Source organism: Hevea brasiliensis, chromosome 6, assembly GCF_030052815.1.
Source record: "Hevea brasiliensis isolate MT/VB/25A 57/8 chromosome 6, ASM3005281v1, whole genome shotgun sequence".
Lineage (NCBI taxonomy): Eukaryota > Viridiplantae > Streptophyta > Magnoliopsida > Malpighiales > Euphorbiaceae > Hevea > Hevea brasiliensis.
The window spans coordinates 37,133,779-37,256,549 of record NC_079498.1 but is presented as its reverse complement, the minus strand read 5'-3'; the positions used below and the strand labels follow the sequence as shown (position 1 = coordinate 37,256,549).

General features: G+C 34.0%; 3 protein-coding genes across 3 annotated transcripts; 2 read left to right on the top strand and 1 right to left on the bottom strand.

The window, feature by feature from the left end:
- The first annotated feature begins 16,570 nt into the window (after positions 1-16,570).
- Positions 16,571-18,627, top strand: LOC110670768 (inactive protein RESTRICTED TEV MOVEMENT 2). The gene is made up of 2 exons (XM_021832940.2): positions 16,571-16,769; positions 17,666-18,627. Exons 1-2 carry the CDS (start codon positions 16,655-16,657, stop codon positions 18,442-18,444), a joined length of 894 nt encoding a protein of 297 aa, XP_021688632.2. The 5' UTR covers positions 16,571-16,654; the 3' UTR covers positions 18,445-18,627.
- A 665-nt stretch (positions 18,628-19,292) lies between these two features.
- On the bottom strand, positions 19,293-23,089 carry LOC110670769 (SNF1-related protein kinase regulatory subunit beta-3). The gene is made up of 3 exons (XM_021832941.2): positions 22,627-23,089; positions 19,975-20,063; positions 19,293-19,904 (listed from the first exon to the last, which is right to left on the bottom strand). The coding sequence occupies exons 2-3, from the start codon at positions 19,999-20,001 to the stop codon at positions 19,578-19,580; spliced, it is 354 nt and encodes a 117-aa protein (XP_021688633.1). The 5' UTR covers positions 20,002-20,063; positions 22,627-23,089; the 3' UTR covers positions 19,293-19,577.
- Positions 23,090-42,062: 18,973 nt separating this feature from the next.
- LOC131180632 (uncharacterized) lies at positions 42,063-95,921 on the top strand. Its single transcript, XM_058147985.1, has 5 exons — positions 42,063-42,099; positions 90,083-90,496; positions 90,602-90,669; positions 95,112-95,219; positions 95,799-95,921. The coding sequence occupies exons 1-5, from the start codon at positions 42,063-42,065 to the stop codon at positions 95,919-95,921; spliced, it is 750 nt and encodes a 249-aa protein (XP_058003968.1).
- Positions 95,922-122,771: the final 26,850 nt, after the last annotated feature.

The following is a 122,771-nucleotide window of genomic DNA, read 5'->3' as shown; positions in this document are numbered from 1 at the left end:
CTATGGGTTCTTCTTCATATGTGAGGTTTGGATTCACTTCAATTTCCTCTGGTAGTACATGAGATGGGTCCGATAGATACCTCCTCAACATAGACACATGGAAGACATTATGTATCTTCTCCAACTCGAGGTAGTGCCAACCGATATGCCAAAGGACCCACTCTCCGTAACCTCATATGGCCCAATGAAACGAGGACTCGCTTCCCTTTCTGCCGAATCTCATAATTCTCTTCCAAGGAGAAACTTTGAGGAAAACTTTCTCACCCACCGCATACTCAATATCCCTTCTCTTCGTATCAATGTAGGACTTCGACGGTCGATGCGACTTTAAGTCGATCATCGAGTCCTAGTACTCGTGATAGCTTCTATTCTTTGCCGCAGATACTGAGACTATCCGAGGATTGAGGATCGTTTCGCTTTGAAGCTATCGGGTATAATTTATACCCTGATCGTAAATATTTATTTTGATGTATGTAATGCACAGAAATGTATGGACATGTGAAGATGGGTTTTGAGCAGCTTGTACAAAATCTGTATAAAATTTATAATAAACTTTAGTTTGGATTTTCTTAATGTAAATTTTTGTATGATGTATACATAAATTGTTTATCTTTAAAGAAATATGAATGTATGAAATTGATTGACTGTACCTTGAGGACTATTGAATTTTGAACTTGAGAAATTTATTGAAATGATTGTGAAATTGATTGAGTTTGATTGTGAAACCGAAGTAGTGGTTGAGAAAAACTTTTAGAAGTGCTTTTTTACAGGTATTTGAAGAACTGTTTTCTCAAAATATAGATGAAACTCTGTCAAAATTTTTATAAAATTTGCGGAAAAATAAAATGAGCCAAAATTTCCAACTAGCTTTCAACTTAATTACATGTTTTAAATATTTATTAGAAGTGCTCACCACTTATCAAAAAGAAGAAAATTGTTTTAAAATCTCTTGTAGGGTACTTAATGAGTTATCGGTAGGTGAAGTTCGGTAGTTCATTAGGTATTCTACGGGATCATGTTATGCCTTACAGAGGGGTAAGGTGTGACATGTTTTAGTGGTATCAGAGCAAATTTTTGAAGTATATTTTAACTTGTGAATTTGTGTTTTTCTTTGTTAAGTACAACTGCTCAATGTCCATAATTGTTACATACAGTGCATTACATCATGAATATGAACTAACGGGGGAAAATCTCCATCTGTTATTTGTTCAGGAGATACCTTAACTTCAGATTGAAATGGAAAAAGGGGATTGCTCAGTTGAGCAGTCTGTTGAAGCTGAGGCCCAAGGGGAAGCCTCAGCTTTACCGAATGTTAGTGGGTCGTGACATCGCCCACAAATGCCGCAATTCCTGCACAATTCGCACAAAGAATGGTCGCGATGTTTCGAGAAATGGTCAGTATGTAACACCCCTAAGTTCGGTAGTGCGTTCTACTACTCCGGTGACCAGTGCTGTCCGGACGGTTAGGAAGCCTAGAACTACACTTCAATATGAATGAGGAGACATAAATAATGAAATACAAGAAAAGAAAATACAAGAAAAACAAAGGAAAAATCATAGCAAAGAAATGTAACCAAGTTAAGCGAGCCGAAAAACCTAGCGATGGGTGATCAGACCTGAAGTCACCGTGGACCGTTGGATCGCCCCTGATCATGGAACCCCGAAAACATTTTTAGGACTTAAATAGAACCTTATTGAAGAATAAATATCATTAGAAAGATCAAAGAAAAATTAAATAATTAGTACAAAGAAAAGTGAGAAATCGAAAAACAGACAAAACCCAGAATACTAAAAATCTGAATGCCACTGAACAGGGCATTTTGGTCATTTGACATCCCGAAGTGTCTTTTGACCTAAATGTACATTAAATATATATGATTTTACACTTAGTAATTGAATTGAAATTTTAATTTTGTGGTACATAAAGTTAATAGCCAATAATGGAGTGAAAAATGTGTAAATAACACATTTAAGCATTATTATATAATTAAATGAGTAAGTGGACCACTAAAGGATTAAATTAAACATAAAATGTGGCTGATGTAAGTCCACTATACCCATCAGAATGTTCATCTTCCTCATTTCATAAACATTGCCGAATTGAAGAAAATGGGAACCACCATGGCCATTTTTCATGCAAGCTCATCTAACCACTCATTTCACTTCTAATCACTTGAGTTCCTTCATCAAAAATGGTCTACACATCACAAGGAAGATATTGATACCAAATTTGAGAAGTTTGGTGAAGGTTTAGCAAGTTACAATCAAAGGTAAGTTTACATTTTTGAGAATTCCTTTGTTAAACTTTATGTTCATGTAATGGGTGTTAGTTTGGTGAAGGAAATTTTAAAGTTTAAATAGTTATTGAGATAGCCATTTTTGGACAGCCATGGGGTCACGCATTTAATGATTTATTATGCATATAATTGATGAGAAATAATGTTGATCATGGTGATTTAATATCCTAGTGAATTATTTCACATATATATGGTGATTTATGCACTTGGATGGGAATTGGTAAATTGTAGGGCACTTTGATGTTGAAGGACAATTTTCTGCAGCTTGGGAACACTTGAGTAAATGTATGTATTCATGGAAGTGTAGGCAGAATATTGACCTAGAAGGATTGATGGATATGTATGTAGATTGATATTGTAAAGTGTATGTAAGATTTGTAATGGTTAGGTGTGTATGTAATGGTACTTAGAACTTGTAAATGTGAATTATATTTGGTGTGTTGAGGGTAATTGTAATCTGCCCAAAGTAATGTTAATGTAAAGTAGAATATGCTTTTGGTAATGTACCAAAACAGATTGGTAGGGAAGTGAACAAATTGCAAGGTAAATGTGTGTGATTGATGTGTGTTAAGCAAAGTAACCAAGGGCAGTGTACATTTTAGCCAATAAGTTTAAATGTGTAACCTCAATTGGTATGAGACCAATTGGAGGTGGAACTAGGCACAAAATGTGCCAACTTTCATTGAGAAAACATACCAAAATTCTGCTTGCAAGGTGACCTAAGAAAATGACCAATTCGGATTAGGTGCAATTAGGACCTGAAAAATGACCAATTGGGCAGCAGTGAGTGTTTAGGCCATAACTCACTCAAACCAGGTCCAATTGACTTGAAATTTTGACCAAGAATAGTTAAGACCCATACCTACAAGTCTTATGAAGATACCAAAGCCCAGAAATGACCATAAGCAAGTCAAACAACTTGCATAAGTTCGGGTCCAAAAACTGGCCGAACCAGAGTTGACCAAATTGACCTAAAATTGACCTAAATTGGTGCCATTTGACCAGCAGTAGTATAATGACCATAACTTGGTCTACTTAACTCGGATTGACCTAAAATTTTGCACTGCGGTCCATAAGACCTAGATCTACAAGTTTGTAGTTTCGACTGAGACCCGAAAACCGAGGGAACTAGATCGTCCGGCTAGGTCAAACCAGTGTCCCAGAATCCAGCAATTTGCATTAAAATGCACTAAACAAGGAAATGACTTTGGTAAAACGTACCAAACCTAAAACCCTATCGAATATGACATATTAACGACACTAAAACCTAATTTACCTAAAACGCAACGAGGGTCGGTATATTAGGTGATTAAGTGAATAATTGAGTTCAGTGCATTATTTACCAAACACCATCGATAGAGACAATTTAATTTGGTACTGAAACACTTCGAATTGTGTTTCTCAGTTAACAAGGACTCAGCAAAAAGGAAAGAAATACTGAGTCAAGACCAGGAGATAGTCATAAGAGGTTTGTGCACAACGGCTATTTCTTTTGAATTTTTCAATTGAAATGAATTATGACTATTGTACATTATTGTTTTAAATTGTGTTTGTGCACAACTAGTTTTCAACTGATTTTGTTCTGAATAATATTTCATATGATTAATTGTATGTTATTGTTTTAAATTGTGTTTGTGCACAACAACTATTTCTTTTGAATTATTTTCAATTGAAATAAATTATGACTACTTGTATATTATTGTTTTAAATTGTGGAAATGTACTTGAATGGATATTTATTGCTTGAAAAGCATTGTAAATGATTTGAAACTGTGAGAAACTGTTTGAATGGTATTTGATGGATACTTATTGATTGAAAAGCACTGTAAATGGTTTTTGTGGAAATTGAAGTGAATTACGAATTGTGTTGCCATTTTGTGAATGAGATTATAACTTTGGAAATTTATTGGATTCTTACGGATCATTTGAATAAAATGTTTGGAATTGTTTTGACTCACAATTGGCATGACACGGATACTATGTTCCTCCTCCATTAATGGGGTGAGTGTGATTATTCCTCCCTCTTTGACTTATCAGTCTGGGGTGAGTATGATTATGTTCCTCCCTCTTTGACTTCCCAGTCTGAGGTGAGTATAGATGAGTACTCATTAGATAGCTAGCTTCCTCCCTCATTGATTTCGATTATTGGGGTGAGTATGTCTTGTCGTGGTGTACAACACGGCATATATGGAAAAATTTGTGTCATGACCTAAATTGTGTTATTGATTGGCAACATTATATTATTCAGTTATTTGATCGAATTGTGTGATTGATTTGCAAAACGATATTATTCAGTTATTTGAGCGAATGGTGTTATTGATTTGCAAAAAGGTATTATTCAGTTATTTGATCAAATTGTGTATGAATTGGCAATACGGTATTCTTAAACTATTTGACTAAATTGTGTTATTAAGAATTTTGATAATTTGTGAATTGGAGTTTAAATTCCTTATGACATTCATTGTCTTGAATTTAACTATGGTTTTAAGTATCAACTATTGATATGATTTATGAATTGTGATTTAAAATTGTATTTGGTTAATGTTGTGCACCACTGAGACATTGTCTCAGCGATAGCTTTATTGTCGCCGCAGTAGAGAGAGAGGCAGCAGACTAGGCTGCTAGTACATCCAGCGAGGAATTACCTGGTATAATGAGTATACCAATATTTTGCATTTTGTATCAGAATGTATGACATCAGTATGTACATTTTGTTTTTGGTTTTGAGCGATTGTAAATTCAAATTGTACCTTGAAGTTGTAAATTAATTATGAGTTATTTGACTTGTAAAAATTGTATTATATTTCCTTATCTCAGACTTTGAAAAATTTCTATGAAATTGAGTTGAGAAATGTGTTGTATTGAGAAAAATGTTGGAGTTGAGATTTGGAAAATAATTGAAGTGCTTTTTACAGGTTTTCTGAAGAACTGTTTTATCCAAAATACAGATGGCACTTTGCCAAAATTTTTACAGAAATTCCAAATAAATCAAATGAGTTAGTTGTTTCACCTCAGTTCACCAAAGTTTTTAACACCTGTAAATAGTGCTCACCACTGTAAAAGAAGTAAGAAAAGTTTTTAAAATCCCTTGTAGTGTATTTAATGGGTTACTAGTAGACGGAGTTGGTAATTCATTAGGTATACTACGGGATCATGTCATGCCTTACAGAGGGGTAGGGTGTGACAGGGTATGCCTGCTCAAGCTCCACCCCAGACACCTGTGACACAACCACTGTTTCCAGCCAGACAGTATGATAAATTACTGAAGTATGGGGCTGCAGAATTTAAGGGGACAGTGGACCCTTTAGAGGCAGAACAATGGCTTGAAAGAATGGGCAGAGTGTTTAAGAAACTGCACTGCCCAGATGAGTTGAAGTTTGAATATTCTGTGTCACTACTGCAAGGGGATGCATATGATTGGTGGAAGACCATCCCCACCATTTGAACCACTAGTCTCGACACAGGATGACTTCATCAGAGAGTTCAGACAAAAATACATCCCAGATGCATATGTTGATTAGAAACTGCAAGAATTTTTGAGTTTGAAACAAGGAAATCGATCAGTGGCAGAGTATGAAAGGGAGTTCTCCCGCCTGAGTCATTATGCTGGGAGTCTCCTTACTACCAGCAAGGCAAGGTGCAAGAGATTTGAAACGGGTTTGAAGCCCAGCATAAGGATGCAAGTTGTGGGATTCAGACACAGCAACTTCTCAGAGCTTATGTCTCAAGCACTTGAACTGGAGAGAATTGAATCAGAAGCAACCCCAGTGAAAGAAAAATCAGAAAAAGCTGAGAAATCAGAAAAAGAAAAGGGGGAAAAATCAGTTGAACAGAGTTCTGGTGCTACCTCTGGAAAGAAAAAGAAGTTTAGTGGACCCAGCAGGGGTCGAGGTGGAAGATTTGGTAGAGGCAGATTTTCTGGACAGAGACCCCCTAGGTCCGGGACGGCCGAGCAGGGGTTCACATTCTGCCCGCCCCTGTGAGACTTGTGGCAAGATTCATGGGGGGGAATGCTATTGGGCCACTGGAGCCTATTTTAACTGCGGAGGCAAGGGCCATATAGCTAAAGACTGTACTAGTGCTCCGAGATATGGTCCAGCCTCCTACTCGCCGAGGATCTATTCGCAGTCCCGCTCCCAGAGGTTCACAGCCATTTGGCGAGGAAGAGGCAGAGGTAGAGGCACCGCTTCAGCAATGTGGCACGATTGGTCAATCAGCACAAGGAAGTGCTTCAGCCAGAGTCTACACAATGAGACAGCGAGAAGAGGCTGAGACTTCCGATGTGGTAGCTGGTACATTCTCTATCTCTGATCACTCTGATTTTCTCTTCAGTCTGTTGAACAATTTCGGGTCCGATCATATTTCTTTCACCCACGTCATCCCAACACAACGGGGTTTTATATTTCCTGCCATACAAAGCTTCATATGGAGGCATCCCAATGCTTGATTGGTAGCTGTTGTTGTAAGCAAACTCAATCAAAGGCAAGTGTGTATCCCAACCGCCTCAAACTCAATCACACAAGCCCGTAGCATGTCCTCCAAGATCTGAATTACCCTCTCGGTGGCCATCATCCGTGGGTGGAATGCAAGATCGAAATTCAATCTAGTTCCTAGGGCTCTCAAGACTACCCGAATCTAGAAGTGAACCTAGGATCTGTCGACACGATGGATACCGCACTCCATGCGCCTCACAATCTCATCGATATATAACTTGGCCAATCTTTCTAAATCAGTAGTCCATCCGAATCGCGAGAAAATGAGCAGATTTAGTCGACCACAATAATGACCCAAATCGCATCATGACTCTTCTCTGTCCTCGAAAGTCCCATCACAAAATCCATCATTATTCTCTCCCATTTCCACTCTGCATCGTAGTGGATGTAACAACCAGTGGTACTTGATGCTCGCCTTTACTTGGCGACAAGTTAGGCATTTGGATACAAACTCTGCCACATTCCTTTTCATACCCATCCACCAGTAATGCTCCTTTAGCCCTCTATACATTTTTGTGCCACCAGGGTGCATGGCAAAAGGAGACTCATGTGCTTTCTTCAAAATGATCTTCCTCAATTCAACATCATTAGGAACACATATTCTGCCTTGGTGTAGCAATAGACCATCATCTCTGATTGAGAATTCTGATTTCTTGCCTGCGGACTTCTTCCAATGACTCGATACTCGATCATTCGAGCGACCATTCTGATCGATCAATCAACGATGGTCAGACATGCCATGCAACTGCTGTCTGCCCATCATCATTAATCTCTAAGCTGGCATGCAATGATCTCAACTCATGTACCAAAGACAAAGGAGTAACCCGTAGACTTGCCATAGTCTTGCGACTTAAGGCATCAGCCACAATATTAGCTTTCCCTGGCTGATAGTCCATCAGATAATCATAGTCTTTTATCAACTCTAACCATCTCCTCTGTCTCAAATTCAGCTCTTTCTGGGTGCCCAAATACTTCAAACTCTTATGATCTGTATAGATGTAACACTTTTCCCCATACAAATAGTGTCTCCAGATCTTAAGAGCAAACACAATAGCTGCAAGCTCCAAATCATGTGTTGGATATTCCTCTCATGCGGTTTTAGCTGGCGTGATGCATAGGCAATGACATTTCGATCTTGCATCAATACACAGCCTAACCCATTATGAGAAGCATCACTATAAACTGTATATTCTTTACCCGGTGTAGGTAAAGTCAGATCGAGCTTCACCAAACATCTCTTCAATTCATCAAAGCTTTGCTGGCATTTATCCATCCACTGAAATTTTACATCTTTTCTAAGTAGCTTGGTCAATGGAGATGCCAACATGGAGAATCCCTTCACAAATCTACGGTAGTATCCAGCTAAACCCAGAAAACTACGAATTTCTGTGACATTTCTAGGTGGCCTCCAATTAAGGACAGCTTCAATCTTACTTGGATCTACCTTAATGCCCTCTTCTGATACTACATGCCCCAAAAAGGATATCTCCCTCAGCCAAAATTCACACTTTGACAATTTGACATATAGCTGTTTCTCTCTCAAAGTCTGCAGTAAAATCCGCAGATGCCTATCATGCTCTTCTGCATTCCTCGAATAGACCAATATATCATCTATAAATACCACAACAAACTGGTCAAGGTATGGTCTGAAGATAGTGTTCATCAGATCCATAAAAGCAGCCGGAGCATTAGTTAACCCGAATGGCATAAACCAAAAACTCATAATGGCCATAGCGGGTTCTAAAGGCAGTTTTAGGAATACTCTGCTCTTGTACTTTCAGCTGATAATAACCTGATCTCAGGTCAATTTTGGAGAACACAGCTGCACCCCTTAACTAATCAAACAAGTCATCAATGCGGGGCAATGGATATCTATTCTTTATTGTCACCTTATTCAACTGCCGATAATCAATACACAAGCGGAGAGTGCCATCTTTCTTCTTTACAAACAACACTGGCGCTCCCCAAGGTGACACACTAGGGCGGATAAAGCCCTTGTCAAGCAATTCTTGCAACTGCACTTTCAACTCTTTCAATTCTGCAGGTGCCATTCTATATGGCGTTATGGAGATTGGATCCACACCAGGCATAACATCAATTTCAAACTGCACCTCTCTTTCTGAAGGTAATCCTGGCAATTCATCAGGAAATACATCGGAAAAATCACATACAGTAGGGATGTCTTTTAGTGCTGGACTCCCCACTTGGGTGTCTATTACATGTGCCAAGTATGCTTCACACCCTTTTCTAATCATTCTTCTGGCTAATGCAGCCGAAATGATGTTTGATGGCAATAAATGCCTCTCCCCATGTATTACCACATCACCGCATGCAGGGAGACCAAAAGTGATGCCTTCGCCCATACCAATCATGGCGTGATGCCCAGCTAACTAATCCATGTCCAAGATGATATCATACTCTCAAGGGCATTTCAATCAAGTTCGACAGAAAACATGTCCTTGGATCACCAAAGGACGCTCTCTATAAATTGTTGACAGAACCTCTTGTCCTAACGGACTAGTTACTAGCACTTCAAAACCCATTTGCACACATGGAACAGCAAGTGAACTGACTATGCTAGCACTAACATATGAATTGGTTGAACCCGGATCAAACAACACAAATACATCTTGACCAGAGATAGAGAATGTACCAGCTACCACATCGGAAGTCTCAGCCTCTTCTCGCTGTCTCATTGTGTAGACTCTGGCTGAAGCACTTCCTTGTGCTGATTGAACAATCGTGCCTCGATCGCTGAAGCGCACCTCTACCGCCTCTTCCTTCGCCAAATGATCGTGAACCTCGGGAGCAGGACTGAATAGATCCCTCGGCAGTAGTAGGAGCTGGACTATATCTCGGAGCACTAGTACAGTCTTTAGCTATATGGCCCTTGCCTCCGCAGTTAAAGCAGGCTCCAGTGGCCCAATAGCATTCCCCCCCATGAATCTTGCCACAAGTCTCACAGGGGCGGGCATAATGTGAACCCCTGCTCGACTGCTGACCAGACCTAGGGGGTCTCTGTCCAGAAAATCTGCCTCTACCAAATCTTCCACCTCGACCCCTGCTGGGTCCACTAAACTTCTTTTTCTTTCCAGAGGTAGCACGTAACTCGCTCAACCGATTTTTCCCCCTTTTCTTTTTCGATTTCTCGGCTTTTTCGATTTTTCTTTCACCGGGTTGCTTCGATTCAATTCTCTCGGTTCAAGTGCTTGAGACATAAGCTCGAGAAGTTGCCGTGGTTCAATCCCACAACTTGCATCCTTATGCCGGGCTTCAAACCCGTTTCAAATCTCTTGCACCTTGCCTTGCCGGTAGTAAGGAGACTCCCAAAGATAATGACTCAAAGTGAGAACTCCTTTCATACTCGCCACCGATCGATTTCCTTGTTTCAAACTCAAAAATTCTTGCGCTTCGATCAACATATGCATCCGATGTATTTTTGTCCGAACTCTCGATGAAGTCATCCTGTGTCAAGATCGTGGTTCAAATGGCCGTGGGGATGGTCTTCTACCAATCATATGCATCCCCTTGCAGTAGTGACACAGAATATTCAAACTTCAACTCATCTGGGCAGTGCAGTTTCTTAAACACTCTACCCATTCTTTCAAGGCATTGTTCTGCCTCTAAAGGGTCCACTGTCCCCTTAAATTCTGCAGCCCCATACTTCAGTAATTTATCATACTGTCTGGCTGGAGGCAGTGGTTGTGTCACAGGTGTCTGGGGTGGAGCTTGAGCAGGCATACCCCCAGCCATTTGCTGAAACATCGCAGCCATCTGCTGTGCGAATTGTGCAGGGAATTGCGGCATTTGTGGGGCTGATGCTGCTGACCCACTAACATTCGGTAAAGCTGGGGCTTCCCCTTGGGCCTCAGCTTCAACAGACTGCTCAACTGAGCGATCCCCTTTTTCCATTTCAATCTGAAGTTAAGGTATCTCCTGAACAAATAACAGATGGAGATTTTCCCCTGTTAGTTCATATTCATGATGTAATGCACTGTATGTAACAATTATGGACATTGAGCAGTTGTACTTAACAAAGAAAAACACAAATTCACAAGTTAAAATATACTTCAAAAATTTGCTCTGATACCACTAAAACATGTCACACCTTACCTCTCTGTAAGGCATAACATGATCCCGTAGAATACCTAATGAACTATCGCACTTCACCTACCGATAACTCATTAAGTACCCTACAAGGGATTTTAAAACAATTTTCTTATTTTTGATAAGTGGTGAGCATTTTCTAATAAGTATTTAAAACATTTAGTTAAAATTAAAACTAGTTAATATTTTTGGTCTATTTTAGTTTTTCGCAAATTTTATAAAAATTTTGACAGAGTTTCCTCTGTTTTTTGAGAAAACCGTTCTTTGAATACCTGTAAAAAGCACTTCTAAAAATTTTTCTCAACAACTGCTTCAATTTCATACTCAATCTCTTTTTCAAGTGACTAAAACAAGTTTTTATGGGTGAATTTGGGGTAAGGTAAGATCAAATGGGTGTTTAAAAGCTTGAAGCAAGCTTTAATGGGGTTTCACTAATGGTGAGATGAGGGAGAGGGTTTCGGCTAGCTTGAGGAAGATGAGGGAAATGATTTTTTTCTTTTCTTTATTTTGGATATTTAACCTTTAATTGACTTAGTCAAAATATTAAGTAAATGAAAATTATTTATGACCTCATAGGTGATGTCACCTTGATGATGTCACTACCCTTTTTACTTTTTCATTTTTCTCTCTTTTTTTTTCATATTTTTCTATTAGTTCTTTAATTTAATTATCGATTTCGAAATTTTCTTTTCTCCGATTTTATTTGACAGTTAGGTTAGGAGTCAGCTCTCGGGGTCAATTGACCAAATTGCCCCTCGCCGGTTCATCCCAGTTTGCAAATAATCCAATATTTCTTCCGGCTCCCTGACCTAATTATTTGACTGGCTTAACAGTTCTTTTTCGTGATTTTCTCTTTTTCACTGTGTTCATAAGGGTCCTAAGGACCGCGGCGTCACATTTTACGGTTCGAAATTTGAGTTTAAAATGACTTCGCAGTCATTTTCGAGAAGGTCACCCATCATTGTGACTCTCTGCTCGTTTAACCTCTTATGTTCTGTTTTTCTTATTTATACTTAACTAATTGAACATTGCTAATTATTTGTGTTTATGGCTTCTCCAATTGACTTAAGTGTGGTTCTAATCCCCTTAATTGTCCGGACCGACACCGGTCACCGGAACAATGAAATATACCAGGCTATACAAATGGGGTGTTACAACTTCATATCCCATACAAGATTATGTTTCTTACAACAAATTATATCTAGGGGTGGCAATATGTAGGGTACTCCCAAAAATCATACTACCCAAACCCGAACCTAATTAATATTTTCAAAATTCGAATCCGTCCCAAATCCGATTAAAATTTATTCTCAATTACCCGAACCTAAACCAAACCCGATTATTATTACTTAAAAAATATAGGAACCCATTTAATTTTATTTATTTTAATTAACAATCTATATAAAAAATTATTTTTTTATTAATAATTTATATTTTAAAATTTAATAATTCTATAAAATATATTAAATTCTATTTTATTTAAAATAAAATATATAAAATTTATAAATATTATTACAAAAAACATATATTTTTGGTAACGGATGCCCAATATTTAAAATCCAAACCCGAGTTGAACCCTTTACAGGTATTATTCTTTACAGGATTTATGCCGCCACCTGGATGTAATATCTTCCATGTTTTTATTTCAAATTATGAATTTCGTCAAAAATATATATTTTTTTTAATTTCTAGTTCTATTTTTCTAAAACTTAATTCAACTAATAAGTGGATTGAGCTAATTATACCGAAAATAATTCGGTAGTCAATTTGATTAATTTAAGTTAATTTTTTATTTTTCCTAAAATTAAAATATAAATATTATTTATTAAGCAAATTTATCAAATTAACTATAAACCGATTAAGTATCTATTTAGTTGAGCAGTTGAAGGTAGTTATTTAGTTTCATTATGTAAGAAAGTTAATTCTTTTTTAAAATTTATAGAATAAAAAAATTAAAAAATTGAGAAATAGAAATGATTTTTAATCATTAATTAAAAATAAAAAGTTTATTATTGTTTAAATAGAAGTGTTGCAATAGTTAAAGTTTGAAGTTAATAATTAAATAAACGTTTTGGGTTTGAATTCAACAATAATATTTTAAGTTTGTAATTAAAAATCTTAATTTTAATTGTAATTATAATAATGAATGACAGTCTCCAACCTTCCAACCACTGACTATGACATTCCCCACAATAAAATAAAACAGTATCATTTGATTATTCCGGTTTTGTAGTCTACTAAATGACCGAGTCACTAATAATTTAATAATTAAATATTAATTTTAAAAATTTATTATTAATTTTTAATTTAATAATATTAGTATCAGTTACTGCTGATTCTAAATCGAATCAAATAATTAACGCTTGATTGAAAAATTGAATGTGATAGTTAAAGTGTCAGTGCTCAGTTAAAGAGTTAGAGCAAAAAAGAAAATCATCGCCGAGGAACTAGACCTACAAACACATGCCTTGGGTTAGCTGCACGGACCAAGCAAGGTTTGGACTGCCTGAACCGCGCAAAAGAATAAATGGTTTGGTGAGACTGAATGTAACAACCCAATTTATTTTTCTTATATATATATATATTTTAAAATTTTGATTATAATTTATTTCTATCTTATTCAAGGTACTAAATTAATATTTTTATAATAAAAAATTTTACTTTATGAATGTTATTTTTACATGTATTATTCTTATAATTATTTTAAATTGTTATTTGTAATATTGTCTTTATTAAAAATAAATTAAAGTTAATTTATTAAATTAAAATAAAAATAATTAAAGTTAATTTTTAATACTACTAAATTTTTATTAAATTTAAATATAATAAAAAAATTTTGGACCTAATTGAAAATATCTAAAAGTTTAGAGACTAATAGTATAATTAAATGTTTAAAAAAAACCCATAAATTTGTCGTGCAGAAACCCCCCCCCCCCCTCCCCCCCTCTTTTCTTTCTCTGTCTTCAGCCTCTCTCCCTCCCTCACTTTCTCTCCCCCATTTCCCTTCCAGCCGGCAAACCATCGGCGCCGATAGTGGACCATCGGACTCCAGAGCTGATAGGCAAGCTTCATGGCGGCTGCAGCACCTCATTCGGCAAAGGTTTGGCGCGTTTTAGAGGAGAGAGAGAGAGCGACACCATGCGCCACTTTCCAAGGCAATTTTCAGCCAGCTCCGGTGACTGTTTGATGAAAGGAAGGTGGCGCTTGATCTTGTGTGGTTTGCAACAATTAATCCAATCAGAAGTAATTTGTTATCAAACTTAAGAAATTCCTAAAAATGTTCTAAGATAATTTTTCTCTTGACGAAATGCTTGCTCTACCATTAAAATGATCTTCTCTTATCTTTTAAAAAATTTTAATTGCAATTTCCGTTGTGTTTTATGTGCATTTAATGCCCAAGAAGCCCAACACAAAGATCCCTAAAACAGTGGCTAGGTGGAGCTTTCCAATGACTAACCTTAGGGATACCTCGTTACTTTACTATAGAAACATATGAACGCATCCCTTAATTATCCAGTTGTAGGGTTGAAAGAGGTCCAACTCATAAGTTTCTAAGGTAAAGAAATTTGAAGATCTTTCTTTGAAGGCTCAAATTTAGCATTTGGAGGTTCTTTAAAAGTTGTTTTTTGGAGCATAAAAGATTGAGTCTAGGGGGTATTTCTCCTCCTTCCCATGTGCTGGCGATAATTGACCTAGATTTGGGTGCATTGGTTTCCATATAAAGCTTATCTAAATATAATATATCATGAATTCGAAGTAAAAAAATATTGATCTTGTTTATTTTACTCAACATAAAGAAAAATTTTCCATGATTTCCAAGCTTTCGGTTAGCACAGTGATACAAGAATTTTTTTTTTTTTTACTGTTTTGGTTGATTTTTTTTTATTTAGGAATTTATTTGTTGTTATTTTTATAGATTTAGCTAGGTTTTGGCACAAGCTCATGTATTTCTTGTACATTTTAACTATTCATCCCATGCTTCACTCAGAATTTTTTAAATCATATTTAATACAGAAATTATTTCGTATTTGAACCATTCATTTAAAAATAATATTAATATATTAACTAAATATAAATTACAGTATAAATATAATTAAAATTTAGAAAATATTTTTTGTTAATTTATTTTCCTTTACAACAAAACTTTTGATTTTAAAATATTTTTAAATAAAAAATGATTTTCTATAACTAAAATTATATTATAACTTTTCAATAATTAAAATTAAATAATTATTTAAAAAATATTTATTTATTATAATAAAAAATTAATTATATTATTATAAAATAAATAAATAAATAATACATATTAAAAAAAATATTTAGATGTAAAACAAATTTTTTTAATCCTCAAACTATTTAATATCTATAATGGCAATTTTTCTATTTTTTGAATATATTGACTAATAAAAAACTTGATTTAAATTGAACAGTGAGATTGAAGAGTATACAGAATAAAACTATAGAGATTAACTAATGCATTTCTCAAAATAAGGGAACCAAATAATTAATTGTTAAAAGGAATTATTAACTATTTTCTATATTTTTATTTTGTTTACTCTTTAAACTCTCTTATAATTGTAAGTGTTAATTTAAATTTCATTTAATTATTGTAATTTGGAAGATGGAATAAATAGTAAATTTCCTTAAAATAAATCTCAAGAGACTAATGGACAAAATATATATTAAGGGTACCTTCTATAGTTACTTGGTTCTATACAAATATAATTATTTTGTCACAAAAAATAATATGATTTCACGTAAATTTACAACTTATCTCATGAGATTTTTGTAAAATAATTATTTTATCTGTAAAGTAGTTAATTATAAAAATTTTATTAACTTAACAAAAAAATGTTTATTCAAGGAAAAAACACATATAATATTTTTTAAAAATTTAATAAATAATATTTAATAAATCAAAACTTGTTCCTATAATTTTTTGATAAAATTTATTATATAATTGTCTCTTAGATTTTCTTTTAAAAAAATATTATATGTATTTTTTTTATTTGAGAAAACTTTATTTTTTTTAAGTTAATAAAATTTTTGCAATTAATTATTTAAAAAAAATAATTTTAGAAAGTCTAATAAGATGAATAGTAAATTTATATGAAATTTTCTTATTTTCTCTAACAAAATAATTATATTTTGTATGAAACTAAGCAACTATAAAATTTCCCATTAAGATATATCTCAAGATATTTGTTTTTCATTAAAAAAAATAAATATTTTCAATTTAACTTTTAATAAAATTATCCTTTTAAAATTATCCCATTGATAAAATTTTTAATTTTATCTCTTGAAAAAGTTAAGGTAAGGTTGGCCTTATATCGAGTGGAAAGTTTTCATGCAGCCAACAATATCAGAATCAAATCTTGGGGAGTGGGGGTGATACCCCTCATGGATTAATCTGTGATTCTTGTTTTGCTTGGTGGGCATTTCTTCATGGGGTTGAAGAGAACTGATCTGATACTTAGGATTTTGGCTTTGCCTAGCCAATTAAGAAACAACTCATTTTCTGAAGAATTCTCATCAAATGAAAGAAACACTTTACACGAGAAAAGGAATAATTCTTTGCAAAGCAAACAATTTCCAAACTACCTCTGAAAAGAATAAGAATATCCAAAGCAATACCTAAGCCAGAAGGCAGAGAAACTATACCCATAATTCCTTCTGAGTTCGTGTACAAAAACCCTTCAAGTTCTCTGAATTTTGCACAAAATCTCATCAGAAGCAAATAAAGGTAATACTTATTAAAATGGATTCAAGGCAACAAAAGACTACTGTAGCTGGACGTGTATATGAAGATTTCGAGCCTTCAATGGACTGGGTACGAGAGCCTGCAATTGACACGCTCAGGGTCTATCTACCAGGTCTCTCTCTTTTATAGCTTCATTTGATGAATCCGTGCTTTTTTGTTTTTTAAATTACTATTATTTATTTCATTTAAATGAGACACATATTTTGTCTGACCTTGTTTTAAGGTAAGGTTTTCGTTCTAAATATAAGATTTAGATAAATCTGTTTTTTTTAACGTTAATTTTTAGATAAAATTAAGATTTAATTTATTTTTTTATAATATATAAAAAAATTTATTTTGCACAATATTATACAATAAGTTTTCGACATTTAAATTTTTTTTAGTAAATTAATTATATAATTTTGATTGTTCAAAATTTTGTCATTTCACTTATTATTTTAAAAATGCATTTTCTTTAAATGTTAGAATATTAAAATTCTAAAAACTTGAACTAAATTGCATAATTAAAAACATACCTTTTTTTCATTTTTTTGAAATTTATTTAAAAAAAAAAGAATTATAATCGAACAACTAAAAAAAATAATGATTTAGATCTATATTTGGCAAGCTACGTATCATTTAAAAAAAATTCTGACAATAAAATATTTGATTTTTTTTTTAATGTTGAAAAAGGTTTATTCTCGCCTTTCAATTTTTGAAATAATTTATTGGTAAATTATTTTAGTTATTAAAACAATTAATTTTTACTTTCTAGTTGATCACTGCTTACAGTGCCAAGCCCAATTAATCTAAATAACTTTCAATTTCTAAATTAATGGTTCAAAATTATTAATTTCAAATTATTTTTATTAGTTGGGATTGAAATATTTTTTATAACTAAAAATATTTATTCTCACTTTTTTTTAATTTAGTTTTATTTAAATTTTAAACTATAATTTGAAAGAAGATTTCAAATATCATTTAAATTTTTTAATAATATTTTCTTATGAATGTAATATATATATATAGGCTTTAAAAAGGAGCAAATGAAAGTGCAAGTAACCACATCTCGAAATCTAAGGATCAGTGGAGAACGTCCCCTTGGTGATGGCAACAAATGGAGCCGTTTCCTCAAGGAAATTCCTATTGGTTCAAATTATGATCCTAATGGAATCGGTGCTAAGCTTGAAAAAGGTTTACTTCTTATCAGACACCCTAAAATAGTTGTTACTGATAATCAGCCACAGGAGATTATCAAACCATCAACAGAAGCTCCAAAACCACCATCCCAAGAAGCACCAAAGCCTCCAAAGCCACCGCATGAAAAGGCACAGCAAGCTGCCGACCCTTCAAAGCTGAAAAAGCAATTCTCTAGAAAACAACCAGCACCAGCAGAAACATCTGAACCTTTGAAGCCTGAAAAGCCCACAAGTGAACCTGAGGCAAAAACTGGCAAAGCTGATGATGGGGTAGGAAATGGGAATATTGTTTCTCGGCAGACGATAGAGAAGGAGAAGGAAATGAGCAAATACGAGCAGAAAAATACGAGCAATGGAATGGCTGCTGACGCAGGAAAACAAGAAAAGGTTGATGATTTTGTTCAGGATAAGACAGATAAAAATGAAGTTGGTAAAGGAATCATAAGGGGAAGTTATTATATATTTGCAAAAGAAAATTTCAAGCAGGTTTTTGGAGATATGGTGATGGAGATGAAGAAGTCAAGAAATTTGAAGAACTGCGTTCTGGTTGTTTTATTTGTGGTACTTGGGTTGGCTGCATTTAGTTATCTTAGAAAATCTAACAACTAATTCTTCTATAATCTCCTCGTGTATACTAATTTCATGTAATTTTATTTGCATTTTAATAATGTAAGTAACACGTGCTGCAAAAGTTCTTTGTAATCATATGCATAACTTGGTTATTTGAAGAATATAATTGTCTGTGAAAGAAAAGAAAAAAAAGAAGTCCATAAATGTGGAAATTAAATTAAATTTTCCTAATTCTTATTATTTTTTTTTTTATGTAAAATGATCAGCAGATAATTAATTTGGGTAGGATAATTTAAGTAGAGTAAAAATCAACTGTTATCAATCCAAGTTCACCATGCAACCCAAGTCCAATGAGGACAAAAAAACCTTGCTTTTCCATTATAAAAGCTCATTCTAAAAGCTTCAAGAAGGACCAACTCTAAGAATATGTAAAATGGAAACAATTATTGGTCAATTCCTTTTTTTTTTTTTTTAATTTTGATCAGAGATGAAGCAATCACAGGGTTTTGCATTATAAAATCCAACATTGAAGAGCATACAGTTCAACATTATCTTGCAATTACCAAATTATTTCAAAATATAATCAGAAATAGGCTCAACTGATCCTTTACAATATCCACAGTCAAGGTGCAGGGTGGCTGGGCCAGGGTCATCTCAAAATGGCTCACCAAATGATACACATGCTCTAACTGCTAAATGTAAACGTATGACAATCAATTAAATAAATTTATTAATGAGATAATCTTGCGGGTTTCAAACTCTTTTTAATATTTCACGGAACCAGACTTGTGGGTGGCTGTAAAATTCTTAATATAACACAGCAGATGCGGGCATGAAGCTAATAATATTTGCAAGAGTCATTCCCATCAACAAGGACAGGCCATTCAAAAAAAAAAATGCTACATACTAAACCACACCATACACCAGTTGAAAGAATGTGAATTGAGAACTTTATGTGCATAGCAAATCTACCCTCACGACAGAAATGATAATTCAAGTAGAAAACTCCAGTACAACAAACTCAATTCCATGAGCTGCTGTGAGACAATAAATATTTTCTCTGGCTAATTTCGTATTTCAGCCAATCACAAACTATCACAAACTAATTCCATCACAATCAGGGCAATGAGACCAATTCTAATTAAGGTTTATATTTTATATTATATGCATATTTAAGTGCTGGTACTCCCCCTCCTCTGAACCGGTTTGTATAGCACAACAGTAACATATTTTGAACGGAAGCGGTGAGTAAAACCAAGGGCCACCACTGAACGTGGGGCCTCCCGATTCTCGATGTAAAGATGGTTGAGAATTACATTCTGCGGAGCAGGAATAGTTTCAGAACTGTCCACACTTGCTGGGTAGCTAAGCAAGGTGTGCTGCAGGTGCGGAGGGACTAGAGGTGGGTCCCGTGCCTCATCTTCATTCCCAGGGTAGGCATTGTTGTAACTTGAATCAGGAGATTTTGGAACTTCAAATCCCATTACAGTTGTGTCTTCCTGCATAAGAAGTAAACTATCAAGCCAACATTTGATTTCAATGAAACAAAAATGACATGTCCTTACTTACATGATCATCAACATATTGGTTGCTCATCTTGTAAAGAAAAGGAAACTGGCTAACAGCACAAAATCATCAAAGTTAGCAATACCACCAACCTGAAAAGAACATTTTTCTCCTCCCATGAGCATATTAAAAACTATGATAAAAGCATGCAAAAATTTACGCATATGTTGTTTAACGGTTCAAACTTTGCTACACCAGAGCAGCCATGTTCCCTCACAGCAATCATAGTTATAAAGGTTCATTATGAGTTTTATGCTGGCTGAAAACCAAACATAATCTTCTTATCTTAATTTGAAACATCTTGAAAAAGAGAGCTTCCACATTCTAACAACAAAATATAAAAGGAGCTTACTTGAATCTATTAGCAGAGCCACCATGTGAAATCACAGCCGTTCAATTGAGAAGGAGGATGATTCATAATCATTTGGCTTATGCCAGTAAATTCACTTACTACGGAAATTTCGTTGGTTTTAACCCTGGTCTGAGCTATAAAATACTAATCATATTTCCCCTTTTTCTTTTAGTTCATTCCTTTTTGTTATGTAAAATATATCTTTCAAGTTTAAAGGGAACCAAGAAGTGCCAGCCCCAATAAAACATATTGTGAGTCACATATAATATATTCAAATTTCCTTTTAGCTTCATGAGACTAATCTAAACACAGCAAAACAATACTATGCAAGTTCCAACAGAATTTCTATAAAACGATACTATGCAAGTCTAACAGAATTTCTATAAATCCATCTAAGATTTAGTCCCCATTTGATCAATGTAAGACAAAAGCTTGAACTTCCTTAAAAGGTGACACTATCTGGCTTGCAAGAAGCATAGAGTCAAAAGAAAGTTGGATTTTTATTTGTTACTCAACATCCTCAACTATATGGGAACTATAGCCTATTGCAAGAAGAAAGGGATGCTAGGGGGTTTCGGCATGTACAGTTTATGGTTAGCATCTCGAGTTGAACAAAAAACAAATTGATTAAATTAACTTTCAAGCAAACAAGGGCAATATTGCATTTTACAGCGTACTTACCTAAAAGTTTGTGTCTGAGCTAAACACGATTGCCTAAGAAATTAGTTCACTTCCCAGAAAAAGGTATGCAAACCAAATATATGGACATGCAACATACTTGAGAGTAACTTACCTGCTAGTGCAATAATATTTTAAGAAGCATACATATGCAAATCAATTGAAGCTTAGTGTCACAAACTTCAACCCTCAATGAAAGATTCCAAGAACTCTAATACAGTGATCAGTTTATTCTTTAGGAGAAAGAGATATTGACAGGTGGAGAATTAGAAAGACCTAAATAATGTATTCCAGGGCCAATGGCATGCTAACACTTGGTTTTACCATAGAGAGAAACCAAAAGGAATTCAATTTGAAGCAGTATCACCCTGTAAAATTTGGGAGCAAAGACAACTGCTCTGACTGATTTTCACGTTTACTTGTGATCAAATTTTAGGCGTTTGAAAAACACATGCAAAGATAAGATGAAATCAAATCCTTAATATTTTCTTTTTGCAATAAAAAACCAACTAACTTGTTAGGTGTTGTAGATATTTAATTAAGTGTCATAGATGTGAGGCCTGCATCATATAAGATCTCTATGCATTTGCACTAAGTCAACAAATTAACCAGATGATACATCTGACCCAGGTGAACAGTAATGACTTCATTGCCGAAGAAGTATTACTTCATTATTAGTATAATTCTCAGTACTTTATCTATTGAGGTTCCTTATTTCCTGAAATTTTTGACATATGTATGCTGAGATTAAAAAGATGGACTTGCTTCTCCACTCTAATCTATAGCTGAAAAAGAATTCCAACTTACTAGATTAGTACCCATTTTGTAATTCTAACGTAATTTAATATCTAATCACAAAAAGATAACAGACTTATGGTGCACAGTATTAATGAGGTGAAGAGCTCAAGAGCTTAAGCCATTGAGGCCATACCAGATTCCTACAGATATCAACAACCAATTAATGACCAGCAGCAAAACAAAGAAGATATACAAAATATTTGTATGTAAAAGCATGACAGTCCTTTTGACATTTTCAAATACCATCACTTCTTAGAAGAAAGTAATACATCTCATAGAATGATTTTATTGTTTGCAGCAAATCAATCTGAATAAAATTCAGCTGCTTAATGGATAACCCAATTATTATCACCCAATTCAGCTGCTTAATGGATAACCCAATTATTATCACCCATTTTTTCCTCCACAAGCCTTCACATTCAACAGGGCTGAGCATCGGTCGGTTCGGATTGATTTGGCTTTGACAAAACCGAATAACTGGTATCTTAGAAAAATCAGAACTGAAGCAAACCGATTTTATAATGAGAACCGGTTCAGTTTACCGGTTTTAGGTTACTTCAAATTCCTTAATTCAAAGGGTTTTGCTGCTGCAATTGCTAGAGAAAGTAAAGACTTCGAAACAAATCAAGGAAAAAACAAAGAATTTGAAAATTATATTACATAAAATAAAATAAATCATTTCAAAAAATCAAAGAAAAGCTGTAAATTCCCTTAATACACAATCCAATTGATAGTTCCTCTTTGCACTAATTCAATATCAGCTCAATTGCATCACAAAAAATTTCGAAAATTTAAAAACAAATTAAAGACCAACCCAAAAAAATTACCAGAAAATTAATTTTGGAGTGGAAATTGCTTGGATCTTCAAGATTCCCAAATCCAAACTGCCCTTGCAACTGTAACTCGACAAGAGCTCAAGGTCTCCAATCACAAACTTCGATTTTTTTACCAACCCAAAGTAATGAGGAAATCAAACACAATAAGACCAGAGAGAAGGAAGCAGCGACGAGAGAATGACGAGACTGGATCTGCGAGCTTGCAAGGGAGCGTGAGAAGTTGGCATGACCACGTGAGGCTCTGATGGATGGAAGAGAACCGAGGAACGAAGGGAGAAAAGTGAAAAGAGCCGATGAGAGGCGAGAGGTCACTGAGATGAGAGGTAGAGGCTGCTTTTCTAGGGGAATCCGTCCATCAGAATCTGAAATGAAGCCTGTCACTCACCAGGTAAATTTTGTTTCTCGCAATAGGGAATTGCAATGTAAGCTGGTCAATTTAAAAATTAGGGCTTTGTGAAAAATAATAATAATAATAATAATAATTAGGGCAAATAATTATTCAGTCAGTGACTTATTTGATTGATTAATTATGCAATGAAAATGAAAAGAAATTATAATAAATAAATAAATAAATAAATAAATAAATATATATATATATATATATTGACAAATGACCTTTTTAGGAATGGCCACTTAAAATGACAATAAAAATCTAAAATTAAATACTATTAAGTCTTATTTTGGAATAGATTTAATTTTTAAATTTTAATAATTAATAACTTATATTGTCAATAAATAAATAAAATAAAAATTTATATAATAAATAAAATATTATTAAAATTATAAGTATTTAAATATTATTAAAATTATAGATAATAATCTATATGTAAAATTATAGATAATATTCTATATTAAGATAATAATATATTTTTATAGTTTTATTATTTATAAATAATAAAACTATATATTTAAATAACTATTATCTATAATTTTAATAATATTTTAATTTTTTTTAATGATAGTTAAAATATTTTTAAAGGACATTTTAAGAAGTTTAGTATTTGATTGTTGAGAAAAAAGAAAAAAGAAAATCTAAATTCTTTTTTCATTTTTGGTTGAAATAAATAATTTTTATGTTTTTTTAAATGAATTTAAATATTTATATTTTTAATAATATTTTATTTATTTTATAGATTTTATAAAATTATTTTATTTATTTATTAAATAATATAACTAACATAATTTATTTATAAATTTAATTTTTAAAGTTTTAAAATTGAGTATACAAGGAGTACGCTTGTTCGTTGTGTGAGTTTATATTATAAAATTTCAGAGTCAAATAGAAATCTTCTTATATTTATGCTGACTAAAGTTAGATTTCTAAGTAAATTTGTAGTTTTTGCTTTTATGTGTAAATTTTCATTGTCCTTAACATGATTTATTTCTATTGAATTAAATCACCGATTAATAAGATATTATAAAGGTTTTTTCTTTTGGAAGATATCATAAATTTTTAGGAAAAGTAATAGTAATTGAAATTTATTTTTTGTTATATATAAATAATTATAAAATAGAAATATTTTTTATTTTATATATTATTATTGTAAAATAAGTTATAATAGTAATTAGATTATAACCAAATATTTATGAATTTTTATTAGGTTGAATTGTAGAGATTAAGTGATGTCTTTGAATTGCACTTGACTTTTTTTTTTTAAATTGTATATTTTCCTTTTTTTTTTACAATTAATAAGTGTAATTTTGTTAATTTAATAATACATAATTAAATGCATTATCAAATTTCTTGTTTTATTAGGAAACATTATCAAATTTCATTTACTATAAAATAAGAAGCATTTCAAATAATATATTTAATTATTCTATTTAAATATATTAGAAAAGTTATATACATTAATTATAAATTAAAAATTAAAGAACACTCTCTCCCTCAAATTTTATTTTTTATTTTTTAAAATTATTTTATTCAAAATTATATATCATTTTAAAAGATTAAAAAGTAAATTTTTTTTATTTTATCATTATATTTACTAAATATAATAATTATTTATATAATTTCCTTAAACTTGTTGTATCTCTTAAATTAAAAGTAATTTAATTAAATTAAAAAATATTTTATTATAACTTAAATAATTTAATTGTTTTCTTAATTATTATATAAAAAATTAAATAATCAATAAAATTGAATGGAAAGAATATAAAGAGTAAAAATAAAATAAAAAATTTAAAATACAATAAGTCAAAATAAAAAGGTGACGTTGTATCAAGAATTTTTTTTTAAATAATTTAAAGTTTGATTTATGTATTCATATGCAAAAAAAATTAATAAATGGTTCTTCGAAATTCCACAACGATTGTGTAGAGTGTGTCTGCGTGACTTATATGAAAACAATGACCTTATTAAAATTACCATGATTTTAACAAACATTCATTTCCATCGCTGAGCCGTGTGTGTGCTCATCTCTATCTTCGATTAAAAAAGGCAAAACCTTGAGTGAAAACAAGAGGTGAGGTTGAGTGTCCTGGTATGGCCCTTGGTTGAGGTTCGCAAGTGGATGGGGCGTACTCAAGAGATTGATCCTTCGGAATCCCCACATCAATTAAATAAAAACGTTATTAAAATTAAGTGTTTATTTTCGTCATTGAGCTAAATGTGTGTGCATGGATAAAAAAAAATTAATAAATATTTTAACATGAGACACTAAATTGAGTGAATCAATGATATGATGATTTTTTATGACAATTGAATAAGATTTTTTCCTCTAATTTACTTCTATGGTTTCTCTCCTTTTCTTTTTTATTTCTTTCTCTGGTTGTCTCTCATTTATCTAGATTTTCTCTCTTTTTCTTTCTGGATCATATTAATTGGTATCAGAGCATCTATTTTGGGGGGCATGGAAGAGTGAGCTCGCTCTCAAGAATGGAATTACATGTCTCGTGTTCCGTTCTTTAAGATTCTTTCTCATTTCTCTCTTCTTCTTGGTTTTCTCTGAGATTGGGTTTCTTGTTACAAAATGGAATTACATGTCTCTTGTTACTTTCTCTGAGATTCTTTCCCGTTTGTCTTTTCTTTTTGGGTTTCTCTGAGATTGGTTTTCTTGTTACTTTTTCTTTTCTTCTATTGCATTATTTTTTACCTTATTCTTCCTTTCTTGTTCGTCAAAAGTCTTAGATTATTCAATCATGAGAAATTTGTCATAATTGAATGAAAGAAGGAATAAAGGTCTCTGTTCATGGTGTGAGGACACCTATTCATTAAGTCACAATTGTGATAAAACACCCTTATTTGTGACTATCATTAACGATGAAGATGATTTTATTGTGAATGAAGCTATGGATTGTGTTGAAGGTAACATGGAAAATAATGAAGGTAACATGGAGTTACCAAAGCTGCCATAAACTTAATAAAGTTTTCCTGCTTACAAGAAAGCCCATCAATCTTGCAACCTCTTCAATGTTCCAAATGGGTGAAGAATCTAAGCCAATAGAAAATGATGTTGTCCAGTCTCTAAATAAGGACCCTCAGAGAGTTTGGGTTCAAAATCTTTGTGATTGCATCTTTGTCGAGGTAGTAAATGGACTCTTAGTAAAAGAAGATTTGAGTGATGCAATAAAAATACCTCTTGGAATGGTTCCTGCTAGTGCAGGAAATGGAATTGAAAAATCTCTTTTCGATTCAGTGGGTGAACCCTGTAAAGCATCTAATACCATTCTCGCAATACTACGAGGCCACAAGTGCTCACTAGATTTAGCTTCTATCTTGGAAGAAGAAACACAATTTTTCCATGTTTGGATGCTCTCATGGGGTAAGATTAGCTAATTCAATTTCATATCATATCAATGGTTTTATTCTCTTTTGGAAAAAAATTTAAGAAGAAAAAAGAAGAGTTGGTATAAAAGAAAGTACAAATTATGGTGATTGTTATGAATTTTTGTGGAAAGGCTGTGATTTTGGGTTTGGATTTCCTACTGTTATACTTTTAAAAAAAAAGAAGCATGAAAAATGGAGAAAATAGAAAATGAAAATGAAGTTCAATTGGTGGAGCAAGAATGCACAACATGTGTTTATAAGAATGTCATTGACTTCAGTTCTTTGCCAATTAAGAAGTTTGGCTAAAGGTGAAGGAAGGAACAATTGGTTGCTTGGACAACTAATGAAAAGTAAATGAGCGGATATTGTTGTGAAAAAACCACACCTACACAAAATAAAGAATATAAAATTTAACATGGTTCGGCGTAAGCCTACTCAACCAAACAAATCCACTATCAAGGAAAATTAATTACAACTACTAATTATTTTTCTCACCCTCAAAATTACTCAAATAAAACTCACGAAATTCGACACATCTCTCCACTTTGTGGGCTCTCTGCAATATATTCCATATAATGACAAACCAACTATTCATATATATAGGCCACTAAAACTTAGTCTTATTAGGATTCTAATTATTAAACTTAATAATTTAAATTCCACTAAACTTCCTAAACTAATTATACTTCCTAAATTAATTATACTTCCCAATTCCAATTGGACTTGGACTCTAACAATCTCCACCTCCAAGTCAAATGGAATTAGTCTTCACAATTTCCATAAAAGTCAATTTTCTCTTGGGTACTTCCTTGCACTCTTGATTGTTGATGTTGCCTCTTGCTTCCACTTGCATTCTTCCAATCAATGTGCTTCCTTCCAATTTGTAGAGATTCTTTGTACCAATCTTCTCACCCTTCATGATCACAAGAGCACCTTGATTAACTCTCATGACTCCACCATGAATCGAACACCCATAACCCAAAGAATCCAATTTACCTAAGGAAATTAATTTCCTTTTAAATTTAGGAACATATCTCATTTCATCGAACACTTTTACTTGATCACCATGCAACTTGATTTTCACTCTTCCAATACCTTCAACTTCCATCTTGTTTCCATTGGCTAGCTTCACTTTTTCTCATTTCTTTTCTTTAATCATATCAAACCACTCCTTCTTTGAGCAAATATGGAATGGGCAAGCAGAATCCATTAACCACTCATCTTGTAATGGATCTTTTGCCTTTTCCTTATCATCATCCACATTCAAACATTCACCATCAATACCATCATTCATTATAATTACAGCAGTTCCTTCTTTTTCTTTTCTGCGACTCTTCTTGAATTATTTAAACTCTACAAGATCTTCCTTCATCTTCATACAATGGTATTGAATGTGACTCTTCTTATGACAGTAGTAGCATTCTCTATCTTCATGGTCTACTCGTGGTCTTGAGCTCAATCTACTATTACTTCTCCAATTGTTTCCATGTGGATTGCTTCTACAACAGCTAGAACCAACAACAAAAGCTCCACCATCATTGTTACTGACTGTCTTCTTAAACTTCTCATCATCCAAGATAACTGCAGTAACCTCTTCCACCTTCAAAGTCTCCTTCCCAACTGTTAGAGCTGTCACCAAGCTTTTATAAGAGTGGGAGAGAGGTTAAAAGCAAGAGGGCTTTATCTTCTTCATCAACCTTCACACCAACACTAGCCAATTGGGTAATTAATTTATTAAAAATATTAAAATGATCTCTCACATCAGTACCTTCATCCATTCTGAGTTGATACAACTCCTTCTTCAAGTACAAACGATTTGTGAGTGATTTTGACATATACAGGCTCTCCAATTTCTTCCACAAAATAACTGGCGAAGTCTCCTCCAAAACATTGTACTTCACATCTGGGGCTAACGTCAATCTAATCATACTCACAGCCCTTTGTTGAAGTTCCTCCCAATCATCATCTTTCATGGTCACCGGTTGCTTCTTGTTCAATGCTTTAATTAATCCTTGTTGTACAAGGACATCCTTCATGGTGCTTTGCCACAAACTGAAATTATTTTTCCCATCGAATGGCTCCACCTCAAATTTTGTGCTCGCCATATTTGACATCTCGAACCACAGCTCTGATACCACTTGTTGTGAAAAAACCACACCCACACAAAATAAAGAATACAAAATTTAACGTGATTCGGTGTAAGCCTACTCCACCAAACAAATCCACTATCAAGGAAAAATAATTACAACTACCAATTATTTTTCTTACCCTCAAAATCACTTAAACAAAACTCACGAAATTCGACACACCTTTCCACTTTGTAGGCTCTCTGCAATACATTCCATATAATGGCAAACCAACTATTCATATATATGGGCCACTAAAACCTAATCCTTTTAGGACTCTAATTATTAAACTTCATAATTTAAATTTCACTAAACTTCCTAAACTAATTATCCTTCCTAAATTAATTATACTTTCTAATTTCAATTAGACTTGGACTCTAACAGATATGTAATGAATTTACAACAAATTGACAACAACAGTGTTGTTGTTCCTTCATTGTGGAAATCTACAAAGTGTGCAAAAAAAAAAGGAATTCTGCAGATGGTGCATGTAAAGCAGAGCTGACAGAGAAGCTTAAGGCTTAAACATGTGTTGAAGGGTTTATTTTTAGGAAGGAAATAGTAGCTGGGATGGAGAATAATGTGTGGAATGACTAAGAAGTTCCAAAATCAATTCTTGCTTCGAAAGAAAATTTTAGACTTAAAACTAATCTTAACGAAGTTGTGAATGCAGTGTTGAATTTGGAAGCTGTGTTACGAAAAATTAGAGATTTGAGAAGGGTGAACCAACAATTAATGGTCTAGACTGAGGAACAATTTGATGTGGAGGTCTTTGATTCAGCATGTGATTATGTGAAGTTGATGAAATCTATCTTTGATTTTAAGTCTATGAGGAAGCTGCTTTCATCTCCAAAATTCACATTCTGTTATAATGCCATGGAGTTGTTGGGGCTCATGCAAAATGTATTTTTGTTTCACAATAGAGCTCATTGTTGAAATGTGTACTAAAGGAGAATATACAAGTTCTTTTAATTCTAAAGGTATTTTTGAAGAAGATCAAATGCAAGGTGAAACAAATGACAAATGAAAATTCAATTGGACATTTGAGCACCATCAAATGCAAGATGAAGCAAATTGTTGTCAAAAGATTTTTATTTTTATTTTTTTTTATTATTATTTTTTAAATTGCAAGGACTTTAGCTTCAATTTTCGGCTACTTGAATATGTGTTGATGAAATGCAGATTTCCTTCCTTGAGGACAAGGAAGTTCTTGAGCGGGAGTTATTGATATGATGTTGAATGGAAAGGGCAACTCAACTATTGTTGGTTATTGCTATGGTCACGTGTCACTAGCTAGAATAAAAGCTATAATTCTTGTATTGTGACTCGTTTGGATTTTGATCACAATTGAAAAAGATTTTTTTTCCCCTCTAATTTTGTTCTATTGCTTCTCCTTTTTTTTGTCGTTTTATTCTCTCTTTGGTTGTCTCTCATTTATCTGGATTTCTCTCTTTTTCTTTCTGAATCATATTAATAAAATTAAAATTTTGATATTATTGTTAGAGCTATTAATTTTTTTTAAAAATTAGTTAAATATATTTTATTTTAATTAAATAAAAATTAAATTTAATAAAATTTTTTAAATAAATATTAAATAATACAATAGTTTTTTAAATTATTTTTCAATATATTTAAAATAATGTTAAAAAAAAATCATTTGCGAAACGTAGCCTAATTGGAGCATGAGCCCTTAAACTGATGAGTAATTCAATGTTCAAATTATTTTCGAGGTCGGTATATAAGGGCTTTTCAGTTCTTCTTCTGAGTCTCGTTGGCGATTTTGTAGATTTAATATTCGTTAATCGACTACTGTCAATGTAAATCAAGGTTTCATCAACTTTGAATTGCTCTAAGGAGGGCGTAAACTTGAATGGTCTTACTTTGGTTGAGGTCAGTTTTCTCGTTCCTCATTGTTGGTTGCCGACAAAATGTTCGGAATAAAATTAAAGAAAAGAAAGAAAAAAATTTGTGGTCGTAAGCTGAGAAATTGCATTAGATTGTTTTTTTTTTTAATTTATTTTTCATTGGAAACCAAACTAACCATAGTTATATTTACATTAATTTTCTTTATTGTCACAACACTTGAAGTTTGGTGCAATTTGGTTGCTGAATTATTATTTTTTTAAATAATAATAATAATAATAATAGATCATGTTTAGTACAATGTAATCAAAATTATAATAAAATCATAGATATATGCATATATTTCGTTACCTTGTTTAATAATATGAAAATTTAATGTAATAAAATTGTAATTTTATAGTGCAATCAACTATACTTAAAGTAATATAATAATTATTGCATATAAAAATAAATGTAACTATAATTACTTATTTAATTTTTTTTTAATTTTTTGTCAATATTATTGCCACAACAACTCCTGGGCCACCACCACTATTACCACTATAACCCCCACCCTATTATCATTATCACCATCGTGTCATAACCTTCCCTACTACCACTACTATTTGACCATCATTATCACTATTTTGCCATTGTCACCTCTATCACCACCTAGCTACTATCACTATTACTACTTCACCTTGCCACTACCACCTAACTATTATTATCACCACCATCACCACCACTTAGCTACTATTGCCACTCGACCACCAACAACTATAATTATTACAACTTATTATTAACACCATAAATAAATTAAATATTAAAACTAAAATTATCATTACATTATATTACATTACTTATATTTTTATTTTGTAATTAAACATAGAAATATAATGATAATTATTTTACATTACATTATAACTTTGATTTCATTACATAATTATTTACATTACATTATATTATTCCCTACCAAACGTAGTCTAAGCTCATGGGTTGGCCTTCTATATTTTAGGGATTCCCATATCCCAAAAGTAAGTGGAATTCTTTAAAATTTAGAGATTCACAATCCTTAAAGATAGTTAGTGGAGAATGAGTGTTCTCCACTAAAGAGACAACCTTTACAAGTGTTTTCCTCTCATAAAATCAAATTAATTAAGCTTTCATTTTAAATATTAATTACTTGAATTTAGTTCCAAGTCATACTAGGGACTATGCAAGCAAACTAAATTAATTAATTTAATTAATCAATGGAATCATTTAATTAATTAATCAAATTAATATTATATTGATCACATTAGTTCTATTGTGTGTAACTTTCTAGGTTCATGACAAATTGACAATGAGAATATGATCCTAACTCTTTAATATCAGAAGAACTCTTTCCATGTCTAGAGTGAAATTTCCTTTCCACTTTTAGTTCTCATAAATCATGGTTGACACCTAGCATAGTTTACCATGACTTCCTAATTAGTGATGAATGAAATTCATTCCATTCCTTAGAACCTTGATCATACATATCATGCACTAAAATTTCTTCGTAACAAAGTCTCAATCCTCGCTATGGTCACAATACATGTCAAACCCCAATTGCTTTGAATAATATGTCATCATTTAAATTTTAATTCTTGATTAATAAGACTTTCCATCAGAAACTCTTTTCTGACTAAGTCTATTTGTCTTGGCCAGAAACTTTTTTTATCAATAATAATTTAGATAGCATAAAACTTTATCCCTATTTATTAGGGTAATGGATCCCATCTTGACTGAACACCTATTTCCATTTATAACTAATCAGAGCAAACACACGCTAATATATGCCTATACATTGTACAAGTATGTAAGCAATATCAAAATCAAACTATTTATATATGAGATAATCCTGTCATCTCAGTTCAAAGGACTATATACACTATTATGATCTGGATGATAATATATTAGTAAGACTATAATCCATGTATATATCATTTATGTGCCACTGGTTTGGCCTATTTATCTTATAAGTACCCACTGTATTTCTCTTGATATCATAATGTCATATGACATGAGACTCACTATTCCATTTTTATTAGCATCTCATACTAATTTGTGGAAACAAATAGAGGTGACAGTCCAGTCGGATAGATCATGTCCAATAAAATATCCTTAACTATGAACCAATCTTTGTAGCACTTGTATCGGACAGTTCCATCACTCATTTTCTTAACTCTTTGAGATTGGAACTTCCAATAAGAAACTAAAGGATTGCTCTGTTAACCATAAACATTTTAAGCTCAGAGAAACATTAAAGCCTTATGTTGGGAATTTAGTTTACAACACACAAAAACTATGGTATTACTCTAAGGAATACCACTAACAGTTAACTATATGGACAATGTCATTTGTGGGTGTCAATATTGCTCTATCTTTTAGGAATTCTGTATGTCTATATATTGAAGATATACATCCAATATTGTTAACAAATTAATTATTGGAATAGTAAGACAATAAAACAGTGATTGGGGTAAAAAATGTCCTATCATAAGTTAAATAATGAAAATTAGTTGAGAATGTAGGAACTATGACATTATGTACCTAGATAAGTGGCTTTACTAATGGCATGTATTAGGTTACCTTGGTATTTTACTGTGAAATCATTAGGTATTGAAATCTAATTATTATTATCAACATATTAGAGCTGTTGCCTATGTTTAATATCCATTTTGAAAATTGAAGTATGGAATTTTTATTTTCTTCTATTTCTCTTGTTAGTAGTATGCCCTAGAGCATATTATTTAGTATGTATCTTATACATATTTTATTAATAAAAGGCAATTTCACTTTTCCATTTACATAATATATTTATGTGTAATAGAAAAGGTCCATTGATATTTTGTTAGAAATTCTATTCTTAAGTTGTTAAGAATATGAGTGACAGTATTTCTAGCATAAAGTATTATAAATTGGTTCACAATCGAGGATACTTCATAATAAGGACATGATTTATCCAGAAAGATTGTAATCATGTTTGTTCCCAAGGTATTTATATGAGATATAAATAACATGGAATGGTGAGTCTCATGCCATATAACAAACATGATAGGCACTTATACATGATAAGTAGGCCGAACCAGTGACACATATGACAAGCACATGGAGTTTACTCTTGTCAATGCATTGTCATATATCATATCAGTGTATCTAATCTTTAGACTTGAGATAACACAGTTATCTTGTACATAGGTAGTTTGAGTTTGATACTGCTTTCATACTTGTATTGTGTATGGGTATATGGGCATGTGTTGGCTCCTACCAGTTATATATGGAGATAGGTGTTGATCAAGATGGAATCTGTTACCCTAAGTAAATAGGAATAAAATCCTATGTTCATTTAATTGTTCTTGATGTTTCAAGTTCCTGGCTAGGACAGACAGATTTAATCAGAAAAGAATTTCTGATGAGAAAATCTTTTTAATCAAGAATTGGAATTAAAAGAGAACATAATATTCATAGCAAATGGGGTTTGACATAAACCATGACTCCAGCTTGAATTGAGATTTTGTAATAGAGAGATTCTAGTGCATGGTAACATATGATTATAGGTTCATTTAAGGTATTCCTTATTACTGATTGGGTGGCCATCGCCTGCTATGCTAGGTGTTAACCATGGTCTATGAGGTGCCTAAAATGATTTAGAGAAATCATTTATGGTAAGAAAAGGTTCCGATGATATTAAGAGTTGATATCATATTTCATTGTCAATTAGTGATGAGCCTAGTGAGTCACACACATACACAAGTAATCACCAAGTTAAATGTGATTTAATTAATTAATTAAAGAGTTTAATTGATTAATTAAATAGGTTTGGTTTGTAATAAAATTGCAAAGTCCCTAGCATGACTTGAAGCCAAATCTAGGTTATTGGATGTATAGTATAAGTTAAATTTATATTTAAAGTGTTTAAATATGAATTTAATTATGAGAAATTAATTAATAAAGATTAATTAATTAATTTATATTTGATATAAATTGATTATAAGAGGAGAAATAATGATTTTGGATTAAGAACTCAAAATTAAAACATAAGGGTAATTTGGTCATTTCACAGGGTGACATGCGGCACTATGAGATGATGACACATGACACCACATAAGCTTGCCATTTGTCTTCCAATCATGTAAGATGATCAAAGTCAAGATTAACTCTAACTTTGACACTTGGCTTAATGTGATTAAGTCAATTAAAATTAAGATGCAATTAGGTGATGACATGTGGCAAGGGTTTTAAGTGATGACCTAATTATAAAAGGGAAAAGAAAGAAAAATAACCACACTCTTCTTATTCCCTCAAGTGTGCCGCCACCTATGGCTCTCTCTCCTCTCTTCATCTTCTCTCATCAATTCAAAGAGAATTGCCCATATTCCTTGGAATTAAAATTGCTAGAAATTATTTCTAGTGTCCTATACACATCTACAACCTATCTAAAGGCAAATCCCTAATTTACAATTGGTTGGCAAGGCTTGAGAAGCTGGTTTAGGGGCTGCCCATTGGTGATCTTGGTGTGGAAAAGCTAGAGGGACAACTCTTGGGGTCCTAGGTGCTTCCCAAAGGTACCAATCACATCTACAGTGTATCAAAAGGTTAGTGCACATATTCTTCTTTCAAACTAGGGTTCAATTGAATTAATTTGTTAATTCAAAAATCTTAAATGGAAAACATAGATCCTAATACATATTAAAAGTGTTTTAATATGCAATTGAACATTGAAATCAATTAGGCACATAATGGATGTGGCATGATGCATGAAACCTTAGAAGAAAATTTTTGAATTTAATATTCTAATCTAATAATTTACATGCTTCCGCTCCTTCATCTCTACCAACTAATACCCTCATGTTTTTTTTTTTTTTTTCAATATGTGAACTTGAACATGTTCCTAGAGATAAGAATTCTTAATGCATGCTTTAATTATATCTTTTCGACAACCTTTGGGTACTACTAGTAAATCTATCTGAAATCACCTCCTAGAATAGTAGTAATTCTACCAAATGGTTTATTCTCACTATGCCAAAGAATATCCCATAATGTTCTATCAACTAATTCAAAACCTTTCTTATCGGCCAATGGAGATTTATCCTATATGATAAAAAGGTTTGCTTGTGTAACACCCACTATTTTCAATGTTGAAATTCCTATAATTGATGGGAAATTCTTATGAAACTTAAGGTTTCATGGACAAGCGAAATAGTGGTAAGTTTTATATGTGTGCATATAATGTGTTATAGAATCTAAGTGAATTGTTATTTGTCTGTGTGTTCTTGCAAGTGAAGAATTTAAGAGTTCCTTTTTTTTTAGGCAGTACAATTTTCAACAGCTAAAAGCCACTTGACAGCTGAGGGTATAAAAGGCATAATGGCCTGTTTTCTTCGAAAAGAAACTTAAAATTTTCGCTTGATTGTTACTATTAAATGCAAAGAGTAAGGTTGATCCAATTCTTAGCAACTTGTATGTTTGGTTTGCTTGGAAAATCTTTTAGAGACTCAATCATCAAGAGTGAATGGGAGTCTTTTCTCTACTAATTTTCCTAATTTCAATTTCAAGGGAGAAAACTCTTTTCTTTTTAATCTTCAAAATGGCTTTTTTTAATATGATTACATGGGATATTATTGAATAGTATGATTGCATGTAAAATTTGAGTTTAATTAAACCTTTTGAAATTATGGGAGGTTTTGCATGTTTGTTATTTTAATGAAAATTTTATTGCATGTCTTGTCATAGGGTTCTTGAACAAGTCTAGAGTGCTTATAAACATAGGTAAGTTAGGTTTGTAGATGATTTAAAGTTGTTTTGAGGTGTTGTCTCTTTTGTTGAATTTTGGATAAAGAATTTGAGAAAATCTTCAATTTTGTTGAATGTTGGATGCATGTAGCATCCTTCTGTGTTTTTAAGTTGATGGAGGTGTTAGAAATGTGTTGGGTTGATCAAATGGTGTTTTGGAGCAAAGGGATGTAGTTATGTTGGGTTTTGGTGAGTTGAACTTCTGTAGAGTTTGACTTCGGAATTCTAAAAATTCTCAGGCTTGGTTTTCGAAAACCATTATTTTGGCAGCTGGAGTTGTTGCTGTTTCTTGACAATTTCTGGAGTTTAAGATATCAACAATTGAAATTCCCTACTTCAAAAACTGCAGTAGCTACTACCGAAAAAGGGCATTTAAGATTTAGGGCTTCAGTAATTACTACCCAAAAAGGGCATTTAAGGTTCAGGGCTTGGGCACTCATTTTAGCAGCCGAAGTTGGTTCTACTTGCCTTATTTTCTTATTTGTTTTTGAGGCTCCAAAACTTGTTTTTAGACCTCCAAACCTCCAATCAACCTAGAATATATATATATATATATATATGGAGAGAGAGAGAGAGAGAGAGAGAGAGAGAGAGTTTTAGAGATCCAAATAACTCCTTAGGGTCTGACTTTTATAGGATTAGACTTAAGGGACCTGAGAAGCCAAGGTTAAAAGGATAACTATCATTTTAATGATTATTAATAAGAACCATGTTTATACACATGCATCATTTCATGATATTATTAGGTTATATATATCTAAAACATGAATATGCTGCATTATTGCATAATTATTGTTGATGCATGATAAATGTTGGATGACCCACTAGTTTCCCCATGGTACAGATATGTGATATGTTATGATCATGCATGATGTTATATGGTAAGCTAGGTGAGGCCTAATAAGTCCCTAGCTCACTATTTATGATAGAGGAAGACCTAAGGAGCTTCTTTACGAGTTCGACACTTTAGTTATGTTATGATTTTAAGAGAAAGTCCTGAGAAGCATCTATATGAGCTAGTCAAATTGATTATGGGAAATAACTTGTGACAAGTCAATATAACTAGTGACAAGTCAATCTTATGTGAATTGTTTATGATGTGTAAACTCATGTGATTGATGCATTGCATTTGTATGAACTAAATAATATGAATAATGTTTTAATTGGGTTACTCCCTAAGCTTTCCCAAACTTAACCCTTTCCTTTAATCCTGAGGTGCAGAATTACAGGAGTAGAGTTACCTATATGAAGAGCTAGCTAGAGGCATGAGTCTAGCAGTTCTTTTATATGTTTGAGCTTGTAGAATGGAGATGTTAATTATAAATGGTTAGACATTATGCTTAGTTATGTTGAGGATAATATGTGTAATATAAGAGATAAGATGTGTGATGTGTGCTCTCTTCTCTTAAAATAATCTCACTCTCATATTCTATATATGAATGTTAAGAAAGGTTCTAATTTTGAACCAATTTTTAAAGAAAATGTTTATGCTTTGATGTAAATGCTAAAGTGTGATTGTTCATGAGTTACTTGGATTTCAGTCTTTAGGGAATAAGGATATGTTTAATAGGTAGGCTTATTACGGGTTCTAGCAGCCTTAAGCTAACTCATTCTCTAGCACCGGCAACAACCCCTAGTTCGGTCATTACAGCTTGAGTAGATCTGCTACTTAGGATCCTTGTTTAATACTGCATGTTGCCTCTTTTATTGGATTCAAAAGGAAGTGAAACCTAGAATGAGCTATTTGGCCACTTGGTAACAAAAGAGTTGCTACACAAGAACTTATAACTACAAGTGTAATTTTTCTTTGTGATCTCAGTTTGCTTTAGCAATATTCTCCATAAAATAAGTATTTCCCATTCCACCATGGCCATGCATAAAATTAATTTTCCCACATTTTTGTTCAATACATTGCATAATTATATGAAAAATTTGTGTCTAATCATCATTCAATCCCTTGTATAAATTTGTATACTCAATTGTGGTGCCTTTTGTATCACAATTAAACTGCTCTAACATAAATCTATTAGTCAAATCCTCCATGAATTCATTGTTAGGAAGTGGCATACCTTCAAGTTGAGTGAGGGACTTTCCTACCCTTCTCAAAATTTGTTCAAATTCCATTAAGGCAAAATTATGCAATTGTTGATCTGTTAACTGTAAATTGTGAAAATTAAGAAATCTTCTTTATGCATATAAAATATTTTCAAAGAGTATTTCTGAATTTGAAGTCCGTAATAGAAGCATGGTTGCAAACAAATGGCATAGTTGTTTCCTAGTAGCCCATATTAATGCTTCTTTCAAACAATCATCCCATTCCTTATCATCATTAAGGTATCCCAAAGCATATCAAGCTTTTTTGAAAGTTGGGTAGACTCAGCCATTGAAAATACATATATCCTCAAAAGATTGGCATCCTTTTACTGTGTTTAAAAGCATTCTTAAATAATACTTCTTCCCACTAATAGGGTGTGCATAGCATATTCAACCTATTATTCTTCCAGACTTAAGCCTTTTCCACTGTTTTTCTTTTTTAGGCCACACTTATTTTGTGGGAAAGTCAACATAGGTTAATTCTCTAGCATCTTCGTACAATGAATTTATTGTCATCCATGTTGTGAACATTGTGTCTTGCATTAAAAAAATTATATTTTTTTGGTGATATTTTAGTGGGGCAATTTATTTTGCCACTATATGTATTATGATAGGCTAGAAATGTGTGAGTCATGCATTTATCATACATATAATATCTATTGTAGGGAGTCCCAAGAATTTTGCCACTGAAAATGAAAAACAAAAGTGCATGATATAACATGCCTGAAATTTTAGCCTAAGAAGTAAAAATTTTTTGGGGAGAGTTCAAATTGTTATCTTTTGAAAAACTGAAGTTCCCTTTCTTTCCATTTACCTTTCTTTATCTCTTGGTTTCTCTCACCCAATCACCATAGTCAAATCCATAAAATTTAATGTTCTCTCTTCTACATAAAGAAACTGCCATGATCGAAAGTAATTTTGGTGATGTGCATAAACTTTATTTTACCAAATTTACTACCTCTATCATCTTTACAATTGGCATTTGATCCGCATGCAATTTCTTGAATCTCTATTACTATTCTCTCTATCACCTTCATTTTTTCTTTCATGTAATTATTTTTATGTATATATATTTTTTAATTGGGTAAGATTTTTTATAAGTTACACTTAATTCTTTTGTTAATATGGTTGCTAGAAAATTCGAAGTAAAGTGATAGAGAAATTACAATAGAGAGAGAAAGTTTTGGCTAGTTGCTTTCTTGTTGAAGTTGTAGGTTTATGGAGTATCACGTTGAAAGTCTTCGATTTCTACATAGAAATATGAATTTTTAATTTTTAGTTTTGGTGGGTTTGTTTTAAAATTTTTATGGGTATTGTGTCGCGTGTGTGCAGTTGTCGGAGGATATTGAGTGGCATTTTATTGGGCATTTGCTGAGCAATAAATTAAAGTCTACTGGGTATTATTTTATTTTTTTTGGTTTATTTTGTTTCATTTTTTTCAAGAGAAATTGAGAAGGCACGATAGCTTAGCCTTAGCTGATCTCTTTGTATGTACTTTTTACTTACTTTCAGCTTAATTGTGCAAAATAATTTTCCTAGAAGTAGCTTGAATTCCATTATTAGATTCTCTTTGTTTCTTTGTATTTCCTAAAATTGAAGAAGAATTTTGTGGAGAGAAGATGTAAAAAAAAAAGGGGAGAGTTACTATGTGCTCTTGAATTTGCAATTTCTTGGTTGGTAAATTTTAGATTTCCCCACTTCTCCTTGGGTTATAAAAGGGTTTTTACTATAACTTATCATTGAGGCAGCTGCTGTTTGTCAGCAAAGTTAATCCATAAGCTTCAAAATTTTACTGATGAAAAGCTAATGCTATTTGATGGTGTACATGGCTCCATGCACCACTTATATATATATATATATATATGTTTTTCCTCCTTGTCTTCTTTTGGTTGATTTGGTAATTTCCTATATGAATGCTAAAACTCTCCTATGGTTGATCCCATTTGGCTAACTACGATATCTGTAAATTAACTTAGAAACCTTGCCTATTCATGCACTTTGAAAGTAGTGAAAATTTTTTCAGTTAGGATTAAGGAAAGGAATAATGTGCACATTTGATTATATTTATTTGCATTAGCTCTAAGAGATTTGGATTTGTTTGGTGCTCATATGAATTTAACATAACTTCCTGATAAAGAAATCACGATGTTAGGCATGTATTGTCTTGTTGTAAGGTTTCTTCTTTTCCAATCCATGATACTGCTTTTAAAGGTTTTATTTCTATATGTAGTTGGAATCCCAAATCTTGTGTGGTAGAGGGCAGGGGCAGATTTGGAGTCAGTGGGGTCAAAAAAATTTTGTTTTATTTAGTTTAGAAGGGAAAAAATATTATATATAGTAATAAATTATTTATTGAGAAAAAAATAAAAATGCATATAAATTTTCAATATATAACAATAACTAAGTAGAAAAAAATAAAATAATTTCATAAATTATAAATTCTCATTATAATATTAAATTTATATTTGTCCTTGACGAGTTTCATTTTCTGAAAGCGTTGCATAATCACTTCTATCAATGCTATCAAATACATTTGTCTCAATATATGTAATCAAAGAATTATTCAACTATTGATCTCTCATCTGATTATACAATCAAGTCTTCATAGTTTTCATTGCAAAAAATACCCTTTCAACACTTGTAGTTACAACAGGTAATGTCAATGCCAGTTTTATAAGCAAGTAAACTAGTGGATATACTAAATTTTCTTTTGTTGCACAAGCTTTAAGCAAGACCACTAATTCCTTTAATTGTTAAAAACTCATCAGTAGAATGCACATTAATAATATAAGTCTCAAGTTGATTATCAAATGCCATAAGCTCCATTGATGAAAAGCCACATGGATAAAATTGAGCAAGATCAATCAATTTTTCTTTATTAAAAGATGAAAATAAATTATTTGGATTTAAGCATACCACAGAAAGAAGTAATTCGATATTATCTTAGTAAAATGACTATTAAGCCTTGAAGTTGTAAATCTATGACCACATAAAATAACTCCATTTGAAAATGGTGTAAATTGGTAACTTGATAAATTTTTCGCCATGATCTCCCTATCATTTGAAGCATATCATTCAAGGTTAAAACAAATATATTTTGTTTCTCACAAAATGAACAAACTTTAGCTAACAACTTATCCCATCCTTCATCTCTCATCATTTATAACCTTTGTTTTGATATTGTAACCAATGCCATGGCATTAACAATGTCTTGCTCTTTTCTTTGGAAAGCTTTTGATAATTCATTTGTAATACCTAACACACCTTTCATTAAGAAGATCTCTTGAGTTTTTAGAGGTAGCAGCGTTGACATAGGGTTCTTCACATGAGACACCATCATTGAGTTTGTTTTCCTCATGCAGAACTATGATGCTAGTTGAGAGATTACCAAGAGCATCATAAGTAGGTTGGGAGACATCATAATTGGCATTAGAAAAAACCTCTTCATTACACGAGGTGTCATGTGAAACCATAGGACAATTAACGTTGCTACTAGAAGGCCCATTTTCACTATACGAATGATCAAAATCACTAGACTACTTTTTGAATGACAGATGATTGGGACTACTAGATGTGTCAACAGTATTGGGACTACCAGGTGTCTTGCTCACCAACATTTCCTCTTCACTAGAAGAATGACATGCTCCTTCCACATCATCAACAAGTCAATCAAGTTCCACGTCATCATCTTCCTCAAGTGACGAAGGTTCAAACTTGCAATGATTTATAGATGATGGTTGAAAGAGTTCATTACAAACTTATTCATTTACAAGAATATAATGGCGAGAGTTGGTGATGTCCACTACAATTCGTTTGGTAATATGCTAAGGGAAGGACAAACACATTAAGAATTCCTCTTTAATAATGTTTTAACATTTGCTCTGGTTAGGCTATAATAGAGAAATACATGGTGAGAGGACGATATGATTCAAATGAATAAATTCTTTCAAAAGACAAAGAGTGGTTATGTAGGTCTGTAGTGGCTACTTAAGGGATATAAACTCCTCAACCAACTTGGAAGTGCACTTTATATCTTAGGGAGTGTTTACTATTAAGGTCTCTCCTTTAGGAGGTGATCTAATTCTCCTAAACTTTGAGTTAAAGGAACTCATGGACTGCTTCATATCGGAAACTAGTGATTGGCTTACCCAGTGGGTATCGGATTTCAAGCCTTGGGAATCATTCCTCACACCTACAAAAAGGATAATCTGGTTAAGATTGCATGGGTCCCATTACATGTTTGGAGTGTAGATTTTTTCCATTGACTGGGGAATCAATTTGGAACCTTCATTTCTGTTGATCATGCTACACAGTCTGTGACACCCCTCACCCGTCTACAATGTAGCCGAGCAAGGCATGTCACACAGAGTGCCAGAGCACCTTATCTTATCTTATCTTATTTTAATTTCTAAATATTCATTTTATAGGTTTAAATAGCCTTTTATGTGAAATTCATATCATTTATGTCCTTTATTTTAAATTTTGATAAATTTGAATTACCACAAATTTTACTGAAAATCCGGCAGAGTGCCGGCTATAATTTGGAAAAACAGTTCTTAAAAACCTGCTAAAAACACTCCTAATAAATTTTCAAACCCACAACTCCTAACATCAATCCAATTCTCAACAAATTTTCAATCAATTTCCATAATGTCATTCATATCATAACAATCTCAAATTCATGAAAAAAATACTCAAATTTTATTTATTTACAAAATATACAAACATTTACATAAACTTCAAATTTGATAACTTTACAATGTACATGACAAAATCCATATTTACTACAAAATACAAAATATCAAAATACAAAAGAAACCTAATGTCCTACCATGAATGCATTGTAATGTAGATGACTTTGGACTCCTTACAGATCTGACTAATCACCCAGTCTGTGGTCTGCTGGGCTCCTTATCTTTATCTCCAGAACCTACGCATAGCAAAAAGCAACGCGTTAAGCAATACTGCTTAGTGGTGCCAATATAAAATAAAAATAAAATAAAATAAAATAAAATAAATGTTTATGCAATTTGTTATTAATATTTTATGCAGACTAAAATTTTTGGTAATTGTTAACAATTTTATCAATTTAGTACATTAGTTAGTAATAATTTATTAAGACTTAATGTAATTGCCCAAGTAACCTATGCAGCTGACTGAACTAGATAAACGGGTAAACTAGCACTGGGTACCAAGTACCTCGGGTTATCACACCATCGGTCACAAAGTGTCTCCCAGTGTGTAACAAAATAGCTGATAAGCCGCAACAATAATCGGGCATAAGGCCAAGTATCCAATAGTGTCGGAATGGCTAAAATCCATAATATCATGAAATGGCCACATAAGCCATAAATCACAGAATGGCATAATGCCATATGCAGTACTACTATCGAAACCCTTTTGGTATGCCAACCTATCCAAACCAATCATACTAGGTGATACAGAGTGAGAGCCCAGCAGACCTCAGACTGGATGAGAGTCAGATCTACATTGTGTCCAGTGTCCCTCATCCGTGCAGTATTTTGGGTAGGACCATTAGGCTTTATTAGTAATTTTGTAATTTATAATTAGACTCCCATTTTGTAATGTAAATCAGACACTTATGTAATTATTGTGAAATATATATTTGTATATTAAATTTGCACATGATGTAAATTAATAAAGTTTTAAATTTCATATTTGAGTTGTGTATGCATGGAAATGATTTGAAATTTCATATGTGTTTATATGAGTGACATTAAATTGATGATGAGAATGAGAATATTACTACATTTGTTTTCAATCAGGTGGAAAATCATCAAAATATTAATAAATTAGGGGAAACTCCGTCGGTTTCACTGTTAAAATAATTGGATTTAAATTTAATAAAAATAAAATGTGAAAAATTAAGAATGAATGAGATAAGTTAAGACGCTCTGGCACCAAGTGTGACATATCTCACTTGGCTACACTATAGACAGGTAAGGGGTGTCATAGTCAACTCAGAAAATCGACCAAACACCCACACCAACCTTATGCCTAACATAATGTTCCACCTCCACAAGGTCTTTACATGGTTTTCACCACCCAAAATAACCCTAAATAAATTATTGACCTTATCCAACCCATTCAGAAGCCTAATGAACCTTAGTTTATAATGGTTGTTAACATTTAGGATAGTTCTAGTGATGATGAGGGTCCTTTAAATGTCTTAACCAATTCTGATGGAGAGGAAAAGAAGAGGGTGAGTAACATAACTTGAAGTGGTAGATCTTATCCTGATCTACCCATTGAGAAGGATAATGGAAAGGGTAAGAATAAGGAGGTGGCAAAAAAAACAGTTGAGGAAGAAGAGAGAAAGACTCTTAACTTCATGAAAAAGGGAGTAATTACCTAGACACATGATCAGAAGCTACCACACGTGGAAGAGCTAGAACAAGAAATCGACACCATTGATCTAAAAACTGTATGGAAGCCAAGCACTAGGACTTATATGCCTAAGTTCAAGTTGTCTTTTGTAATGATAATAATGCTAATATTTTGATTTTTGATGTACCTTCATATGGATTTTGAGGCAAAGATCAATAATATAACTAGTCATTTTGCTTACTTGTTTAATGCTTATCCCAATGGGTATTTGGCATTCATAACCATTTCTGTTAATGCATTAAAATCAACCTATATTAATTTGGGTACACTAAGAAACCCTAAAGAAATGAAGTTGACTGAAGATCTAGTTCAAGAAGAAAGAAATAGATTTATAACTTTATTAAGAAAGTACCAAGAAGTGTTTGCCTTATCTTATAAAGATATAATACAACACAAGATCCCTACAAATCCAAGCATGAGGTCGGTAAAGCAAAAGAAACATTGGCTTAAAGCTAAATGGGAAGAAAAGATAGCTTAGGAGGTGAAAAAGATCATTGAGGCTGATTTCATTGAAGTAGTCTAATACTTGAAGTGCTTAGCTAACATTGTATCGATTCCAAAAAAAGATGGATAAGTTCAAATGTGTGTGGATTATCAATGTCTGAACAGGCCCACTCCCAAAGTATAATCTTCCATTGCCCCACATTGATATGCTTATTGACAGTGCTACTTGTATGGCCATTTGTTCCTTTATAGATGGTTTCTCAGGCTACAATCAGATTCTTATGGATTTGATAGACAAGGCAAGACAGCCTTTATCATAGAACGGGGAATGTATTGGTACAAGGTCATGCCATTTGGATTAAAAAATGCTAATGCAACTTACCAAAGGATGGCCACTATGCTCTTTCATAACATAATGCATAAGAAAGTCAAGGCATACTTGGATGATAAGCTGGTTAAGTCCTCAACTAGGGAAGGGTAGTTTGAGGCATTAAAAAAAAAAATTCTTCTAAAGGATCATCAAGTACAAGCTAAGGCTTAACTCCATTAAATGTTTTCAGAGTCATCCAGAAGGCTATTAGGACATGTGATTGGCAAGGGAGGGATTGAGGTTGATCTAGACAAGGTGAAAAACAATTCAAGAATTGCCAGCCCTAAAGAAAGAAAAGGAAATTAAAGAATTCTTAAGGAAATTATAGTATATTAGTAGGTTCATAGCTAGACACATAACTACCTATGAACTAATTTTTAAGTTACTAAGAAAGAATTAGCCAGTGGTGTAGAATGAGCAATTCCAAGAGTTATTTGAAAACATAAAGCAATACTTAAGTAATCCGTTGATTTTGTCACCACCTATTCTAGAGATTTCTCTACATATCGATCAAAGATATAGCCTTATGGGCAATGCTGGCATAAGAGGATGAAAGCCTGGAGAGAGCAATCTACTACATCAGTAAGAAACTTTTTCTTATGAAGAAAACTATTTGTTAATAGAAAAGACATGTTTAGCAATTATATGGGCAACTAGGAAACTAAGGCACTATTTTCAATCCCATCAATTTGTGGTTGTGTCTCAAATGGATCCTTTGAAATACTTGTTTGAGGTGCTAACCCTAGTTAAAAAGTTAGCTACATGGTTGATCTTACTATCTGAATTTGATATTATGTACGAGACTCAGAAAGACCATTAAAAGAGAGTGTGGTGGATGAGTTTCTTTCTGAAAATCTAGTCAATGAGAAGGAAAAAGTTGAAGCAAATTTCCTAAATGAGAATCTCGAACTAATAGAAGTATAGGGATGGAAGATGTATTTTGATGGTACTGTGAATAAAAGTGGAACCGGTGTCGGAGTAGTCTTGGATGCACCAAATGGAAAACATTTACTAATGTAAAAAAGGTTATGCTTTCTAGCCACTAAGAATGTGGCAAAAAATGAGGCCTACATCTATGGACTAGAAGCATTGATAGCTATTAGGGCTAAAAGATGTAGAGATAATTAGAGATTCGATGCTAGTGGTCTCCCATATTAAAAACGAATGAGAATTAAAGGATGAAAAATTAAGGCCATACTTAGGGTATGTAAGGAAACTATTAGAAACTCTTAGCTAATTTTAACTTGGTGACCAAGAAGCACATGCCTCAAGCTCATAAACAAATGGCGGATTCCCTAGCTACATGAGCGACCCTATGGGAAAAGGATGATCAAAAGTTGACCCAGCCAATTATTGTAATAAGAAGCAAGATTTCATGCCATGATGGATTAGCACCAGCACATTAAGACCTAGAGGATGAAGGGAAATGATATGAAGACATAAAGAGGTATCCATAAGTAAGGGAATACCCACTATCTACGAACAAATGGAATAGAGCTACAATTCATAGATTAGCCACTCAATTTACTCTATCTAGGGGTAACTCTACAAAAGGTTCTTTGAAGGACTCTTACTCTTATATGACAGAAAAATAGGCTGATCAAATAATGGAAAAAGTACATGTTGGAATGTGTGGTCCTGACATGAATGGAAGGGATTTGGCTGGGAAAATTCTAAGGTTGGGTTATTATTGATCTGCCATAGAAACTGACTGTGCCAGGTTTATCAAGAAGTGCAATGAATGTCAAATCCATGGAAACTTGAATCATCTACCGCCAAGTGAGCTCTACAAAATAACTTTGTCTTGGTCATTTTCTGTTTGAGGCATAGACATCATCGAGAAGATTTCTTCCACAACATCTAATGGCCATAGATTTATAATTATGGTAATCAATTACTTCACTGAATGGGTTGAGGTTGAATCCTACATAGTGTTGGGCACTAAGCAGGTGAGAAGTTTGTTTAGAAAAATATAATAAGTTTATTTGGAGTGCCTCATGAGAAAGTCTCAGATAATGGCACTCAGTTTAAGGGTGATTTTCTAGAGCTATTTGAAGAGTTAAAAATCAAACATCATAAGCCTTCACCATATGCCTCAGACTAATGGAGCAGTTGAAGCAGCCATTAAGAATGTGAACACTATTTTGAAAAAATTGTCAAAATATATAAGGATTAGTATGAGAAACTCCCTTATGTTCTTTGGGGGTTATTACACATCCACGGGGCAACCCCACTCTCTTTAGTATATGAAACTGAAGCAGTACTATTCATTGAGTTAGAAGTTGAATCCTTAAGAGTGATGCTTGAAGCTAAGGTCCCAGAAAATATGTGGACTCAAAAAAGATATGAGGAATTGCCTTGATTGATGAAAAGAGAATGAGGGCCTTGTATCACATGTATGTCTATAAAAAAAAAGATAGCCCGAGCCTTTAACAAAAAGCTTAGTCCAAGAAAGATCAAAGAAGGTAATATGGTTTTGAAATAGGCCCGACCCATTCCTTTTGATCGAAGAGGAAAATTCAAGCCAAACTAGAATGGCCCATATATTGTCAATAAGATCTTGCCAAGAGGTGTCATGAGAATATCATACTTGGATGGAAATAAGTTCCAGGAACCAATTAACCTTGATAAGGTCAAAAGGTACTCATGTGAGATAAGCCTGCTAAGATGAAAACCTATAAAAGGTAGTCTAGGCAAAAGTTAGCGTCAGGAAATAATAAGAAAAAAGGAAAAAAATAAAAAAGTAAAAAAAGAAAGAGGAAAAGAAAAATAATAAACACTCGGTTGAAAACCCAAAAGGCTGGTCTAAGCAAAAGATGATTAAGTGAAGATCTAGATGGAAAACTCGAAAAGGCTATTTAGTATTTATAAAGTTTATTTCAAAATTTGAAAGGATAGAAATTTAGCAAAACTAAATGTAAAAGAGATAATGGTATACCTGAATTAATAAAGAAGGTTTTTAATGCATGATAAGAAATAGATCTTATTTAGTTATGATTGTACATGCTTGAAGGATACATCAAATAACTAAGTAGTAGGACTACATGTTTCAGTTTAATGTGGGTTTTCTTATCATGATGGAATAATCAATGGTGAATACTCTGACAGTAATTTGAGTTAAAATAATAAAAAAAACCTAAATAAGAAAGCCCAGAAAGGCGATTTAGGCAAAAATAAAGCTTGCTAAGTTAAAAACCCAAAAGGGCAGCTTAAGCAAAAGTTAGAGCAAGATCGTTGAAATGAAAACTCAAAAGGCCCTTTCAAGCAAAAATTAGGGCATAAAGAAGGAAATGCATAAGTAGAGTAAGTTAAACATGGTCTTAGAATGACAAGCCACAGTAAGAAGGACAAGGGAGGTCAAAGAAAAATTAGAGAAAAATTGTATTTTGACCTAGTGGTAATCTCTTGATTTGCATTTTAAAAAAAAAAAAAATTGAAAGATTCTTACCTCCCTAATGAGTTTTCGACAATACCACCATTAAAGCTTTGAAACTTTTAGAAAAATCCACAGTGATATTCATCCCCATTAAAGTTTTCAAAGATATTTCCTACTGGAAATAAGCATGCATACATGAAAGATAGAAAGTGCATAGATTGTCACACCTTACACCTTTGTAAGATAGTATACCTAATGAATTGCTGAACTTCACCTATCGATAAATCATTAAATATACTACAAGGGATTTTAAACAATTCAAACTCATTTTTAAGTTAAATTATTGTTGAAGAATTTAGAAAATGTTAAGAAATCATTTTAGTATTTTACAATTTAAAGAATCTTCTTTCATTTTATTTTACGGAAAAATTGCATGGTGACAGTTATAATTCCATAAAAATCAAAATTTACACCTGTGAAAAACAACCTGTAATAATTAATTCACACAAATTTAAAATCAATCCATAATTAAGAAATTTCTCTTTTTCATTCAACATCAAGAAGTAATATTATCTCATTTACAATTCAAAAGAATATTTAATTACAACTTTACAAATATTCAAAGTTACAAAAATACTATTACAAAGTTCATGTACAAACTGCTCATCGTCTTTACATACATACATATAGCTACAAATACATTCAAAATAAAATTACAAGGGTATACCTAGTATATACCCAAAGATTACTCCAAACTCAGCCTCAAACCATAACTTCAAGTAAACTCACTCAACTTCTTTATCTTTTCCTTTACCTGCGACAGCATACAGAAGCTATCGCTGAATATTTCACTTAGTGGTGCACAACTAAAAATTTTCAAACTGAATATAAAACATGATTTATCAAATCATAACCAAGAGTTTGGAATATCCATATTTTCCACAACTTATAAAATTGATGTCAAACTTTTCAATCATACAAATCATTTGTTTCAATCACATTTTATCAAAGCATTCACAAATCAATGGTGTTGCCAACAATCACACAGTTAGGGCCATGACACAAAATTTCATGATCAATGCCGTGTTATATACCACGACAAAGTAATCTCAACCCCATTAACCGTTATTAATGAGGGAGGGGGCTAGCTAGCAATATGAGTACTCATCTGATCTCAACCTCAACTGGCAAGCCAGAGAGGGAGGTAACATAATCAATCTCACCTCAATTAATGAGGGACACAAATCAAATTGCCATGCCAACTATGATTTCAAAAAAAATTCAAAATAATTTCCATTCAATAATCACATTGCAAATCAAATAATTACATTTCATTTATCGAAAATCCCCTTATAGGGTTGGTAACACATCAATTCTCTAAACACTTCTAAAAACATTCAAACCGGTTCACTCCCTTGCTACAATAATTTTAAATAGCCAACATCCGCCATTCCACAATTATAAATTTATTTCACATTCAAAATTCTCAAACCAAAGTAAATAATTCTCAAATGCAAAAAAGAAAGCATACTTGGCTTGAACAAAGTTGATTCAATCCATTTACAATTTTTAAAACAAAAAGCAATTGAGTTGTGCACAAACCTTATATAAATCTCCTTTTCCTTGACTTACTTCTCCTTGTCTTTCAAGGTCTCTTTTTCTACTAAAACACACAAGTGCAATGTTTCAATACTCATCCCAAATATCATCAATAACTAATTAAATAAATATCTAATGAATCTCTAAGCTAACTTTGCAATTTCAATGAATTCTGGGTTTAGGGCAATTCTAGACCTTGACTTTAGAACCAAATTCTAATCTAGGTCCAGTCATAATTTGGGAAGGTGATCTTAATAAAAGTTGTTCCTCTATGTCTTAGTTTTATTTTCCTTTTTAAATCATTCAATTTGGGATTCTAGATCTCAAGTTATGGCCAAATTACTAGACACTATTTAGAGTGCTATATCCTAAAATTCTAGGTTATCCGAGCACCTTATGCATAGAATGTGGATCAGTCCCTGAAACAAAGTTTTAGTGTGACAGTAAGTAATGCCACCTCTAATATACCTTAATTAATTGATATCATGCTTTTGAATATAATTTATGAAACATACTTTATTTAAGCCATTTATCAAAAATATTATTTATTTGAGGTTCCGAAAATTTTAAAGAAAATCAAAATGGAGAAAAAAAACACTTCCAAATAATTTTCCAAACAATCCCAACTTCAATTCATCCACAAAGTCTCAATATCAAGATCTCAACAACATTTGATTTTCAGTTGTCAATCATCATTTCTCAGTGTACTCATATGTATAATCAACAATTAAATACTCAAATTACTTCCAGACATAAACATATATCTTCATTATTTTAATGAACCTCAAAATACATAACACAACTTAAAAAACATATGAGAAAATAAAAATTTATTACAGAATGCCAAAATGACACCTAGTGTCCTACCAATGGTTGAGGTGACAAGGACAGGATGAACTCAAATAATGCTTAGTGGTGCGATAATAAAATAAAAGAAATAGCAAGAAAATAGATATGTAGTGAATGTATATGTTTCATTTGTTTTGAATTTGTATATCATTAACTTTGTACACTTTTATTCATTTGGTTGCCCAAGTAACCTACACTATATGCATCTAATATATCCAAGGCCAAAGCTCAATAAATGGCTAAAAGCCATGAAATCGCATATTGCCAAGTGCCTATTGGCATGCCAAACTATCCAAACCAATCTTGTTAGGTATACTAGGGCATTTGAAACCTTTAAATTCTTCAATTTGTGAATTTCAAGTTTTTGGTGTCACTATTCACCTCATTGGTCAACAAAAATGTTGACTTTTGGGTAGGAAATATGTACATTGACTTTGGCACTCTCAATATACCACATTTGGCATTCAAAACTTGTTGGCATTAAGCATTTATACCATTTCAAAGTTTAAACCAAGGGAAGCAGAATTTTCAGTTTTTGTAGCTCAACTTTACTATTCCATTGGACACTGTTGCAGTGGGAATTTGAAGAAATGGCAAACATGAAAGTTGTTCCTTATTTTGTCTAGTTGAATTTCGTTTTTTGAATCACTCCATTTGAAGTTTTTTAGCTCTAGATATGGTCCAAAAACCACAGCTGGCCGGATTGCCAATCTGCAGAATTGACCATATCTGAATCACTTGGTTGAATGGGTTCTGGCCATAATTTGGGGTAGATTCCTTCATGAAAGTTGTTTGTCTATGTCTTAACTTATTGCTGTAAAAATTTCAGGTCAATTGACTATATCTACAGTGAGTTATGGCCAAATGAACAGTTACTGTTCATTTGGTCAAGATTTGGTCCTCTTGCTTTGGTCTTTTGGGCATGGTTTCTTTAGCAAAAATGTGCCATTATAAGCCTAGTTTCATGTCCAATTGGACAAACACCAATTGGACCAACACAACCAAAGATATGGCTGTGTGCAAGTGACATTCACTTTGCCATGCATTATTTCAGTCCAAATTGTGGTCAACTTACCTAAAATGGTCACTAATTGACCATTAGAGTGTTCTTTAACAATTACATAAGCCAAGTCAAGTTTTCTCTCCTAAACACTAGCTCAAATTCATAGTTTTTGTACAACTACCCTAGTTAACTAACTAAATTAATATCCTTATGTTTATATACTTTAAACTTGATTTGTAGTTCATTCCAAGTCAATCAAAAACACCCAATTCTATTCCTTCCCTAGGGCAGCCAAAATCCATGGGGTGCATATACTCAAATTCTATTCATTTAAGTTACAAAATCTCACTTATTTCAAGTCACCTTCATGGATTAAAAGAGGTTTATATACAAATATGCACTAACCTTTAAGTGGCAGAATTTTCCCAACTCAAAACTTCACTTTCTTCCCTCTTCTTGGCTGCCAAAAGCTTCCCCAAGAGATATGGTCAAGTTTTAATGAAAGAAGTTAGGGTTTAGTGGTGTAACAAGGGAGAAATTAAGCTTTGGAAGTGAGGTCTAATGGAGGTTTAGGGCAAGCAACATTTCGGCTGGTTTATGGAAGGAGATGGCAGCTGGTTTTTTAATTGTTTTGGTCTTCATTTTGTCTCTTTTATTTGCTTTATATGTATTTGTTATATGGCTATTGGTGGAAAATTTTAAATGACATCTTAATGATGTCATTATTTTTGATTTTTCTTTTCTTTTCTTTTCTACTAGCTTTACATTAATTTTTCATCAACATTAATTCATATTTTATGTTATAATAATTATTTACTCATTGGACAAGTTGGCCAAAAATCACCTCAATGACCAAAATGCCCTCCGCTTGGCTTAGCGGGTCAAAATTTTGAAAAATTTTTCTAAATATTTTCTTGGCATTCTAATACCATGGGAACCTCAATAACCCTTCTCTGGAGTCCCAAAAATTATTTTATAATTTTTCATTTAACTGTATTTTATTTCTAAAATTTTTATTAAATTTTTCTTATTAGTATTTGAGTAAATTTTTGGTTCCTCACTTTAGTTTAAATATTTTTGAATGTACGGAGTTGCTACCAGGAGGGTGTTACATTTAGCCTTTTGTCTTAGGTTTCTAAATCATTTTGAATCACTTCAATTGGAGTTTTGTAGAGGAAGTTATAGCCTAATAACCATTCGGAGGTCACAAGGTAGATTGACTAAACTATAGGAATTCCAGATTTGGCATTCCTGAATTACCTCAACATTTCCCCTACTTTGGCCTAAGAACTGGGCTTAGGTCAAAAGATCAAAGTTGTAGTTCTATGTTTTATGAGTATTTTGGCTTTGGAATTACTCAATTTACTATTGTGTAGCTTGAGTTATGACAATTTTGCCAAAACTGGTAGGATGCCTAATTCTTCACATTTTCCCAGTTTAGTCCAGAATCAGGGCAGATTCTTGGACTTACTTTGTTCAAGCAATTTGATCAAGTTAGGGTCATATTTTGGCTTCATGATCTTCATTAGAATTGTTCTCGTATGTCTCAGGATTCCATAGGTTCCAGAATTACCCAAATTGGAGTTTTCTAGAGTGAGTTATGCTTATTTGATTAGGTACTGTTCATTTGGTCAATTTTTCTAGGTCCAGAATTGGTAACCCAGATTGAAGCCCTAATTATGATTCCCTATGGTCATTTTTTGGGTAGACCTCTCTTCATGAAAGTTGGAGCATTATGTCTTAAGTTTCATTTTCAATTGGTTTCACACCAATTAGAATTGTGTAGCTCAACTTATGAGCCTCTAACCACATTGGACTCAAGTGTCCAGATTCAAGACCTAATGTTCAATTTTGTTTTCATCAATCCCTTCACCAAACCAATACCAATTCCCAACCAAAGCACATCAAATGACCATAATTCAACATCAATAACCCTAATTGCACTTCATACCAAAAAAACCCTAATTTCTCCAAAACCCTAATTTCTCAACTTCAATTTCAACAAATCCAATCAAATTCAATAACATAATTCTTACATACATCATCATGCAACACCAACAATCATGTTTAATTGCATTTAAACCATCAAAACCCCTATCTTCCCAAGCTGGTTGAAATTCCCTCGTAGTGTTCATGCAAGATTTTCATCAATTTTCTTTGCTATTGCCCATAATCAATCTTAAATTCAAGGAATATAAGGTAAACTAAGCTTGAAGAGTAACTTACCTCACTTAGCACTTTTCCAATCTTCTAATTTCTTCAATTTTCTTGAGTTCTTTTTATTCTAATCTTCAATTTGAGGTCTAATTTGAAGTTTTCCTAAGATTTACTATAGGAATTATGAAAGGATTTCAAGGATTCAAGAGCTTGGATTAGCTAACAATGGAGGAAGATTAGAGAGAGAGAGAGAGTCGGCCATACATGGAACAGAAGATAAAATTTGTTTTTATTTCACTTTTAATTGTTTTTGTCTTATTTTACATATCCCAATATAATTATTTACATTATAATTATAATTATTATTGTCACACCTCACCTCTTCGTAAGGCATAACATGATCCCGTAGTATACTTAATGAATTACCGAACTTCGCTTACCAATAACCCATTAAATACACTGCAAGGGATTTTAAACAAATTCAATTCATTTTAGGATCTAAAGTGATGTTAAATCATTATTAAAAAGCCATTAATTGGAGTTTAGGTTATGAGTTAAATATTTTTTTAATTAATTTGTTATTTCTGCAAATTTTACAAAAATTTCGACAGAGTGTCGGCTATAATTTGAGAAAATAGTTCTTCAAAAACCTGTTAAAAACACTTCTAATAAAGTTCTCAACCACAACTCCAATTAATCTCAACAATCCAACTCATTTCAATCAACACAAATGCATCACATTTTCAATAAATCTCATCATCATAAATTTTAACTCAGTTTACATATAAAAGTCTCAATCTACATAAAGAAAACCAAAAATAATATCATTACAAACTTTACTGTACAACTGCTCGACTAGTTCAATAGATACATATGAATAAAATTTACATCAAAAGAAATTACAAGGGTATAAAATATTATACCCGTTAAAAGTCTTCAAAAGGTGCTTCTTTGTCGCTATAGCAACTCACTTTACTGCTTTATCCTTTCCCTATCTGCGAAAGCAATAAAAAGCCATCGCTGAGTAATTTTACTTAGTTGTGCACAATAAAAATTTTTAAGTTGCTGAAAATAAAAGCTTACATCGATAAACAAATATTTAAACCCCTTTCACAATCACATTTCATGAAATTGATGTCAACATTTATAATACCATTTTATCAAAATAATTTATAAATCATAGTATTGCCAATCCATAACACAACTTAGGTCATGATGCAAAATTTCCAAATAATACCCTGTTGTACACCACGACTAAGTAATCTCAACTCCACTAATCGAAATCAATGAGGGAGGAGGCTAGCTAGCTACATGAGTACTCATCCAATCTTAACCTCAAACTGGCAAGCCAGAGAGGGAGGAAAATAGTTCATCTCAGCTCCATAAATGCCAATCCATAACACAACTTGAGTTTAGTGTTCCATTGGACCTATCTACAGTGGAAATTTGGCTAAACTTTCTCATTAAAATTGTTCCTTAATGTCTTAGATTTAATTCTCTCTTTGAATCACTTCATTTGGAGTTTTGTAGCTCAAGTTATACCATTTTTACAAAGGCTAGCCGGATTGGTCAAAACCCAGAAATTCTGGGCACATTAGGGTTTTGGCAGATTTGGTAAGCCAACTTTGGTTGGCAATTTGACTAGGTTATGGTCAGAATTTGGGTTTATGTTCTTCAAGAAAGTTGTTCTACTATGTCTAATCTTTTTAATGGTTTAAAGTTCAGGTCATTTGGACCTCTCTACACAAAGTTATGACCATTTGAATAAGTATTTTTCATATGATCAGTTTTGTCCAGTGGCAGGGTACCTAATCCAGATTCAACCTAATTTTACACCAACTTGTGGTTAGTTTTAGGGCAAGGTCTCTGCATAAAAATTATTGCTTTGGGTCTTAATTTTCATCTCTAATTGGACTCACACCAATTGGAGGAACAAAATTTCAGTTATATCCATTTGAGTGGGCAAGGGTCAAGCTGTCCAGATTTGGACATTACCACATTCACACTTCAATTCAATTCCATGCATTCAATCACACTTATAAGCACACCAATTGACCAATTTAAGCATCAATAATGTCAATTGGGCATCAATTCACCAAAATCCCCAATTTCCATTCACAACCCTAAACCCCAAGAACCCTAATCTTCCAATTACTTCAATTCATGCAATTCCAAATATACTAATTACATATCTTTAGTCATTTAAGCTTAAATACACATTTAATTGGATTAAAACACATCAAATCCCCTCAAATCCATGGCTGGCCGAAATTTGCTTCTCTCCCCACAAGCATGATTTTCATGTTTTTATGCATAATTTCATGTTTTTCAACTTCAATTCAATTAATTACACATAAAGAAAAGCTTTGAATTCACTTTTCTTACTTGGGGCTTTTTCAATCTTCAACTCCTCTCTCAATTTCTTCAATTCTTTACTTCAATCCTTTTAATTACTATCAATTTCCAAGTTTTCTACAATTTTTGGGTGAAATTTATGGGTGGATCAATGGGTTGAAGAGCTTGGAATGCTCATTCATGGAGGAAATGAAGGAAATGAAAAGGAGAGAGAGAAAGTGAGGCTGGTTCACTTGAAGAAGAAAGCTAAATAAATTTTTTTCTTTTAAATTTTGTCTTTTTATTTGTGTAATTATCCTCCAACTTTTCAAATTATAAAATTATAATATTTATTATGTCATGCTTACATGTAGGTGATGTCATAATTTACTTTAAATTGATTTTCTTTTCTTTTCTTTTTTCCTTTCCTTCCACTCACCTCTTCACTTGTAATCTATTTTTCGCAATTTTAATTTTCTACATTTTAATGGACATTTAGGCCAAGAGTCACCTCTAAGGGTGAATTGACCATTTTGCCCCTTATCGATCTGATCCGTTTTTCCAATAGTACTAGGTTGCTTTCTGAACTCTGATTCATTTATTTAAACTGGTTTTCTATTCTTTTCTATGGTTTTCACATTACCATTAGCTTCGCAATAATCCTTAGGCCTGGGGTGCCATAAGGTCTCACACGAAATTAGGGTAGTAACTGAGCTCGCAGCCACTTCCCGGTACGGTCACCCATCGCTGTGACCTCGGCTCATTATGCTTTGTTTTCTTCATTTCCATTTTACCTTCATATAATTGTTATTAATTTTTGTTCATGGCTTTTTTAGATGACTTAGATATGGTTTTAAACCCCTGGGCTATATGGACCGACACTAGTCACCGGAACAGTGGGATGTACGGAATTAATGAATGTAGGGGTGTTACAATTCTTGCCCCCTTAAAATAAATTTTGTCTCGAAATTTTACCTGGTGTTAGTCTTTAAACAGCTGTGGGTGCTGCCTCCTCATGTCCTCCTCATGTTACCAAGTAGCTTCTTGGCCTGAATGGTGGTTTCATAGCACTTTAACCAGTGGTATCTGCTTGTTCCTCAGCGGCTTCACCTTATGTGCCAGAATCTCTATGGGCTCTTCCTCATAAGTGAAGTCTGGATTCACTTTAATTTCTTCTACTGGTAGAACATGCAAGGGCTTTGATCGATACCTCCTTAACATAGATACATGAAAAATATTATGTATCTTTTCTAACTCTGGTGGCAATGCCAATCGGTATGCTAGAGGACCCACTCTTTTCAGAACCTCATATGGTCCAATAAAATGAGGACTTAGCTTCCCCTTTCTGCCAAATCTCATAATCCTCTTCCAAGGGAAAACCTTGAGGGATACCTTGTCACCCACTATATATTCAATATCTCGCCTCTTCAGATCAATATAGGAATTCTGATGATCTGATGCAGCCTTGAGTCTACCTCTGATAAGTTTAATCTTCTCCATTGTCTGCTGAATAATTTTTAGGCCAATCAGTTTCCTTTCACCCACTTCATCCCAACACAGAGGAGTTCTACACTTTCTGTCATACAGAGCTTCATATGGAGGCATCCCTACGCTTGATTGATAGTTGTTACTGTAGGCAAACTCAATCAAAAGCAAGTGTGTATCCCAACTACCTTCAAATTCAATCAAACAAGCCCGTAGCATATCCTCCAAGATCTAAATTACCCTCTCAGACTAATCGTCTGTTTGTGGATGGAATGTCGTACTGAAGTTCAATCTAGTTTCTAGGGCTTTTTTCAAACTACCCCAGAATCTAGAAGTGAATCTTGGATCTCTGTCTAACACAATCGATACTGGCACTCCATGAAGTCTCACTATCTCATCAAGGTATAGTTTAGCCAATCTGTCTAGGCTATAGTCCATCCTCACTGGCAAAAAATGTGCAAACTTCGTTAATCTGTCCACAATGACCCATACTGCATCATGATTCTTCTGTGTACTAGGAAGTCCCATCACAAAGTCCATTATAATTCTTTCCCATTTCCACTCGGGAATCGGCAATGGATGTAGCAAACCAGCTGGCACTTGATGCTCTGCCTTTACTTGCTGACAAGTTAGGCATTTGACCATATACTCTGCTATGTCTCTCTTCAAACCCATCCACCAATAGTGCTCTTTGACCATTCTATACATTTTAGTTCCACTAGGATGCATAGCAAAAGGAGAGTCATGTGCTTCCTTCATAATGATTTGCCTCAATTCCACATCATTTAGAACGCACACTTTGCCCTGGTATAGCAACAACCCATCATCATTCATTGTAAATTTAGGTTTCTTGCCATTCTGAGTTTCTTCCATCAATTTCTGATATTTTTCATCATTCTGGGCCACCATTTGGATCTGTTCTATCAACACTGGTTTCACTTGCCAAGTAACTATCATCTGCCCCTCATCATCAACCTCCAAACTAGCATGCAGTGCTTTTAATTCATGCGCCATGGATAAAGGAGAAACTTTTAAGCTAGCCATGGTTTTATGGCTCAAAGCATCAGCGACCACATTTGCCTTCCCTGGCTGATAGTCTATCAGACAATCATAGTCCTTAATCAGTTCTAACCACCTCCTCTGCCTTAAATTCAACTCTTTTTGGGTGCTTAAATACTTCAAGCTCTTGTGATCTGTATAGATATAACACTTCTCCCTATACAAATAGTGTCTCTAGATCTTCAGAGCAAATACTATGGCAGTAAGCTCCAAGTCATGTGTAGGATAGTTTCTCTCATGTGGTTTTAGCTAACATGATGCATAAGCAATAACATTTCGGTCTTGTATCAGTACACAGCCTAACCCATTGTGAGAAGCATCACTATAAATAGTGTATTCTTTACCCGGTGTAGGTAAAGTCAAGAATGGAGCTTCAGTCAAACACCTCTTCAATTCATCAAAACTCTGTCGACATTTATCAGTCCACTGAAATTTTACATCTTTCCAAAGCAACTTGGTTAGTGGAGATGCCAACATAGAAAACCCCTTAACAAAACGGTGGTAGTATCCAACTAAACTCAAAAAATTGCAAACTTCTGTAACATTCCTTGGTGGCTTCCAATTAAGGATAGCTTCAATCTTGCTGAGATCTACCTTTATGCCCTCAGCTGACACAATGTGCCCCAAGAAAGAAATCTCTTTCAGCCAAAATTCACACTTCGATAATTTGGCATACAGCTGTTTCTCCCTTAAGGTCTGTAGCACAATCTGTAAGTGCCTATCATGCTCCTCTGCATTCTTAGAATACACTAAGATGTCATTAATAAACACCACAACAAACTGATCTAAATATGGCCTGAAGATAGTGTTTGTCAGGTCCATGAAAGCAGCTGGAGCATTGGTTAACCCGAATGGCATAACCAAAAACTCATAATGGCCATATCGAGTTCTAAAAGCAGTTTTTGAAATACTCTGCTCTTGCACCTTAACTGAAAATAGTCTGATCTCGGATCAATCTTGGAGAACATGGCTGCACCCTTCAACTAGTCAAACAAATCATCTATGTGGGGCAATGGATATCTGTTCTTTATTGTCACCTTATTCAACTGCCTGTAGTCAATACATAGATGGAGAGTACCATCTTTCTTCTTAACAAACAATACTGGCGCTCCCCAAGGTGACACACTGGGGCAGATAAAGCCCTTATCAAGCAATTCTTGCAACTGCACCTTCAACTCCTTTAGTTCAGCAAGTGCCATTCTATACGGAGTAATGGAGATTGGGTCCACACTAGGCATAACCTCTATTTCAAACTGCACTTCTTTTTTCGGAGGTAGCCCTGGTAATTCTTCAGGAAACACATATGAAAAGTCACATACAGTAAGAATATCCCTCATTGCTAGACTCCCTACTTGGGTGTCTATCACGTAGGCCAAATATGCTTCACAACCCTTCCGGATCATTTTTCTAGCAAGTGCAGCTGAAATGAGATTTGATGGCAATAACTGCCTCTCCCCATCTATTACTACATCACCATACTGAGGGAGATCAAAAGTGACTGTCTTCAGTATACAGTCAATCATAGCATGATGCCTGGCTAAACAATCCATGCCCAAGATGATATCATAATCTCTGAAGGGTATTTCTATCAAATCTAACAAAAAAGTATGTCCTTGGATCATCAAAGGACAATCCTTATACATTCTTGTTACCCTAACCTCTTATCCTAATGGACTGGTTACTAGCACCTAAAAATCCATTTTCATACAAGGAACAATAATAAAGCAAGCAATGTTGGCATTGACATAAGAGTGTGTAGACCCCGGCTCAAATAATACATACACATCTTGGTTAAAGATTGAGAAAGTACCAGCAACTATGTCGAAAGTCTCGGCCTCTTCTCTCTGTTTCATAGTATACACTCTGCCTAAAGTACCACCATATTTTAGCTAGTTCACTATACTCTGGCTACCAGGTGTACTACCCGTACCTCTACTTCTACCTCTGCTAACTGATGGTGAACCTCTGGGGGTAGAAGCGTGGGCTGATCCCTCTGACGTAGCAGGTGGTCCAGAATGGCATGCACTTGTACAATCCTTAGCAAAATGACCGGTCCCTCCATAGTTAAAATACGCTTCTGTGGCTCTATAATATACCCCACTGTGTGTTTTACCACAAGTTTCACAAAGTCAAACCGACAGCGCATCTCTGGGTGTCTGCTGGGTTTGTTGACCAAATCAAGATGGTCTCTGTCCAGAAGATCTGCCTCTAGCAGACTTATGTGAACTTGATCCTCTAATTTTTTTTCTCTTTCCTGACCCACTGTCAGAAGCTTAACCAGTAGTCTTTTCACTTTTCTCTTTCTCTTCTGTACCCTTTTTAGGTGCCCCTTCCAATTCAATTCTTTCCAACTCCAAGGCTTGAGATATCAGTTCAGAGAAGTTTTCATGTCTGAACCCCACTACTTGCATCCTTAAACTAGGCCTTAACCCGGCCTCAAAGCATTTACACTGATCTCTGGCAGTAGTGAGTAAGCTCCCAGCATAGTGACTCAGCCTGGAGAAATCCCTTTCATACTCTGCTACTTTTCTGTCCCCTTGCTTCAAGCTCAGAAATTCTTACACCTTCATATCAACATATGTGTTAGGGACCCATTTCTACCGAAACTCCCTCAGAAAATCTAACCATGTGAGGACTGGGGGCTCCACTTAACTGTGGGGGATGGTCTTCCACCACTCATATGCATCCCCTTGCAATAAAGAAGTGTACTCAGACTTTAGTTCTTCTGTGCAGTGTAGCTTTTTAAACACCCTTTCCATTCTCTCCAACCACTGTTTAGCTTCTAGTGGATCCACAATTCCCTTAAACTCAGTAGCCCCATACTTAATCAGCTTATCATACTGTCTAGCTGGAGGCTGGGGTTGCACTGTTGGTGTTTAAATTGGGATTTGGGTGGGCATACTTCCAGCCATTTGTTGAAATAATATGGCCATCTGCTGAGCGAACTGAGCAGGAAACTACAACATGGGTAAAGCTGGTGCAGTTGACCCACTAGCATTCCGTAAAGCTAGGGCTTCCCCTTGTGCCTTAGACTCAATTGATTGCTCAACAGAGCGATCTCCTTCCTTCATTTTACTTTATAAAGATTCTCTACTCCCTGGCAACCAACACAAGGAGGATTATCCCCATTATTTCATATTCATGATGTAAATGCATCCTATGTATCAATTAAGAACACTTGAGCAGTTGTACTTATCAAAGAAAATAATTCAAATGCATAGTTCAAAACTCATTCAAAACATGGCTCTGATACCACTAAAACATGTCACACCTTACCCCTCCATAAGGCATAACATGATCCCATAGTATACCTAATGAATTACTGAATTTTGCCTATCGATAACCCATTAAATATACTACAAGAGATTTTAAACAAATTCAATTCATTTTAGGATGTAAAGTGATGTTAAATCATTATAAAAAAGCCATTAATTGGAGTTTAGGTTATGAGTTAAATATTTTTTTTTTATTTAATTCATTATTTTCGCAATTTTTATAAAAATTTTAGCAAAATACCGGTTGTAATTTGAGAAAATAGTTCTTCAAAAACCTATTAAAAACACTTCCAATAAAGTTCTCAACCATAACTCCAATTAATCTCAACAATCCAACTCATTTCAATCAATACAAATGCATCACATTTTCAAAAAATGTCATCATCATAAATTTTAACTTAGTTAACATATAAAAGTCTCAATCTACAAAAAGAAAACCAAAATAATATCATTACAAACTTTACTGTATAACTTCTCGACTAGTTCAATAGATACATATGAACAAAATTTGCATCAAAAGAAATTACAAGGGTATAAAATATTATAGCCGTAAAAAGTCCTCAAAAGGTGCTTCTTTGTCGCTATGGCAGCTCACTCTGTTACTTTATCCTTTTCCCTATCTGCGATAGCAATAAAAACCCATTACTGAGTAATTTTACTTAGTGGTGCACAATAAAAATTTTTAAGTTGCTGAAAATAAAAGCATACATCGATAAACAAATATTTAAACCCTTTCATAATCACATTTTATGAAATTGATGTCAACGTTTATAATACCATTTTATCAAAATAATTTATAAATCGTAGTGTTGCCAATCAATAACACAACTTAGGTCATGACATAAAATTTCCAAACAATGCCGTGTTGTACATCACGACAAAGCAATCTCAACCCTACTAATTGAAATCAATGAGGGAGGGGGCTAGCTAGCTGTATGAGTACTCATCCAATTTCAACCTCAAACTGTCAAGCCAGAGAGGGAGGAACATAGTCAATCTCAACCCCATAAATGGAGGAGAAACACAATGATATTGCCATGCCAAGTGTGAATCCAAAACCAAATTCAAAATCATATTGTTCAAACATTTCATGTAAAACACTAAGCAATTTTCATTCCAAATTTCCATTTATAAAGTAGGCAACACAACATTTCTCAAGGCATTAATAAGCACAAATTATTTCCAAAACGTATTTAAATAAATTTTCCAGTAGTAAACCAAAAGCGGAAAAATTATTGTGCACAAACCTCGTATATTAGCTTTTCCTTAATTCACTCCCAACTATTTCCTTCTTCGAAAGGCTCCTTGCCTACTGAAACACAAAATTAAGGTGTTTCAAGATTTATCCAAATTATTTCTAACAATAAGTCCAACAATTGAATTTTTGTATACTAATTTCACTTATAAGGTTTCATAAGTCAAGTTCTTTGTGTTTTTGCTTATGGTGATTACTATTCATTTGGCTAATTAGGTAAAATGTTGACTTTTTCATACTTAAGGGGTATACTAGCTCTAATTGTACCCACATACCATATTTTGGGTTACAATTGTGTTGGTATTGATTCCCAATTGAAATTCAAAACTCCCTAAGAGAAATTCCAAAATTTCAGTTTTGGTCACTTGAGTTTACTGTTCCATTGGACCTATCTACAGTGAAACTTTTGCTAAACTTTCTTCACCAAAATTGTTCCTTAATGTCTTAGCTTTAATTCCCTTTTTCAATCACTCCATTTAGAGTTTTGTAGCTCATGTTATGCTATTTTTACTAAGGTTGGCCAGATTGATCAAAACCCAGAAATTCTAGGCACATTAGGGTTCTAGCAGATTTGGTGAGCCAACTTTGGTTGGCAATTTGACTAGGTTATGGTCAGAATTTAGGTTTGTGTTCCTCATGAAAGTTGTTCTACTATATCTAAGATTTTCAATGGTTCAGAGTTCAGGCCATTTGGACCTCTCTACACAAAGTTATGACCATTTGAACAAGTACTGTTTATATAGTCAGTTTTGTCTAGTGGCAGGATACCCAATCCGAATTCAATCTAATTTTACACCATCTTGTGGTCAGTTTTAGGGCAAGATCTCAAGATAAAAATTTTTGCTTTGGGTCTTAGTTGTCATATCCAATTGGCCTCACACCAATTGGAGCAACAGAATTTTAGTTATAGCCATTTGAGTGGGCAAGGGTCAAGCTATCCATATTTGGACATTACCACATTCACACTTCAATTCAATTCCATACATTCAATCACACTTATAAGCACACCAATTGACCAATTTAAGCATCAATAATGTCAATTGGGCATCAATTCACCAAAATCCCCAATTTCCATTCACAACCCTAAGCCCCAAGAACCCTAATCTTCCAATTACTTCAATTCATGCAATTCCAAATATACTAATTACATATCTTTAGTCATTTAAGCTTAAATACACATTTAATTGGATTAAAACACATCAAATCCCCTCAAATCCATGGTTGGCCAAAATTTGCTTCTCTCCCCACAAGCATGATTTTCATGTTTTTATACATAATTTCATTATTTTCAACTTCAATTCAATTAATTACACAAAAAGAAAAGGTTTGAATTCACTTACCTTACTTGGGGCTTTTTCAATCTTCAATTCCTCTCCCAATTTCTTCAATTCTTTACTTCAATCCTTCTAATTACTATCAATTTCTAAGTTTTCTACAATTTTTGGGTGAAATTTTTGGGTGGATCAATGGTTTGAAGAGCTTGGAATGCTCATTCATGGAGGAAATGAAGGAAATGAAAAGGAGAGAGAGAAAGTGAGGCCGGCTCACTTGAAGAAGAAAGCTAAATAAATTTTTTTCTTTTAAATTTTGTCTTTTTATTTGTGTAATTATCCCCCAAATTTTCAAATTATAAAATTATAATATTTATTATGTCATGCTTACATGTAGGTGATGTCATAATTCACTTTAAATTGATTTTCTTTTCTTTTCTTTTCTTTTTTCCTTTCCTTCCACTCACATCTTCACTTGTAATCTATTTTTCACAATTTTAATTTTCTACATTTTAATGGACATTTAGGCCAAGAGTCACCTCTAAGGATGAATTGACCATTTTGCCCCTTATCGGTCTAATTCGTTTTTCCAATAGTACTAGGTTGCTTCTTGAACTCTGATTTAATTATTTAAACTGGTTTTCTATTCTTTTCTATGGTTTTCACATTAACATTAGCTTCGCAATAATCCTTAGACCTGGGGTGCCATAAGGTCCCACACGAAAACAGGGTAGCGACTGAGCTCCCAACCACTTCTCTGTACGGTCATCCATCGGTGTGACCTTGGCTTATTTAACCCATTATGCTTTGTTTTCTTCATTTCCATTTTACCTTCATATAATTGTTATTAATTTTTATTCATGGCTTTTCTAGATGACTTAAATATGGTTTTAAACCCTTGGGTTGTCCGGACCGACACTAGTCATCGGAACAGTTGGATGTACGGAACTAATGAATATAGGGGTGTTATTATTATAATTTTAATAATTTCATTAATTCCTTATGTCTCCCAAATAGATTTCCTACACATACCACTTAATTTATTTTCATTCTAATATTTTAGTTTTACTCATTTTAATGGACATTTAGGTCAAAAGTCAACTCTTGAAATGAATTGACCAAAATGTCCCTCATCGGGTTATAGTCCATCTTTTTCCATAATACCTGATGAGTCCTTAGGTTTTGATTCACTTAATTGTGCTTATTCCCTTTCTATTTCTATGATTTCATAATTTCTAATAATTCCTCTATTAATTCTCAGTTAAGGATTCTATAGGGTCCTGCAAGAATTTAGGGTAGCAACTGAACTCACAGTTGCTTCCTGGTCCGGTCACCCATCTTCGGGACTTAAGCTCATTTAACCGATTTGTACTTCATGTCTCTTATTTTCCTCCAATTTCATTTGACCTTTATTAGTTTAATTTATGGCTTTTCTATGTGGTTTACGTATGGTTCCAGACATTCTAGCTGTCCGAACAGGCATTAGTCATCGGAACAGTAGAATATATGGAACTATTTGATATGGGGGTGTCACATAGATCACAAATAGTTTTAAGATCCAGTCATCTCAATTTTCAAGAGAACAATTTATTTTTTAGTAAGTCCTTAGAATTTGTTTAGGGCATATGACATAGTTGTATAAGGCATAGAAGATCATGCATCAACATGTCACCTATAGGTGTATAATGCATAGAAGATCATGATCACCACAGTTTTCAAGTGTTGAACTATGTGTGGTTCTAATTCCTTTTCAAAAAAAGGGATACGTAGATAGTTTAAGGCCACGGTCCTAAATACAAATCCATAAATTTTCAAATCATATAATTATCACTATTGTGGGACCATAGCTAGTCCCATGACACATAGGGTATCGACAGAGTAAGAAACACTCAAAATTTCAAATCATACAGTTGTCACTGTTATGGGACCATAACTAGTCCCATAACACAGAGGGTATCAACAGAGCAAGATACAATCGAAATTTCAAATCACACGGTTGCCACTATTGTGGGACCATAGCTAGTCCCATGATATAGAGAGTATTGACAAAGTAAGATACACTCGATTTTTACTATTATGAGGCCATAGCTAGTCTTATAACTCCAAGTCCTAAACTTAGCTTAGGCAGAGGGTATATAGATGAGTAAGATATACTCAATCTTCATAGCTAATATTTGTGTGCTTTCAAATAGTTTTCAAAAATTGTGTCTTCACTTTATAGACAACACAATTTTCACTATTGTGAGACTGTAGCTAGTCTTATAACTCAAAGTCTTGAACTTGACTTAGGCAAAGGGTATATAGACAGAGCAATATATACTTAATCTTCATAGTTAATATTGCATTTGCTTTCAAACAGTTTTTAAAAAATTGTGTTGTCACTTTAACAAAATTTGAGCAATGCCTTCACATTGATTTCTAATATTGCCAAAATAGGAGGCAAACTGTAGAATCATATTTATGTAACCTTGTGAGCATGTGCATTGAAGCCATAAGGAACTCGATGATGAAAAAATTGTATGACTATGAAATATATTTAGAGGTATTAAAAATGAATAATCATTTGTATGGCATGTTTCTTAGAGAAAATAATTTTGAAGAGTAAAAAATGAGTAATTAAATTTGAATAAAGTTTTTTATTTTTATTTTAATTTAATTTGGGAATATATTAAAAAAAAAACTAAGGCTAATTGGGCTCTATGGGTCCAATGAGGCCAAGTGAAGAATTTTGATTAAATAAACAAAAGCTCACCATTCTTTTTATTTTATTAAAGGAAAATAAAAGTTAAATAGGAAGGGTTTTTTTTTTTCCTCTTTGAGATTCATTAAACCTTCTTGTTTTAGGATTACATAAACTTTCTATTTAATTTTTTGACCTAAATCCTACAAATACCTCACAAAAGGGAGAGAAGAAAGAGAGATTCACCTGGCAACAAAAAAGAAAAGACTCTCTCTCATCTCCCCCTTCTCCTCCACCCCCCCCCCCCCCCCAAATTCCTTCCTCTCTTTCCTTCTTTTTCTTCGTTCTTACTTTAAGGAAGTATTCAAGATTCGATTAAAGATGAGTATTACTAAGTGATAAATATTCAAGAAACGTGTTATATGTTGTATTTTCATGATTATATACTTCTAATTTATCTTATATGTTCATAACATACATGTTTATGGGGTGAATTTGTGGGAAATTAACAATTTTGCATGTCTCTTTTCTAGGTTCCTATTTTCATTAATTTTCTCGCATTTCTATTTTTTGCAAAAATTATACAAAAGTTATATTTATATTCTTTGTGAAATTTTAATAATCTTAGGCTCAAGAATCATGAAAATAGCTTATGATTTGAGTTAGTTATGGCCATTCAAATTTAAGGTGTTTATAGAATCCGATCTGTAAAACAACTAGATTTAAAGGCCTATATCATCCTAGATTTTTAATCTTTTTCTGCATTTCCTAATTATAAAAGTAAGTTTAGGATCTTGGCTAACTTTTCACATTGGTTCATGTTAATAACTTTTGTGGTTTGTGAGATATGACGATTTTAAAAAAATAGTGTAAATCTCCCTAATGTGAAACAGTAGTGAACCTTAATTTTTGTAAATTATTGGGTGAAGGTTTTTTATCAGTTATTAATTTTATAACTTTTTATGATGTATTGGCATGCTTTTGGACTTTTTGTATAATTTTTGTACATGTTTTGATGACATTAAAAATTTAAATCTCAAAGTATTGTAAATCTACCCTAATTTGAAAATTTCATGTTGGTTTATAATTTTTGTTTCTTTTCAAGTTTTAAATTGCATTTTAATCTAATTTTAATATTATATATGATGTGATATGGTGTTATGAAGCATTAAATTGGATTAGAAGACCCTTGACTATTAGGTAGTTTTAACCAAATAAAAGTCTAAATTAATTAAGATATAAGTGTTAGATTTTAATACAAACTATTATTAGTTTATTTCATATTACGAATAAAATTATTAAGTAACCCTAAGATAATACAAACTATTATTAGTTTATTTCATGTTATGAATAAAATTGTTAAGTAACCCTAAGATAAGTACCAAAAAAGGCAATAATTACATAAAGCTTACATCGAGCTTAATGGGAGCAAAAAAGGGATAAACATGCCATACTAGAAGAGATGCAATATATAGTAACCCTATCGACAACTGCAATTATTTTAAGGTAAGTATCCCTAAATTTTCAAAATAACAAATTTGTATGCAATATATAGTAATAATATGATTTTATTGGATAAATAATAAAAATTAATTTTATTTGCATTTTTAACCCACTTTTGTATGAAAATTAAATTAAATAAATATTTGGTAAAATAAAATTAATTTTGTTTGTAGAATAGCCAATTTTGGCATGCAAATAAATTAAATTAATTATTTGATAAATTATAAAACAAATTGGCATATTAGAAATGCATCATTTTAAGTTCTAATTATTTGAGCCTTTTTTTTTTTAATAAAATACACGTGTATAATTTGATTAGTTTAATTATTTTTAGGGTAATTTGGTAAATTAATAAATTAATTAGTTAAATGGAAAATTAGGGTTGTTTGTAAATTTAATTTGTTTATAAATTAAATTGTCAATAATTAATTAATTTTGGTAACTTAGTAAACATCACTTAATTAAATTTAGCAACCCATAGATAGGGAATACTTGTGCATGAAAATTGTTTGAAAGTAATAACACCTATTTGAATTATTTGTGTATGTAGGTTTCGAAATTGCATATTTAGTTAAGAAGTTTGATAAATAATAATAAATAAGACTTTTAGAAACATTAGTAGAGGACTGATACTCGAATTAATGAGGCTAAACCAAGTGTAAAGGGTGCTTAACAAGTTTCCCTTACGTACTCACTATCTTGAACCTAAACATTAGGCTATTTTGATGACGGTTGTGGAACCTCTACAAGGAGTAAGTTGCCATCCCTGACCTTATTAGAAAATTGAGTGCACCAGTCAAGTCTCTTTAGTTGTCCCTTTAGAAGAAATAATGAATATATCATGGTTATCGTCTAGGTGGTGACTCTTGTCTATCTATGTCTTTGTGACATAAATCCATAGTACCGTGGTAGTATTATCGAAAGATTGTACTTGTCAGTGGACTTGATTCTATTAAGATTGTATAAATTGCATGTCTAGGAAATGCTATCTAAAGAAGTGGTACTTAAGTGGGATCAATGTGACTCCACCATTTTTCCTGGACATTACCTGGTACACTTTATACAATCCTAGTAGATGATCTTTCACCTCACGCTACATGAGCCCAAAACTATGGTGATTCTCAGTAGATTGACTTGATTTTTTCTTTTCTCTTCTTTGGTCATGGTCTCCTTCTTAGGATGGAATTGTGGGGGTTTTAGTAGTTCAAAAAAAAAAAAAAAGAAAATGTACTAAGAAATTTGTGGTATCTAAACACATTAGGGTATGCAATATTCCGTAAACCCATCCTTCTTGTTGATTAGAAGCTTGTGTGGGATGAGTGATACTGGGTAGGCAATAACGAATTCAAATGATAATTCTTGTGGGTTAATTATGAGTTGGGATAAAAAGATTTTGCAAGCTAATCAGATTGAATGTAATGAAAGCTAGATTACGGGGAGATTGATAAATTATGATCATTGTGTCTTTTGGTTTTTCGTTTACGCTCCATTTGATTACAAAGTTTAGTTTGGGAAGAGTTTCAAAATATGTTGCAAAGAGCTAGTGATATTCCATTTCCTAGCCCTCATACTAAGGTGCCTATCATTTTAGGAGAATAGTTTAATAAAGACGTGTCGAAGGTTTTTAATGAATTTTCTCACATCAAGATGATGTTTTTCTCCATCCTATCATTTCTATTTACTTTTTTAATTTTAATTTATTACAGTATTTAAATGTAGGAAAATGAAAGAATCTATATTTTGCTTCTGTTGAACTTATGCTTGAACCTTAAATCTTATATATTGGTTGACATGTCTGATGATGAGCAATATATATGATCAGTAATCACTTTCTTATTCTCATAATTGGCCATTTGGTGTCAGTGAGGGCTCTTCTCAACTAATCAACTAGTAGTCTAATAAAGCTTCATAGAAGAGTTTAGGTTAGTCTCATATGTCTTGCCTTTGTTCTCACATGATTGCATGTGTTAAAGAAATATTTATAATGATTTAAAAACTCTCTTTTAAATACCATTGCATGCAATAAGCCCTCTGTCAACTTGGTGATTTGTTATTGATATCTAAGAATGTTTAATTGTCTTCATATGACATATATATGTCTTATTGTGCAAATGTGAGGTTTGATGTGACACCCCTTACCCGTCTACAGTATAGCCGAGTAAGATATGCCATACAGTGTACCGAAACACCCTATTTTATTTCAATCATTTTTATCCTTCCTAATTTTTTTTTTTGATCATTATTGGTAATCTTATTTATTATGTACTTGTTCTATTCATTATTTCATTAAATTTGTTCACTTTCATTTTTGGGTGCCCAAGTAACCTATACTGGATGACTGGACTGGATAAACGGGTAAACTGGCACTGGGTATCTAGTACCTCGGGCCGTCACACCATCGGTCACATAAGCATCTCCCGGTGTGCAACAGAACAGCTAATAAGCTGTAATAACAATAGGCATAAGGCCAAATATCAACACAATGTCAGAATGGCTAAAAGCCATGAAATCACAGAATGGCATAATGCCATGTGCAGTACTGCTAACTGAACCCTATTGGCATGCCAAGCTATCCAAACCAATCTTGTTAGGTATACTAGGGCATTTCACACTTTTAAGTTTCACAATTTTTGAAATTTAAGTTTTAGTGTTACTATTCCATTCATTGGTCAACAAAAATGTTGACTTTTGCATAGGCAATAGGTACATTGGTTTTAATATCATCAACATACCACATTTTGCATTCAAAATTTGTTGGTATTGGTTGCCAATACCATTTCTAAGCTTAATGTTAGTTGGGCAGAATTTTTAGTTTTTACGCCTTGTCTTTACTGTTCCATTGGTCAATTTTGTAGTGAGAATTTGGCAAAATGATCAACATGAAAGTTGTTTCTTATTTTGTCTAGTTGAATTTCCTTTTTTGAATCACTGCATTTGGAGTTTTGTAGCTCAAGCTATGATCTAAAACCACAACTGGCCGGATTGAAATTTTTCTGGACTGACCATATCTATAGTGCAGTGAACAGTGATTTCAACTCACTTGTTGGATAGGTTCTGGTCATAATTTGGGTTAGGTTTCTTCATGAAAGTTGTTGGTCTATATCTCAGCATGTTGTGGGTAAAATTTCAGGTCAATTGGACCATTCTACACTGAGTTATGGCCAAATGACTAAACACTGTTTATTTAGTCATTCTGCAGAAATAGAATGCAGGTCACCCGGATTGGGGCAAGCTTTTGGTCCACTTGGTTTGGTCTTATGGGCATGGTTTCTCCACCAAAGTTGTGCCATTATGTGTCTAGTTTCATGTCCAATTGGCCAAACACCAATTGAACCTCTACAATTCAAGTTATGGCTGCCCAAACCTGCTGGACTCATGTCCAATTCTGCAGGTCACCTAGGCCAGCCACACTAAACCCAAATCCCATAACTAAACACACTTTATTTCTTGTTTACCCATAACCAAATGGTCACTAATTGACCATTAAAACTTCCATTTACCATCAATATGGCCAAACCCTAATATAGCTCAAAACCCTAATTTTCAAATATCCATTAATGCACATACATCAATTCAACATACTTAATGATGTTTATGTCTCATACTCATGTTCAAGACCACCCATATACAACTTAAATTCATTCAAAACTCATCAACACTTCATCACTAAGGCTGCCAACAAATTTTAACTGGTCCATACATGGATATGTTCTTTTAATTTCATGAATTTCTAACTAAATCCATATACCTAACTTCAAATTTAAAGAGAAAAATGGAGAGATATAGCACTAACTTTAGTGGCAGAATTTTCTCTTGACCCAACTTAGATTTTTACCTCACTTTCTTTAGTTTTCTTGGCTGCCAAACACCTTCCCAAGAGGTAAGGATAATTTTTAATGAAGAGAACTTAAGTTTTAGTGGTGAGAATTCAATGTTTGAAAGAGAGAAAATGAAAGGAATTTTAATGGAGGAAGAAAAGGTTCACGGCTGGAAATGGGAAGAAGAAGAAAGCTGGATTTTTCTTTCATTTTTTGCCCATTTTATTGATTTTAAATGGGTTAAGGACATGTATCACAATATAATTGGTCATTGGAGTTTCAATGACATCATAATGATATCAAAATTCTCATTTATTCCATTTTCTTTTCTTTTTTCTTTTCTACTCATTTTCAATTCAATTTTTAGCAATATTTATTCATATTTTATGTTATAATAATTATTTACTTAACCGGACAAGTCGTCCCAAAAATCATCTCTGAAGACGAAATGACCAAAATGCCCTCCGTTTGGCTTATTGAGCCAAAATTATCTGTACCGATTGAAAAATTTTTCTAAATATTTTCTTGGCATTCTAATGCCATAGGAACCTCAATGACCCTTCTCTAGGGTCACAAAAATTATTTTATGAATTTTGCCCCGGGTTTAGGGCTCCTAGTTGTGAGAACCGCAACTTCCCACTAGGTTACCCATCGCTAGGGCACCGGCTCATTTAACTTGGTTGTATTTTATTTCTAAAATTTTTTCTAAATTTTTCTTATTAATATTTGAGTTAATTATAGTTCCTCACTTTAGTTTAAATATTTTTCTGGACGTTCTAGTTGTCCGTACTAACACTGGTCACCGAAACAGTAGAATGTACGGAGTTGCTACAGGGAGGGTGTTACAACTCTTCCCCTCTAATTTAAATTTCGTCCTCGAAATTTACCTGATGCAAACAGTTGAGTGAACTATTGCCTCATCATCTCTTCACTTTCCCAAGTTGCCTCCTCAGTGTTGTGGTGCCTCCAAAGCACTTTCACTAGTGGAATCTGCTTATTCCTCAAGTCTTTCACTTCTCGAGCCAGGATCCTTATGGGTTCTTCTTCATATGTCAAATCCGGTTGTACTTCAATTTCTTCCATGGAGATGACATGTGAAGGATCTGAGCGGTATCTTCTTAGCATAGACACGTGGAACACATTGTGGATCTTGTCCAGCTCTGGTGGTAAAGCTAGCCTATAGGCTACTGGTCCCACACGTTCAATGACTTCATATGGGCCAATGAACATAGGGCTCAACTTACCTTTTCTTCCAAACCTCAGTACCTTCTTCCACGGTGACACCTTGAGGAACACTTTGTCGCGAACCGCATACTCTATTTCTTTTCTCTTCAGGTCGGCATAAGATTTCTGTCTATCTGAAGCAACCTTCAGATTGGCTTTGATTAGTTTTACTTTCTCCTCAGTTTGTTTCACCAGGTCTGGCCCTACCAGTTTGTCTTCGCCCAATTTAGTCCAGCACACTGGAGTTCTACATTTCCTCCCATACAGTGCTTCATACGAGGCCATTTGGAACCTAGCTTGGTAGCTATTGTTGTATGCAAATTCTGCTAGTGGAAGATATCTATCCCAACTTCCCTCAAACTCAATGACACAACTCCTCAGCATATCCTCAAGGGCCTGACATATATTTCATGTTATTATTATCATTTTAGTTCAATATTTGTATTAATTCAATTGGTTTCAATTATTTACCTGGATTACTCTTTCTGATTGCCCATCCGTTTGAGGATGGAAAGCTGTGCTAAAGTGGAGTTGTGTACCCAAGGATTCATGCAACTTCTTCCAGAATCTCGATGTAAACCTTGGGTCTCGATCAAATATGATGGAAAGTGGAATTCCATGCAATCTAACTATCTCACTGATATACAATTCTGCTAATTTCTCTAGTGAGTAGTCAGTCCTAACTGGCAGAAAGTGTGCTGACTTCGTCAATCTATCTACTATCACCCATACTGCATCATGCTTCTTTTGGGTGAGAGGTAGACCACTTACAAAATCCATGGTGACCCGATCCCATTTCCATTCAGGTATGCGTATAGGCTGTAGCAAACCTGATGGAACTTGATGTTCTACCTTGACTTGCTGACATGTCAAGCATTTAGTCACATAGTCAACTATGTCCTTCTTCATACCAGGCCACCAATACTGAAGCTTCAGATCATGATACATTTTTGTACTTCCTGGGTGCATAGCATACACACTGATGTGTGCCTCTTTTAGAATACTGGCCTTCAATTTCCCATCATCTGGTACACACAGTCTTCCTTTGTAGTACAGACACCCATCTGTTTTCACTTCATAGTCAGTTTCTTTCCTTTCTAGGATTTTTCTCATAATAGCCTTTAGCTTCTCATCTACCTTCTACCCATCTAAAATCTGCTGTAACAGGTTTTGCCTCACTTGCAACTCAGCCAAAATAGCTCCATCTCGAACCAAAGATAGACGGGCATTCAATGATCTCAAAGCTGTGATGGATTTTCTGCTCAAAGCATCAGCAACTACATTTGCCTTCCCAGGATGGTAGTCAATTACACAATCATAGTCCTTCAGGAACTCAATCCATCGCCTCTGTCTAAGGTTGAGCTCCTTCTAAGTTGGCAAATATTTTAGACTTTTGTGGTCTGTGTAAATGTAGCACTTTTCACCATATAAGTAATGCCTCCATATCTTCAGTGCGAAGATAATTGCTGTAAGCTCTAGATCATGGGTAGGGTAATTCTGTTCATGTGGCCTTAGCTGCCTGGAAGCATAAGCGACCACCTTCCCCTCTTGCATCAATACACACCCTAACCCATTCTGAGAGGCATCCATGAGACCACAAAGTCCTTTCTCGACCGGGTCAGTAACACTGGTGCCTCTGTCAACATAGCCTTCAACTTCTCAAAAGCTGGTCCGACACTTGTCATTCCAACAATCGACATTCTTGTGTAATAACTTGGTCATTGGAGCGGCTATTAAGGAAAATCCTTCACAAATCTTCAGAATACCAGCTAGCCCCAAGAAACTTCTGACCTCAGTTGTATTCCTGGGAGGCTTCCATTCCATCACTGCTTCTATTTTCTTGGGATCCGTTCTAATCCCATCAGCTGACACTATGTGTCCAAGGAATGCAATCTCATTCAACCAGAAGTCACACTTGGACAACTTAGCATACAGCTTCTTTTCTCTCAGGGTTTGCAAAACAATTCTCAAATGCTCATCATGTTCTTCCCTAGTCTTGGAATACACCAAAATATCATCAATAAAGACCACTACGAACTGATTTAGGTATGGATGGAAGATACGGTTCATAAGGTCAATGAATCATTCTGGTTCATTTGTTAGTCCAAAGGTCATCACTATGAACTAATAATGCCCATATTGCGTACTGAATGCAGTCTTTGGCACATCTGCATCCTTCACCCTCAACTGATGATACCCTGATCTGAGATCAATTTTAGAAAATACTCCTGCTCCCTTCAACTGATCAAACAGATCATCAATTCTAGGCAACGGATATTTGTTCTTCACAGTCACTTTATTCAATTGCCGATAATCGATGCATAACCTCAAAGTCCCATCCTTCTTTTTCACAAACAGCACTGGAGCTCCCCATGGTGACACACTGGGGCATATGAACCCCTTATCCTGTAACTTCTGTAACTGAATTTTCAATTCTTTCAATTCTGTGGGTGCCATCCTATAAGGAGCAATAGAGATTGGTGCTGTACCCGGCAGTATCTTAATAGCAAATTTGACTTCACTTTCTGGTGGTAAGCCAGGCAATTCTTCAGGGAACACATCTGGGAAGTCTTTTACTGTGGGTATGTCACACAGATCTGGCTTAGCCTGCCTAGTATCCACCACATGTGCTAGGTAGGCTTCACAGCCTTTTCTCATCAGTTTTCTTGCAACTGTGGCTGAAATGACATTGGACAAGAAATCTGTCCTTTCCCCCATAACTGAAATCTCATTACCTTCAGGAGTTTTCAAAGAAATCCTCTTCAGTTTACAATCAACCATTACCTGATGACATGACAACCGGTCCATTCCCAAAATCACGTCAAACTCATGGAAAGGCAACTCAATCAAGTCTGCCAAAAATTCATACCCCTGAATCCTTAACGGGCAACCTTTGTATACTTTGTTCACTACTACACTGTGGCCCAATGGATTAGTGACCAGAATGTCTTGGTCACTCTCCCCTACTAGTATCCCCCTTTCTACGGGTAGGTTGATGCAGATGTATGAATGAGTGGATCCTGGATCCACCAATGCATGCACAGATGTATTGTAGAGGGAGAACGTACCCCTGATGACGTCCGGGGCATCTTGCTCCTCCTGAGCTCTCATGGCATAGGCTCTGGCAGTGGTCCGCCTCGAGCCTCTCTGGCGGCTCGAGATCTGAGCCTCTGTGATGGTCCCAACTGCGTCAGTTGCGATTTCCTACCCCTTTGTGGTGCGATGGCAGTGCATGCGCTTGTGTTGGAGCAGCTGTAGTAGTTTTGCATGGACAGTTCCTCAGCTGATGCTCTGTCGACCCACACCTTAAGCAGGCACCAGTCACTCTCCAACACTCCCCCTTATGCCATTTCAGACAATGTGGACATGCAGAAGATGCCATGTAGTAGTTTTGCGTGGAAAGTTCCTTAGCTGATGCTCTGTCGACCCACACCTTAAGCAGGCACCAGTCACTCTCCAACACTCCCCCTTATGCCATTTCAGACAATGTGGACATGCAGAAGATGCTGGGGCTAGTCCCCTAAATCCCGTCCTTGGAGAGCTGCCCACTGATGGTGCGGACTGACCTCTCCTAGGGGTGAACTGTGGCCTGGGCCCCTGAAACTGACCCTGACCTTGTGGTTGACCTGAACTCTGTGTAGGTGGACCTTTAAACTTCTTTCCAGGTGTAGGAGATGAACTAGACTGACCTGAGCCCCTCTTCTGCTGTCTCTCCCTTCTAGTCTGCTCACTTATTCTTACTTTTTCAACTTTTATTGTAGCTTTCACTAACTTGGTGAAGTCTGTGATTCCCAAAGCAGTGATCATGATCTTTATATTGTCATTTAATCCCTCTTCAAATCTCTTACACCTTTCAGCTTCATTAGGGACTATCTCCCTTCCGTAGCGGCTCAATCCGACAAATTCCTTTTCATACTCGGCCACTGTCAACTGTCTCTGCCTTAGGTTAATGAATTCCCTTCTTCTCTCTTCTAGGTATACACTACCCACATATTTCTTCTTAAATTCGGAGAGGAAGAAGTCCCAAGTTATTACTTATGGCTGTACTTCACTGGACATCGTATCCCACCATTCATATGCATCATCTTGCAACAGAGATACAACAGCTTCTAGATTTTATTCAGGAGTGCAGTGGAGTTGTTTTAAAACCCTTCCTGTTCTGTTCAACCAATTTTCAGCTACAACAGAATCATCTTCTCTCTTGCCAAAGAAGTACACTGCTCCAAATTTTCTCAATCTTTCCAGGTGTGATTTCGGTTGTGGAGGTGGTGGTGGTGGTGGCATTACCCCAGCCATTTGTTTAAAGAATTCGGCCATTTGCTAGAACACGGCCTGTGGAGGTTGAGCAGGCTCTGATGGAGCTGGTGGAGCAGGTTCTCCCCTACCCCTAGTCTCAGCTGGTGTAGGTGGAGCATGACTCTCCACTTCCTCCTCAACTGCTCTCTATGATGTAGGGTCCATATCCTATTCAAAATAACAAACACAAACAGATCTGCATTAGTGTCACCTCGACTCTTACAAATGCAATGCATGGTATGGACTCGATCTAGGCCCAGAAATGCCTAAACCGTGCTTTGATACCACTAAATGTGACACCCCTTACCTGTCTATAGTATAGTCGAGTAAGATATGCCACACAGTGTACCGGAACACCCTATTTTATTTCAATCATTTTTATCCTTCCTAATTTATTTATTTATTTTTTGATCATTATTGGTAATCTTATTTATTATGTACTTGTTCTATTCATTATTTCATTAAATTGGTTCACTTTCATTTTTGAGTGCCCAAGTAACATATACTGGATGACTGGACTGGATAAACGGGTAAACTGCCACTGGGTATCTAGTACCTCGGGCCGTCACACCATCGGTCACATAAGCATCTCTCGGTGTGCAACAGAACAGCTAATAAGCTGTAATAACAATAGGCATAAGGCCAAATATCAACACAATGTCAGAATGGCTAAAAGCCATGAAATCACAGAATGGCATAATGCCATGTGCAGTACTGCTAACTGAACCCTATTGGCATGCCAAGCTATCCAAACCAATCTTGTTAGGTATACTAGGGCATTTCACACTTTTAAGTTTCACAATTTTTGGAATTTAAGTTTTAGTTTTACTATTCCATTCATTGGTTAACAAAAATGTTGACTTTTGCATAGGCAATAGGTACATTGGTTTTAATATCATCAACATACCACATTTTGCATTCAAAATTTGTTGGTATTGGTTGTCAATACCATTTCTAAGCTTAATGTTAGTTGGGCAGAATTTTCAGTTTTTACGCCTTGTCTTTACTGTTCCATTGGTCAATTTTGCAGTGGGAATTTGGCAAAATGATCAACATGAAAGTTGTTCCTTATTTTGTCTAGTTGAATTTCCTTTTTTGAATCACTCCATTTGGAGTTTTGTAGCTCAAGTTATGGTCCAAAAACCACAACTGGCCGGATTGAAATTTTTCTGGACTGACCATATCTACAGTGCAATGAACAGTGACTTCAACTCACTTGTTGGATAGGTTCTGGTCATAATTTGGGTTAGGTTTCTTCATGAAAGTTGTTGTTCTATATCTCAGCTTGTTGTGGGTAAAATTTCAGGTCAATTGGACCATTCTACACTGAGTTATGGCCAAATGACCAAACACTGTTCATTTGGTCATTCTGCAGAAATAGACTGCAGGTCACCCGGATTGGGGCAGGCTTTTGGTCCACTTGGTTTGGTCTTATAGGCATGGTTTCTTCACCAAAGTTGTTCCATTATGTGTCTAGTTTCATGTCCAATTGGTCAAATACCAATTGAACCTCTACAATTCAAGTTATGGCTGCCCAAACCTGCTGGACTCATGTCCAATTCTGCAGGTCACCTAGGCCAGCCACACTAAACCCAAATCCCATCACTAAACACACTTTATTTCTTGTTTACCCATAACCAAATGGTCACTAATTGACCATTAAAACTTTCATTTACCATCAATATGGCCAAACCCTAATATAGCTCAAAACCCTAATTTTCAAATATCCATTAATGCACATACATCAATTCAACATACTTAATGATGTTTATGTCTCATACTCATGTTCAAGACCACCCATATACAACTTAAATTCATTCAAAACTCATCAACACTTCCATCACTAAGGCTGCCAACAAATTTTAAGTGGTCCATACATGGATATGTTCTTTTAATTTCATGAATTTCTAACTAAATCCATATACCTAACTTCAAATTTAAAGAGAAAAATGGAGAGATATAGCACTAACCTTAGTGGCAGAATTTTCTCTTAACCCAACTTAGATTTTTCCTTCACTTTCTTTAGTTTTCTTGGCTACCAAACATCTTCCCAAGAGGTAAGGATAATTTTTAATGAAGAGAACTTAAGGTTTAGTGGTGAGAATTCAAGGTTTGGAAGAGAGAAAATGAAAGGAATTTTAATGGAGGAAGAAAAGGTTCACAGCTGGAAATGAGAAGAAGAAGAAAGCTGGATTTTTCTTTCATTTTTTGCCCATTTTATTGATTTTAAATGGGTTAAGGAAATGTGCCACAATATGATTGGTCATTGGGGTTTTAATGACATCATAATGATGTCAAAATTCTCATTTATTCCATTTCTTTTCTTTTTTTTTTTCTACTCATTTTCAATTCAATTTTTAGCAATATTTATTCATATTTTATGTTATAATAATTATTTACTTAACTGGACAAGTCAGCCAAAAATCATCTCTGAAGACGAAATGACCAAAATGCCCTCCGTTTGGCTTATTGAGCCAAAATTGTCTGTACCGATTGAAAAATTTTTCTAAATATTTTCTTGGCATTCTAATGTCATAGGAACCTCAATGACCATTCTCTGGAGTCTCAAAAATTATTTTATGAATTTTTCCCCGGGTCTAGGGCTCCTAGTTGCAAGAACCGCAACTTCCCACTAGTTTACCCATCGCTAGGGCACCGGCTCATTTAACTTTGTTGTATTTTATTTCTAAAATTTTTTCTAAATTTTTCTTATTAATATTTGAGTTAATTATAGTTCCTCACTTTAGTTTAAATATTTTTCTAGACGTTCTAGCTGTCCGGACCAACACTGGTCACCGAAACAGTAGAATGTACAGAGTTGCTACAGGGAGGGTGTTACATTTGACAACATTAATTAATTAACAAGTGAAAAAGGTAGAGAATCAAAGTGACGCTTATCATATTATGGGAATTGGCTAACACAAAAAATAAAATTATGTGATTAGCATGTATATGATATTATTGGATGAATATGTTCTAGTTTATAATTTATTGTTTCAAATTTTTTTAATTGCAAAATTATATGATATATTGCATTCCCTTTAAAATCACTATTTAACAATTATTGATTCTATTGTAATCCTATAGTAGGGAACCATGATTCAAGTAACTATTTGGAAGCATTAAATAGAAAAGTTTAAAAGCCAATTAAATGAGGGTCAAGTGTATATAATAGAAAACATCAATTTTGTTACTGCTTTACAAAATTATAGGCCTATTTCTAATAATAATAAGATTATTTTCCTTATGATCACCAAAATTACAAAAGTAGAAGGGCCTATTAATACAATTCCTTACCATAAGTTTGAGTTTGTTGATATGAAGAAGATTATGAAAGGTGCAATGACAATTCATTGCTGACTAGCAAGATCCATATGAAAAATAAAATTAATGCATAAAATTGAAGTAAATGTAATACAAATGAACAAATTTTTTTTTTTTTGCTGATGTTATAGGTAGAGTTATAGGCATTGGATCATTAATAGATGCAAATGTAAAAGAAATAAAGATTTAAAAGGTAAAACTGGAGTTGACGATTGACTAGTAAGATGAAGTTAATGTTGCAGTATTTGTATTTGCTGATGTGTATTTTTTATATTTATTTTCAATTATATGTAACCATAATATACCAAATGGTTAGAATTTATGATTTGTAAAAGTGAAAATATGGTTAAAGTTACTTTATGGTATAAATACCTACGGAACTACATGAAAGCAAGATGTGTGACAACTGTGAACTAACTATATCCATCCTAACTTTTGGTATTGTTAAGAAATTTTTAGTTAACTTTTTTCTATTTACATATTATTAAGCTATAAAGAATGATATTGATACTTGAAATAATTGATAATTGATTATACTACATGACAATATATACTGTTCTCAACCATTATTAGCAAAATCCATGTGAATCTCAACATTTGTCAACTTAATTGATTTCTTCTAAGGTTAACACCATAATGCAATATATTTTTATATTTTAATATCACATATTGCAAAAAAATAAATAAATAATGGAAATGATATTTTGCTTGGCATGCATAAGTTGAAAATCCTATTAAGATGCTCCACACTATAAATCATGTGAAAGAATCAGTTGAGCACAAAATCATCAGAAATAGAAGAAAATTGCAAGAAATAAAGCAAATGACATGAGAGTCAGATAACCTGGTGCATTTCCTTAATTTTCAAACAAGAATTATTTTTAAGTATTTGAAAATATTAATTATAATGATAGTACTTTATAAATTTAGGAGAAACTTTCACAATACTTTCTACTATAAAAGAGGCAGATGATGCATTCATATGGTACTACTTGGCATGTGATATATATAGAAAAAAAAAAACTTATTGAAATGGAATATAGTTATTAGTGCAATGATTGCTGTAGGAAACCAAGAAGTGCAATTGCAAGGTTCATTTTGAGCTTAAAAATACATTGCTTATTTTTAATTGTAAGATTTATGTTCTGCTTTGTGAATTATTTTTTGCATGAAGGTTTAAATTGCAAATAGAAGTAGGTGATGTTAGTGATTGCACTGCATTTGTGGTGTTCAATAGAGAAGCCAAAATTTATTAGGCATTCCAGCAATTATTCTATTTGAAAAATAAAATGATAATACTTATAATACGCATTGCTTCTCAAGAAAATTAAAAGGAAAGAATTTTTTTTCCAAATTTGAATGAATGACTACAATTTGAAAGAGATTTATGAAAACTACACTATGAAGAAGATATTTGTCCCGAATGAAGAATTAGAGGAGAAACAAAGGTTGTGCAATCAATTGGTAAGTTTTTAACTCATACAAAATAAATCCCAACTAATATAAAGTTTAAACAAAAAAAAATACTTACATTGATTAAATAATTTGAATTTTAGGCAGGAGTCAATCCAGTGGCAAGTTTGGATCATGACAAAAAAATATATATATATAAATTAATGCACTCAAACTATGCAGAAGGCTTTACTCATAAATTATTAATTGATGCTGCCATGGAAATCTAAGGAAAAAGGCAAAAGACAAAAATGAAACCGACACTTGCAAAATTACAAATAGTGTTCAAAGTTTAAAGGCTTTTTCTCTATATATTATAAAATAAGAAATTTGAAGTTTGAAGATGGACTTTTGTACTTTGGTGTGGTTTTAGTAACTATATGATGTTGCTCTACAACTATTGCGTAATGGATATGTTTGGCATTTCAAACTCTAAGATGTAAATTTGAGTCAATGTTGATTTTTTTTATGTGTTATGAACTTAAATTTTTTAATTTTCTTATTTTATAGGTCCTCAATTAATTTTATTAATTACCATGTTTGAGAGTGGCATATTTATGGAGTGTATTTAGAAAAGTTATTCATAAAATTGCATTCAAGAGCTACACTACATTTTCCTAGTTGATAATTTCTATAAATTTTAAATTATTTTTTAATTTTTATGTACGAGTAAAGAAGACAACTACTCAAATTGCTCCAAAATAAGTGAATTTTAATTAAAATTTATTTATTTATCACTTGACAACACCTCAAATTTATAATAAGTTTTTTTTATAGATAATGCCAACATAGATGACTCCCTATTCTACGTGCAAGCTATTATCTTCTAAAAGAAAATATTTATCATCTCCGGTTATAGCACACATTTCATTAAAAAGTTAAGATAATTAATTTTAAAACTTTAAATTAATTTATGTCACACCTTACCCCTCTGTAAGGCATAACATGATCCCGTAGACTACCTAATGAACTACCGAATTTCACTTACCGATAACTCATTAAGTACCCTACAAGGGATTTTAAAACAATTTTCTTACATTTTAGAAGGGGTGAGCATTTTGGTAAGAATTAAAATTATTTATTCAAAGCTTAAATACTAGTAAAAATTTTTGTCCATTTTAATTTTGCCACAAATTTTATAAAAATTTTGACAGAGTTTCGTCTGTATTTTGAGAAAACAGTTCTTCAAATACCTGAGAAAAACACTTCCAATAAACTTTTCACAACTCCCAACCTCCAAATAATCTCAAGTCAACTCAATTCAATTCACTTCAAAATAATTCCACAACCCAATCAAAGTTTATCATCTCAAATATTTCATTCACATTGCATAAAGTATGAAATTCACAAATACAAATCTTAATTTACAAAAAGAAGTTCCAAAAATAATATTATTACAATTTATTATACAACTGCTCAACTTTACATTGATACATAAAACATTGTAATATTTACATCAAAATAACTACAAGGGTATAAAACAATACCCGTACAAAAATATCAGTGTAGTCCTCAATATCAGTAGCAGCTCACTCTGCTGCCTTCTCCTTGCTCTTATCTGCGACAGCAAAATAAGCTATCGCTGAGTATAAAAATACTCAGTGGTGCACAATAAAAATTTGAAATACAATACATAAATCATTCATTGACAAAACACAATTTAAATGTTGCATAATTAAATTTCACAATTTATCAAAGCTCATTATAGCAAAATTTTTGGGTCAAATAATTGAATAAACATAGTATTGCCAATTCATATACAACTTAAGCCATAATACAAAATTTCCGATCAATGCCGTGTTGTACACCACGACAAAGCAATCTACAACCCCACTAATCGAAATCAATGAGGGAGGTGGCTAGCTAGCTAATGAGTACTCATTCGATCTACAACCTCAACTGGTAAACCAGAGAGGGAGAAAAATAATCGATCTCACCCCATAAATGGAGGAGGAATAATGTGATACTGTCATGCTAAGTGTGAACACAAAATCAATTCAAAACAATTTATTCAAATAATTTATGAGAAATCCAATAAATTTCCAAAGTCATATTTTCATTCACAAGGTGGCAACACAATTCATGATTAACATCAAATTTTCATAAATTATACTAAATCAATTTTTCAATGACAAAATGCTCAAACAAGGTTTATTGTGCATAAACCTGACGTGAGTCGCCTCTAGGCCTTGACTCAGTCTCTCAAAGCTTCCAAGTCTTTTTCAGCTGAAACATACAGTTTCACAGTGTTTCAGTACCATAACTTAGCATAAACCTAAAAATAAATTTAACTTCACTTTTATCTAGCTCTAATGTGCTAAACTCGACGTTCTTGAAATTTTTGTATTTCGGGTTACTATTCACTACACTATTCAAGTCAAATTGTTGACTTTCTAAGGTTTAATAGGTATGGAAATTCCAACTTCATCCACATACCACATTTTGGTTACCAAACTTGTTGGTTTTGGTCATTTTCTCAACACTTAAGTCTTTTAGGCAAAATTGTCAATTTTCAGTTTTTGGTATCTAGGTTGCACTGTTCCATTAGTCACTTTACTGTTGGAATTTAGCAAAACTTCATTCATAGAAAATGTTCCCTAATATCTTAAGTTTATTCTCCTTTTTGAATCACTCCAATTGGAGTTTTGTAGCTCAAGTTATGACCAAATGAACAAATACTATTCATTTGGTCAGTTTGTACAGGGCAGCCTGCAATTTTCTAAGTTTGGTCAATTTGTTCATTAGGTTTTGGTCACTTTTTGGGCATGCTTCCTAAATGAAAATTGTGTTATTTAGTGTCTATTTTCATTCCCAATTGGTCTCATACCTATTGGACTTGTAAAATTTCATTTTTGGTCCTTCAAAGGTAACTTGGTCATGCTGCCAGTAGCATGACCATACTCAATCCAAATTTGGTCTTGATTCAAACACTTCTAACACACTTAATTAGGTCACAAATAACCATTTCTCACTTCAAATTAGGTCAAAGACATCATATACACATTTCTCACATTTTTGTCTCTAACCCTAAGTGTCCCAAAACCCTAACTTACTAACTTGTTGCATTTAACCACATTTAAGCATACCAATCTCATTAGCACATCCATACAAGCTTGCCTACCATTTAATTTCAATCAAAACTCAAACATATGCATAGTAAGCCAAGTTGGCAGAAATTTAGTTTAGTCCCTCAATAAATTTTTCTTTTCATTTTAAGTTTATTTCTAAGTAACTCAAGCTATAAACACAACTACTAAATCTCAAACTTACAAATTGGTGTGCTTACCTCACTTGAATTTGAATTCTCTAGTTTCCCTCTTCTTTTCTCCTTTCTTTGATGATCAATCTTCTTCTCAAGTGACTAAAACAAGTTTTTATGAGTGAATTTGGGGTAAGGTAAGATCAAATGGGTGTTTAAAAGTTTGAAGCAAGCTTTAATGGGGTTTCATTCATGGTGAGATGAGGGAGAGGGTTTCGACTAGCTTAAGGAAGATGAGGGAAATGATTTTTTTCTTTTCTTTTCTTTTATTTACTTATAGAAGACCCAAAAATCTATTTAATTAATTATATTAATTATGACTTTTATGGCATCATGGATGATGTCATGCATGATGTCATCACCTTTTTACTTTTTCATTTTCTTTTTTTTTCTCTATTTATTTTTCTATTAGTTCTTTAATTTAATTCTCGATTCCGAAATTTTCTTTTCTCCGATTTTATTTGACAGTTAGGTCAGGAGTCAGCTCTCGGGGTCAATTGACCAAATTGCCCCTCGCCTGTTCAACCCGGTTTGCAAATAATTCAATATTTCTTTCGGCTCCCTGACCTAATTATTTGACTGGCTTAACAACCTTTTTCCGTGATTTTCTCTTTTTCACTATGTTCGTAATGGTCCTAAGGACCGCAGCGTCACATTTTACGTTTCGAAATTTGAGTTTAAATTGACTTCGTAGTCGTTCCCGAGAAGGTCACCCATCGCTGTGACTCTCGGCTCGTTTAACTTCTTATGTTTTGTTTTTCTTATTTATACTTAACTAATTAGCAATTACTAATTATTTGTGTTTATAGGTTATTTAATTGTCTTAGATGTGGTTCTAATCCCCTTAATTGTCCGGACCGACACTGGTCACCGAAACAGTGAGATCTACCAGGCTATGCAAACGGGGGTGTTACAATTTAGTTCAGATAAACAACTGTAACAAAAAAAAAATATTTACTACTTAATATATCTGACAAAACAAAATTTTTAAAATCATAATAAATTGTAATATACTACATAATATTTAACTCTAAATCAAGAAAAGTGATATTCCATGTGAGCCAATCATAAGATATTTTATGGGAATGATTAAATTCTATAGCTATTTTTTTTTCACCTTTTTAATAAATAAAGCTTGAATGATCAATATAAAATTAAAAAGACTTGCATCTAATTTTCTTAGAAGATGAAAGGTGGAAATGAAAGGTGGAAGTTCTAAAATTTTTGGGACACATGAGACATGGAAGGTTTAATAAAAAAAAAATAAATAAAATAAAAATAAACGTAGATGATTAATTAACATAGCAAAACAACAAATGAATAGCCACAAAAAATTTTATATAAACATATGGTAGCCACATAGAAATCCTAATCTACTATTCATGCTTTTCAAAAGTAATGCCAAAGAAAAGGGGCTTATATGAGGCTTATATCACAAATCTTCCAAATAAAATATTGGCAATTATAATAGAAAAAGTATTGCAATAAATTGAAAATTATTTTGCTCAAATATCATTAAAATACATCTCATATTGCAGATGCAATGTCTTTCAACCTTTATTCGTTTATACATATATGATTCTCTAATGAAGTTTTTTCTCAAAAAAAAGGAAAAATTACAATTTAATCCTTATATTTTAACGAAACTAACTACTTGGTCTTTGTATTTTGAAAAACACACTACCTGAAGGATGAATTTGGGACTTTGTTGAAATAGTGTCATAAAATTTAAGCAATTGATCAATCCACTAAATTAAATAAGTGTAACTCAAGCTATGTCAAAGACATCATAAATGACCATATGATAAAATATAAACAAGCAAATCTTAAAAAGCATTACTCAAGTACAGTGAATAATAAATTTAAACTAAATAATTGTCTCCTCATAGTACAAATACACATTTCTGCTTAACATAGCCAATAACCTATTATCTAAGTTTCCTTTAAATTAACAAATTTAAGTAAAAGGCTCTTGCATTACACCCGTGATTATAATAGTTATCGAATAAAGTGTTTACCTTTTTATTATCTACACCCTCTACCAAGGGCAGAACTAGCTTTTTCTATGTAGGGTCAATTGAACCCACTGAATTTAAATATATATATATATATATATATATATATATATATATATAAAATAAATTATTTTAAAGACAAAAAGTTCTAACATGAGTAGGTAAAGGACAGAGTTGGAAGACCACAAATCCTTATTCACTAAGCATTCTAGTTTACAGTGGGTATATGAGAAATTATGTAATCCTTTTAGGAAAAGAACAAAATTACTTTTAGTCTTATAAAAAGACTTTATAATCACATTGGCAAATCAAGGTCTCGATGGAATGGAAAGCAAATTTGCTATGCAACCTATTTTTTTTTTTTGTGCAGAAAACTGAAGAAAATTTTAAATTTGAAGGTAAGTCATCAAAAGATCATTATATATATATGTGTGTGTGTGTGTGTGTGTGTGTGGAATAAATTTTGAATGCAAATTGGTTTTCATCTAATTTTATATTACTTTAGTATCTTATTTTATATTTAGTGGATTGATAATTATTTGATTATTATACTTATTGTTTTGATAATTGACATGTAGTATATGAAAAAAATGTAATATCATTATTATATGTTAAACTTATATTGTAAAATTAAATTTAATACAAATTCTTGCTCTTGAATTAGTTATGGATAAGTTTGTAACTAAAAAAAATCACCATTTGAATAACCGATTGACCAAAATCAAGAAAGTCGTCTTAACAAAACTACGAAGTACTAGCAGTTCAAGGCAACCCCTAAATGAGATTGACTTAGAAAATCTCCCTGTTGATCTTGGATTAAGGATTAAAATGTCAGAATATAATCCTAATGACCAAGACAGACTAAAAAGGGCATATTTGCAAAAAGGACCTTACTAACCACACAACCATAATTTTAAATAATAAAGATTAGTAATATTATGTGCCATTTTAATCGCAATTGGTACAAAAAATATGGTAATTGGTTAGAGTACAATATAGTAAAGGAGTCTGCATTTTGCTTATATTGTTATCTTTTTAGACTTGAAATTGGCAAGCAAGTGAATATTCATGTGTTACTGAAGGTTTTGATGTTTGGAATAAAAATGAGAGATTAGATATTCTTATAGGGGATCCAAATAGTACTCATAATATTGCTTAGAGAAAATGTGAAGCACTAATAAAACAAGGTTAACACATAGAAGTTGCATTTAATAGACATTCTGATTAAGTAAGAATGCAATATAGAACCTGATTAGGTACATCAATTGATTGTTTATGATTTCTTTTGTGGTAAGGGCTTCCTTTTTGTGGGCATGATTAATCAAATGATTCGAAACATCAAGGAAGTTTTCTTGAACTTTTGAAGTTTTTAGCTGAGCATAATGAGACAATTAATAATGTTGTTGGACGACATGCTTCTAATAATCTTAAGTTAATAACTCATCATATTCAAAAAGACATTATAAATGCCTCTGTTGTTGAAACTTTGAATGTTGTTATTGATGATTTGGATGATTATCTCTTTGTAATTTTAGCTGATGAGTCTTGTGATATGTCTATGAAAGAACAAATGATTGTTATCTTATATTATGTTGACAAAAATGGTTGTATGGCTGAGAAATTTTTTGGAATTGTGCATATTTCTGATACAAGTGCTTTGTCTCTTAAATTATCAATCAAGTCATTATTCGCTAGGCATGGATTAAGCATGGCAAGATTACAGGGCCAAGGTTATGATGGGGCTACTAATATGAGAGGTGAATTCAATGGTTTGAAAAGCTTAATTATGAGGTAGAATGAAATTGCATATTATGTACATTATTTTGCCCATCAGCTTCAATTAACCTTTGTTACTATTGCAGAAGGCGATATTCATATTGCATCACTTTTTAATAAGATTGCTAATTTGTTGATGTTGTTGGAACCTCATGTAAGTGTTAAGATATTCTTCGAGAAAGTCAAGCCACTAAAGTTTCCAAGGCATTAAAAGCTAGTGAAATGATAAGTGGTCATGAATTAAATCAAGAAACTAGTCTTAAAAGAGCAACAAATGCATGTTTGGGTTCACATTATGATACAATTCTAAATTTGATCATTATGTTGTCATTTGTGGTAGAGGTACTTGATAGCATTATTAAGGATGGTACAAGTTTGGAGTAAAGGGCGAAAGTATATGGTTTATTAGAAGTAATGTAATCTTTTGATTTCATATTTAGCTTACATCCACACCATAATTCTGTCAATTGCACTTACACTCACACATTACAATTATTAACTAATTAATAATGTGATATAAAAAATATTAATAATTACGATGGGAAAAAAAATTTAAATAGAAAATTAAATAAAATTTTTCAATGATTGTTGTATTTCTTTCTTTGTTTCACTACTTTTTTTTTAATTTTCTTATTAAATTATCTAATTATAAATAATTTGTATTTTAAAATTTGTTTATTCTCTATAATAATAATAATAATAATAATAATAATAATAATTATTATTATTATTATTATTATTATTATTATTATTATTTTATATCACATTATTAGTTAGTTAATAATTAGACTGTGTGGGTGCAAATGCAAGTGAGATAATTTTAGTGTGGGTGTGAGTGTAATGAAGAGAGTAAAAAAAATTATCAAAGTAGTTGAACGCTACTTAAAATAGCGTCCAACTAGTCGGAAATTATTTTAAATAGCATCCGGCTACTCTTTTAATTTTTTTTTTTATTTTTAAAGAATTTGTTTCTTTTTTATTATTTTTTTAATAGTGGGATGCTAGTTATATTATTATCTCCCTTTCTCTCTCCTCCAATTCACCAAAATCACCCACTTTTGATAAATGAATCTAAACTCACCCCATCTAGTAATTTTTCTTTTATGCACCCTTTTAGTAAAGTGCTCACATGCATCACTGCAATGCATCTCTCCCTCTAATAAACTCAATTTTTTTTTCAATCTATGACTATGACCATTAGGTCAAAAAAAATATAAGATTCGATTAGTCATAGTTTGACAATGAATGTAATTATAAAATTCTCATAAAAATGTCAATGATTAATACAAAAAGTAATTAAATAGCACATTAATCATGCCTATCTTGAAAAGATAAATATGTTTATTTGCTAGTGTGTGTGTGTGTCTGTGTATTCTTGCAAAGTCAAATCTAGACTTCGACTGTGTAACACCCTTACTTTAGCTAGTCCGTATATTCTACTGTTTTGGTGACTAATGTCTGTCCGAACAGCTAGAATATCTAAAATTTTATTTAAACTAAAGTGAGGAGTCATAAATAATTCAAACAATGGTAAGAAAAATAAAAAAAAAATTTAGAAATAAAATACAACAAAGTTAAATGAGTCTGTGCCCCGGCGATGGGTGACCTAACGGGAAGCGATTGTAAAGACAGTTGTCGACCCTATACCCATGGGGAAACCCAGTGAAATAATTTTTGGGACTCCAGTGAAGAGTTATTGAGCTTTTGATGGCACTACAATGCCAAGAAAATGCTCAGAGAATTTTCTAAATCGGTACAGACAATTTTAGTCCGTTAAGCAAAACGAAGGGCATTTTGGTCATTTCACCTTCAGAGATAATTTTTGACCAACTTGTCCAATTAAGTAAGTGAATTATATGACATAAAATATGAATAAATATTGCTAAAACTTTATTTAAAAATGAATACAAAAGAAAGAAAAATAAAATGAATTAAATACTTAATTATGCCATCATGCCTATGCAAGGGTGTTGCAATAAAAACTCATGGACCAATCACAATTCAACAACACACTTAAATTTCTTTAAAAAGGGGAAAATAAGTCAAAATTAAGAAAGCAAATTCTGCTTCTTCTTCCTTGTTCAGCCGAGACCTATCTCTCTCTACATACCTCCATTTTTGCTTCTCCTTCTCACAAGAAATTGCTTGTAAAAATCCCATTAAACCACTTGCTTGTTTCACTAAAATTATTCCTTATACCTTAAACATCCTCTAGGTAGTAAAAAGAAGAGGAGAATTGAAAGTTTATCAAGTTGGGAATTTCATCAAACAAGGTTAGTGCCATATTTCTTAACTTTATTCCCTTTTAAGCATGAATTCAAGTTAAGTTAGGTTAGAAATTGATGAAAAATGAAGTAAATATGCATGCTTAGGTTGCATGGAATTTCGGCCAGCCTTATGGGAGTGAGAGTTTGAGGGTTTGATGGATTTAAAAGGTTTAGAAAGGATGTTAGATGTGTAGATACTAATTGATAGTGATTAGTATGTCTAATTGATAGGTGTTGCATGAATTTTGAATTGAAGTTAGGGTTTGGAATTATAATTTAGGGGTTTTGCCAAAGTGTGGTTAAATTGGTATTCTTAAGGTCAATTGGTGACCTTTTGATATTATTTGACCTAAAAATTTAACTAATTGTGGCATGGAATGGTGAGTTGAACATGCTGCCCTCATGCTGGAATTCTGGACCATTGGAGTCTAGTGTGTTTGAACAGCTTTAGTTGAACTTGTATAGCTCTAATTGGTATAAGGCCAATTGGAGGTGAAATTAGACACTTAATGCAACATTTTTGGTGAAGTAACCTAGCTCAGAAACCCAACCAAAGTTGACCTAAAAATTATCCTAATCTGGGTAACACACATGCTGCCCTGGAAAAGTGACCAAATGAACAGTGTTTGTTCAAATGGTCATAACTCAGTGTAGAAATATCCAATTGACCTGAATTTTATATCAATGGAAAGCTTAGATACCAATCCGGCCAGTCCTAAAGAAATTAGCATAACTTGAGCTAGAAAACTCTAAATGAAGTGATTCAAAAAGAAAATTAAAGAAGAGACAATAAGAAACAAATTTGATGAAGAGAGTTTAGTCAAACTTTTACTGTAGCAATGACCAATGGAACAGTAAACATAATGCATGAAATCTGAAAATTTGAAATAACATTAAATGAGTTTTGAAATTGAATTTGCAACAAATACCAACATGTGTAGAATGCAAAATGTGGTATGTTGGTGTTATTAGAACCAACTTACCTATTGTGTATGAACAAGTCAACATTTTGGTTGACTAGTAAAATGAATAGTAACCAATGAATATTAAATACAAAAATGACACATTAAATTTTGTAATATGCCCTAGTATACCTAGTATGATTGGTTTGGATAGGTTGGCATATCAAAAGGGTTCCGATAGCAGTACTGCATATGGCATTATGCCATTCTGTGATTTATGGCTTATGTGGCCATTTCGTGATATTATGGCTTTTAGCCATTCCGACACTATTGTGATACTTGGCTTTGTGCCTGATTATTGTTATGGTTTATCAGCTATTCTGTTGCACACCGGGACACACTTTATGATCGATGGTGTGATGGCTCGAGGTACTTGGTACCCAGTACCAGTTTACCCGTTTATCCAGTCCGGTTAGCTGCATAAGTTACTTGGGCAATTATATTAAGTCTTAATAAATTATTATTAACTGATGTACTAAATTGATAAAATTGTTAACAATTACCAAAAATTTTAGTCTGCATAAAATATTAACAACAAATTGCATAAATATTTATTTTATTTTATTTTTATTTTATATTGACACCACTAAGCAGTATTGCTTAGCGCGTTGCTTTTTGCTACACATAGGTTCTAGAGATAAAGATAAGGAGCCTAGCAGACCACAGATTGGGTGATTAGTCAGATCTATAAGGAGTCTAAAGTCATCTACACTACAGTGCATTCATGGTAGGACATTAGGTTTCTTTTGTATTTTGATATTTTGTATTTTGTAGTAAATATGGATTTTATCATGTACATTGTAAAGTTATCAAATTTGAAGTTTATGTAAATGTTTGTATATTTTGTAAATAAATAAAAATTGAGTATTTCTTTAGGAATTTGATATTATTATGATATGAATGACATTATGGAAATTGTTTGAAAATTTTTTGAGAATTGGATTGATGTTAGGAGTTGTGGGTTTGAAAATTTATTGGGAGTGTTTTTAGCAGGTTTTGAAGAACTGTTTTTCCAAATTACAGCCGGCACTCTGCTGGATTTTCAGTAAAATTTGCGGTAATTCAAATTTATTAAATTTTAAAATAAAGGACATAAATGATATGAATTTCACATAAAAGGCTATTTAAACTTATAAAATGAATATTTAGAAATTAAAATAAGATAAGATAAGATAAGGTACTCTGGCACTCTGTGTGACATGCCTTGCTTAGCTACATTGTAGACGGGTGAGGGGTGTCACATTTAGTGGTATCAGAGCAAGGTTTAGGCGTTTCTGGGTCTAGATAGAGTGCACACCATTGCATTGCATTTGTAAGTGTTGAGGTGACAATGATGGAGATCTGTTGTTTTTGGTTATTTTGATTAGGATATGGACCCGACTTCACAGAGGGCAGTCGAGAAAGAGGTGAAGAGTCATGCTCCACTTGCGGCTGAGACTGGAGGCAGGGGGGAATTTGCTCCACCAGTACCAGAGGTGCCTGCACAGCCTCCACAGGCCATGTTTCAACAAATGGCCGAGTTTTTCAGACAGATGGCCAAGGTTATGCCACTGCCACCACCTCCACAGCAGAAATCTCACTTAGAAAAGATTAGGAAGTTTAGAGCTGTGGATTTCGTGGGTAAGAAAGAAGATGACCCAGTGGCAGCTGAGAATTAGTTAGATCAAACCATAAGAGTACTGAAGTAACTTCACTGCACCCCAGAGCAGAACCTAGAGGGTGCTGTGTCTTTGCTTCAAGATGATGCCTATCAGTGGTAGGACACAGTATCCAGTGAGGTGCAGCCAGATCAAGTAACATGGGACTTCTTCCTTACAAAATTTAGAAAGAAATATGTAGGCAGTGTGTATTTGGAAGAAAGAAGAAGAGAATTCATCAGTCTGAGACAGAGACAGCTGACAGTAGTAGAGTATGAGAGAGAGTTTGTCAGATTGAGTAGATATGGAAGAGAAATAGTCCCTACAGAAGCTGAGAGGTGCAGAAGGTTTGAAGAAGGGCTGAATGATAACATTAAGATCATGATAACAGCTTTGGGGATTATTGATTTTGCAAAGTTAGTTGAAGCTGCATTAAAGGTTGAAAAAGTCAGAATAAATGAGAAGAATAGAAGGGATAGACAACAGAAAAGAGGCCAAGGGCAGACCAGTAGTAAGAAGTTCAGAGGTCCACCTGCCTAGAGTTCAAGTCAGTAACAAAGTCAGGGTCAGTCCCAGAGGCCCAGATCACAGTTCACACCGAGGAGAGGCCAGTCCACACCATCGCGGCGCTCTCCGAGGATCGGTGTTCAAGGGACCAGCCCAGATATCTTACGCTGTCCACACTGCCAGAGGTGGCACAAGGGGGAGTGTTGGTGAGTGACTGGTGGTTATTTCCGGTGTGGGTCTATAAAACATCAGATCAGAGATTGTCCATGGAGGACTGCTACAGCTGGCCCAGCTCAAGCAAACAGGTTTGCCCCTGTACCTCAAAGGGGTAGAAGGCCCAGTAAATCTGAGGCAGCTGGTACATCACAGATGCCAGCATTAGAGTCAGCTGAGAGGCTAGAGGCAAGGACACTAGCCAGAGCATATGCCATGAGAGCTCAGGAGGAGTAAGACGCTCCATATGTCATCAGGGCTATATTCTTCCTCTATAACTTGCCTGTGCATGCATTGATGGATCCAGGATCCAACCATTCATATATCTGCATCAAGCTACCTGTAGAAAAGGGGATACAAGTAGAGGAGAGTGACCAAGACATTCTGGTCACTAATCCACTAGGCCACAATGTGGTAGTAAATAAGGTGTACAAAGGTTGCCTGTTGAGGATTCAAGGGAAAGCGTTCTCGGCAGACCTAATTGAATTACCCTTCCACGAGTTTGACGTGATTTTGGGAATGGATTAGTTGTCACATCATCAGGCAATAGTGGACTATAGATTGAAAAGAATTACTTTGAAAACTCTTGAGGGTGATGAGATCATAGTTGTGGGGGAAAGGACGGATTTTCTGTCTAATGTCATCTCAGCCACTGCTGCAAGGAGATTGATGAGAAAAGGCTGTGAAGCCTACTTGGCACATGTGGTTGACACTAGGCAGGTGAAGCCAAATCTGTATGACATACCCACAGTAAAAGACTTCCCTGATGTGTTCCCTGAAGAATTGCCTAGGTTGCCACCAGAAAGTGAAGTAGAATTTTCCATTGAGATAACGCCAGGTACAGCTTCGATTTCAATTGCTCCTTATAGAATGGCACCTACTAAATTGAAGGAGTTGAAAATCCAGTTGCAAGAGTTACTGGACAAGAGGTTTATACACCCCAGTGTGTCACTGTGGGGAGCTCTGGTGCTATTTGTGAAAAAGAAGGATGGAACTTTGAGGCTATGCATTGACTACCGTAGTTGAACAAATTAACTGTGAAGAACAAGTATCCATTGCCAAGAATTGATGATCTATTTGATCAATTGAAGGGAGCCGGTGTATTTTCTAAAATTGATCTTAGATCAGGGTATCATCAGCTGAGAGTAAAGAATGCAGATGTGCCAAAGATTGCATTCAGGATCCGGTATGGGCATTATGAATTTTTGGTGATGCCGTTTGGGTTAACAAATGCACCAGCAGTATTTGTGAACCTTATGAACCACATCTTTCACCCATACTTAGATCGGTTTATAGTGGTCTTCATTGATGACATCCTAGTGTACTCCAAGAACAGGGAAGAACATGATGAGCATTTGAGGATTATTCTGCAAACCCTGAGAGAAAAGAAGCTGTATGCTAAGTTGTCCAAGTGCGAATTCTGGTTGAGTGAGATCTCCTTCCTTGGACACATAGTATCAACTGATGGGATTAGAGTGGATCCCAAGAAGATAGAAGCAGTGATGGAATGGAAGCCTTCCAGAAATACAACTGAGGTCAGAAATTTCTTAGGGCTAGCTTGGTATTATAGAAGATTTGTGAAGGGATTTTCTCTGATAGCTGCTCTAATGACCAAGTTGTTACACAAGAAAGTGAAATTCGACTGGAATGATAATTGTTAGGCTAGTTTTGAGAAGTTGAAGGCTATGTTGACAGAGGCACAAGTGTTAACACTGCCAGTGTCAGGAAAGGACTTTGTGGTCTACAGTGATGCCTCACATAATGGGTTAGGGTGTGTATTGATGCAAGAGGGGAAAGTGGTTGCCTATGCTTCCAGGCAGCTAAGGCCACATGAACAGAACTACCCTACTCATGATCTGGAGCTAGTAGCAATTATCTTCGCACTGAAGATATGGAGGCACTACTTATATGGGGAAAAGTGCTACATATATACAGACCACAAAAGTCTGAAGTAGTTGCCAACCCAGAAGGAGCTCAACCTTAGACAGAGGCGGTGGATTGAATTCTTAAAAGATTATGACTGTGTGATAGACTACCATCCTAGGAAGGCAAATGTAGTTGTTGATGCATTGAGCAGAAAAGCCATAACAGCATTGAGATCTTTGAATGCCCACTTGTCCTTAGCTCATGATGGAGCTATTTTGGCTGAGTTGTAAGTGAAGCCACACCTGTTACAACAGATACACGATGGGCAGAAAACTGATGAGAAGCTAATAGCTATTGTGGGTAAAATTACAGAAGGAAGGAAACTAAGTATGAAGTGAAAGAGAATGGGTGTTTATACTACAAAGGAAGACTGTGTGTACCAGATGATGGGGAATTGAAGACTAGCATTCTGAAAAAAGCACACAGTAGTGTTTATGCTATACACCCAGGAAGCACAAAAATGTACCATGATCTGAAGCTTCAATACTGGTGGCCTGGTATAAATAAGGACATAGCTGACTATGTGACTAGATGCTTGACATGTCAGCAAGTCAAGGCAGAACATCAAGTTCCATCAAGTTTATTACAGCCCATCAGCATACCTGAATGGAAATGGGACCGGATTACCATGGATTTTGTAAGTGGTCTACCTCTCACCCAGAAGAAACATGATGTAGTATGGGTGATAGTGGATAGGTTGACCAAATTAGCACATTTTCTGCCAGTTAGAACTAACTACTCACTGGAAAAGCTAGCAAAATTGTATATCAGTGAGATAGTTAGACTGCATGGAATCCCACTTTCCATCATATCTGATAGAGACTCGAGGTTCACATCTAGATTTTGGAAGAAGTTGTAAGAAGCCTTGGGCACACAACTCCATTTTAGCACGGCTTTTCATCCTCAGATAGATGGACAGTCAGAACGAGTAATCCAGGTCCTTGAGGATAAGTTAAGGAGTTGTGTCATTGATTTTGAGTTGGGATAGATACCTCTCACTGGCAGAGTTTGCACACAATAATAGCTACTAAGCTAGCATTCAAATGGCTCCGTATGAAGCACTGTATGGAAGGAAGTGCAGAACACCAGTGTGTTGGACTGAATTGGGCGAAGATAAACTCGTGGGACCAAACCTGGTGAAACAGACTAAGGAGAAAGTGAAGTTAATAATAGCCAATTTGAAGGTTGCCTCAGATAGACAAAAATCTTATGCTGACTTAAAGAAAAAAGAGATATAGTATGTAGTTGGCGACAAAGTGTTCCTCAAAGTGTCACCATGGAATAAGGTGTTGAGATTTGGAAGAAATGGTAAGTTAAGCCCTAGGTTCATTGGCCCATATGAAATCATTGAACGTGTGGGTCTAGTGGCCTATAGGCTAGCTTTACCACCAGAGCTAGACAAGATCCACAATGTGTTTCATGTATCTATGTTGAAAGGTACAGATCAGACCCTTCACATGTCATCTCCATGGAAGAAATAGAGATCCAACCAGATTTGACATATGAAGAGGAACCTATAAGGATTCTGGCTTGGGAAGTAAAAAAGTTGAGAAATAAGCGGATTCCACTGGTGAAAGTACTTTGGAGGCACCATAACACTAAGGAAGCAACTTGGAAAAGTGAAGAGACGATGAGGAAATAGTTCACTCAACTATTTGCATCAGGCAAATTTCGAGGACAAAATTTTTATTAGAGGGGAAGAATTGTAACACCCTCACTTTAGCTAGTCCGTACATTCTACTGTTCCGATGACCAATGTATATCCGGATAGCTAGAATGTCTGGAATTTTATTTAAACTAAAGTGAGGAGTCATAAATAATTCAAAAAATAGGAAGAAAAATTAAGAAAAAATTTTAAAAATAAAATACAACAAAGTTAAATGAGCCGGTGCCTCGGCGATGGGTGACCTAACGGGAAGCGACTGTAAAGACAGTTGTCGACCCTATACCTGTGGGGAAACCCAGTGAAATAATTTTTGGGACTCCAGTGAAGAATTATTGAGTTTCCAATGGCACTAGAATGCTAAGAAAATGCTCAGAGATTTTTTAAATCGGTACAGATAATTTTAGTCCGTTAAGCAAAACGAAGGGCATTTTGGTCATTTCACCATCAGAGATAATTTTTGATCAACTTGTCCAATTAAGTAAGTAAATTATATGACATAAAATATGAATAAATATTGCTAAAACTTTAATTAAAATGAATACAAAAGAAAGAAAAAGAAAATAAATTAAATACTTAATTATGCCATCATGCCTATGCAAGGGTGATGCAATAAAAACTCATGGACCAATCACAATTCAACAACACACTTAAATTTCTTTAAAAGGGGAAAAATAAGTCAAAATTAAGAAAGCAAATTCTGCTTCTTCTTCCTTGTTCAGCCGAGAGCTATCTCTCTCTACAAACCTCCATTTTTGCTTCTCCTCACTAGAGATTGCTTGTAAAAATCTCATTAAACCACTTGCTTGTTTCACTAAAATTATTCCTTATACCTTAAACATCCTCTAGGAAGTAAAAAGAAGAGGAGAATTGAAAGTTTATCAAGTTGGAAATTTCATCAAACAAGGTTAGTGCCATATTTCTTACCTTTATTCCGTTTTAAGCATGAATTCAAGTTAAGTGATGTGAGAAATTGATGTAAAATGAAGTAAATATGCATGCTTAGATTTCATGGAATTTCAGCCAGCCTTATGGGAGTGAGAGTTTGAGGGTTTTGATGGATTTAAAAGGTTTAGAAAGGATGTTAGATGTGTAGATACTAATTGATAGTGATTAGTATGTCTAATTGATAGGTGTTGCATGAATTTTGAATTGAAGTTAGGGTTTAGAATTACAATTTGGGGGTTTTGCCAAAGTGTGGTTAAATTGGTATTCTTGAGGTCAATTAGTGACCTTTTGATATTATTTGACCTAAAAATTTAACTAACTGTGGCATAGAATGGGAGTTGAACATGCTGCCCTCGTGCTGGAATTTTGGACCATTGGAGTCCAGTGTGTTTGAATAGCTTTAGTTGAACTTGTGTAGCTCTAATTGGTGCAAGACCAATTGGAGGTGAAATTAGACACTTCATGCAACATTTTTAGTGAAGTAACCTGGCTCAGAAAACCAACCTAGGTTGACCTAAAAATTGTCCTAATCCGGGTAACACACATGCTGCCCTGGAAAAGTGACCAAATGAATAGTGTTTGTTCAAATGGTCATAACTCAGTGTAGAAATGTCCAATTGACCTGAATTTTATATCAATAGAAAGCTTAGACAATTTATAACAACTTTCATGAAGAAAACAAATCTAAATTTTGACCATAACCCATCTGAACTGCTAGCCAAAATCAGGGTACCAAAACTGCCAGAACCAATTCTGACCAGAAATTTTGGGTAGATACCAATCCGGTCAGTCCTAAAGAAATTAGCATAACTTGAGGTAGAAAACTCCAAATGAAGTGATTCAAAAATGAAATTAAAGAAGAGACAATAAGGAACAACTTTGGTGAAGAGAGTTTGGTCAAATTGTTACTGTAGCAGTAACCAATGGAACAATAAACATAAGGCATGAAATCTGAAAATTTGAAATAACATTAAATGAGTTTTGAAATTGAATTTGCAACAAATACCAACATGTGTAGAATGCAAAATGTGGTATGTTGGTGTTATTAGAACCAACTTACCTATTGTGTATGAAAAAGTCAACATTTTGGGTGACTAGTAAGATAAATAGTAACCAATGAATAGTAAATACAAAGAATGACACATTGAATTTTGTAATATGCCCTAGTATCTCCAGTACCTACGTGTGGCAAAAAACGACACACTAAGCAATACAACTTAGTAGTGTCAATATAAAATAAAAATAAGCTAAAATAAATAAATATGCAGAAATTATGTTGTTATTTTATGCAGACTAGATTTCTGGTAATTATTCGTAATTTTCTTAATATTAGTACTTTTTATATTCATTATTTGGTTATAAATTATTAAGACTTGTTTTAGTTGCCCAACTAACCTATACTAGTTGACTGGACTCGATAAACGGGTAAACTAGCACTGGGTACCAAGTACCTCGATTTGTCATATCATCGGTCACAAAGTGTCTGCCAAGTATGCAATAGAATGGCTAATAAGCCATATCAAACATCAAGCATAAAGCCAAGTGTATCAATCATAGCAAAATGGCCATAGGTAGGCAAGTTCTAATTGCACTAAAATACCACACTTTGAGTTTTACATTTGTTGGCATTGGTTGCTAATTTCAATTCAAAGCTCATTGGAAGTTATTTTAAATTTTCAGATTTAGTCACTTAGGTTTACTGTTCTATTAGACCAATCTATAGTGAGAATTTAGCTAAACTTTCTTCATGAAAGTTGTTCCTTAATGTGTCACCTTTAATTCCCTTTTTGAATCACTCCATTTTGAGTTTTGTAGCTCAAGTTATGATATTTTTACCATAACTGGCCGGATTGGTCATTGTACAGATTTTTTGGGCAGAATTTGATTTTGGCAGTTTTGGTGTCCTAATTTTGGCTAGCAATTTAAATTGGCTTTGGTCAGAATTTGGATTTATATTCTCCATGAAAGTTGTTCTACATTGTCTAAGATTTCCAGAGGTTCAAGAATCAGGTGATTTAGACTTCTCTACACAAAGTTATGGCCAATTGAACAAACACTATTCATTTGGTCATTTTCCAGGTCCAGAATTTTGGTCACTTGGATTAGGCAAATTTTAGGTCAACTTAAGTTGGTTTTCTAGGCAGGATATCTTCACAAAAAATGTGGCATTATGTCCCTAGTTTCACCTTCAATTGGCTTTGCACCAATTGAAGCTATACAAGTCAAGTTATTGCTGTCCAAACACACTAGACTCAAGTCTAGGATTTCTGGCACAAAGGGGCAGCATACTAATTCTCTATCCAATGCCACATTTAATCCCAAATTAAGGTCAAATCATGCCAATTGGTCATCAATTGACCTTAAGAACACTAATTTACCATCAATTTAGCAAAACCCTAATTTTCCCTCAAACCCTAATTCCCAAATGCTTCAATCTTGCTTCACACATAGCAATCAAGGTTCTAAGTCCCATATTCTCATTCAAGGCCATCCATAGACAACTTTAATTAAATCAAAACTCAACACACGCTCCCCTATTCATGGCTGCCGAAAATTAAGAGTGCTCATACATGGGTATTTTTATTCAATTTCTTCAATTTCTAACTTAATTCATGCTCCTAATATAAAATCTAAAGAGAAAGAGAGAGAAATTGGCACTAACCTTAGTAGGGAAGAATTTTATCTTTGTTAAATCTTCACTTTCTTGGCTTTTCTTGGTTGTCAAACACCTTAGCAAGGTTCTAGGGCATGTTTTATTGAAGGAAATTATAGGTTTTATGGTGAAAATCAAGGTTTGGCAAGGTTGTGATGAGAGCTCATCAATGGAGGAGAGAGAGAATGATTTTCGACCAAATGAAGGGAAGAAGAAGGAGCTGGATTTTTTGATTTAATTTTTCTTATTTTGGCTTTTATAGTGAAGTTTGTCTAATTGTGATTGGTGGAAAACTTTTAATTACATCATGCTTGGTCATGCTTATGTCATAAATCCAATTAAATTTCATTTTATTTTCTTCTTTTCTCTACTCATTTTTATTTAAATTTTCATCAATATTTATTCACATTTTATGTCATATAACTCACTTACTTAAATGGACAAGTTAGTCAAAAATTATCTCTGAAGGCGAAATGACCAAAATGCCCTTCATTTAGCTTAACGAGCTAAAATTATCTGTACCGACTTAGAACATTTTCTTTACATTTTCTTGGTATTCTATTGCTATCTAAGGCTCAATAACTCTTCACTGGAGTCCCAAAAATTATTTCACAGGGTTTTCCACAGGTCTAGGGTTGCTAACTGTGTTCACAACTGCTTCCTGTTAGGGTTACCCATCGCTGGAGTTATGGCTCATTTAACTTCCTTGCATTTCATTTCTAAAATTTTTCCTGAATTTTTCTTATCATTATTTGGTTTATTTATGACTCTCCACTCTAGTTTACATATAGTTCTAGATATTCTAGCTGTCTGGACAGACATTAATCATCGAAACAGTAGAATATACGGACTATCTAAAGTGAGGGTGTTACAGCTCTTCTCCTCTAAAAAAAATTTCATCCTCAAAATTTACCTAATGCAAACAGTTGAGGGAACTATTGCCTCATCGTCTCTTCGCTTTCCCAAGTTGCCTCCTTAGTATTGTGGTGCCTCCAAAGCACTTTCACCAATGGAATTAGCTTGTTTCTCAGTTCTTTAACATGTCGAGCCAAAATCCGTATGGGTTCCTCTTTATATGTCAAATCCGATTGTATTTCAATCTCTTCCATAGAGATGACATGTGAAGGCTCTGATCTGTACCTTATTAGCTTGGACACATGAAATACAGTGTGGATCTTATCCAGCTCTGGTGGTAAAGCTAGCATGTAGGCCACTGGACCCACACGTTCAATGACTTCATATGGGACAATGAACCTAGGGCTTAACTTGCCCTTTCTTCCAAATCTCAATACCTTCTTCCATGGTGAGACTTTGAGAAATACCTTGTCGCTAACTTCATATTCTATGTCTTTTCTCCTCAAGTCAGCATAAGACTTCTGTCTATCTGAGGCAACCTTCAAATTGGCTTTGATTAACTTCACTTTCTCCTCAGTCTGTTTCACCAGGTCTGGTCCCATAAGTTTATCTTTGCCCAGTTCAGTCCAACATAATGGTGTTCTACACCTCCTCCCATACAGTGCCTCATACAGAGCCATCTGAATGCTAGCTTGGTAGCTATTATTGTATGCAAATTCTGCTAGTGGGAGGTATCTGTCCCAACTTCCCTCAAACTCAATAACACAACTCCTTAGCATATCCTCAAGGACCTATCACATATTTCATGTTATTATTATCATTTCAATTTAATGTTTGTAATAATTCAATGAGTTTTAAGTTTTACCTGAATTACTCATTCCGACTGTCCATCCATTTAAGGATGAAAAGCCATGCTAAAATGGAGTTGTGTGCCCAAGGCTTCTTGCAACTTCTTCTAAAATCTAGATGTAAACCTCGGGTCTCTATCAGATATGATGGAAAGTGGGATTCCATGCAGTCTAACTATCTCACTGATATACAATTCTGCTAGCTTCTCCAGTGGATAGTCAATTCTAACTAGCAGAAAATGAGCTGACTTGGTTAATTTATCTACTATCACCCACAATGCATCATGTTTCTTCTAGGTGAGTGGTAGACCACTAACAAAATCCATGGTGACCTGGTCCCATTTCCATTCAGGTATGCTTATGGGCTGTAACAAACCTGATGGAACTTGGTGTTCTGCCTTGACTTGCTGACATGTCAAGCATTTAGTCACATAGTCAACTATGTCCTTCTTCATACCAGGCCACCAGTAGTGAGGCTTCAGATCATGGTACATTTTTGTGCTTCCTGGGTGTATAGCATAAACACTGTTGTGTGCCTTTTTCATAATACTAGTATTCAATTCTCCATTATCTAGTACACATACTCTTCCTTTATAGTACAAACACCCATATGCTTTCACTTCATAATCAGTTTCTTTCCCCTCTGGGATTTTGCCCATTATAGCTATTAGCTTCTCATCTACCTTCTGTCCATCCTGAATCTGCTGTAGCAAGTTTGGCCTTACTTGTAACTCAGCCAAAATAGCTCCATCCTGAGCTAAGAACAAATGGACATTCAGTGATCTCAAAGATGTGATGGACTTTCTGCTTAAGGCATCAACAACTACATTTGCCTTCCCAGAATGGTAGTCAATCACACAGTCATAGTCCTTCAGGAACTCAATCCACCACCTTTGCCGAAAGTTGAGCTCCTTCTGGGTTAGCAAATATTTCATACTTTTGTGGTCTATGTAGATGTAGCACTTTTCACCATACAAGTAATGCCTCCATATCTTCAGTGCAAATATGATTGCTGCTAACTCCAGATCATGGGTGGGGTAGTTCTTTTCATGTGGCCTTAGCTGCCTGAAAGCATAGGTGACTACTTTCCCCTCTTGCATTAGAACACACCCTAACCCATTATTAGAAGCATCATTGTAAACCACAAAGTCCTTCCCAAACACTGGTTGCATTAACATTGGTGCCTCTGTCAACATAGCCTTCAACCTCTCAAAACTAGCTTGACACTTATCATTCCAGTCGAATTTTACATTCTTGTGAAGCAACTTGGTCAGTGGAGCAGCTATCAAAGAAAACCCCTTCACAAACCTTCTGTAGTAACCAGCTAGCCCCAAGAAACTTTTGGCCTCAGTTGCATTTATGGGAGGCTTCCATTTCATCACTGCTTCAATTTTCTTAGGATCCACTCTAATCCGATCAGCAGATACTATGTGTCCAAGGAAAGAAATTTCATTTAACCAAAAGTCATACTTGGAAAGCTTAGCATACAACTTCTTTTCTCTCAGTGTCTGCAGAACAATTCTCAAATGCTCATTATGCTCCTCTTTGTTCTTGGAATACACCAGTATATCATCAATGAAGACCATTACAAACCGATCTAGGTATGGATGGAAGATACGGTTCATAAGGTCCATGAAAGCTGCTGGTGCATTTGTCAAACTAAACGGCATCACCAGAAATTCATAGTGCCCATACTGGGTCCTGAATGCTGTCTTAAGCACATCTTCATCCTTTACCCTTAGCTAATGATACCTTGATCTGATATCAATCTTGGAAAATATACCTGCTCCTTCAATTGATCAAACGGATCATCAATTATGGGCAATGGATACTTGTTCTTTACAGTTACTTTGTTTAACTGCTGGTAGTCTATACATTGTCTCAAAGTCCCATCCTTCTTCTTCACAAAAAGCACCGGAGCTCCCCATAGTGACACACTAAGGCGTATGAACCCCTTATCCAGTAACTCCTGCAACTGGATTTTCAGCTCCTTCAATTCAGTGGGTGCTATCCTATAAGGAGCAATGGAGATTGGATCTGTACCCGGCAGTACCTCAATGGCAAATTCTACTTCCCTTTCTGGTGGCAAACTAGGTAATTCTTCAGGGAACACATCAGGGAAGTCACTCACAGTAGGAATGTCATGGAGACTAGATCTAGCCTTTCTAGTATCAACCACATGTGCCAGGCAGGCTTCACAACCCTTCCTGATCAGTCTCCTTGCAGCAGTGGCTGAAATGACATTAGACAGAAGATCTGTCATTTTCCCTACAACTGTTATTTCATCATTCTCAGAAGTTTTTAGTGTAATTCTTTTCAATTTACAATCCATTATTGCCTGATGATGTGATAACCAATCCATCCCCAAAATCACGTCAAACTCGTGGAAGGGCAATTCAATCAGGTTTGCTGAGAACTCATACCCCTGAATCCTCAACAGGCAACCTTTACACAATATATTTACCACCACACTGTGGCCTAGTGGGTTAGTGACTAAAATGTCTTGGTCACTTTCCTCTACTTGAATTCCCCTCTCCATGAGCAACTCAATGCAGATGCATGAATGTATGGATCCTGGATCCACCAATGCATGCACAGGTATGTCATAGAGAGAGAACATACCCCTAATGACATCTGGGGCATCCTGCTCCTCCTAAGCCCTCATGGCATAAGCCCTGGCTGGTGTCCTTGCCTCTGGTCTTTCAGCTGACTCCAAAGCTGGCCTCTGTGATGTATCAGCTGCCTCAGATTTACCTAGCCTTCTACCCCTTTGAGCTGTAGAGGTAGGCCTGTCTGCTGGTGCTGGAGCAGCTGTAATAGTCCTCCTTGGGCAATCTCTGATCTGGTGCTCAGTAAACCCACACTGGAAGCAACCCCTACTCACTCGCCAACATTCACCCTTATGCCACTTATGGTAGTGTGGATAGAATGAAGAGGCTGCTGGGGCTAGTCCCCTAAACACCATCCCTGGAGAGCTACCCATTGATGGTGTGGACTGGCCTCTCCTCAGTGTGAACTGAGATCTAGGCCTTTGGGACTGGCCCTGACCCTGTGGCAGACTAGCACTCTGAGCAGGAGGACCTCTAAACTTTTTACTAGGTTCAGAGGATGAACTGGTCTGACCTAGAGCTCTCTTCTGCTGTTTATCCCTTCTCTGCTCATTAATTCTGACCCTTTCTACTTTTAATACAGCTTCAACCAATTTTGTGAAGTTGGTAATCCCTAAAGCTGTTATCATAAGCTTGATATTATCATTTAACCCTTTTTCAAATCTTCTGCACCTTTCAGCTTCAGTGGATATTATCTCCCTCTCATATCTGCTCAGTCTAACAAACTCTCTCTCATATTATGCCACTGACAGCTGTCTCTGCCTCAGATTGATAAATTCTCTTCTCCTCTCTTCTAGGTACACATTGCTGACATACTTCTTTCTAAACTCTGTAAGAAAGAACTCTCATGTGATCTGATCTGGTTGTACCTCCCTGGATACTGTGTCCCACCATTGATATGCATCATCCTGAAGTAGGGACACAGAACCCTCTAGGTTCTGCTCTGGGATGCAGTGAAGTTGTCTCAATACCCTTCCCGCTCTATCTAGCCAATTTTTGGCTATCATGGGATCATCTTCCTTCTTACCCAGGAAATTCATAGCCCCATATTTTCTTAACTTCTACAAATGGGACTTCTGTGGTGGTGGCGGAGGTTGTGGTGGTGGAATTGCCCCCATCATCTGTCTGTAGAATTCAGTCATTTGTTGAAATAAGGCAAACTAAGGCTGTGTAGGTCCTTCTTGCACTGGTGGAGCAGGTTCTCCCCTGCCTCCAGCTTTAGCCATGTGTGGAGCATGACTCTCCACCTCTTCCTCTACTACTCTCTGAAAAGTAGGATCCATTTCCTAACCAAAATAAATAAAAATAACAGATCTGCATTAGCGTCACCTCAACTCCTACAAATGCAATGCATGGTATGGACTCTATCTAAACCCAGAAACGCTAAACTGTGCTCTGATATCACTAAATGTAACACCCCTTACCCGTCTACAGTGTAGCCGAGCGAGGCATGTCACACTTGGTGTCGGAGCATCTTAACTTATCTCATTCATTCTTAATTTTCCACATTTTATTTTTATTAAATTTAAATCCAATTATTTTAACAGAGAAATTGATAGAGTTTCCTCTAATTTATTAATATTTTGATGATTTTCTACCTGATTGAAAAACAAATGTAGTAATATTCTCATTCTCATCATCAATTTAATGTCACTCATATAAACACATATGAAATTTCAAATCATTTCCATGCATACACAACTCAAATATGAAATTTAAAACTTTATTAATTTACATCATGTGCAAATTTAATATACAAATATATATTTCATAATAATTACATAATTGTCTGATTTACATTACAAAATGGGAGTCTAATTACAAATTACAAATTACAAAATTACTAATGAAGCCTAATGGTCCTACCCAAAACACTGCACGGATGAGGGACATTGGACACAATGTAGATCTGACTCTCACCCAGTCTGAGGTCTGCTGGGCTCTCACTCTGTATCTCTAGTACCTATGAGTGGCAAAAAGCGACGCGCTAAGCAATACAGCTTAGTGGTGCCAATATAAAATAAAAATAAACTAAAATAAATAAATATGTAGAAATTATATTTTTATTTTATGCAGACTAGATTTATGGTAATTATTTGTAATATTCTTAATATTAGTACTTTTTATGTTCATTATTTGGTTATAAATTATTAAGACTTGTTTTAGTTGCCAAAGTAACCTACACTAGTTAACTACACTGGATAAATGGGTAAACTGGCACTGGGTACCAAGTACCTCAGACCGTCACACCATCCGTCACAAAGTGTCTGCCAGGTATGCAATAGAACGGCTAATAAGCCATATTAAGCATCAAGCATAAAGCCAAGTTTATCAATCATAGCAAAATGGCCATAGGCCATAATATCACAAAATGGCACGATATGCCATAAATCATGGAATAGCACAAAGCCATATGCAGTACTGCTATCGGAACCCTATTGGCATGCTAACCTATCCAAACCAATCATTCTAGGTATACTAGGGCATATTACAAAGTTAATTGTTTAATTCATTGCATTTGAGGTTTCGTGGTTAGTATTCACCTTACTATTCATGCAAAAATGTTGACTTTTTCATAATTAATAGGTAGGCAAGTTCTAATTGCACTAAAATACCATGTTTTGGGTTTTACATTTGTTGGCATTGGTTGCCAATTTCAATTCAAAGTTCATTGGAAGTTATTTCAAATTTTCAGATTTGGTCACTTAGGTTTACTGTTCCATTGGACCAATCTACGGTGAGAATTTGGCTAAACTTTCTTCATGAAAGTTGTTCTTTAATGTGTCTTCTTTAATTCCCTTTTTGTATCACTCCATTTGGAGTTTTGTAGCTCAAGTTATGGCATTTTTACCATAACTGGCCGGATTGGTCATTGTCCAGATTTTCTAGGCAGAATTTGGTTCTGGCAGTTTTGGTGTCCTAAATTTGGCTAGCAATTTGTATTGGTTTTGGTTAGAATTTGGGTTTCTATTCTTCATGAAAGTTTTTCTACATTATCTAAGCTTTTCAGGGGTTCAAGAATCAGGTGATTTAGACTTCTCTACACAAAGTTATGGCCAATTGAACAAACACTGTTCATTTAGTCATTTTCTAGGTCCATAATTTTGGTCATCCGGATTTAGGCAAATTTTAGGTCAACTTAAGTTGGTTTTCTAGGTAGGGTCTCTTCATAAAAAATGTGGAATTATGTCCCTAGTTTCACCTTCAATTAGCCTTGTACCAATTGAAGCTATACAAGTCAAGTTATTACTGTCCAAACACACTGCACTCAATTCCAGGATTTCTAGCACAAAGGGGCAGCATACTAATTCACTATCCAATGCCACATTTAATCCCAAATTAAGGCCAAATTATGCCAATTGGTCATCAATTGACCTTAAGAACACTAATTTACCATTAATTTAGTTAAACCCAAATTTTCCCTCAAACCCTAATTCCCAAATGCTTCAATCTTGCTTCACACATAGCAATCAAGGTTCTAAGTCCCATATTCTCATTCAAGGCCATCCATAGACAACTTTAATTAAATCAAAACTCATCACACACTCCCCTATTCATGGCTGCCGAAAATTAAGAGTGCTCATATATGGGTATTTTTATTCAATTTCTTCAATTTCTAACTTAATTCATGCTCCTAATATAAAATCTAAAGAGAAAGAGAGAGAAATTGGCACTAACCTTAGTAGGGCAGAATTTTCTCTTTGTTAAATCTTCACTTTCTTGGATTTTCGTAGTTGTTAAACACCTTGGAAAGGTTCTAGGGCATGTTTTATTGAAGGAAATTATAAGTTTTATGGTGAAAATCAAGGTTTGGCAAGGTTGTGATGAGAGCTCATCATTGGAGGAGAGAGAGAATGATTTTCGACCAAATGAAGGGAAGAAGAAGGAGCTAGATTTTTTTATTTAATTTTTCTTATTTTGGCTTTTATAGTGAAGTTTGTCTAATTGTGATTGGTGGAAAGCTTTTAATTACATCATGCTTGGTCATGCTTATGTCATAAATCCAATTAAATTTCATTTTATTTTCTTTCTTTCTCTACTCATTTTTAATTAAATTTTCATCAATATTTATTCACATTTTATTTCATATAACTCACTTACTTAAATGGACAAGTTAGTCAAAAATCATCTCTAAAGGCGAAATGACCAAAATGCCCTTCATTTAGCTTAATGAGCTAAAATTGTCTGTACCAACTTAGAAAATTTTCTTAACATTTTCTTGGCATTCTATTGCTATCTAAGGCTCAATAACTCTTCACTGGAGTCCCAAAAATTATTTCACAGGGTTCTCCACGGGTCTAGGGTTGCTAACTGTCTTCATAGCTGCTTCCCGTTAGGGTTACCCATCGCCGGAGTTACGGCTCATTTAACTTCATTGCATTTCATTTCTAAAATTTTTTCTTAATTTTTCTTATCATTATTTGGTTTATTTATGACTCCTCACTCTAGTTTACATATAGTTCCAGATATTCTAGCTGTCCGGACAGACATTAGTCACCGGAACAGTAGAATGTACGGACTATCTAAAGTGAAGGTGTTACATTAATTACCTCTTTGGCATCAATTAAGTCTTAAATCTCAAGCTTAAGCAGGAAGCATTGGTCGATATCATGACTGTGGGTTTGGTGGAGCTAGCAATATTGGTTGATATCATAGCTAGGTGGGAATGATATGATAGTAGTCTAGGTGCTAAGGGTAAGGAGCTTTGAGACACTTGAAAACTTTGGACAAGGGTTGGTTGAATTAGAAAAATCTCATTGGGGTGTAAGACACAGTTTGAACCTTAATAACTTTATTTTCTCAAGCCACATTACCAGCTACTGATAACCTCCCCTCTTAGGCTGATAGTTCTTCTCATTGCTCAACCCATCTTCTACCAACATATTAGCCGTTAGTAGTATGCCCTAAAGCATATCATTTATTTGTATCTTATAAATAATTATTTATCAATCAAAGGCAATTATTCTTTTTTGTTTATATAAATTATTTATGTGTAATTGAAAAGGTCCTTTAAAACTTCATTAGATATTTTATTCTTAAGATGTTAAGAACATGAGTGATAGTATATGCTTGTACAAGTATTATAATTATGGTTCGTAATCTAGGATACTTCATAAAGGACATGACTTATCCGGAAAGATTGTCATTCATGTTTGTGTCCATGGATTAGTATGAGATATTAATGAGATGGAATAGTGAGTCTCATGCCATATAACAAACATGGTGGGCACTCATATGATGAGTAAGCTGAACCAGTGATGCTTATGACATGCACATGGAGTTTACTCTTGTCAATGCAATATCATAAAGATCATGCTAGTGCATATAATGCCTTGACCTGAGATAGCATAGTTATCTTATATATAGGTGGTTTGAGTTTGATACTACTTTCATACTTGTACTATGTATGGGTATATGGGTATGTATTAGCTCCTATTAGATATATATGGAGATAAGTGTTAGTTAAGATGGGATCCATTACCCTAAGTAAATAGGGATAAAATCCTATATTCACTTAATTATTCTTGATGTTTTAAGCTCCTAGCCAGGACAGATAGACTTAGTCAGAAAAAACTTTCTGACAAGGAAGTCTAATTAGTCAGGAATTAGCGTCAAAAGGGAACATATAATTTAATGCAATTGGAGTTGGACATGAACCATAACTCCAGCTAGAATTGGAATTTTGTAATGGAGAGATTCTAGTGCATGGAGCGCATGACCAAAGGTTCATAGATTGGAGATATAATTCATTACTAGTTGGATAGTCATAACACATAATGCTAGATGTCAATTACGACTTATGAGAATTCAGATGAAATGGGGATTTCATTCTAATTTTGGAATGGTTCCAATCTCATTGCCAATTAGTCATGAACCTAGTAAGTCACACACACATAAAAGCATATTGACCAAGACATAATTAGTTTAATTAATTGACTAAAGAGTTTGATTGATTAATTGAATTGACAAATTTAGTTTGTAATAAGATTACAAAGTTCCTAGCACGACTTGAAACTAAATTTATCTAAGAAAGTCTATAAGTTAATATTTAAATGGTTCAAATATAAACTTGAAAATAACTAAAGGGATGAAGATGAAATTTGGAGAATTTAACTTGGTTAAATGTTAACCTCTTTGACTGAGTAAAATGCACCTATTTTATAAAATGCACCTATTTTATCCATATGATGAGTAGGCCGAACTAGTGATGCTTATGACATGTACATGGAGTTTACTCTTATCAATGCAATCTCATAAAGATCATGCTAGTACATATAATCCCTTGATCTGAGATAGCATAGTTGTAACACCCCTCACCCGTCTACAGTGTAGCTGAGCAAAGTGTGCTACATTCGGTGCCGGAGCACCCTATCCTGTTTTGTCGGGTATAATATTATTCTACTTTCTATTTAATTGTATTATCTTACGTGTAGATTTTTTTTTTATCCCATTTCATTGATGGAGACTCGAACAGAGTGTCTTCTGTTTTACTAGTGCATGGTGGGTTTACTGATTTTACCTGTTAAAAACACACATCCATATCATTTTTCATAAATCATGTCATGTCATCATAATGCTTATACTCATTTCAAGTAAATAAAATACTACATTTCATTCATATAAAATTAAGTATAATATTTACAATTTATATACAATCCCAAAAATTTAATTACATGTCTTAAAATAATTTACATCATTTACTTATGTACAGTGATCCAAAATGCAAAATTTAAGTACACATAAGCCCTACCCAAAATGAACTGGTGAGGTGACACCGACCCTGTAGCAGATCTGATCCTTTCTATCAGTACTCTCCTACTACTGCTGCGGCTGTTAGTGCTCTCCTGTACCTACGCGATGGAAAAACTAACGCGCTAAGCATTTCTGCTTAGTGGTGCAATAATTTGAAATAAAAATAATAAAATAATTAAAATATTTATTCCACGTATAACTTGGTAGAGAAATATAGATTTCATAAGTTTATAGTCTTTTACATGTTTATAGAACTTTGAAAGCAATTAAGTTAATCAGAATCTTTTCTGTTCATTTATTCCATGTTCAGTCTTATTACTCATAACTGTGATATCTTCATGTAATTATTTAAATTTAAAGTGTATTACTGATATTCGTGCCCAAGTAACCTATGACAGACTATAAAAACTAGATACACGAGAGTATACAAGTTAGACATCCGCATGCCTATCATGTATACATCTATCATGTCAGGCACAAGGTCAGTGGGCAAGCATAAAGCCAGAAATAAAATTAGGCACAATGGCCAACAGGCAGGCATAAAGCCTGTAGAATAATCATATCAGACATATATTGTCTGTCAATGATTATTTCTGTGGGCAGTACTATAATCTGTAGTCCCTAATTGGTATACAAATCGATCCATGCTATATAAATAAGTCTAGGTATACTTTGGGAAAATTAGTATTATTAATTACTTATGATCTTATCATTTTATGTCATGCACTATTAGTGCTTTATAGTAGTTTCATGTCAATTTATAGTGGGAAAATAGGTTCCCCCTTCATTTTCATGTAACTTATATATTTATCAATTCATATAGGTAATTTACATGTCATGTGTCAAATAATATTTTGAACCTTTCTTTAGGTCCAGATTTGGTATCTTATGTTCTCCTAGCAATTTGGCAAAGATGTGGCCACTGTTTGACTACACTTCCTTCATGGAAGTTGTCTCTCTATGTCTTGTCTTTGTTTTTCTTTTTGAATCATGTCATTTGGAGTTTTAGAACTCAAGTTATGGTCAAATAACCAAAACTGGTTCCTTAAGCAGATTCTGGAGTCAATATTTTCCTAATTATTTGGACATATTACAGCCACTTTTAGGCCTAATGTTCTCCATAGAAGTTATTACCCTATGTCTTATGATTACTCAGAATCTTGAATTACAATTTTTCAGGTCTTGTAGAATTAATTATAGCAAATTAACTAGCTTGGACTCAGGTGCCCTGTGTCTACAGAATTCCAGGTTCAGGTCAGTGGTTTTGACTCTCATTTTAGGATTCCTACACTCAAATTTTGAGAAAGTTTCTAAATCAAAGTTGAAGCCCTATCTCTTAGGTTTCTAGAACAGTTTGGATCATCCCATTTGGGATTTTCTAGTGAAAGTTATGGTATAAATTTTGTTCTGGGGTCAGGTGGTAGTTGAGGCAAATTCTAGGATTTGGTGTACTAATTTGTTCTAACAATTTGACTTAGTTCCCTTAGGTTCTGGGTTCTGGTCAAAAAATCAATATTATAGATCTATGTCTTATAAAACTTTTGGCACTAGTTTCATTGCTTTTGCAATTTTTTAGACCAAGTTATGGCATTTGTACTAAAACTAGCTGGGTAGGCCTGTGTCCAACAAATTTTGGGCAGATTGGTTCTGGATAGTTTGGTTGATCTAACTTGTGCTAACAATTTGACTTGGTTAGAGGCAGATATGGGTTCTATGTTCCACATGAAAAATGTGCTCCTATGTCTATCCTTTCCAATGGTTCAAGAATCAGGTCATTCTGACCTTCCTAGTGTGAGTTATGGCCATTTGAACATTTACTGTTCATTTGGTCATTTTTCCAGGTCCAGATTAGGGTTACCCGGATTCAAGTCAATTTTAGGCCAGGTTAGGGACAGTTTTTGGGCATGGTTTCTTCATGAAAAATGGGACATTATGACCCTAGTTTCATCTCTAATTGGTTTCATACTAATTGGAGCAACACAACTCTATTTATAGCTCAAAAACTACACTAGACTCATCGGTCCGAATTCCTACATAAAAATTTAACACTCCCAATTCAATTTCTCCCAACTCCCAAACTTTAATTTATCATTCATAGCACTTCAAATGATGAACAATTCATCTCAAAATGATCAATGTCAAGCCATAATGCAAAAGTACCAAATTAAGTCCAAACCCTAACTCAATATTCCCAACACCATACAACTAATTGCAATTTCACTTCTAATGTATATATATACTTATCAATCAGCATCACTAAGCTAATTTATATCAATTAAGAACATCAATTTCCTCTTTACAACATGGCTGCCAAAAATTTAGTTCCTCATATGCTTGTTATTTTTTTCAATTTTCATATCATACTAACTTGTTTTAACATGCTTACAACACTTAAAAAAGAGAGATAGGGTGATTATTGCACTAACCTCTTGTAGTTCAATTCTTGACTTATATAAACCTTAGAATTTCTTTACGTTATGATAATCAAAAGCTTCCTCTTGGTGTGGGGGTAAATTTTGGTGAAGGTAAATTAGGATTTTATGGTGGAATTTAAGGAGAAATTTAGCTCAATTGAAACAACAATGGAGGAAGACACTTTTTGAGGTGTGCCGACCATGGGAGAAAAAAATAAGGAAGATGACATTTTTTTTTATTAATTTGGTCTGATTTTATATCTCCCTAATCCCTTCATAAGTGCTTGTTAATTTCCTATTGGCTATCACTTTTTATGATGTCATTATGACATCATACATATACAATAAATATATATATATATTATTTCTTTTCTTTTCTTTTCTCTTCTCATTTTTCCATTACATAATTCATGTTTTTAATTTATTTTATATATTTTAATCTCTCTTATTTTAACTAACATTTAGGTCAAAATTCAACGCTAGGGTTGAAATGACCAAAATGCCCCTTATTGAGTTTATTGGTTTATATTTGTCTATACTAATTGATTAAATTTTCTTAATTTTTTTCTTAGCATTTTTATTGCCTTTTAAACTTCTTAAAGCCTTCAATTTAATCCTATTATTTGTCTCACAGGGTTTCCCCACGAGTCTGGGATTAGCAACTATCTCTGCAGTCGCTTCCCGGTAAGGTCACCCATCACTGTGACCCCGGCTCGTTTAACCGAGTTGCACTTTGCTTGTTTTATTTTTTCTTGATTTTTCTTAATCTTTATTCAGTCAATTTATGCCTCCTCACTCTAGTTTGAGTGTAGTTTGAGACATCCTAGCTGTCCGAACAGATGTTAGTCATCGAAATAGTATAATCCACGGACTACCTAAAGTGAGAGCATTACAATAGTTATCTTGTATATAAGTGGTTTGATTTTGATACTAATTTCATACTTGTACTATGTATGGGTATATGGGCATGTATTGGCTCTTACTAGTTATATATGGAGATAAGTATTAGTCAAGATGGGATCCATATCCTACGTAAATAAGGATAAAATCCTATATTCGTTTAATTGTTCTTGATGTTTTAAGCTCCTAGCCAGGACATGTAGACTTAGCTAGAAAAGAGTTTATGACAAGGAAGTCTAATTAGTCAAGAACTAGAGACAAAAGGGAACATATAATTTAATGCAATTGGAGTTTGATATGAACCATGACTCTAGCTAGAATTGGGATTTTGTAACGGAGAGATTCTAGTGCATGGCACGCATGACCAAAGGTTCATAGATTGAAGATATAACTCATTATTAATTGGGTAGTCATAACTCATAATGCTAGATGTCAATTATGACTTATGAGAATTCGGATGAAATGGAGATTTCATTCTAATTTTAGAACGGTTCCAATCTCATTGCCAATTAGTCATGAACCTAGTAAGTCACACACACATAAAAGCATATTGACCAAGACATAATTAGTTTAATTAATTGACTACAGAGTTTGATTGATTAATTGAATTGACAAATTTAGTTTGCAATAAGATTGCAAAGTCCCTAGCATGACTTGAAACTAAATTTATCTAAGGAAGTCTATAAGTTAATATTTAAATGGTTTAAATATAAACTTGAAAATAACTAAAGGGATGAAGATGAAATTTGGAGAATTTGACTTGGCCAAACGTTGACCTCTTTGACTTAGTCAAAGTTTGAAGCTTTGACTTAGTCAATAGAAGACCATGATTAGTTAATTAATGATGATTAATTAATTAATATTGGCATAATTAATTATGATTAATTAAGGCTTAATTTCTTAATTAATAATTTGTGGTGACAAGTGGTCCAATTAGAATTGGACAAGAATTTTGATTATCCAATTAGAATTCAACATTTGCTCATTACTATTAATTGAGGTATTTAAGCGGAGATAAGAAAGAAGAAAATAATCTTCTTCTTCCTCATTTTGCTAGCCACCTTAGTGGTTTCCCTCTCCTTAGTTTCATCCTCATCCTTGATAAAATTCAAGAACTCAAGTTGTTTTCTTCTTGAATTAACCCTTAGAGAAATTGTTTCTCTTTTACTTCCAATAAGAAAACCATAAGAACACAACATATTCTTCTTGACTGAATTTTGAAGAATTTGGAAGACTTAATGGTTGTTCAAGGTATTTATGGTCAAGTGCTTATGTAGACAAGCTAGAGGACTTGCAATTGGGAGTCTTCACTACCCAGATTAAGGTGAAATTGGTTGATTCTGCGCCTTGAAGGGTATGTAATATCCAAAACCCTAGTTAAGTTTAATTTGGGGAAAATGTTTCCTAATGGTAGTTAGGCCTATCCTAGACTTAAAGCATGATTTAGTGTGACTAAATATTGAAATTTTCAATAGCTAAATGTGGTAGCATGATGCATGAAACCCTAGCTTAGGAAAAATTTCAAATTGCTAAATTCTACACCTCTTGTGGAATTTTTCCTTCAATTGGTGCATAACTCTTTCAATTGGTATCAGAGCCACCCCAATTTGCCATTGGGAACATTATACATATTATAGATAGCTTGGAACCATGTCATGTTGCATAGGATGTAACTTGAATACAAGTTAAATCAAGGTAAAAATTAAAGTTGTGTGCAGGGTGCTATTCAAAATTTGGTTCAGCCAAAATTTAGCCTCTTACAATTTTATTTTTTTTATTTGACTTGATTTATGGTCTTAGACATGTATATGATGATGTTTAAAATCATTGGATGGCAAGAAAATCACAAATTTTGAGTGAAGCACCATTATGCCAAGTTGGAAAGTCCATAGGGCAAGTGATGTGATCAAGGTGTTTTCACCAATTCTTGGGAATTTTCTTGATGATTGAATTTTCATTCTTGGTCCCAAATTGCATGCAACATGTATATGAATGTGATTCATAAGTAATTAAGTTAATTTTGAATATGTGATATCTAGGATTAACATATATATTCAAGTGTTGAATGTATGAATTGGCATGATGGGTGATCATGAACTTTAGGAGATCATTGTGAATATGTTCTTATTTAATTCTATGGAATGTAATAATTAATTTTATTTTTCTAAGAGCTATATCATAAATTGTTGTGATGGTTTCTTAGGTTGTACATTCATTTGTTTGGGCTTGTATGCTCAATTTCAATGTAATTTCACCTTGGTATGCCAAGGATAAATGTTATAATTGGCTTGGTGGACTTACAAGATGGAATGAAGGCTAAAACATTAATAGAGATCAGTGGGAGCACAACACTTCAAGACTTAAATGTGCTTGGCTTGGTGAACTTACAAGATGGAATGAAGGCTAAAACATTAATAGAGATCGGTGGGAGCACAACACTTCAAGACTTGAAGAATTGTGATCAAGCTGCAATGTGACACCCCTTACCGTCTACAGTATAGCCGAGCAAGATATGTCACACAGTGTACCGGAACACCATATTTTATCTCATTTATTTTTATCCTTTCTTAATTTATTTCTTTTTAGTTATGAAGTGCAATTTGTGAAATTTGTCTCATTTAAGTCATTTACTGAAATTATAAATTCATTTGAGTTCCGAAAATTTTATAGAAAATCCGGCAGAGTACCGACTAAAAATGAATAAAACAGTTCTTTGGAACCTGTGAAAAACACTTCTAATATATTTTCAATAATTCTCAACCTCCATTATATCAACATAATCTCAATATTTCTCAACCATTTCTCAAAAATCTTCTATTTATCATTCATTCATTTCACATGATAATCATGTACAAATCATAAATAAATACTAAATTTTCATTTATAAACACAAATTACAAATATTTGCATTAATACCAAAATATATTACATGAGTTTCAACTATACATGATAAAATAAAAGTTTAATTACAAATTACAAACAGTACAAAATACCAAAATGGGACCTAGTGTCCTACCAATGCACTGAAGTCTGTGAGGTAACACGAACATTATGTAGATCTGTATACAAGTCTCACCTAGTCTGTGGTTTGCTGGGCTCTCTGGCCAAATCTTCAGTACCTACGCGTTGCAAAAGCGACGCGCTAAGCATAAAGATTAGAATATAATATGCAAATAAAAGTAAAAATTTCCTAGTTATTGCGCTTATAAGAAATAAATAATTACTAACTTATTGTTTAGTCAAAGGCTAATTACATCTTATGATATTAATTCTTTCTAGCATTTTATTAATCATTTTCTTGATGATTTTGAGCCTCTTTTTATTGTAATCATTCTTGTTCTTTATCTTGATATTTAATTTCTTTACTTCCTTTAATAATCAATTCAATTACATTTATACTTTTCCATGCCCAAGTAACCTATACAAATTGACCGGACTGGATAAACGGGTAAACTAGCACTGGGTACCAGGTACCTCGGGCCGTCACACCATCGGTCACAATGTGTCTCCCGGTGTGCAGACAGAATGGCTAATAAGCCATAAAAGCAATAAGGCATAAAGCTAAGTATAACATTATAATCAGTATAGCCATAGGCTATCATATCATAGAATGGCATGAAGCCATACGCAGTACTACTATCAGAACCCTATTGGCATGCTAACCTATCCAAACCAATCTCACTAGGCCTACTAGGGCATATTACAAAGTTATTTTTTGAATATTTGTACTTAACATGTAAGGTTACTATTCATTTAGTCATTTAAGTCAAAATATTGACTTTCTCATATATAATAGTTATATGAGTTTTAATCACATAGATTTACCACATTTTGGTTCCCAAAAGTGTTGGCATTAGTTGTCAATCCATACTTCTAACCAATAGAAAAAAAATCTGAAATTTCAGTTTTGGGTGCTAGAGTTCACTTTTCCATTAGGCCACTCTACAGTGAGAATTTGGCCAGGTGTTCTAAATCAAAGTTGTTCTTTATTGTGTCTAGTTACATTTCACTTTTCAAATCACCCCATTTGGAGTTTTCTAGCTCGAGTTATGGCTATTGCACCATAACTGGTCGAATTGCCTTTACCCAGAATTTCTAGGCAATTTTTGGTTCTGCCAGATTTGGTAGTCCAAATTTGGCTAGCAATTTCATTTAGTTAAGTCTAGAATTTGAGTTTGTGTTCTGCACGAAAGTTGTTCTAAATTTCCTCATCTTTCCATTGATATAAATTTCAGGTCAATTGGACCTTTCTACACTGAGTTATGACCAAATGAATGAATACTGTTTATTTAGTCATTTTGCCCAGGCAGAATTGGTGCTACCCGAATTTTGTCAATTTTTAGGGCATCCTAAGTTTAGTTTTTGGATAGGGTTCCTTCATCAAAGTTATGCCATTATGTGTCTAATTTTATGTCCAATTGGCCTTGTACCAATTGAACCTACACAATTCAAGTTATAGCTGCCCAAACATGCTGGACTCACACCCAGACCTGCAAGGCACTCAAGGCAGCACACCCAACCTCAATTCCCATGGCACAATTCACTTCAATTCCTACTCAAACACAACCAAATGGTCACTAATTGACCATTAGAATTTCCTTTCACCAATACATGAGCAAAATCCTAAATTTGTTGCCCAAACCCTAACTCTAAATTCTAGGTTCACCCAACACTTATCAAATTAAGCATACTAATCAATTTCTAATTTATGTTTACACATCAATCACCATTTCTAAGCCTTTCAAATCCATCAAAACTATCAAACTACGATTCCCATAAAGCTGGCCAAAAATCCAATTCTTCATTCATGCATCATTTATATCATTTTTCATGAATTTCACCTTCATTCAACTTAGTTTCAACTTATGAAAAAGAAAAGAAGCAAAAGTAAGGCACTAACCTTTTGAGTGTAGAATTTTTCTAAGCTCTAACTTCACTTTTTCCTCTTCAAATTGCTGTCCAAATCTTGCTTTAGTGGTAGGGACAAAATTTCATGAAGGAAAGTTAGGGTTTTGAGGTGGTTTGGAAGCTTGGTGGGGCTTTAATGGTGGAAAGGAGAGTTTGAAGTGGGTTTTGGCTGGAAGAAGGAATAGAATGAGTA

Bases quoted from the DNA above. Each gene is read 5' to 3' on its own strand.
- LOC110670768 (XM_021832940.2), top strand. From the start codon at position 16,655: ATGGATTCAAGGCAACAAAAGACTACTGTAGCTGGACGTGTATATGAA. The intron at 16,770-17,665 runs GTCTCTCTCTTT...ATATATATATAG, and splicing joins GCTCAGGGTCTATCTACCAG to GCTTTAAAAAGGAGCAAATG.
- LOC131180632 (XM_058147985.1), top strand. From the start codon at position 42,063: ATGGCGAGAGTTGGTGATGTCCACTACAATTCGTTTG. The intron at 90,670-95,111 runs GTAAGTGTTAAG...TATTTTGATTAG, and splicing joins TGATGTTGTTGGAACCTCAT to GATATGGACCCGACTTCACA. The intron at 95,220-95,798 runs GTGCCTGCACAG...GATTTTGCAAAG, and splicing joins TTGCTCCACCAGTACCAGAG to TTAGTTGAAGCTGCATTAAA.
- LOC110670769 (XM_021832941.2), bottom strand. From the start codon at position 20,001: ATGAGCAACCAATATGTTGATGATCAT. The intron at 19,905-19,974 runs GTAAGTAAGGAC...CTTCTTATGCAG, and splicing joins ACCAATATGTTGATGATCAT to GAAGACACAACTGTAATGGG.